Source organism: Manis pentadactyla, chromosome 4, assembly GCF_030020395.1.
Source record: "Manis pentadactyla isolate mManPen7 chromosome 4, mManPen7.hap1, whole genome shotgun sequence".
Classification (NCBI taxonomy): Eukaryota; Metazoa; Chordata; class Mammalia; order Pholidota; family Manidae; genus Manis; species Manis pentadactyla.
The window spans coordinates 86325155-86452312 of record NC_080022.1 but is presented as its reverse complement, the minus strand read 5'-3'; the positions used below and the strand labels follow the sequence as shown (position 1 = coordinate 86452312).

At 35.9% G+C, this 127158-nt stretch overlaps 1 protein-coding gene and 1 pseudogene across 6 annotated transcripts; both read right to left on the bottom strand.

Moving 5' to 3' along the window:
- Window positions 1-17305: 17305 nt before the first annotated feature.
- AGL (amylo-alpha-1, 6-glucosidase, 4-alpha-glucanotransferase) lies at window positions 17306-103750 on the bottom strand. Of its 6 annotated transcripts, XR_005024506.2 has the most exons (35): window positions 103456-103715; window positions 102743-102892; window positions 93592-93802; window positions 92768-92934; window positions 91786-91989; window positions 85795-85976; window positions 85525-85636; window positions 58023-58149; window positions 57577-57679; window positions 57392-57489; window positions 56605-56744; window positions 55068-55255; window positions 53362-53485; window positions 52642-52805; window positions 52271-52372; window positions 52002-52157; window positions 51757-51907; window positions 50131-50255; window positions 49929-50041; window positions 49678-49812; window positions 45094-45224; window positions 42204-42340; window positions 41840-41973; window positions 40803-40978; window positions 38239-38341; window positions 35109-35334; window positions 33815-33926; window positions 27693-27828; window positions 26540-26652; window positions 25526-25737; window positions 24286-24383; window positions 23386-23473; window positions 23142-23275; window positions 19559-19811; window positions 17306-18555 (listed from the first exon to the last, which is right to left on the bottom strand). XR_005024506.2 is itself a non-coding variant. In XM_036883838.2 (34 exons), exons 2-34 carry the CDS (start codon window positions 102822-102824, stop codon window positions 19694-19696), a joined length of 4602 nt encoding a protein of 1533 aa, XP_036739733.1. In that variant the 5' UTR covers window positions 102825-102892; window positions 103456-103715; the 3' UTR covers window positions 17306-19693. The 6 variants fall into 6 exon arrangements, 5 of the variants coding, with proteins under 5 accessions (XP_036739733.1, XP_036739735.1, XP_036739734.1 ...); XM_036883838.2 differs by having other exon boundaries at window positions 17306-19811; XM_036883840.2 differs by lacking the exon at window positions 103456-103715 and adding an exon at window positions 103258-103449 and having other exon boundaries at window positions 17306-19811.
- Window positions 75946-77900, bottom strand: LOC118911631 (heterogeneous nuclear ribonucleoprotein A3-like; annotated as a pseudogene).
- Window positions 103751-127158: the final 23408 nt, after the last annotated feature.

The window sequence follows — 127158 nt, the reverse complement described above, 5'->3', positions numbered from 1 at the left end:
AACAATGGGTACAGCAATTGGCAAATGAAGCTAACTGGAATCAAACTGATAAGAAGCCAGTAATAGTGATGAGATAATTGTACTGCCAAAGAAACCAAGAGCCTGGACAAGACTTTAAATATCTTTTTGGCTTCCAGACTTCCATAGACAAGAAATGAGTTCAGAACACTGCTCGGCTTCCAAAGACTGCATATTCTCGAATGCCCTCTTCAGATAAAGCTAAGGAAGATAACTAAAAAGGAAGGACCCTTTCCTAGAAGCTCAAGTCAAGGGACATAGAGAACAATGAATTGGTCAACCACTCTTAGCAGAATTAGAATCTAATTCAAGAAATACTCCCCACACCCACAGTGGCAGGACTTCATAATATCTTCCCATGGACTAGTGTCAGCTCTGTATCTCCATTGGTCCCCTTTCCCCATGTTTTATCTCTTCAATAACTCCCCATCCTAGAGACTTCAAAAAGTGGTATCATACAGTACTTGTCCTTTTTCCTTTTTTATTTGGCTTAGTACACTTAGCATGTTTTCAAGGTTCACCCATGTTTAGCATGTATACGAACTTCATTACTTTTTAATTTATTTATCCATTCATCCATCAAAAGACATTCAGGTTGTTTCTACTTTTTGGTTATCATGACTAACACTGCCATGAACATTGATGTACAAGTATCTGTTTGAGTCCTTATTTTAAATTCTTTTGGGTATGTATCTAGAAGTGGAATTGCTGGATCATACAGTAATACTGCATTTAACTTTCTGAGAAACTGCAGAATGGTTTGCCAAAATGGCTGCATTATTTTCTATTCCTGCCAGCAATGTAATAGAGTTCCAATTTCTGCACACCTTCACCACCACTTACTATTTTCTGTTACTTTCTATAGCCATTCTACTAGGTGTAAAATGGGTGTCTCATTTCAGTTTGCATTTCCCTAACGGCTAATGATCTCAAGCATCCTTTAGCATGCTCATCAGACACTGGTATATCTTCTCTAGAGAAATGTCTATTCACATCCTTTGCCTACTCTTGAATTGGACTTTTTTGTTGTTGTTGAGTTGTGGGGTTTTAATATATTCTGGATATTAAACCCTTATTGCCAAATCTCAGGTCATGAAGATTATGCTTGCTTTTTGAGTTAAACTAGTGTTTATGGTGTTTAGCATATGGGGAAGAGGTTTAGCAAAGTGCTTAATGTCAATAGCTGGGCATCAGTTGCTATGAATCAAAGAAATTCAGCTACTAATCAGTTACCCAGACTGGACTGAAGGCCAGTAGCAAAATGCCCAAATACTTGTGGCATAAACTAACATTTTAAACAGAAACTAGGAATATAGATAGGGTTTTTAAATTTTCTTAATTTTTCTCTCTTTTTTCTTAATGTCAGCAAATGGGGAGTTGGTTTTATTTAAAGTTTGTGGTAACATTTCAAGTAAAGTAAGACTAAAATGCAGATAAACCTGTTATCTAGTACACCTGATTTTAACCAACTAGAAGTATTTAAGAAAATTAATTCAATGACAAGTTCATAAAAAGAAAGAAATGGAAGAACCAATGGTAATTAAGATAAAGGTGAGAAAATGTATATATCAACATCCAAATCAAGGTAGCAATATTTTATACTATTAAAAAACTACTATGTGCTCTTCACAGCAGCTTAAGACAATAATTTCCTGCTAGTCACAGTTGTGAGAAGCAATTTTTGCTCTCCTGCCGCTCCCCTGCCATTGTATACCAGTATAATGCAGAGGATGTCTCTTCCTGTGACTTGAGGCATTGTCATAATTTTTGAAAAGGTTAAGGAGTTTATGACTTGTAAAAATGAAAGTTCCCATAACCACAAAAGATATTTACTTTCAAGCTAAGTGAATTCTGATTCGGCAAATATGTTTAAAGGAATATACCCTATATAACATAAAACTTATGGAGATATCTCAATAAGTCACACCAACATATCAAATTTTCTTTAACTATTGCAGAAGGCATAGGTTCCAGCTCTGGTTAATTAGCTTAAGCATACTCTACCCTATCTTTCCCAGTAACTACAACAAAAACTCCGGACAAAATATGTAAAGGACTCAGAGAAGTAAATAATAGTGGACAAATTGGGGAGGAAATCAATATTCAAAGAAATACTATCAAAATGTAAGTTCCATGTATTTTTTCTCCAATATTATCTTCTGATTTAGTTCTGGAACATTGCAATAGATATCACCAGGAGAAAATCTCTCTTTCTAATAAAAAGGATGGTAAGGGGGCCCCTGAAGAATGAAAAGAATGGGGGAATATCCTGTTTTTGTTTTCCTCTCTTGGCTCTACAGGGCTCCAGTTCCAAAGCTGTACTTTCTGTGGGCAGTGGCTGCATGAACAGCCGAGCGTGCTGACTTGTTTTTAAGGTAGATGCATTTGTGGGATGTGTCTGACAGCACAAGACTGAAAGCCAGGCATTCAGAGGACCAGAAAAAAGAACCCTGGGGGCCAGAGAATGTTGTAGAGATTTTGAAGAGGATGAAGCTCAAGAAAGGAATTCCACAGATCTGTGTTTGGAATTTGAGATTACCATGAGGTGCACACATATGAAACTAACCTGAAATAAAAGACTAAAGATTTTGCACACTAGTTTATGGTGTAAACCACCAACCAGGCCCCTCCAGCCTCTGGGAAAACACACATAGAACAGAATCAAATAGTACTGCCAAGGTTCGAAAACTGAAATTACATTGGAACCATGGTCCACAGAAGGCAGGCCAAGACTTTTGGTCTCATCTAACTGGGACAACCAGGTGCTGAAACAAAACAAAGAAAAACCCAACATTCTCCAGAGGGTTTCAACAGGACTCAGAGTCTCATTACATAGCACTTAAAACATCCAGAATACAGTGCAAAACTACCCAACATTAAAAATAAATAAATAAAAGCTAAAACAGGAAAATTGCTGCAACTCCTCACAAGGGAAAAAACAGCAAACCCCAGCCTGAAATGTCTCAGATGTTAGTATTATCAGACCAAGACTCAACAACTCAATAGTGGAATGAGAAAGAGGAAATAATCTGTGAACTTGAAGATCAATGGAAATTATCCAATGTGAACCACAGAGAGAGATTTTCAGGATAAAACTGGACAGAGCCTCAAGGAACTGTCGGACAATATCAGATAGTCTAACATTCATACATTTAAGTGACAAAGAAAGAAGAAAGAAATTAATGGATAAAAAAATGTTTGAAGAACAAAGTTAGAAGATGCACACTACCCAATTTTAATTATTATAAAGCTATAGTAATCAAGACAGTGTGATTATAGTGAAAGCATGTACACATAATCAATGGAACACAATACAGTCCAGGAATAGACATAAATACAGTCAATTGATTTTTGACAAAGGTGCAAAGTCAGTGTCAATTTAAGGAAGAAAGGATGGTCTTTTCTTTTTTTTTTTTTTATTGAAGGGTAGTTGACACACAGTATTACATTACATTAGTTTCAGGTGTACAACATAGTGATTCAACATTTATATACATGAGAAAGGATGCTCTTTTCAACAAATGGTGGTAAAAAATTAGACATCCAAATGGAAAAAATGAACCTCTACCTTAACCTAAAAAAAAAAAAAAACTAACTATAAAACATTTAGAAGAAAATGTAGGAGGGAATCTTTGTGACCCTAAGTTAGGCAAATTGTTTTTAGTTATGATACCAAAAATACAACCCATGAAAAAACGCTGTAGCTTGGACTTCATGAAAACTTCAAAAAAATTCCCTCCTTTCTCCCTCCCTCCCTCCCTCCCTCCCTTCCTCCCTTCCTCTCCTCTTTCCTTCCTTCCTTTCCTCTTCCTCCCCTCCCCCCATCAACAGCCCCAGTGTTCATAACCTTTTCTCATTAGCATCCATTGCCATGTCCTCTTGTACTTCTGTTCCATTCACCCAGAATTACCCAAACTTGGGTCAGTCCAATGACCTCTTTTCCACTCATACACTCAGCTGACCAATCTGCCAAAGATTTCTGGAAAAAACTACACAACTATACAGTTTTGTGGATTACAACCATTGCAAATTTGTGCTCTGTGATAGTAAACAGTATATCTACCTCACTGTGATCTTCAGTAACTTCAGTCAGCTCTTTTTCTCACAATAGTCATTTCAAGCTCCACAAATCTCCTTTAGCCAACCCTCTTCTTACATCCGCTCTTACCCTCACACACATACCTCAAAGAGAAAACTCAAGTTATTAAGCAACTTTCTTAACTTTCTCAGCCTCTCACACTCCCTGTGGTAAGCAGAATTCTAGGATGGCCCCATGGTCCCCTCCCCTGAAGCCACAGCCATGACGAGGTTATGTTATATAGGGACAATGCTGAGCTTTACCTGAGCCTGGAAAACAGTGACTCTTAAGAATTCCCAACATTCTACTTCCAAAATTCCTCCACAAAAGTTCTTTTTGTGTTCTGAGAAATGACTTACCACAAAGAGCTACTTTTCTCAATCCAACTTAAGATTTGTTGTCCACCTTTCTCATGATTTCCAAAAGACACATATTACTCTTTTCTGTTTGTCTATTTTAAACTAAAATCAATTAAGAATTTGTACTCAATGGGAACAGAACCCCTCTTTTATACAAGCCAGTGAGTTTTGTATTTTGGCTTGGCTGAAAAACAAAATTGCCTGAAATTTTTAAATTGAAGCTATAAATTCTCTATTTGGGTCTGTATGTATGTGCCTGTGTCTGTGAGTAATATTTTCTTTCCTTTATGAGATTACCAAATTAGATTATAAAATCTCTTAAAAGAGAGCTATTTGGATTGATTTAGAGATAGGTAAGCCTTATATAATACCTAAGATTCCCAGATATAAGGAAATTGATTTTTTAATAATATATAAATAATATATATATATGTGTGTGTGTGTGTACACATACATATATATTTACTCAAGTGTTTTAGTATTAGAATTAAGTATAATACAAGCATACATTTTAATTCTAATTTGGCATGTTTTTCCTACTCTTGTGCAGGTTTACTGATCAAATATACTAGCATTACATTGACCAGATGTGTAAGATTATGAAAAATGTAAATTTGTGTTTACCCAAATTAAATCATTATTCTTGCAAATTTTATTGCAACAGTGCTCATGTTTCATAGTATGTCAGCTCAGAAGTAATTTTCAAGATCCTTAGGTAAAACTGAAACTCTTGGACTCATGCTAAATTGAGTTAATTAATGGATATTTATTAGACATCTAGATCATTTCTAAGTAGGATAGCACACTAAAACATTAATTGCAATGCATAATTTTTAGACAGAGACAGTAAATCTGTGAGGAATTGATTGGACAAAGAAAAGTTATTTTGGGGAGCTTTAGTTAGTAAGGAATTCTAAACAGAATATGGGCTGGCCTAGTAAATTAGTAAAATGTAACAAGGTTTTTTCCATACAATCTTCTTGGTTCTAAATTCTTTGTCTCTGGTGATAAGGGTGTCTCTTTACCTCTAATATGATATGTTTTACCCCTAATTTAATATGGTACAGGGAGGGTATCTTTTATATGGGAGATTTATTTCCTGCTTTCTGGGACAAGTATTCCTCCTGCAATGGCTGTTTCTTAAGTAACTTCTAATTCAAAATAGTCAATTTGTTAGAATGGCACTATTGGGATGGACTGCCCTTGGTCCCTACACTCTTAGGCTATCTAAAACTTACAATAATTAAGTAAACTCTGCTTTTGTAAACAGAAATGAAACATTTATCTTTTTTTGCCTGACTGACCCCTAGTTGCACAATTTCAATAAAAGTCCATCCTCCTTGTTAGCTACCAGGACTTAACTGAAAACATTGATTATGCAAACAAGGCCTTGCCTGGAATATCATATCTAAGTACAATGTTCACTTAATCAGGCATGACCAGACACTTTTAAGGAACTACCTTTTATTTTATGGCATTAATGCTTGCACAACAGGCTAAGGAAAACTGGACTGGTATCTGTATACACAGTGGGTAACAAAGGCCACTTCCTCAATCTCCCTGGGCAAGGAAAACACGATAAAAAATGAACAAGTGGGACTACATCAGACTAAGACACTTCTATACAGCAAAGGACACCATCAACAAAACAAAAAGGAAACCTACAGTATGGGAGAATATATATTTGTAAATGATTTATCTGATAAGGGGTTAACACCCAAAATATGCAAAGAACTCATATGCCTCAGCACCAAAAAAACAAATAACCTAATTAAAAAATGGGCAGAAGACTTAAAGAGGCATTTTGCCAAAGAAGAAATACAGATGGCTAACAGGCACATGAAAAGATGCTCCACATCACTAATTAGGTAAATGCAAATCAAAACCACAATGAGACTGCACCCAGTCAGAATGGCCACTATCCAAAACTCAAGAAATAACAAGTGATGGTGAGGATGTTGAGAAAAGGGAACCTTCGTACACTGCTGGTGGGAATATAAATTGATTCAGCTACTATGGAAAGCAGTATGGAGGTTCCTCAAAAAACTAAAAATAGAAATATCACATGACCCAGTAATTACACTTCTAGGATTTTACCTGAAGGAAACAAAATCTCTGATTTGAAAAGATACATGCACTACTATGTTTATTGCCGCATTATTTACAATAGCCAAGATATGGAAGCAACCTAAGTGTCCATCAGTAGATGAATGGATAAGGAAGATGTGGTATATATACACAATGGGATTTTATTCAGCCATAAAAAAGAAAGAAATCCTGCTATTTGAAACAACATAGATGGACCTAGAGGGTATTATGCTAAGTGAATAAGTCAGGCACAGAAAGACAAATATCATACGATTTCACTTATTTATGGAATCCAGAAACAAAACAAAATAAGCCGAACAGCAGTAGACTCCTAGACACTGAGAAGTGACTGGTGGTTGCCATGGGGGAGGGGTTGTGGTGGGTGGGTGGGGAGTGTGAGGGGGATAAAGGGGCACAAAAATCTCAATCATAGTGTAAGTTGGTAAGAGGATGGAAGTGCAGTGTGGAGAATATAGCCACTGGTTCTGTAATATCTTTCTGTGTTGACAGATAGTAACTACACTAGTTGGGGTGAGGCCTTAATAATATGTATAACTGTTGAACTGCTGTGTTGTATACTTGAAACCAATATAATATTGTGTATCAACTATAATAAAATTTTTTTTTAAAAGTCACTTCCTGGCAGACCTTAGGAACCACAGGATATTTTAGGGAATTTGGGAAGAGAGGAGTTCACCTAAGTTTGTAGGTATGACAGATGAAATCTGATGGTGAGTTCTAGGTGTGGCTTCTTAGCCTAGGAGGCTTTTTAAAAATCAAATCTGACATTTCTTGTTAAACTTTCAGGAAAGTAAACTTAAGAAATACCAAATGACAAATTACTATTTTTGCTGCACCTATGTAAATAATTAGGCCAAATCTAATGAGACCAGCTTTATTTTATGATCCAGAATAATCTTCGAGTAATTATCTTTGATTAAAAGGGGAGTGGCTGTAGAGAGAAACTTTGTGTTTCAATGGAAAACTATAGCACACCCTCCCTGTCTAGTTACAAGTTAGCAATAGTTGGAGTTATCAGACTCTAGCCCTGTTCCTTGTCTTTGTGCTATTGCAACCTTTGTAAGTTGCAGGTAACTGGTAAGCATGCAAACCCTATCTTCTCTAGTGGAGAGTTAAGTGACTTTTTCCCCCATTGTGGAAAAACCAATTTGGGTACCTACCTGTAATTTGGACTAGATCCTCTTACCTTACACAAATCATTAACACTTACCAAATCTTCAATTCTTCCAAATTCCTTGAGTATCTAGCCACAACCACCTAAACTAAATTTTCCAAATTTTGTCCCTCCTGCCTGACTCAGTGTATTCAAGAACTAAAAAAAAACCTGACCCCCCCAGATCCCTTTTGTCTGCTGCACTGGTCTTTTCCCCTAGAATCTGAAGGAGTCTATAACTCTGAGAGGAAAATCCCCAGGCAAAATACATTTGAAACCAAAATCAGTGAAAGGGAGAAATAAAGTGGGAGAAATTCATTTATTGCTTATAAGCAGTCATCCACTTCTGCTCTCGCATGTCTCTTGCGACCCCGCTGCAGAAGAAGGGACCCCACCCAACCTATCCAGGCCAGATAAATCCTCACTCACCCTTGTAATTACTATTGATATGGAGATGACCACTTCTCTCTACCCCCTTGAAACACCTATTGATATGGAGATACACAAAAGCCAGGTGAGACATTCTGGAAATACTGCGATTTTACCCACAGCCCACCCCTCCAGAAATCTCACTCACAATCTACATGTTCCCCATATTCTGCAATGGCCCCTGTGAGAGAAAACTGGAGCATTGTAACCAGACTAATAGATACAATAGCAACAGCAATAAAAGCATGATATTCCTCAAGATAATCCTCAAGCCAGAGGACTCAACTAGGTTCAAAGTCCTATGCTGATTAAATCCATAGCTTGCCCATTCCACAGGCAGTCAGTAGCTGAATGGATAGAGAGTTAAGAGCAATCATTTTGTGGCAGTTGTAGCCAGGGGGTGGGTCCAGGCTGCAGGGACTGTAGAAGAAAATAATGTTAAGGGTGATAAGATACATGTTTTAATGACACCAGCATAGGCAAATCTTGTCCATCAGGTAGGATGCATGCAAGAGAGTGGTCCTGTGATAAGACAGTTGCAGGAATGGTATCTCACCCTGGTCTAGTATACCAGACTTTCACCCCCTCTTCCTGTGGGAGTTATAGATGGGTCAATATACAGGGCTATAGGAGGTACATACACCAGCTATAAAAGTAAAACAAAACTTCCCCATAAGAAGCTCTTACTTCCTGGACATTTTGGGTACACTACTGTGATCTTTAGGGGCCACTCTGCTGTTACTCCAGGAATACACGGGAGACCTGCTTCCAGGTCTTTTCCCCAAAGTGCCAGAAGGGCCAGCCATTGTTGGTCCATGTATTGAAATGTCCAGGGCCACATCCACTCAAAAGAGTCTGCAGGGTTTAATGCAGTTGAGACTGGCAGCAGGATGTTACTCTGCTGGCCACATCCTGGCTTCAACAACTCCTCTTTGGTTTCCACATACAGTTCTATTGGAGAGGCAGCAATGTGTGTTAGCATATCCACAAGGCTCAAGGTTCCATTTTGGGACTTCACATTTAAATGCTAATGCACCTAGGCCAATGTGTCTGCTATATCATTCCCTGGGGATGCCAAAGGCACATGGCCAGTCACATGATGTACGGTAACTGTCTTAGTCTGAACAGAGGCCCATAGGTCTTGCCACAACTCTTGACCCAAAGGGGATGGTGACCAACCACCAAGTCGGCATGGTACCATGTCAGTAGCCACAGGGTTGAGCCCTGGTAGACAGCTTAGCTGTCAGTGCAGACAGCTATAGGGGAGGGCTTCTGGGTGATCATGAGCCATACTGCCTCCAACTCAACCCATTGGCTGCTCTTCTCCTCTCTATCTTCCATCCATATTGTCTCAGTCTTAGGATGGAAAGCCATAGCCCTCCACTTCAGGGGCTGCCTACGACTGGAGCCATCTGTATACCAAGCATCTTCAGGTATAGGGGCTTTTCCCTCCTGATAAGAACTCTCAACTACCAACGGTTCAAAAGCAAGTTCTTCCTACTTTCCACTGGTATACATCACTGGCTCCAATAAGCACTGGAGCTCTCCACTTCCAAACATCATATGCTCTTCCAGTGTTGCCACCACCTTTCAGCAGCTGGAGTCCAGGATCTCCAGCCCCTCCACTTCTTATTCCTATTAGGCAGTTACCATGAAAAATACTGTTCAAGGGTGCAGTTCAAGATAGCAGACAGAACATTGACTTCCCTTCATTTCGTAGACTGGTATTATCCAGAATGCTCTGTGGGCCAGAGAAACTGTGTGTTCCAGGTCTGTAAATAGAGAAACATAGAAATTGAGAGCAAGCTCTTAAAAAGTTTTATAGCAGTCTGACATTGCCTGATTAGATTGATTTTTATTCATTTTTCTAGTAGTTCCTTTTTACTATATTTTACCTGGTGAGCTGGGTAGCTGATTACTATCTTTCCTTCATTGAACTTTCAGGTGTCAATTTGTTGCTGTCAAGTTTCCTACTTTCTAAATTATTTTTAATCATAAACATTCCCCTAAGTCTCCTCTTTCTTTTGCAGATCGTTCTATAGTAATGCTAACATTGCCACTGGAGAGCATGAGTGGTATGTTACAGGGAGTTAAACTGAATAGCCAACATTTTCTTGTGGCATCCTTGCTGAAGATTAGAGCTCCACAAAGGTTTGAATATCACCTGTAAATTTCATATTACTTCAGAAAAATATTACTGCATAGTTGATCTGATGGATCATCCTTTGAAACAAGACTCAGAGAGTTGAGTGAGGACAGAAATAGTCATCATATTTGGGTATTAGACCAAGGAAGTGAGTGCTAAAAGTGTTGCTTCCTCCAACCAGAAACTGTTCCCAGCATTTGCAGTCCAACTGTTTAGGAATGTGGGGAGCAGGTGTCAGGAAGTGGGCTGAATTCAGGCTGCCCTCCGTGGCACCTGCCTTGGCCAGCTCAGCCTCCAGAGCAGCACTCAGCACTCGGCACTCAGCAGCAGGAGTTGCATTCCTGGATCCTCGGCGAGCCTGCAGAATGGCTCTCAGAAGGACTTCTTTTAAAATTAATCATGAGTTGAACCTGACTCCCAGAAAGATGAATAGTATTTGAGTTTTCAAAAATGGCTTTTTGTGACATTCTAGAAATGAAGATTAGATGCCTTTTAATTGAAGAATTTTCCTTAGACAAAAAGAATTACCATGCTTCATAGAAGTCAAATACTTTAAATAAATGTTGATCTCATTTTGATGTGAATTCCAACTTTCTTGTGTTTCCTGACCTCTCCACCATAGAGCTGATTTTATACCCTTGTCCAAATGACTGGAGAGTCCAGTGCTGTCACAGGAAGGGAAAGACAGCACTTACATCAGGGAAGCCCCCAGAGGCACCCAGAAATGTCCTTGTAAGGTTGAAGGCACTGATGACATGCCAAAATCCCCGGCTGCTGCCCCCTCCCAACCTGAAAAATGTACCTTAGGCTAGCCAATCCCTGCGCCGCTGTAAATCTAAGCTCTGCCTCCCCCTACCTTCTTTAAAAACTCGATGCCTGTCTACTTTCGTGTGACTTCTCCGGCCTGTGACAGCCAGGCCGTGGAACCTCGCCCGGGGGCATTCAAATAAATTACCTGGCCCTTTGCTGTCTCTCTTTGCCTGCTTATTTCGGCTAGAATTTATCTTACAGTCCTTATATCATGGAGATACAGGAAAAAGATCGCTGAGCTAGGAGTTAGGACACCTGCTTATAAAAATCTGTGTAACATTGGATAAGGCACTTAGGTCCTAATTTTTTTTAGAAGTCTGGAAAAAGATGTGTGTGTGTGTGTGTGTGTGTGTGTGTGTGAGAGAGAGAGAGAGAGAGAGAGAGAGAGAGAGAGAAGGAAGGAAGGAGGGAGAGCATGTTACAGATGAAGATGTCAGGAGATGCTAGAAGCCTACACAGTGATCGACCTAATTATGCAAATATAATTAGGATAAACACAGGTATACTGATCAAACAGAGTAATAATTTTGAAATGATAAATTAAGCATGAAAAAAAGGAAACACTACTTCACAGATAGTGAACTCTAAAACCTGAAGTGGTAAGATGCAAAATATAAGTTCAGTTACTATTGAAATAATATAAGGGTTCTGTAAGGGTTTTTATGACAGGGGTGGGGGTCTTTTTATTGAACTCTAACCTACAGAGAGAAAAGTGCACAAATCATAAGTGTGCAGCTCAGGTATTTTTCACAGACTGATCTTATACATATAAATAACATCTGATCAAGAAACAGAACATTGCCAGTGTCCGAAAGCCCCTCTCAGGGCCTCTTCTAAGCACTGTACACCCCTACCACTATTCTAACTTCCACTAGCATAGGTGAGTTCTGCTCAATTGATTAATAATTATTATATTATGCAACAAAATAATAATAATGTATTAATTAATAATCTAATTTAGTATGCCTCTACTGCAGCTGACTCAACACTGTTTGTGAGATTTATCCTCATAAGTGCTGTAGCTATAGTTCGTTCTTCTCATTGCGGTATAATCCACAGTTCACATGTACCAGAACTAATCTATTCTACTGATGAGCATTTGGGAAGTGTCAAGATTGGGCTATTATGAACCATGTTCTTTTGAACATTCTTGTTTATGTCTTTTGTTGAACATATAAATACATTTCTCTTGGGCATATGCCAAGAATGAAACTACTGATAAGTTTAAGCTCATTAGAAAATGCCAAATCGTTTTCCAAAGCAGCTGTGCCAATTTACTCTCCCATAAGCAGTGTAGGAAAGTTCCAGTTACTCCATATCCATGCTTGGTAGTTTCTCTCTTTTGTTTTAGTCAAAAAGAGGAAAGGTGGGTGTAACTGATTTGTATTTATTTTAGGTTGCTTTTCAAGGCCCGTGTCCTGTATCCTTCTTGTTGTAACATATCCTGACATGAAAGGTGTTGCCTGTTCCACAGACATACTACACTCAGTCTCACCTTCATCCCTCTACTTGTTAAGTAAGCCTGGTTAGGCCTATCCAAACCCCACTGTTTTCCAAATCCCAATTCCAGTGCGCCTCATCCATGAAGAGCTCCTGAAAGTGAGCTAAAAAGCTTGCCAGCTTTGTATGTATATCAGACTGTGAATTGTAGGTCCTGGGAGATAGGATACAATATTTGTTTAGCTGTGAAGTCAAATTTCAATTCTATTATGGATGTTTCACCGTCACTGCGTTCCTCAGCTATCAGTCCTGAGAAAAAAAATTTGGTCATTAATTTATTGATCAGATGCTGTATGCAAGCTATAATATGCACAGGTAAATAAGAAATACACTCATGGAACATCCTTCTGATAGGGGAAACCTCAAAATTCCCGTTGTAATTCTCAAAAGATTTTATGAATTATGGTCCATACATCAGAAACAAAACAAAAATTAAAATGTCCATACATTAAAACCAAAAAACAATGGTTTGTGGGAAGGTTGGAGCTCCATGGGCAAGCAGAAGGCATCTTAGAGTATCAATAGCAGATCACCCTAAGAACACAGAACTGGGCATAAGTAGGTGCCCATAACAGAGGATAGTTTAATTTAAGAGTAACTGACCAAGACATCAGAAATGATAAATCCTATATACTTTTTACCTCAGAACCCTAAAGCACACCCATTTTAACTTCCAAGATGTACATGTGCATAGAATTCAATTTGCCTCAAGGTCACCCAATTTGTGCATTATAGAAGGAAGATCATGACACAATTTTCATATGCGTATTAGTCATATTATTTTAAAAAGTTGCTGCTATCTTTGTTTTTCTTGGTCTTTCATGAGGTTTCCCTATAAATAAAGAGCTAACTAAACAAAAGCTGTATTTGGATATTAATACCCACACTATGGCTCAGGAATTTAGCACTGACAGTAGAGAACAGAAGTTATTTTTCACTCAGAAATTGATTTAATAAGTTTGCTTTGGCTGTCAACTTAATTTTTTTTAACTGAGAAAAAGGTTTATTGACTGCTATTGCTTTGCCTTATCTCTCGTCAACAATTTCTGTAGCAACACGATCAAAACTAAACACAAATTCCTGTTGTGTGAAGACCAATCAGTCACAAATTGTACATTTGCCTATCAACTTAATTTTGCTTGTGCAATATGCCTTGTGAGAGAAATGTTCCATAACATTCCATTTTATTCCCGCACATTTCTATTTTAGCAATTAGAATTTCTTATAAGTCATCAATTACATAAACCTCAGGTCATTAATGAAAAGAAATATTTTGTGCAAAAACAAAAACAAAAACAATGAAACATACACAAACACCATTTATTTCAGCAAATGTGAAAATGTGCTTAATTTGCAGAGCCAGAAGAAAGATATATTTTAAACAACTAAAGACATCAACTGAAAAATTCATGAACAGCACATTTATTTCATCTGCCTTGGAAGCACCAAACTTTAAAGACTATCTTAATGGGATTCTACGTAGTAGATGGCTCCACCTATGGGTGAAGCATGAAATGCCTTGTTACATTAATAACCTGTGCAGAAAGGAGAAAGGAAAGGAATTAGTTCCAATTGCTGTGAGTAACAAACACCACACCATGCTGGGAAAGGAGAAATTTGTGGTATTGAAATGGCAGTGCAAGATCTTAAAGAAATTATCAACTGGTTAGTGCACTATAGTTATTCCTTCTTACAAAGTTTCAGCATGATCATGTATTTTTTTCAAATTAACAATTTTCCAATTTTATAATGGAAGTCAAGGGGAAGACAAAATGTTCTCTTTGGAAATGTATTTTATTTGAGCATAATGTCCATTTTGGAAAACAATGTATATAAGTAGGAATGATCACTAGCAGATAGACTAATACTCTATTCATAATTGGTTAAAAAAATTATTTCAAGTTGATGCTAATTGGAAGACTTTATAGAACACACCTACATTAGAATTTAATAATGCTTTAATTTAGGTCGTTTTTTCTTTTTCCTATGGATGTGTTAAGAGTTTCTATTTATCTTTCATTTTCAGAAGTTTGGTTACAGTGTATCTACCTGTGGCTTTCTTTTCATCTTACTTGGCAGTCGCTCAGCTGCTTTAATAGGGGGCCGGTTTTTTACACCAGTTTTGGAAAATTCTTACTCATTATCTTTCAAATAGTCTTTCTGCCACATTATTGCTCCTCTTTCCTTTGGCTCCAATTACATGTGCGCTAGACTTTTTTGACCCTGTCCCACACATCTCACAGGCTGTGTTCTGTACTTCCCAGATTTTTCTCTCTGTACTTCAGTTTGCGGATTTTTCACTGATTGATCTTTGCATTCACTGTGCTTTTACTGTGTTCAGTCTGCTGTTAAAACAAGCTAATAAATTCTTAATGTCAGATATCACATTTTTTTCAGTTCTAAAGGTCCTTTTGGTTCTTTGAAATTCTCCCACAAATACCTCCAGAAAAAACCTGTTGAGCATACATTACATATTGCAGCAAGGAAAACCATCTTAACAGAATCCTAGTAGTTTCTCAAAAGGAGTAAATTAGGGAAAGGTGTATACAGAATATTGAGAGCTGGCTGGTGATATTTAAGGCAGGTCCTATTATGTGGAGCTGTTTGGGGTTAGTCAGTTTATAAAATAATAGCTTTCTTTTTGGGGAATAAAATGAGGCAAGTGTTTTGAAGCAAATCTTGTAGAGCAAGATGATAATCAGAAAAATAATGATGATCAACCTGTTTCAGTTGGTTTAGTTGTTAACTCCCTAGAGGAAGAATTCCAGGAATATGCAGATATCTTTGCTTGGTCTCAGTGTTGTTTAAAACAGGACAGGGAATTTTAGTTTCCAACTCTGTTTAGGTTCATGGCTGTATATTTAATTATTCCTTTTTAAAGGTATGTATATGTTATATACTTTTATATTGGCAATATATTTCAAAACAATTTTTCTCTAGGAAAGCAATTACCTTTAAACATTCATTCCTTAAGAAGTTTCTAGACTGAACAGAGAAGTCACCCTTTTAACAAGTACAGCACAAACATTTTCCCCTTTAATTATAAATGGTTTTTTCTTTCGTAGGTTGGGCACAAGGTGAAGCAGTTATCGGCTGTGTTGAAAGCAGTTTCCTAACCAACGTGGGATCCTATGATGAAAGGTTGTAAGAGTGATGAGATGGTTTTCCTTAGCTCTTCAGGCAATCCATCTCTGATTAGCTCTCACCAGCTAGAAGTATCCTCCTCATGTTTACCACAGAATACTGCTTAAATATCTTCTGTAGGTTCCACACATGTAAAAGTTTGGGAAGTACTGGCTTAGGGGACCATGTTTTATGGAAAATGGCATCTTTTTAAGCACTGGAATCATATTTGGCCCAATAGAATAATCACATTATGAGAAACACAGAAATGAAGACCCCCTGATGGGAGCAATGTATGCTTATTTCTGAGTGAACAGAGCTTAATTCCAGTAAGTTAAATGAACCTCCAGTAAAAAGTTACTCTAGGGATTAGAGTTAGTGCTTTGAAGTTGCTTGGGGAAAAAAAAGCTTATCTTTTCTAAAGACTCAGAAATAAGGGAAGTCTATTAAGCAACCACACTCTAGATGTTTATTCCAAACTACTGTATTTGTCTACTGAAATACATTTTTTTCCGTTTGTTCAATGAGAAAGATGAAAGGAGAATTAAAATCAATTAAACCCCAGACAATAAGAATCTGTACAAAATTCCATTTTGCTTTGTTAGTAAAGACTTTAATAATAGCCACTTGGCATCTTTAAAATTTAATGTAAGCATTAAATTACACACTTTTAGAATATAAGTATAAAATTATGAATTATAAAATTTATTTTAACCAACCTATGAAATTTGTAATTAATTCAGATAGAGATGCAGAGCTGTGCGATCCAAGGCTGACACAGTGCTTCCTGGACAGCAGGAACCAAGGCTTGCATCTAATGACAAAGAATATTATGCCATTTTCCAGATACAGTTTTCTCTGTATCTGGTAAATGGCAAAAACTTAGAGATTACGTGTAATCTCTAAATTTTTGTTTCCCCAGGATTAAGCTTTGGGAAGTCAAGAGAAAAAGTAACTTGGAGAAACCACTGATTAAAATTAAGTGAATAGCTTATCATACGCCCTACTCACAACATCTAGGAGAAAATGAGCTCATGTGAAAAAACTGTATCTGGGAAATGGCATAATATTCTTTGTCAATAGATGCAAGCCTTGGTTCCTGCTGTCCAGGAAGCACTGTGTCAGCCTTGGACCGCACAGCTCTGCACCTCTATCGCACTGAGATCACCGGTATTGGGGTTCTGTCACATGAACTGAAACTTAATACTACAGTATGGATTGCCTTCATGAATCCTTACTGCTTTGCTGGGTAGGTATTGCCATCATCCTTGTGTTTACAGTTGAAGAAACAAAGGCTCAGAGACAAGTATTTAGCTTTGGAAAGAGCAGAGAGTCATTGTACCAAGACTGGGAAGAGATTGGGGCCAAGTCAGAGGATCCCAAATGTCCTCTGAGCAGTGATAATTATATTCACTGTTCAAGAAAGGTTTTCCTACAACAGCCTAAAATTTTTCCTCCTCTTTCTGTCCCCCATATACCCTGGAAAAAGATAAACATCCCTTAGAAAGGCAAGTCTTGAATAAATGGTAGTGGTCATCACCAACAAATTCATTGGTAAATAATGAAATGAAAGCAAAATATGGGCCTTTAGAAAAGATTTTTATTTCTTGGCTACAGACATAAAAATGACATTTGCTTACTAGAGAGAACAGTTGAAGAAATACTAGAAATGGATTAGAGTTCACATAGTTTATAATGTTCAAAGATGGGATGACAGCTCTTGTTTCCTCAATTATCTTTGAAACTTATCAAATTATCATAGCATACTGGTAAAACTGGCAAACTTACTTCTCATGTTAGCCTAAGATTGTCAAAATGTAATATAATGGTATCTCACCCAAAATAACTCAGGAATGAAGTATTCTATTTAAATGTTCTTCAGTCAAATGACATTTATTCCTCTAAAGGTTAAAACTGTTATAACTACCATTCATGAAATAATGTGTAACATGCCTTCTTAAACATTAAAATAGACCATGCAGATTATAACGATGTTCTTTCATTAATATTCCTTATTGGGAATATGAAATGCTTAATTTTGTGTGCAACACAATATCTTAAAAAGTTACTGAGGTGGGTATTTGCCCTACTACATGTTACCCAATATGGCTGACCATGTTTTAGACATTCATGTTATTAATTTATTTATTATTAATTTATTTATCACATTTAACTTTCAGTTACTACTTGCTTTCATTGAATATGGCTTTCATTTACTGGTTTTTGGTTACCTTTGTTACCACCTTCAATAAAGCAGCGCAATATAACTACATAAACCTTTCATGACTAATGGTTCCCTCTCTTAAGGAAGGTCATTCCTTTTAAACACACAGGTTAGAGAAGGTTATGTACACATGGAGCAATGAAGAAGGAAGGGAAACTTGGAAACTAAAGCATGTATAGATAGTGGTCAGATTACTATCACAACTGTTCTTAAATTTGTAGGATTTAATCTGCTTTAGGTTGAGAAACCAGAAAAATAAGCTAGTTAAAACTATTCTGAAGTAAGGTGAGCTTGGAGGAAGGGTGTGCAGGTAAGCTTACAGTAAATTGCATGAGCTTTTGAGCATGGGTATTTGAATCTGAAACATTTATATATTTTTCCTATTCAGAAGTTGTGGTTTACTTGTTTTTCTCCTTTATTTTTATTTCTTAGTAATAGTTAAGGTGGTTGGGTTGAACTTTAACTGAGAAAAGTATTACTTATCCATTATTTTGTTAATAAATACACCACTGAGTAATATTAAAAAGTAATGAAAGGGTTTTTGCAACTATTTTCTTTCAGCTGAAAGCATAATGATCTAATTTACATGTTTTCTTCAGACAAAAACTAAAACAGTAAAAAAAAAAAAAAATCCCAATCAGAAAATAAGTACTGTTCAAATTGTTAACTCATATAAATGTAAAAACTTTTCTCCTTTTGATTTGTCTCAGATTTAAGGTATCTTAAAATAATAGGAAGACCTTTTCAAATGATTTTATTGAATTGAAGATAGCTACTGAATTCATATCTATATATTTATTATATTCAGATTGTTCTTAATGCTAAACTTGTCAATATAGGTTTTAGTTAACAGGAAACTAGTTATCTACTATGGTCTATCAATAGATTTGTACACACAAACTAAAAATAATTGCTAAGGTTTAGAAAATTAATATAGCGTTTTTCTTTTTTTAAAGCTCTCACAAATATGCCCAACAGTTTTCATTTTGAAAATGTAAACCATCTCATAGTAGGAAACTGGATCTCCAGTCTAATTTTGCAAAACTATTTTTAGAAAATAAATTCCTAATGCTTGCATTTTTTCACCCACAAAGCCTATGCATCATTTGCACAAGCAAATTATGTTCAGTATACTGTTGGCATTCATATTGACATATCAGTGAAAATATAAAAGCACATTATGAACATCTCTGCTCCAATTATGAACATAATTGTTGCAGGTGGACACTTCCATGACTCAACATTCAGCTAATATTTATTGAATGCATTATGGAAGGTGCCAGGAATAATACAGGGAAAGATGAAAGCATTAACTGACCACAGCCTATTCAGTATGTATTGTTGGTGAAGAAAATATAGATCACAATTTAAAGATACTTTTCTATTTCCTTCATTATTACATTCTCATATGTCATTTTTACTTTTGTACAAATAGAATATTACATATTTTTCTTTTTCAAACTCTGGGTTTCAAACTCATTGAAGAATACTTCCTGAATTCAACAGGAAAATATTCCATTGGTAATGATAATTTTTCCTTCTGATTCAAATCAAAAGTTATCTCTGTACATTAAAGAAAAAAAAGAAAAATCAATGAGTTTAAAGTCACCTAATTGGGCATAAGTGTTATATGAATGAGATTTTTTAAGTGACTGGAATCTGTGCATACAAAGCATTTACATCATATTATGAATTTGAATTCCATAATACAAGTGACTGCATATTTGATAAATCCATGAATCAACTATAAGTCATAAAGAGTTTCAAGAATAGCAGCAATTGACCAGGCTTGTGTTTCACAGCTGAAAGGACAATATTGGCCATTTTCATTGGTCAGTTCCGGAAGTCCTTTCCAAGGGGACCTTAATAAAGAAAGAAAAGACATTTTATGAGATATACTCTAACACATATCTTGTTTGTATTAACAAAATTTGCAATACACCAAGTGCTTTTGCTTTCTAGAGTAGAAAACAATTATATATAGTCATTTGCTATAAAATAAAACAGGATATCCTAAAATGTATGTATAAATAATTCAGACTGAAATTACTATTTGATACTCAAATTTTGGAATTTAAGACTTCCAAATACAAAAGGAACCCTTTATGTATTAAAAACACAGAAGAAACTAGCATTCTGAGCAATATATAATCATGGAGACAAATATTCTCTCAGGCCCATTTTTTTCCTTTTGGAGTAAGTTTGTGAGATTTAAATTGTAGTTCATTGATGTATTATGTTTGATCTTGACAAAATTGTAAAAATAATATGAAACAAATGAAGAAACACTGAGAGCTACAATCAGGAAAAAATGCCAGTTAAAAACAATCTGAATTTCTTTACTCATTTCTCATTCTATGAATAACAATACAGTATTTATTGTGTATTTATTATGTTCTAAGTACTTTATATACATTATCACATTTAATGTTCACAGCAACCCTGTAAGGTAGGTAACCATAATCATTCCTATTTACTGAGCAGGTAAAAGAGCTTTATAGAGGTTAATAACTTGTTCCAGGTCTATCAGAACACAGCATTATTATCATATCTAATTTAGTCTTAATTTCAATATAATTTCTTCAATATGAAACATGAATGTAAAAAAATATTCTATAATGTTTCATTTTTTAAGTTGGGCTGTAGGAACATGTCTGATTCACGGGTATGCTTTGTAACTCGTGACTATGTGACATATTTGATATTCAAGTTAAATATTTGTTGGTATTCTGTAGGTATTAAATATTTCATAATATAAATGGAGAAAATAATTCCATTAGGTAAATATGGTCATATTTTGGATAATACTAACATCAGCTAGGTATCATATTTAAAAAGCTGTCATAGACATATGTAAAATACAGAAAACTTATTTGTTTCCTAGTGTTCAAGGTACTTACTTCTAAGTAAAATGCCAAATTACTAAAGTTGGGTACCTGGGTATTTCCAATGCATTGAATTGTGTATCTCTTCACACGTTGGAAGTCCTAACCCTCTGTACCTCAGAATATGAACTTATTTGGATATAGGGTTGCTACAGATATAATTAGTTAAGATGAGGTCGTACTGGAATAGAGTGGGTGCCTAATCCAGTATGACTGATGTCCTTATAAAATGCAGAGATTTGGACTCAGACATGCACACAGGGAGAATGCCAGGTAACGCCTGGAGGTATGCCGCCACCAGCCAAAGGGTTATCCGAAGCTAGGAGAGATAGTTGGGGGGAGACCCATCAGAGAGAGCACAGCCTTGCCAACACCTTGGTTTCAGGTTTCTGCCTCAGAACTGTTAGATAATAAAGTTCTGTTGTTTAAGCCACTCAGTTTGTGGTACTTTGTTATGGCAGTCCTACCAAACTAATACAGTACTGAAATTAAAAAATAAAACAAGCTTATAGAGCCACTAATTTGCTGCTCATAATTAGTTGTGGAACTGGAAGATGGAACACAGCCATACTGGTATATCCCTTCTTTTCTGAAAAATTCACTCTTCGAGTCACTAGGTGGGACAAAGAAGGCTGGTGACCACAATTGGGAAGAGGGATGGATAGTGGGAGTAGCGCAGGTAACTAATTACAGTACCTATATGATTTAGTATCTGGTCCACGTTACATGTACTACTGTAGTAATCCTCAAAACAATCCCAGCACATCCATTATACAGATGAGGAAACTAAATTTAGAGAAGTTAAGTAAGCTGGTAAGTGGAGGAGTGAATAGTAACAATAGAATAATCATAATAGTGGTAGCTACTTTATATAGTTTTTTTGGATTAAATGAATAATGTCACATAAATGCATTTAGAATAATGCCTGGAACATAGTAAGTAATCAATAAATGTTAACTGCTATTGTTATAATTGTTACTGTCATGAGGTAAAGAAGGGAGACCTAATTCTATGGAGATCACAAGGTTTTCAGGAAAAGAGGAAAGCAGCAATGTCAAACACTACAACCAGGTCAAAGAAGAGAATTGCAAGGAAATCTTGGGATCTGGGAACCAGAAAGGATGTTGTTGAGTGGCTTTAGCTAGAATGGTTAAGGTGAACCAAGAGCCAGATCACAGGTGGTAATCGGTCACTAAGTGGGTGATCAGAAGCAAAAGGAAAGAGGTTACTCCTATAGGAAGGGTGCTGAAAAGAGAATAGAATGACAGGATAAGGCTGGAGGCAGGAACAACATGAAGGGACTCTATTTTAGGATGGGATGTCCAAATTTTTGTAGCTTAAGAAGGAAAGATCAAATGGAATACCAAGAGAGGAAAATTATTGAAGAGAGGTCATGAAAGAGGTGGGAGGGATGGGTCACAGGTGAATGTACTAGAATGATGCCTGCAGAGCAGGATATTCTTACTTCCCATAGACAAAAGAGAAGCCAGAGAAAATAAATGCAAATAATGAGAAGTACTGTGGGGCACGAAAGGATGGGATGTAAGAATGTTCACACCACAGACTCAGCTCAATCTCTAGATGAGGTAGAAGCATGGCAGAATTGGGGTTTTCTGTGACTATTTAAGCTAATGAAAATCAACTTTGAAAAAATGAAAACAAACTTTGACAGAACATTCATAGTGATAGGTGAAATATCCTCATGGTCATAATAAAGGACACAAAATTTATGCTGTTTATGAATAATTATTCTGAGCAATAATATGTACATATATTTATGTATAATCTAGAATTTGAGAAATTAAGTTTTTGACTGAATTTGTATCTTCTTATACAGACACATAATTCTGACACTATTTATCTGCTAATAATTAGGACAAGGGAGGTGACAAATGGGTTTGAAAAAATAGTTAAAAGGCCAATTCTAATATTTTAATTATAATGAAAGCATTTCTGACAATTATTTATTGATACATGTTTAAATCAGCTAACTCAAAAGACCCAGCCTAAGTGCTTTAAGTTTTTATATTTATTCTATGCTAATAACATATCCAAAGGTATCAGTTAACTTTTAAAAATCAAAAACTATTCCACATATAAATCATGTAATATCACATCCTTAAATGAAAATAAATAAGAACATAAAATAATTCAAGGAAGGTGAAAATTATATCACAGAACTTGTCATGTTAAAGGGTAAAGCTTTCAAATTTCACTGGGGTATCTAGAGTATACATAAATGAATTCTAAGGAAATATCTAATAAATTGACTAAAGTTATACAAATTACATGCCCCTGATGACTTACCTCTCAAGATGAACATAATGTCGGGAAAGAACATTTTTAACCAAATATATAGTCTTTGCAGTGGTCTCTGGACCCATCAACTTGGAAAAATATAATTTTGCTCGAAGAAAATACCCAATGAGCCACAGCCACTCCTGTAAAAAGATAATTTAAAAGTAAAGAAAAAATAAAGAGCAGTGAACATCTAGAATTATTTGAAAAATAACTTCAACTGAAAACTGAGAAAAGAGAAATGATTTCTTACAGGTCCTTGGTGATAATTGAAACCTTTAGCAAGATTGTAGTTGTCATTGTCTAAGGCATTGTCATAAATTCCACAGTAAACCATATCACTGCAAAATGATGGGAATTTAGGACAAAAAAAGATCAGACATTACATAGGAAGCATTTGAAAAATTTTTAAATTACAAAAGTAAGAGAAATAATCAAGTTATTTTGTCTTCCAGTTTATAGCATAGACTTAGCATCCATTTAACCTTAAATTAGTATATACTGAATTCAGGTGACTTTAATAATGTGTTAGGGAATGATTATCAAATACTTAACTGGCTACTACAAACAAATATAAAATATTTGGTATCTTACCTTCAAGGAGTTAGTCTAACACTTAATACTGGTTAAAGTCCTATGTTTAATATTTTAAAAAGCCAAGAGAGAGCTGCATGCACATATTATTTAGCAATATGGATGGAACTACTAGGAGTAGCAACTGAGAATATAAAGATTGTCTCTAAGGAGACAACATGTCTTTACTTCCAATGCCCATAATAATTATGTACTTCCAATGCCCATAATAATTATGTATTACTTTTACAATAAGGAAAAATAAGCATTAGAAAATATTCATAACATATTAGTTTTATAAATATAAATCTCCTATTGATTAGTGGATATAGGACAAGCAAAAGGTATTTTGAATATTGTTTAATGAAAATACAGAAGGTATTTTGAAAAACACAGTTTGAATGCAGTTTTACTGGAGATTTTATTTACAAGCAAAGAAAAAAGCCATATAATACCAACAACATTCTTAATACCCTTCAACCTATTCTGGAAACAAAGTTTTCATTTCAAGATTAAATATAATTAAATATAATTATATACTAAATATAGTAAGAACAACATTCTTAATACTTTAACTTACTCTGGATCCAAAGTTTTCATGCCAAGGGGACCAAGCAGTTTTTTTTCTGCAGTCTCCAAAGCTTTCCATGATTTTTCTGCAGTAAAGAGCTCAGGGGCCTAATGAATGTTAAATACAAACATATACATTTTTTAAGATCACAGAAGAATTAGCTTCTACCCATAGTGGAACATCACCTATTCAAAAACTTGAAAAAGAATGAAAATGATTTAAAAATACAGTGTGGTCAGAATTTGAGTACAGACACTTAACCAGATCAAATTCTATGCAGCTGACTCAGAGGCTCCTAGAGGTCATTATTTCCTTGAGTCATTTCAAGAAAGTTTACCAGCCAGAAGGAAGTTACCACAGTGAAAATGATGGCAGACTGCACTTAAACTCATCTAATTCATTTTTCAGAAGATTTACAATAGCTTCCTTTAAGCACAGCTGGTAACCATTTTTTATTTCTGGGGTCATAATAAAGTACAGAAGGACTTGCACTCCACAAGTAAGAGTAAATTTACTTGTGATATGGGGAAGGAGAAAAAGCCCTGGTGATGAAGAACGAACATTAATTTTGATGGTTAAATGAAATTAAATGCACTAAGCTACCTTTATGTACCTTTACATTTTTCTACTAAAATTAATAGTACTATGTTCAGTGCTCTTTTTGACAAAGTGGAAACAGCTAGGTAGGCATGGAAGAACACATATCCTCTCTATTTTATTGCCCTGTAGTTTATTTTTAAACTAAGTAGAGATAAAATAAGGAGGGTCTAAGATGTTTGGCTAGATAGAACTAAGTTCAGCAATACAACACAGAAAACAGATTGTGAGTTGAAACCTACCCAGATCTTTCCAACTAGTGTGCTGAGCCATTACTCATGGCACAGGTTTGCAGAAACACAGATGCTCTCAGCTTTCAAGGCTGCTGTGTGGGGTGATCTGGCACAAGCAACTTAATCCATTTAGCCTAGTGTGTGCTGTGCAAATACCATTTCTATGTATGCTACGAAGTGAAAACCATTGGAAAACATTTCTTTAGTCACTATCCATTATTTTCTATTTTTTAATACTGAATGTTATAGGTTGAGGGGGATAGCATAAGGCTTTATTAATTAGAAAAGACTATATAAAGCTAGCTAGAAAACAGTGTACTTTTTAGCAATTAAATGAATTTGAAAACAAATGGGAATAAACAAATAAATAAACTCCTTCACAATGTTTTTGAAATTTGAAAATAATAAACATCACTTACTACAACCATTGCTATGGTAAAATTAGGCCTGAGCTGGTAGTCACACCAAGGGCTCGAAGCCCCGTAACTATCTTTGTATATGCCCCGTTTGTGAACCAGATTAGGATGCTTTTCATTCACATCTGAAGGGTCTTCTGACACATAAAACAGCTTTTCAAAGTGGTCTTGAATTTTTCTGTTCCATTCATCATATGAGACTGTCACAACCTTTCCTGAAACATCATAAAAGATATGGCAGTTTTAAGCATAAAGAAACCCATACATTTAGTTACAGGTAATATATTATCTACTTTATGAGAGTGTTGGGGTCTTCTGAAGGGCACTAGTCTGAAGTTAAAAATAATCTTTCGTTATATTAGCAAAAAAGGATTAGACTCTAGCAAATGATCTGATTTGTCTTTCTTTGTATCACTTTTATGTTTGATAAAGTTACCTTTATTGAGCCCTTTGAAATGAGGCAAGTCTGAATTGAGATATTCTAGAAGTGCAAATTATACACTGGATTTCAAAGACTTAGTATACCCCAAAGGAATATATAACATAGCTCATAAATAATTTCATACTGATTACATGTTGATAAAATATTTAGCATATATTAAAATATCACAATTTCATCTGCTTCTTTTTTCTTAAAGAATACACATAGTAGATAATCTAAAATGATGTATATGACTTAAATTATATTTCTATTGGACAGCATAGTTTTAGAAAAAGATGTAAAGCTTTCATAACTTTCACAAAAATGCAACTTGGTCACAGTCACATGGAGGGCAAAGAAAAGTACAGAAAGGTAATAATCATGATGGTTTTCATATCTCAGTTCAATAGTGCTATAAAAATATGATTAGTATCCATGTTTGACATAATTGTCACACTAGTGAATTAATGGTTTCTCTTTCCTCCTAATCTTAAGGGTTTTCTAATATTAGTTCATTGAGTCAAAAGATGATTATGTAGATTAAGAACAGAGACAGTACATTCAAAGTTTCTTTGTAAATAAAATGAACAGCTTACCATGTCTTTTTACTGTGACTTCATGATAAGGAAAAATATTTTTTTTTGATAATTCCAGCAACCAACGGATGGCAGATTTACTCAGGCCCACAATTTCTACAGCAGATCCATCTCTAAAATCATAAATTAATTTTATTCTGTGAGTTAGTCAATTTGGTACTACTTAAAGGACATTGAATAAAGAATTTTGATGAATTACATAATTCATGTATTATAAAAACAAATGTTCATTTAAAAGCCTTCACTTTATAGGAACGTATATTGCATATGTAAGAAATCTTTCCTCTTACAATTTTGCCACTGCTTACCTTCTTAACATATTTAAATTCTGTGACATATAATGGGGATTATGGAAAAAAAGGAGATGGTAACCAGAAAAAGGTAAGAATAAGGAATCTGAGATATTGAAATGGAGTACCAGAGAAAAGACAGAAAACATGAGATATAGGACTGGAGAAAGCCAAGGAAGGTAAACATAATAATTTAAAAGTTCATTTTTAAGGAAAATGAAAGGGAAGTACAAGATCAAATAGTGTACCAAAATAAACAGGTTCAAAAAGAATCTGCAAAGCATGTAATAACTGCTACTGTTATTAAATGATTTTTTTGGACAATTATGACTAATGATAAAATTTAAAATAAGAAAATAGTTTCTCAGACTTGATACTGTATTAAGTATTTGAAATCATAAAAAGAAATGATGGGATAAAAAACTAAAAAATTAGGGAGGAAAAAGGTTCAGAAAATGAAAAGATTTCATATGGGTTGGCATAATTGCTTGTTTTCTACATTTTTAAAAGAGGCATTACTAAAGGGCATAATGAAATGTTTACAATGAAAGCACTTCAGGTCAAGGAAATAGCTCAACCACAAGGATAACAAATCATAAAACTTTCCTTTGAAATGCTTGTAGAGAATCAACCCATGAGAACTTCTGGAGAGAACAGCTTTACTTGATAACTTATGACATGAAGATTATATACAATATCAAGATATTGGGGGGTACTGAGGGGTGAGTGGAAGAGGAAGTGTGAGGGAGAAATGGAGATTTTTGATTGACTTAATATGAAGACTTCATGGTTAGCAGAATAAAAGATTTCACAAGTAGGTGGTTTTTAAGAAGGTATAATTATGTAAGCATCATAAACACTACCTTGGAGTAGCTGGGATTCCTCTGTTTCTAGCTCTGTCACTTTCTCCCATTTTATCCATCCATGTGCCACAATTTAAGCGATTTCCTCCATAAACAAATCCTGTTTCTTCATCAACCCCTGCAGTTATATTAAAACCTAAAAAAGTAAAATAAAACACTCATAATACTTAAAAGGAATATAATAAACTGGGACAACTACTTGGGGGAGTAATTTGGTAATACCTTAAAAGTTGAAGACATTCACAGTCTATACCACATTTTAATTTCATTTCTAGATATATACTCTAGAGAAACCCTTACCTATGGGCACAAGGAGAAACATAAAAGGATATTCACTGCAACAGTGCATGTCTTAGCAAGAAAATAACTGCTGGTAACAGTTAACTAAATAAAAGAATTGGTTTATTCATGCCATGGAAAACCCTATACCATTTTAAATTAATGAACTGTATTTACATGAAGCAAAATGGATAAATTCCCCCCAAAATGAGTAAATAAGTTACAAAAGGATATGTATAAGATACCTTTTCTGTAAAGGTTTAAAACGTTGATAATACCAATATATACAACCATGTTTATCATAACTATGTCTAATATGATATTTGTATAAAATTTGAAAACAGAATTACATATAGTATATATATATATATATACATTAGAGTATATAATAATATACTGAATATATACTACATAATATATATATGTAATTTACACATACTCCAACACATAAACACATAAAGTACAAAAACATACATGGAAATAGTAAGTCCTGATTATAGGATAGTCATTAATTCTAAAGAGGAAGGGCAGAGAAAGACATAGAGATGAAACTTTAGGTATGTCTGTAGTGGTTTATTTCTTTTCCAAACAAAAGAAAAAGGGCTTAAGAAAATAAGGCGAAGTATTAGTATGTGTCTAATTTTAGTTCTAGGCTCAAAGGTATAATTTACATTACTTTCTATATATTGAAATGTTCATAATTAATATAAAAAACTAAAATAATTTAGAGATATCACAAAAAAGGTTCTTATATTATAAGATCTATTTCTATTTAGTTCTCTTAGTGAAGATAAGAAAAGCATCAGTGTTTATTAACAGCTCAGTTGGGTATAAAATGTGTATGCTATCACTACAAACAATAAATTGACTAAAGGAATTTAGGTTCTTGAGTCTACATCAAAATTTGCTGATAAGTTAGTATGTTATCTGAAAAATCTGGAATAGATCATTTAAAAAGCTTACCATTTTATGTTAACAACAATAGAGTTAAAAAAAAGCAAAAAAAAAAAAAAAAAAGAAAAGAAAAGTCCATGATTCCATTACCCTAACAAAACTATTATATTATATAATTGCTTTCTAGTGTTTTCATGTAATAGTAAAAATCTTCACAAATATTTTGATATCTAACTATTTTTGTGTATTAGATTTGACACTCATATATTTTATAGTCTTTAATAGTTATAATTTATAGCACCATACTAAGTGCTTTAACATACATATTTCATTGAATCCTCATATCAGTCTTTGGGGGTAGGTGCTGTTATTATCTCCTTTTTACAAATGTAGAAGAAAGTGAGGCAAAGACAAGTTAAAGCTTTTCTAAGGGAATGCAACTAACTAGAAAATGATCAGAGATGGGATTTCAAGATAACAAGTATGGTTCCAGCACCAGTGTTTTCATTCACTACTATGTTGTGTCCTGTGATAATTTAGTAGAGGAAAAAAATGGTGATCCACCTTATCATGAATTTGTTTGGTGAGACTGAATGCTCCTCTCATGTTTATCAATGGATTCTTATACAGCAAAACATGTACTCACAACAATGCAAAAATCTTTGGGATGCTGCAAAAGCAGATCTAAGAGGGAAATTTACAGTGTTATATACTACCTCAAGAAACAAGAACCATCCCAAATATACAGTCTAATCCTGCATCTAAAGGGACTATAAAAAGAACAAACAAAGCCCAAAGTTAGTAGAAGGAAGAGAAAAATATAATGCAGAGCAGAAATAAATGAAATAGACACACACACACACACAAAGAGTACAAAGGATCAATGAAACTAAGAGCTGGTTCTTTCAAAAGATAAATAACATTGATAAACCTTTAACTAGAGTCATCAAGAAAAAGAGATGACTCAAGTAAAATCAGAAATGAAAGAGAAGTTACAACTGATACCACAGAAATACAATTGTAAGAGATTACTATGAAAAAGTATATGCTAATAAATTGGACAACCTAGAAGAAATGCATACACTCCTAGAAACATGCAGTCTCCCAAGATCAAACCAGGAAGAAATAGAAAATCTGAATAGGCCAATTACTAGTAATGAAATTGAGTGGTAATCAAAAAATTCCCAACAAACCAAAGTCCAGGAGTAGACGACTTCACAGGGGAATTCTTCCAAACACTTAAAGGAGAGTTAATACCTATCTTTCTCAAATTATACTAAAAAATTGTAGAGGGAGGAAAGCTTTCAAATTCATTCTATGAGGCCAGCATCACCTTAATACCAAACCCAAACAAAGTCACTATAAAAATAAAATAAAATTACAGACCAATATCCCTGATAAACACAGATGCAAAAATCCTCAAGAAAATATTAGCAAACCAAATTCAAAAATGTGTTAAAAGGATCATTCACCATGACCAAGTGGAATTTATTCCAGGGTACAAGGATGGTTCAACATCCACAAATTAATCAATGATACACCACATTAACAAAAGGAAGGATAACAACCATAACATCACCTCAATAGATGCTGAAAAAGCATTTGACAAAATAGAATATCCATTAATGATAAAAATTCTCAACAAAGTGGATATTAGAGCGAACATATCTCAACATAATAAATGCCATATATGACAAACCCACAGCTAACATCATACTCAATGGCAAAAAGGTGAAACCTTTTTTTTTAAGATCAGGAACAAGACAAGGATTCCTATTCTCACCACTTTTATTCAACATAGTCCTGGAAGTACTAGCCATAGCAATGAGGTAAGAAAAAGAAATAAAAGACATTCATATTGGCAATGGAAGAAGTAAAACTGTCCTTTTGCAGATGACATGATACTATAGACAAAAAAACCCTAAAGACTCCATGAGAAAACTACTATAATTAATAAATTAATTCTGTAAAGTATACAGAAACCTGTTGCATTTCTATATACAAATAATGAACAGGAAGAAAAATTAAGAAATAAATTCCATTTACAATTATACTGAAAAGAATAAAATATCTAGGAATAAATTTAACCAAGTTGGTGAAAGACCTATACTCTGAAAACTATAAGAAACTGATGAAAGAAACTGAAAAAGATACAAATAAATGGAAAGCTATTCCATGTTCCTGGATAGAAGAATTTATATTGTTAAAATGGCTATACTGCCTAAAGCAATCTACAGATTCAATGCAATCCTTATCAAAATACCAATGGCATTTTTCACTGAACTAGAGCAAATAATCTTAAAATTTGTATGAACTACAAAAAAGCCCAAATATCCCAAGCAATCTTGTGAAAGAACAAGGCTGGGATATCAATGCTCCCTGATTTCTAACTATACTACAAAGCTACAGTTATCAAAACAGTATAGTACTGGCACAAGAAGAGATACATAGACTACTGGAACAGAATACACTAAATGTAAGACCTGAAGCTATAGAACTCCTAGAAGAAAGCATAGGCAGTAAACTCTTGGACCATCAACATTAGAAATTTTATTCTGGATATATCTCCGCAGGCAAGAGAAACAAAAGCTAAAATAAACAAGTGGGACTATAACAAACTAAAAATCTGTACAGCAAAAGAAACCATCAACAACACAAAAAGGTAGTCTATTGTATGGGAGAATATATTTGCAAATGATGTATCTGATAAGGCGCTAATGTCCAAAATATACAGATAATTCATACAGTTCAACACCAAAAAGACAAACAATCTGATCAAAAAATGGACAGAGAACCTGAAGAGACATTTTTCCAAAGAAGACATATAGATGGCCAATAGACACATGAAAAGATGTTCAACATCACTAATCATCAGGGAAATGCAAATCAAAATTATAATTAGATAGCACCTCATACCAGTCAGAGTGCTACAATATAAGAGCCAAGAATAAAAAGTGTTGGTAAGGATGTGGTGAAAAGGGAACTCTCATACACTGTTGGTAGGATTGCAATTTGGTGCAGCTACTATGGAGATTTCTCAAAAAACAAAATAGAAATACCACATGATTCAACAATTCCACTTCTGGGAATTTACCCTAAGAAAACAAAGTCACTCATCTGAAAAGATATAATATGCACTCCTATGTTTATTACAGTATTATTTACAATAGCCAAAATATGGAACAACTTAAATGTCCACTGATAGATGAATGGACATAGAAGAAGTGGTATATATATATACAATGGAAATATTCTGCCACCAAAATGAATGAAATCTTGCCATTTGCAACAACATGGATGGACCTATAGGGTGTTCTACTAAATGAAATTAAGTCAGACAGAGAAAGACAAATACCATATGATTTCACTTACATGTGGAATCTAAAAAACATTTTGAAAACAAACAAAACAGAAATAGACTCCGAAACAGAACAGACAGGTGGTTACCACAGGAGAGGGTGGTGGGAGGATGGGTAAAACAGGTGAAGGGGAAAAAAATTAGTGAGAAAGTTTGATATCTTCATCTGGGTGATGGTTACATGAGTGGAAAAAAAAAGAAAAAACAAAAACCAAAAAACATGTACTTATCATATGACCTGATCACATTCTTAGGCATTTATCCCATAGAAATGAAAACATGTTCACACAAAAACCTACATATGAATGTTCAGAGTAGCTTTACTTGTATTAGCCAGAGAACTAAATGTCCTTCAGCAAATGAATGGTACATCCATGAAAGAGAATACTACTTAGCAATAAAGAGGAGTAAACTACTGATACAGGCAACAATGTGGATGGATCTCAAGGGGAATTATGCTTAGTGAAAGAACCAATCCCAAAAGGTTACATACCATATGATTCCATTTATATACATTCTTAAAATGACATACTTCAGGGATGCAAAAGAGATTAGCAGTTTGCGAGAGACCAAGGATGGTTGGTGTGAATATAAAGGGATAAAACAAGGAAGATCTTTGTGGTGATAGAACAGTCCTGTATCTTGATTGTGGTAACAGTTAAATGAAGCTATAACCTGGGGTAAAACTGCACAGAACTACACATACACAAAATGAGTAAATTTCAAAATAGAGAAAACTAAATATGGTCTATAATCTAGTTAATAGCATTACATTAATGTCATTTTCCTAATTTTGTTATTATGCTACAGTTATATAAGTTGTCGTCACTGGGGGAAGTGAGGTGAAGGGTTCAGGGCACTCTTATGTATCATTTTCCCAATTCTGTGAGCCTCTACTTCTTTCAAAATTAAAAAGTTAAACAAATATACATGTACATAAAGCAATATATGTTTTACAAGACAACAAGTAAATATACAATAAACTCACTGGGAAGTCTCTAAGGGGATTAGGTAATAAGATGAAATAAATTATAACTAGCCTTACTATGGCTGGTAAAATGGTGTGCTGTAAGAATAGGAATATGATAAACTTCAAAGAGGTTAAGGAAGTGTCATCTATTTTAACTCTGTATACAAATTAACATTTTTACAGAAAGTATTTTATAAGAGCCTAGGTTATAGACACAGACAGGCTACAGATGAAATTCCAGCTGCCACTTAGTAGCTGTGTGATTATGGGCAAACTACTCTGTCAATCTTATCAATAAAAATGAGAACAATATAACTCAGCCATGTTCTTGGGGATATTAAATGGGAATAACATAGGTAAACAACACCTAGCACAGAGTGAGCAATTATTAGCAATTATTATTATGACTATAAAATGACCTTTCAAATTGGCTGAAAAGATATAAAATACTGTTTTTTCCTCAAAAAACTAAAACTACCCTGGTGAGATCAGGAATCATGTTTATCTTTTTCATTGTTATTCTGAAGTTCTACACACACACACAAATTGTCAATTACATGAACAATAACAAGGTTTAATTCCACCTCATTAGTAAATTTTTACAATGTAAAGTTAATGTACCTTCATCCTTCATGTTTCGATCTATCTGTGGACCAGCATTTCTTTCTCGGAACTGTATGCCCTGCATATGTCTTTGCATAACTTCCTGTATCACTTCAAACAGTGGTTGATCCTGGTTGAGACATAATGGATGTCATCTCTGTTAGAAATTACATTTTTTCTTATCTTCTCTTAAATCCCACAACTGAAGCTTTGTGACAACATATATTTTCCTTTGGAGAGTGAAATGGGAATCAGGAATGGGACTGAGGAAAGAAGCAGCTCCTGTATATACAATCAAATAATGCAGCAGACCTTTGGCATATGAATGTATCACACATTTGATATTTGACTCTTCATGTCCATGACATGAAATAATTTGTAACTTTGCTTTCACTTGAAAATGAATCTTGTGAGCTTGGGTAGTTTGTATTAGTCTGAATTGCTCAGCTAATCAATTAATCTAGCTTATTATACAGAAATTTGAATTTTAAATTGGCATTGCTGTTCTTACTCATCCACATGGTAGCAGGGATAAATGAATGATATGCTAAAGCAGTAATTTAGGTCAAAACTTTTTTTGACAAATGTTCTTTGAATAATTTATGATATAAACTTCTAGGGGGCACAATCTATGCTCATCCTGAGATAGTTTAGAAGTCCCCCACATAAATATAACAAGCCAACTGTAACATAAAGGCAGATCAGAAGGGGTCAAAGTATAGTCTGACTACATTATTGACAGGGGAAAAAACTGCTCAACAATGTTTATTCTGCACTGTTCATAAAATAAACTCTGAACTCCCTGGACTGGTAATCAAGGCTTTCTACAACCTAATTCACCCTTCCCACAATCTCTTACGACCCTGTAGGTTCCCTACATAAAAGCCAAACTAGACTGAGCAATATGTCTAACTGTGTTTCAGTCCACCTTTGTGCTTTACTATTCCTTTTACCTTTGATGACTTCTCACAACTTCCCTCACCTCTGCTGAAATCCTACTTACTTTTAAAAGTTCAGTTTAGGTGAAATTTTAGCTGCTTTCTGCAGTCCTCACTGAGACCAGCTTACTAGACCATCTCTCTCCCTTTTCTGAGACTACATAGTATTTCCCGTATCTCTTTTTGCAAAGATCATATTATGTACATATCATCTCTTCTACCACATTGCAAATTCCTTAAGCAGTAAGTCTTATTTCTGCAATCTTTCAGAGTACTAGCGGGTGCTAATAAATACCACTATTTGAAGAATTCTCAAGATTCAGATTAAACGCAATTTTTCAGGGAAAGAAATTATTTTAAGAAATCATTTTTACCAGTGTGCCAGCAGACAAAGGAACAGAATCATCTGTAGGATACATTCTGGAAACTGGGCACTTGAGAATGTCTAGGCCATTTGGAACCATTTTACAGTAATCTTGAATACACTGTAGCCACCACCACACAGCATCCCGGCAATTGTATCTGGCATGAGTTCCTTCACCCAGGAGATTAGGAATAAGACCATGTCTCAGGGTACCAGCAAATGCTAAAATAATATTCCTAAAACAACAGAATTAGGCAGATCATTTGACATGAAAGCAATCACTTAAAAAACTGAAGTCACTTTTGGTGACTATTATTTTGGATGCATTTTCTTTCCTGCCCTTATTTCTTTGTATTTTCATATATAAAGTGGTCATACTATGTTAGAACAAGCATTGAGTGAAGTTAGGAACCTTGATCCTAGACCTGGCTTTGTTTCTGTCTTTGCTGCCATCTGTTTCTAATAATCTGTGTGACTTACCCTCTCTGGGATAGTTTTCTCAACTGTGGAGTTAGGGATTAAACAGCATGATTTTTAAGGTCCCTCATAGCTCTAGTCTCTAGTTTTGATATCCTTGGTATTTCAAAATTCAAGTAACCAAGAACATGAACTTTATTATTTTAAATAGCAGATATCAAGAGCAAAGCAAACATAAGAAAGTAATTGAATAAAAGCTGACTTTGAAAAACATAATTTATTTTCAAAAACTGATAGAGGATATTTATCTTTTAAAATGTTATTACACTATCATGTATCAAATGACAACTTTTTAAGATGGCGTGGCATCCTAAAAAGAGATTAAACTAAGAAATAAGACTGAGGTTTAAATTCTATCTAATGTTGCCATCTGAATGACAATGGAAAAGTCATTTAAAATGTCTAGGCCTCAGGGCTTTTTGGCTAAACAATTTAGAAGTTTAATTAATTTTACAGCTCAATTTAATACCCATCTCTTAAATAATGGTGTAGTGGGAAACTCTTTAGTTTCTGCAGTACAAAAGTGTTAGTTTGGATGGTGACACTTCCAATTAATAAAAGGTCAGAATGCTAGCAATCTTTTAACCATCCTGAACAATGTCATACACTTGAAAGTTGAATAAAAAGTTGAAAAAATTCCTCTGCCATTAGCACCTCTGCAGAGAGAGGAAGTAGAATGCTCTGTGGTAAAGGAGCCATGTGTCCCCCAATGACTTTCTTTCATGTCCCAACCTACCTTAAAGCTGACTGTGGCCAGATGACAGCATTCTAAGGCAAAAGAATGTGAATGGAACTGGTGTGTTTTAAGTACAAGGAACTTGTGTACTGTTCCCAGGCTCTCTTTCCCTCTCTGCAAGCTGACTGGAGAGGACTCAGAGACCCTGGAAGATGGTCAGTACTCCAGATGATCCTCAAGATGAACAAGCCTGCCTCCCTCAATCACTATGTGGAAAGCTGCCTCCTGAACACTCAATATTAGACCAGAAGCAAGACATAAGTTTCATTTGTGAAAAGCCACTGAAATTTAAGAGTTGATAATTTATAACAGTTAGCACTACCCTAACAAATACATTATCCTCTGGGAATCATCTAGATTTGGGGTGGGCAAACTTTCTCTGTTAAGGGCCAGATAGTAAATATTTCAGACTTTGTTGGCCATATATTTTGCAGCCATATATTCTTCTTCATTTTTAATGACTCTTCAAAAAGGTGAAACACATTCTTTGCTCACAAGTCATACAACACAAGGCAACAGACTGTATTTTGCTGACCTCCTGATCTAGATAGCTGTATGTAAAATTAAGCAGCAGAAATTGTTGGTAGTACATAGAATGGGATCCCAGATAACAATGAAAACCATAATAATGATTTAAAAAACCCTAACATTTATGTAATGCTTAGCATGTGGCAGATACTCTTCTAGATACTTTAATGCATTAGTTCATTTGATACTTATGAAGACCCTGTAAGGTAAATACCATAATGATTTTACAGAGCACACAAAGAGAATAAATAACTTGTCACTGGTAGTTTGGAACCAGGATTAGAACTTGGCAATCTGGTCTAAGTCCAAATTCTTAACCACTATACTCTGCTGGATCCTCATGTTCCATTTCCTACTTTTCAATCACAGTCATGAAGTGGCATTTGGGAAGGAAGCAAACAACCTCCAAAATTTATACAGTCCCATAATGGTGTCTTACATCAGTGAGGTCTTATATTAGGTTAGCAAGAAAGAATACATTTCAAAGAATACAATATTTAGAAACTCTCACTTTTAAAAGGATCAAAAATAAAACTTTGGTCATTTGAAGTGGAAGACTTTAGCTATTTTTTGGATGACATCAAAGTAAGGAATCATACAAAGGCTTTTTTGCTAAAAGTTTTCACTTGCAGAGCAATGATGTCAAACTCTAGTCTTAGGGTGCTGAAAATCAACAAGAGCTTTTGTGAAAACATGTATTTTCACCAGCCAACTCTGCCCTCTCCACTCCACATCTGGATTCTGGAAGTAGCATAGGGACCAAGATCTTGCATTTCTAACAAGCTCTCAGATGATGGTGACACCACTGATTTGTGGAACACACTTTTCAGTATAACTGCTGTATAGCTTTTCTTTCCTACCTTAGATGAATTCATTCATATTACTGTGATATAATAAAACACATTTTAAGTCTAGAAAATATAAAACTGGAGGTGACAAGGACTGACAACAGAGAGAGGAAAACCTAAGATTATAATTCTACAGGACTCAAATAGTAGGCAATGTCTTCATTATAGAAGGACAAAAATGGTAGACTTTCAAATTTTACCTGTAAGTTCATCTGAATTCTTATGCTTAATTCAGAAAAACAAATTTTACTCTTTATTGAGGGATGTTAGTAACTTGGTTATACATTTTTTAGTTTTACTGAAATAAATTAACAAATGCTGAAGATAATCTGACTTGGAACCTGAGGGACTAGAACTTAGTAACTTTAAAGATTTTCATTCCTTTGAAATTCTGTGATCCTATTAAAGGAATATAGAAAATACAATCAATACAATACAAGGAAAACAAACCCCCCAAATGTTAAGAATAGATGGATAAGAAGAAAAGTTTGAGGAGCATGAGAAAAACAATCAGATATAAACTTGCATTGCAACTTTGAAAGATCTCCTACCTGGCCTCTAAATAGCGTCCAGTGATCAGCAGTAGACCTCTAAGTGCAATAAAAGTATCTCTTCCCCAGCAGCGGAAAATACCAGAAGAAAAATGAGGTAAGCCTAACAGAAAACACAACAAAGTAATATGTTAATCCTAATAATACAAATAGTCTATGAACTCCATAATTATAGACTAGTTGCTCTAAACCTGGGGGACAAGGATGAACTATAGGTAGTTGGAAAACCCTCTATAATTATCTGCAAAATGTGTGTCTATGCTTATGTTAACTTTTGTGTGATGTGATATAGTTCCATATTCTTATCAGATTCTTAAAGGAATTTGTGACCCAAAAGAGGTTAAGAACTGGGCTAGAGTGGGAAGCTTATCTGAACTGATTTGAATGCGTATCTTTAAATACAGATAAACTTTCTTTTAATAAATTAAAGACAAAAATCAGAGATAAAATATTTAACACATAATCAAACACATTATAATATTATGATAAATTTGAAAAGATTCTACCTGCAATTTAATGGCAACACATTAATCTAAATATGAAATTATTACTTTAATGATACATAATTATTAATATATCACTCTACAGTCAAACTTTATTCCTAAATTTCCCACTAACTTAAACAATTTAAAAGTGTTATACTTTGTTAGCCAGAAAAGGGTTTTACAGATGAAAACAAGGATTTCTGGTGCCAATTAACTTGCATGAGATAAAATAAGATGATTAATGAATAAAATCTAAAATTTTACTTTTAGATTGATTTTGGTTTCCTATAAAACATGTAAAGGAATACAATTATTATCCATATTTGTACTAAAAACAATAATTAGCAGGACAATACAGCTAAGGAAATTGGCATTTCAGTCAAAAAAAGAATTATTCTAAAGCATATATGTAATAAATATCTTAGTAAGGGAAAACTGAGAACACAAAATTACACAGCATTCATTCTTAACTACCTTCTAAACACTTAACATTATGTGACATTATCTTGTTTATTTGTTTTCTGGTTTGCTGAATGAATGACTGTCTCTTCCCATGAAAAATAAGATCCATGATAACAGAAACCCCATCTGCTTTGTTTACCAAAATATAGCTATCATTGAAAACTGTGAATGGACAACAGCATTATAAAAATTGATTGAAATAAAAGACTAATTGTAAAAGATAAATTGAGAGATGAAAGAATTTGACTAAGATAAAAGAAAATTTTGGCAGTTCCTAAGTTTACTTCATAATTTAAGTTTCTGCTTATTGGGTCTTCAACTTCTTGGAGATTAGATATTATTTTCTTTTGTTGAGAAAGATCAGAACTAAAGGTAACACCAGGCATTTTTTTTCTAAATTGTTTCCAAAATAATGGTACAAAATTTCCCTAAATGCTTTGTGTATTATATATACATGGTTGATATACATGGTTTATATATGGTTGATGATGATAATTTTGATAATGATGATGACAGCAGCTAAAATACACATATATAGCACTCTCTGCCACACAGACTTCCTGGTACTTTAACACATTTAAACACTTTGTATGAGATATGAGTATAAATTTAAGGGTGTTTGAGTTGATATTTCCTGAAATACAGTTTGTCATTGTTAAAAAGTCAAAACTATAAAATCTATAAAACTAGCACTGACATGTAGAAATGTTTGTATTGACTTTTTGACCTCTAAGACTATATAATTTATAGATCATATATCTTCTGAGTGACTTCTACCTCATCAATTATTTAAAAAGTTTACGATTATGATTATTTTTTTTGCACTACTGTCACAAAAGGGAGGCATTCTAGGTCTTAGTATTCATTTTAAAAGGAACCCCAAAAAACACAAATCTGAGTACAGTCCCTATATTTTGTTAGTATGAATTATACCAAACACTCTTTCAGGATTCTTTCAGGATTCTAGAAACAAATATCAGAACTTCTATTTATTCTGAGCTTGTAAAGTTCTAGACTTCAGTGGCCTCAAACATTAAGTACTTTCTAGGAACTTGGAATATACTAAAAAGAAACAAAAGACAGTCCTTTTGCCTATTTTGCTTACTTATGCTTGTTACTTGATTCAGGGTTTGATTTTGTTTGCAGGAAAGGATGCCAATATAGTTGAAAGCATTTGACTGCAATTAGACACATAATAAAATGTTATTTAGTAACTGCTTTGTGTTTTGTGATTTGTTGAGAATTTTTATGTGATCTCTTGGTAATTATAAAGCCAGGTTAATTTTTAAAAGATGTATGATATAATGGAAACTGGGTAGTAAAACAGATTTGATTAAAAAATGGAAAATGTCAAGAGTTGAAAAAAACAGAAACATGCAGAAGGAAAGGATTAACCTGTCACAATAAAAAATACACATAAATCAATGGCTATTGCATAATAATTAAATAGTAAGCATTTATTATTTTTACAAGTGAAGTAGCTATTAAATTTTACCAAGCAGTAACCTAAAATCTTAGATAACATCGTGAGGTTTTTCATATATTGTCATTTCTCCATAATTTTTCCTTTTCGAATAATGTGACTTACACATTTTAAACTTGTACGTCATTTCTTACCTGCAGCTAGAGACACACAACATTGCTCCTTTTCTTTTGTGATCTCATTTAGCCTATATGGTATATCCGTAAGTGAAGGTGAAAGATGTGGCAGAGAAGAGAACTTTCCTACTCCACACATTTGGACTGAACCCAGTGAAAGATGTTTCACAAAGGTAGACCCATTCTGAACAAAGCTGTAACAAAGTGATGGAGTTTAAAATATTATTTGTAGAAATACAGAATTTTTATTCTTTATTTGTTCTTAAAAATTTGTGGTAAGAACACTTGAGATCTATCCTCTTAACAGATTTTTAAGTATTCAATACAAATTGTTATTTATAGGCACAGTGCTGTACAGCAGATCTCTAAGACTTATTTGTCTTGTATGATTGAAATTTTATACACATTGATTCAAATATTTTTAGCAGTATCATTTTACTTGGTTTCTTTTCTTCCAATAATATCTCTACACAGATGTGTCACAATGGTAATATCAGTTGAAAAAAATTTTCAACTTGATCAGATTTCAGAGTTGCTGGCTTTAAGTCCAAGGCCTATTGTGAAACAAATGGTAGGGCTGAAGTTTTATTTTTTCTGAAATTATGGTTAAATACGTTTGGTAGGTCTTCACTTTCATCTGCACTGGTACATTGCAATCTGTGGTTTCATTTTAGGGAAATTCATTGTTACAGGCAAACTTCATTCATGCATAATATTTTCTCTTAATTAATGGAAATTTAAAAAAAGTACTATGTATGTATATTCTAAGAATTGTATCCATTAACTTAACAAGTCAATGAATAAATAGAAACAAATATTATGAAACAATTACATTTTTCTGACATGTTTTTTCAGCTTTATATAACAGATTTAACATTGTTTTTGTACAGTCCAGATTAAAGGATGCTAACAAATTTTCTATCCATTTATAAACTATTTAGCAATATAAGCCTATCATAATTTCTCATATCTTGGTCTTTTAAGAGCATGTATAAACTGACTCTATATAGTTTCTGCAGAAACATGCCTATTTACTCAAGGTTTATTCGATATACCTTGACATCTGCTTCCATGCTATATCCAGGAGAGTGGTGTATGCACCAATTAATATAGCATCAAAATAACAAGGGATAAGATAACGCGGGATCTGCTTCAGGTAGAAGAACATAGCCTGCAACCATTTACCAACCTGTTATAAAAATAATTCCAAAAATTAATTTGGTGTGTTTACAGGCTAGGTGCATTTTAAAGATGTAAATCTAAACATGCAACCAGATTTCCATTTATTAGAACCAAAAGATGATAAGGAAGGGAGGAAAATGTTTCAGGATAGAAAACAATATAAATTTTGTCTATAACATGGTAATATAGTTTTAATTGTGCCCTTGTTTTTTTGGATTAGAATACAGCTTCACTTACTTCAGCAATATTTCCTGATCGTGAAATAAGCCGGTTACTGACATAGTCAATCATCCAATCTCCAGATCTCAAATTATCACAAAAGGGATGTCCCAAGTCATTCCTTGGTCTTATTTCTGCCAGTATGGACATTAATCCTGAAAATTCACAGAAATATCATGCTGTATTATTGGCAAAGGCAAACTGCTCCCATGGCCTGGGCTGCTGCTAGTCTCTAATGATTTGGGGTGAATACATAACATGGAGGCAGACACAGGGCTGCACAGTCCACAGTGGCACTTCCCGTGGTGGTTAGAGATAAGTGGGGCAACACTGGCTGGAACCGACATCCGAAGGCACACTGAAGGGGACTACTTCACAGGGGCTATGCAGAGTTTTCCAAGTTTCCTATCTTCTGGCACTGGTCTTGTCCTTTTGGATTTTAATGTTATAATATTCAAAGGCAACTCACATGGTTTCTCTTCACTAAGGCTTTGAGGATAGAAAAATCATTAAGTCTAAGTCTTTTCATGACGAAAAGACCGGTAGATTCATTAATATTCAGGCAGGATTTAAGGAAATTAAAGAACCGGTCTCAGAGCAAGAGGATCCATGATGATGACTATAATAAACCCTGCTTTGGAAGGAATCTTTGAAACATAACAAGAGGTACTTGGAATTAAACAGAGTATTAAAGTGAGGCATACGGGCATATCCTTAAGTAATACTCAAATAGAGACATTAGAATTCTTAAGTATACATGGCCGAGTCTGTTATTTCAATGACAGAACAATAGTACTTCTTTCATTATTAATAAAGTCATCATTTCCACCACTAACTTCATGGACTTGATTTCAACTAAATTTACTATTGATTTAGAATATAATTTTACTGTGTATGTAGCATGTCTTAGGAAATTAAAAAATATATAACTTAAGATATAGTTCTTTCTCTCAAAGGGCTTACAATCTTCTTTGGAAAGTGAAGCTTAAAACACAAAAAAACTAGAAAAGAAGACAGTATAAAATAATGTTTTACACATGCCCTAGCATGTAACAGAAAGCGAATATTGCTCAGTAAATGTCAGTTACACTTTGGTGAATAATGGAATGATGTACCAGAACAGTGTTTGGAAAAGATAGCTGATGATGATCCATGGGATTGAATGATTTGTGGAAGAGGTAGCAAGAAGTTAGAAAATTGATTAGTTGGTTTTGTAGACAGAACTTAGTCTTAGAATAGGGTAATAACTGTACTAGGAAGTAAAAAAGATACAGTATACTAGAGAAATTACAGAAAAAATCCACAGGTCATAATTACTGATTGAATATTGAAGATAAAAGGGGCAGATCCACAAATGGATTCTTGGATTCCAACAGGATTGTATACATATTATTACAAGAGGTAGGGAAGTAGAGAAGGTGAATTTTGTTTAGATAAGAGAAAGTCAATGAAGCTATTAAGTTTAATCTGCAGATGCTATTAACAGGCTGCAGGAAACATCTGGTGGACTGCTGGAAATATTAAACTGTCAGAGGGAAAGGGGACTGGTATAAGGTAAAAAATAAATGAGGTAAAGGCAATTGTATTTAGAAACAATGAGAAAAATTTCATGAGGAAGTAAGGAGAATTAATAAAGAACTAGACTTTAAAAAAGACAAAGGCTAGGAAAGTTTATAAACGTGTGATCTTTTCAGTCAAGTGGAAGGAGTTCAACAGCTGAGAGTGAAAATGGAGTAGATATCTATTTAAGACCTAACATTACTTTCAGCATAAAACATTTTGTGTTGAAAATGAGAATGTTTTAGAAAAAAATAAAATGTTCTAAGTCCAAAAAGTCCCCCAAATTTGCTGACAGCTTCTTATGTGCTGGGTTTGGTAGAAAATATACATTCTAAAAGACAAGAACTCCAAAAAAGGCAAATATTCTTCTTTCTCAAGGAACAATCAAAGCATCTGCCAAGTACTCACTATGAACAAAGTGCTGTGTAACTGCTTTCCATGTACTAACTGATGTAACCCTAACAGTAACTCCTCGTGGCAGGTCCTGTTACTATTTCCATTTTATCAATGAGAAAACTGAGCCATGAAGTGTTTACACCAAGGTCAAACAGCTAGTCAGTATAACACAGGGAGTCTGGCTCTAAAGTCCATTTCTTAACCACAATGAAAAAGATTAACAGAAAACACTGAATTGATTATTAAAATAAGGCAATATATTCCAAGGGTCAAGTAAGAGGTATAGTAAATAAATACAATGGGTGTCCAGGGGACAAAGAAATTACTGTGAAAAGTAATAGTTAAGGAATGTTTCCTGGAAGACATATGAATTGAATTGGCCCTTAAAGATGGGTTAGGTGGACAAAGAAAGAAGGAGGAATTGCAAGGAGGCGTGATACACGGAAACTGTACCAACCAAGAATGTATGTGTGATTAGCCAAATTTCCCAGACAAAGTCTAAGAAAATATTACCAACCAGATAGATTAAATTGGTAAATATTTAGTTCCTACATCCTGTCTTCACAACTACTCTAACTACATAATATTTTACTATAAGATCTCTTTGTAGGATAAAGCAAATATGCAGCAAAAAAATATATTTCCAGTAGGATGAAACAGGAAGATGAATGTATTATATTTACAGCCTAGTTCCATTTTGGGCTCAAATAAATGATCGCACTAAGTCTTCAAAAAAGCCTATGAATTAGACAATATTTTTCACTTTCTATATAGGTAGAAATTGTGGCATGGAGAAGTTACTTGACAGAGGTCAATCAATGAGTAGGTGGCAGAGCCATAATTTGAAAACAGGCAGCCAAATTCTGAGCTCATACTCTTATTTCTTAAAGAAGATACTAAACGACTGTAAAAAAAATGCTCAAAAAGCTTAGTTACCTTTACATTTGCTTACCTTGAAGACCCGCATATTTCAGAGATGACCAGTTTGGTATGTCATAACACCCTCCACCATCTTCTCGTTCTTCTGATTCACTTCGGTAAAGTACCTGATTCAGCTCAGCCAAAGTTAATTTAGAGGCAATACTAAGAAGTAGAAAATAAAGAGAAATGGTTAAATACCATAAAATTTCACTTGCTGTCAATAAAAATAAAGAAGAAAATCTAAATCATAAACATAAAATATCTTAATAATGCACGCTTTAGGAACTCAGCATTATAATATACATTATAAATAATATATATTGAAAATAACAATCAAAAGATAAGACATGCTAAAAATTCAATTAGAAGTAACATTTCTTCCAAATCAAGGGAATAAATAAGTACCAAATTATTAATTAGAAGTATCTTTGAATCTTTCAGTTGCTATATCCTTTATCTCATAAATTTGCTTTTTTAATCTTTCTAGTTTGGGCTTAGCTTTTTCCCTTCTTTATATTCTCTTACGTGTGACATTGATAACTTTTTATGCTAATTATCTTAAACTCAAAATACTTATCAAAGAACCAGTAAAGAGATAATCAAAAGTAAAAGTTCACCACTTTAGAAATCAGTTACTGCTCTTTGTATTTCTTTTTCTCTTCTCTCCTCTCCTAAGATTGCATTGTCCTTCAGCTTGGTTTTTCAAGAAACTAGGATTTTGTTTCTTGATAATGATCAGAGGGAAGTATCTAACTATCATGGCCTTGATTTCCCTTTGTTCAGTTAGCAGTGAGGTGGTATAACTGACCGCACCTGAAAACACTGAAATCCTACTTGTACTTCTAGCTGTTTGGGTAATTCCATTTGACAAAGCCTCTTGAATTTTATGTGAACACACATCCCCTTGAATGTACTTCCTTCTTTTCTTTCTAGCTCTGCCTCAACTTAGAAAATTGCTGGCTGTGCTTTGTTGTTCCCTCTGACTCTTCCCTCTCCATGCTCAGAGGTGGGACTGACACATCCTTCCTCAGCAGTTTGTGAGTGACGTCTGAGGCTAATCTGCGAGCACTCTTGGCACCAACTCCGGTGGCAGTATTTTTCAACATGTAGCAGGTGAACACCTTGCATTAAAATTACCTGACAGCTTATTAAAATGCAGATTTCTTGGCCTTGCTCCTAGATAATCTGAGTAGGTCTGAGCAGGAATATGCATTTTATAAGCAAAATAGATAAAACCCTAGCCAGACTTATTAAGAGAAAAAGGGAATCTACACACATCAACAGAATCAGAAATGAGAAAGGAAAGAGCAAAACAGACCCCACAGAAATACAAAGAATTATTAGAGAATACTATGAAAATGTATATGCTAACCAGCTGGAAAACCTAGAAGAAATGCACAACTTCCTAGAAAAATACAACCTTCCAAGACTGCCCAAGGAAGAAACAGAAAATCTAAACAGACCAATTACCAGCAAAGAAATTGAAGCGGTAATCAAAAAACTACCCAATAGCAAAATCCCTGGGCCAGATGGATTTACCATGGAATTTTATCAGACATACAGAGAAGACATAATACCCATTCTCCTTAAAGTTTTCCAAAAAATAGAAGAGGATGGAATACTTCCAGACTCATTCTATGAAGCCGGCATCACCCTAATACCAAAACCAGGCAAAGACCCCACCAAAAAAGAAAACTACAGACCAATATCCCTGATGAACATAGATGTAAAAATACTCAACAAAATATTAGCAAACCGAATTCAAAAATACATCAAGAGGATCATACACCATGACCAAGTGGGATTCATCTCCGGGATGCAAGGATGGTACAACATTCAAAAGTCCATCAACATCATCCACCACATCAACAAAAAGAAGGACAAAAACCACATGATCCTCTCCATAGATGCTGAAAAAGCATGAGACAAAATTCAACATCCATTCATGATAAAAACTCTCAACAAAATGGGTATAGAGGGCAAGTACCTCAACATAATAAAGGCCATATATGATAAATCCACAGCCAACATCATACTGAATAGCAAGAAGCTGAAAGCTTTTCCTTTAAGATCGGGAACAAGACAGGGATGCCCACTCTCCCCACTGTTATTCAATATAGTACTGGAGGTCCTAGCCACGGCAATCAGACAAAACAAAGAAATACAAGGCATCCAGCTTGTTAAAGAAGAAGTCAAGGGACACTACTTGCAGATGACATGATATTGTACATAAAAAAACCCTAAAGACTCCACTCCAAAACTACTAGAACTAATATGTGAATTGAGCAAAGTTGCAGGATACAAAATTAATACACAGAAATCTGTTGCTTTCCTATACACTAACGATGAGCTAACAGAAAGAGAAACTGGGAAGACAATTCCATTCACAATTGCATCAAAAAGAATAAAATACCTAGGAATAAACCTAAACAAGGAAGTGAAAGACCTATACCCTGAAAACTACAAGACACTCTTGAGAGAAATTAAAGAGGACACTAACAAATGGAAATTCATCCCATGGTGTTGGCTAGGAAGAATTAATATAGTCAAAATGGCCATCCTGCCTAAAGCAATCTACAGATTCAATGCAATCTCTATCAAAATACCAACAGCATTCTTCAAGGAACTGGAACAAATAGTTCTAAAATTCATATGGAACCACAAAAGACCCCGAATAGCCAAAGCAATCCTGAGAAGGAAGAATAGTCAGGGGGATCTCGCTTCCCAACTTCAAGCTCTACAACAAAGCCACAGTAATCAAGACAATTTGGTACTGGCACAAGAACAGACCCAAAGACCAGTGGAACAGAATAGAGAGCCCAGATATTAACCCAAACATATACGGTCAATTAATATACAATAAGGGAGCCATGGATATACAATGGGGAAATGACAGCCTCTTCAACAGCTGATGTTGGCAAAACTGGACAGCTACATGTAAAAGAATGAAATTGGATCATTGTCTAACCCCATACACAAAAGTAAATTCGAAATGGATCAAAGACCTGAATGTAAGTCATGAAACCATAAAACTCTTAGAAAAAAATATTGGCAAAAATCTCTTGGACATAAACATGAGCAACTTCTTCATGAACATATCACCCCAGGCAAGGGAAACAATACCTAAAATGAACAAGTGGGACTATATCAAGCTGAAAAGCTTCTGTACAGTAAAGGACACCACCAATAGAACAAAAAGGCAACCTACAGTATGGGAGAATATATTCATAAATGACAGATCCGATAAAGGGTTGACATATAAAATATATAAAGAGCTCATGCATGTCAATAAACAAAAAGCAAATAATCTAATTGAAAAATGGGCAGAGGAGCTAAACAGATACTTCTCCAAAGAAGAAATTCAGATGGTCAACAGGCACATGAAAAGATGCTCCACATCACTTGTCATCAGAGAAATGCAAATTAAAACTACAATGAGAAATCACCTCACACCAGTAAGGAGCGCCACCATCCAAAAGACAAACAACAGCAAATGTTGGCGAGGTTGTGGAAAAAGGGGAACCCTTCTAGAATGCTGGTGGGAATTTCCAACCATTGTGGAAAGCAGTATGGAGGTTCCTCAAAAAGCTCAAAATAGAAATACCATTTGACCTATGATTTCCACTTCTAGGAATTTACCCTAAGAATGCAGCAGCCCAGTTTGAAAAAGACAGATGCACCCCTATGTTTATTACAGCACTATTTACAATAGCCAAGAAATGGAAGCAACCTAAGTGTCCACCAGTAGATGAATGGATAAAGAAGATGTGGTACATATACACAGCAGAATATTATTCAGCCATAAGAAGAAACAAATCCTACCATTTGCAACAACATGGATGGAGCTAGAGGGTATTATGCTCAGTGAAATAAGCCAGTCGGAGAAAAACAAGTACTAAATGATTTCACTCATATGTGGAGTATAAGAACAAAGAAAAATTGAAGGAACAAAACAGCAGCAGAATCACAGAACCCAAGAATGGACTTACAGTTACCAAAGGGAAAGGGACTAGGGAGGATGGCTGGGAAGGGAGAGATAAGGGGTGGGGAAAAAAAGGGGGTATTATGATTAGCATGTATAATGTGGGCGGGGGGCACGGGGAGGGCTGTAGGACACAGAGAAGACAAGAAGTGATTCTATAGCATCTTACTACGCTGATGGACAGTGACTGTAATGGGGTTTGTGGGGGGGACTTGGTAATGGGGGGAGTCTAGTAAACATAATGTTCCTTATGTAATTGTAGATTAATGATACTAAAATAAAAAAAAATAAAGAAAAAGAAATGGTGTGGTATGAAGTATAATGTATACACTTTAGTTTCCAACAGTTCAGAAACACTGTGTGCGCGTATGTATGTGTACATAGAGATGTATATATGTGTTTGTATATGTATGCATCTATCTATATCTATAGAGAGTGCATGAATGTGAGAGGATGCACATGCAAGCATGCACACAAATGATAAAGCAAGAGAACAAATGTTAACAGGTGATGCGAACAGTACTGGCCCTTGGACCACCAAGGATATAGAGGACCCTTAAAACAGTTTAAATCAGACTTGGGGTAATTTATCAGTTACTGAAGTGGCAAAACTGTAAAATAAGGTTGACTTACAAAGCAAAAGGAATTTTCAATATAGGATCTGAGTTGTCAACAGCAAGGCTCCCAGATTTAAAGTGAGGACTGAACTGTGTCAGATGATTTCGAAGAATTCCAACAGCGACTTGGGCATGTGGGTCAAGACTAACTCTGAAAATGTTAATTAAAAAATGGTTAGTTGTAGGAGTGATCTATTCAAAATTAACAGGCTATGTAAACTTTTAAATTATAAGCAAAGTCAATAATTTGAACTCTAATTAACATACCTGAATATAATAACACTTCCTGGAGATAAGTTTTCAAATTCTATTTCTTGAATATATTCATTGGGTCCTTTTGTGGCAACCCCAGCTTGTTTAACAATTTTACTCTCATTAAGCTTGAAAAAAATTATATAAGACCATTCAATAAATAATTCTAATATTCTTAAAATGTTAAACACAGTAGTAAGATGGGAGTCCCAAATACCTGGATGTGTTCTCTAATATCTACTGTGATATTTGGCATTCCATTTATTGAATTCTCATCCTTCTTATAAGGATCTGTGTTTCTCTCAATAGTTCTGGCTTCAAGAACTACTTCATCAATTTTGCCTAGGAATATATAAATAGTTTAACAAAATTTCATGTTAAACTATCTGAAATTAGGAATTGCTAAAGGTGTTTTAAATCATTTAAGCTGAATATGAAATATCAGTTAAAAAATACAGAACAGTCTGAAAGTTGATGATTCTATACAAGATACATTTTTCACACAATGCTTTTTGTTTTTAAAATCATAAATTAAGAAAGGTTTATTTTAAAAGAGATCTTATCAAATAACAGCTTAGCTTTGAGGAACAAAATGACCTTCCTAATTTTGAGCAAAGAGAAAAACATAACTAGAAAGGCTTACATTTTTAAAAAATGGAGTATTTCAGAAATATAAAAGGTAGGGAAAATTTTGAAAAACCCAGATCCTACTATCTAGTTTAAGAAAACGTTACAAAATAGCCAAAGCCCCTGTGTACCCACCCATTTTTCCCCTTCAGAGGTAGCCACTACGTGCAGTTTGGTGTTCACTGATCCAGTACAATTATCTAAAATGTATGTTTCCCTAGTCAACATATATTATTTTCCTTATTTCCAAGTTTTAATAAAGTGGATTCAAATTATATGTACATTTTTTCAACTTACTTTCTACTGGACAACACTGTATTTTTTAGATTTGTTCACAATGCTACATTAACCCTAACTCATTTATTTCAAATGCCAAATAATATTCCACTGCATGAATATATGAAAATTTATTCTATTAACAGTCACTAATTTTTTCTTATTTTATAAATAGTGTTTCAATGAATATTCTTGTGCTCACTTCTAATGAAATGTATGAGAGTTTCTAGGAGTAGAACCATTGGGTCAAAAGATAAATAAAATTTTAACTTTATTGTTTAAATAATTTAAGCTTTAAGCCATTAATCTAACAATAACTAACAATACCTTTAGATCCAGACATTCTATTTCTTGAAATAAATACAAAGAATATTGTGCGAAAGAAAAAATTATTCCAGTGTATATTTAAAACAAGAATAATGCTAAACAGACTAAAGAATATTAAAAACGAAATACTAACATAATATGAAATATTTAACATAATGAAAATCATATTTTATGGACTGACAAAATGGGAATGCTTTAAGAATGATCAGTGACTAAAACAAAACCTGAGATGACATTGCACATACTGACTCCAGCCATGTAAAACTATATATTCACATTACTAACAATCAGACAAAATTACTAATATAAATTTAGAACAGCTAAAAAAAACAAATGAACATTTAACCATAAAATTATTCAAGTTGATCATTTGTAAAAATTGGAGGTATGCAATAACTTGTATTAACATTTGAGAATATTTCTGTCCAGGCTCTGTTCCATGTAGTAAAAATATATGTTACCAAATTTTCTAATTCTTTTTCTCACCTACATCTACACTTGCACGGTGTTATAATATATATAATATATTATAAAAACAGCAATGCAATATAACATAGTATGGTTTAATATAACAATACGATATAATCACAATAATGTTTTTAGATTACATTACCAGGGATGCACATTTGAGGCACTTCCTTGCTGTAAAATGAAGTCTTGGGATTCCTGAAAGCAGTTCTAGACACAGACACAATAGACTGATGGATACTAGGTGAGTGTCTTGTTACTGCTACTATGTCCTCATCAACCTGATCCACATAAACCTGAGAAAGACAGAAAACATGTTATGCTCAAAATGGAAAGACTTACTCTGAAATTGAATCTTGAGAAAGAAACTTAGAAAACTTAGTTTCTTGCCTGAATAAAACCCTTGGCCCCCAGCTCTTGATGAAGTTTATTGATAGCACACCTGGCTGCAATAATTCCACTTTGGAAATTAACTTCACCTGTATCTGATGGCAATGCTGCAGGATTCCACTTAGTGTAAAACCGTTCTTCAGAAACCACTGAAATCTGAACAAAGTTAAAACTTAGCAATGTATATACTTTAATTACAAAGGGAATTTTTGGTAAAAATGCTCAACGTTGTTGGCCATGTAGACTTTAAAAACAACACATGAACAAACCTGATGTGGCACTAATTCATCATAGCCTTTAGTACTTCCACTGGCACAGCAGGCCATAGAGACAACTGTGGAACTTGGAAGAGCATCATATTCTGACCTGTGCTAGAAAACAATAAAAGACACAAGTTTTTTTCTTTTCAAATGCAAAGTGCCATCCTATAGCATAATGAAATAAGAGGATAGTTACATAAATACATTCTATAAGATACATTAATTTGCTTTAAAGCAAATAACATTCAAAAACTATGTACCACAATCACTTATAAATCTAAGACATTATTTTGAAGTATTGTTGCCACTAAATATCAGAGAAGTAAATATTAAAACATTTAGCAAAGTAAGTAAATACAAGAAAGAGAGGAGATGCTTACCACAATAGGACACTCATTATCATGGGTAATATCCATAAACAGGGCATGCGCAATAGCTGGCATCAAAGGTCTCAAACAGGGCTGAACAAAGGATCCAACAGGTTCACCTCCATATCGATAAACTAATCTGCCCTCTTCATGACTATTATTTGCACTCATTGCCTCTGCAAACCATTACAGAATATTTTAACAATTTTCATTATTAGTCTCTGAGAAGAGATTAGATTTCTTATATCATGACTGTCTTTCAAAAAATGGCCACATAAATACTGTAAAAAATAGAACTGCTTTAAACATTTAAACAAATGTCCACTAGTTTAACTGACAAAAAAAGTCTCTATTACTTAACCAGAGAAATGCCTTATGTAGGTAAGAGAAAACACATGTTGTTTATTAGAATGTTGGTTAAATAAAATCTTTGGGAAAAAATCTAAGAATTACATTATATATCCTAGTAGGAAATGAAAAACATATTTGTGTATTTTCAACAACAAAAAATGGTTTAATTTGTGAGTCATCAATTCGTCCCTCTGGTCTTTGATTTTAAAATGAGGTATTTTACCCTGAAGCAGAAATTTTTACTGATAAAAACAGATGGAGTTATATTAGAAAATTAAATTTGTGCACAATATTTAAAAGAACATCACCTATGTTGAAAATGACTAAACATTAAATATAAAGCTACAAATGCCTTTTAATTAAACAAAAACTAAAGCCTACCTCTTATTAAGGAACTAATGCCCAGTCTAGTAACAAAGATATTGTCCAGGTCTTCACTTCCTGTGAACAGTTCAGCTACTACATATAAATTGGGTTGCAATTTCCTAGCAGCATCCAACATGTACTGCAAAAAACGTAGTCACAAATGTGACAGAAAGAGAAAAGCAAGATGAGAGGGAGAAGCAGAGGCAAGACTAGGCATAGGTTTGACATAGGAAAATACCACATAGCAAGGCAAAATGAAAATCCAAGAAGAATTTTCAAATGAATTTAATTTTGCATTTGTAAGAAAACATAAAGCAGACCAATACACACAAGAAACAAGAAGTTATAAAGAAAATAAAAGTTAAAAAGAAAGATTACATTTTGCAAAGATACAGGGACAAAAGGGAGAAAAAGAGGAAGAAGAAAAATGTCACTATCACATTAAAAAATTTAAACCATAATGTTGCAATTCTGATAGTCTTTCCCCATTTTATGTGTGTTTATTTTTAATAGTTGTAATCAGACTATTAATTTCCAGACAATTGACTATGACATTGATAAATTCCCTTTCTGTGAATTATTTGCTACTGCAAAGATTAGGTCTGACTGACTAGCTTTTCCTACAGATGATAATAAACTCTTAATAAGAAATCAGACCACTTACAATTTTAACATCATATTTGAGCAAAGGTTAATAGAGTACTTGAAATTCTATCAGCTAACAAGTAGGATCCTAGTGGATTTTTAACTTAAAATTAAGCAAATTAAGTTTTAATTTTCTGTTTTGCCATAATGTTTTAACAACCTTTCAAGCATATATTTTTTTGCTGTTGTATTTTTTGCTAAAGGCACAATAAAAGAAACCTCATATAAATAAAAGAAAAGCCAGTTTTTAGAGCTAAAAAATATCCTACCACCTTAACGAATGTTTTTTAAATTCTTCCAAATCAAATCAACTTTTTATCACAGATTCAAAACATACATAGTACCATTTAAAAATTATAGAAGTAGATGTTTCTCAGATTAACACACATTTCTGAAGAACACTAAGTTGTCAATAGGAAGCTATCAAAGTTCTTATAAAAAGGATGAAAATTATAAGTGTTTACAAAGCTGTATTAGGTAGAAGATAATGCTATAAATGTTGGCATGGTTTAAGTTATTATAAAAGCCAGAAGAGAAATAAAGAACCCTCATGGTTGCATTTACAATTTTATAAATAATAAAAAATTAAATCAATCAGGCTAAAACTAGCTTCTATATGATGTAATGTTAGGGTTTAAATAACCACTAGAAACTACCCAACTTCAGAATGTCTATTAATACATTTAAAACAACTTAATAACAAGAATAAGGCAAATTAATATTTACATATTATTAAAGTACTAATATTAATTCTTTTAAAACAATATTAAATATTAACATTTTCATAACATATGGCAATATGGTTGTGTATATACTATCAAGACAATATGATCTACTTCCCTAAATTTAAATAAAAATAAAACTTATTAAATAATTTATAGCCCAATATTCCATAACAACCAAATCAAAAGATTCTGTTAGAATTGTGCAACTTTATAAGTGTTAAATACTACCACCAAATCAATGCTGGTGTCCAACTAGAAAAAAGAACCTGGTATCTGCATACTCTATTTAAAGAAAGCTAGGAAAGAATACTGATTTTCTTTTGTTTGTGTAGATGAATAGTTCTTCAGTACCTCAGCTACATGAAGAGGTGTTGAGTGGCAGTTATCAAGACGTACTCCTTGGAAATAAGTCGCAGTTATTTCAGTGTATTTTTTCATGTGTGCCCAGAGATAAGGACAGTCCTCTGGTTTATTCCCATAGCGTAATTTAACACTGTCTCCCCAGCAAATAAGTTCTCTCCTTAGATAAACTTCTGAACCTGTTAAGAAAGTAGTTTCCTTTCAATGGTTCAAGAAATAAAATGAAAACAACTGCTTCAAGGAAACACTGCTGTTTTAAAATTACATTGACTATTTCTATCACAAACCATATACTGTTTAAAATTATACCTAAAATTGTATTGGGTAAGGTTTTAAAAATTAATAATTTATATTTCATATTTCATATCTATTTTGTTAAAATTCTAGTTTTTAGTCTAAGAATGTGTGCCTAATGTCAGAATTCAAGTTGCATCTTAAAGGAAAACAGTAATAGTAATATCATAGGCTCCTTAGAGCTATTGTTTTACCAAAAACATTTAAAGCTCCATCCCCACTTCCCTAACCATTTTTGACAACAGGTTATAATTAAATTCATGGCATACAGCAAAATGGCTTTTTTCATTTAGAATGGCTAGAAAGGAGAGGGCAGAGGTAGTTAAACACAGTTATACTCTTTTTTAAGAAATGGGATTTTTAAATTAAATTTAATGTTATTAAAACATAATTTTAGCTCTGAAATGTTGAAAAATATATTGATGGGCCCCCTGCAAAATTCTTACTGGTAATGAAAAAAGCTATAGAGAAAGTAAGATGCTAGGAGCAAGTAAGAGGAAACCTAAAAACAATTACAGTTGACTCTTGAGCAACATGGGTTTGAACTACACAGATCTACTTATATGTAAATTTTTCTCAATAAATAAATTGGAAAATTTTTTGGAGATCTGCAACAATTTGAAAAAGTCTTTTATTTAGCCTACTTTATTGTAAAAATACAGTATAATACTTGTAACATACAAAATATGTGTTAATCAACTTTGTACTATTAGTAAGGCTTCCTTCTGGTCAACAGGTAGCTATTAGTAGTTAAATTTTTGGGAAGTCAAAGTTATACACAAATTTTTGGTGTTCCTAACCCTGCATTGTTCAAGGGTCAATTGTAGTTTCTAGTTTAACTGCCATTCAAATACCTTAATACTTCTCTGGCTAATGAGTGAAAAAATCTCTTCTGGCAATATACTTGCCATAACAATGGTTTCCAATGTCTTTAAAATATATATTAGAATAAATTTTTGCCCAAATAAAATCTTACACAGAACCATAATATAAGATAGATATGTAAAAGCCATTCTGTTTGAAGAGAAAGTAGGGGAAAGGAAATGATGAATCCCATTCTTTCTGTCAATCCCTTTTCTCTCAAAAGGTATGCACTTTTGGCATCCCTGTAATGAAACAGTTAAAAAGCCACTAGTCTTGTGGGGAAAAAAAAATCAATGAAAGAGCTTATATTTTTAGCTTGCCATGAACTTTTCTTTTCCTATCCATAGAGAAGTTAACAAAAGTGACGTACCTGGCTCAGCAAAGTTTCGAAGGGGATCATCTCCCATTACCCATCCATTATATGCCATCAGAAAACAAGCTTTATTTGGAAGATGAATCATAGCTTCTTCTGCAGAGAGGGTCATTTTCTCAAATGGGAAAGTAAAATATCTATGGAGATACAAGTAGGTATTAAATCCATACAGAGAAACCCCTTGGAGAGAATCTGAATTAGCACTATTGAAATTGACTTTCTTCCATAATGAGTAGAATAAATAAGGTTAGTTTGATACCATTTATAGGAAATAAACTTCAATATAGGTCAAAAATCTTCAGAAGACTTTTTAAGTTAATCTAACAGGATTGGAGGAATGGAGTCTTAGCATATTTGGATAGCATTTTAAATAATAACTTTAAAAATCTCATATAATTACTAAGAAAATCAATGAAGTATTGATATTACCTTGCAAAATCTTTTACTATATTTTAGCTGTCTAATCTATACTGCCTATTACTTATAAGGAACTAAAGGCTCACTCAATGTGATTAACACTGAATTTACTAATAAGTATGTAGTCCTCCAGAAACATTTATGTCAATGATTACAAATTGGCTCATACTGATGATAGTTTCTTTAACTAAAGATTTGCCAAATAAAATTAATTAATATTAAGCCTAGTTACCAAATCAAAACTTCTATTTCAATTTCAGAAATGTACTGAAGTGACACATTACAGGAAACATTTAGGTTAATTTGAAAACTTAAATACAATTTTCAATTTTAAACTTTTAATGAGAGGTATACAAAAATATAATACCTGGTAACTAAAGGATGTTTTCTAGTGACAGGTCCTAGTTTAGGACCATGGCCAGCCAGTCGTTCATAAAACACATTTCCCAAAATGCAATTGACTGCCTAGAAAACATTAAGTTACATCAATAACAGCAATAAAAAAAACAGTATTAAGTCAAAGAAAAACTGCAGTTCAAAAGTAGGTAAAACCTGTTCATGATGACAGTTTATGAGTTGTTGCTTCTCTGAATTTAATTCCTCAATTCTCTTACAGAACCAATTACAGCATTCATCAATTGCAGCTGGTCCATTACTAGAGGAGATAGAGTAACACAAACTTATCAAAGATTTAAAAATTCTATATTAAAAATTTTTCTAACAAGGGTCATAGAAACTTTAAACATATTCATTAGGATCTTAACTATGATTGGAGATGTTTCACAATTGTAAAAATTTTTATTAATATGTATAGGAACATGGACCAGGACACAGAAAAAGGAGTAAATATCAGGTGTTTGAAGTAGCAAAATTAGGTGAATTACTTTATTTCATTTTCTACTCAGGCTTTTAATGAATAGTATGAAATAATACTAGTATGAAAATAATAATATTTATAAGTAATATTATTTACTTCACAGGAAAAATACATAACATACTCATGTGGTATGAAAGTTGCTAGTGCAATGTTCATATCTACAGTACAGCCAAGCCGTCTATATTCAGGATCCTGAATAATCTTAAGGTGTTCCTTTGGATCAGGTTTAGTTGCTATTTTCCTATTTTCTGAAAGAAAAAAAGATGATATATTAAATGCAAATATCTACAAGGAGATTATAACTATTATTGATTCCAAATTTTTAGTTCACCATTTTTTTCATAGAAAATAAAACAAATGTTTATTTCATAAACATCCTTCCAATCCCACCCTCCATCCTCCTGCACACCACCTGTTATAAACACATACACATACACTGAAGGACTGAGTAGAGGAGGAAGGCAGGGAAGGGAAGAAAGAAAAGAGAAAGACAGAGAGAGATACTGAAATTGAGAGAAAATAACATTGTAGAAGAAAAACAGAGGGGTTCCAATCAGTTCAACCCCAGGCCCACTTTTCTGCCTTAGTCAGCATTCATTTATTCTGTACATCTTTTAGGGCATTAAGGACATTGGTGGCACAAATTTTCTTTCCAGGTGCCTCCAAATACACTAACATGAGGAGTCCTTATTCTTCCGAGACTGCTTTCTGTTCTAAAGTAAGTCTTATTAGCAACCTCACTTCCTTTGCATCCTCTGAAAGCAGCATACAGGTATGCTTTTATACTCTTTTCTTTTTCACCAATAAGCGTATTCATTACATAATAATAAAAAATGAAAAAAGTAAGTAAATGCTTTGTGGGGAGAATTTTCATTCTTTTTATGGAACTTGTTCCTAATAAATCAGGATTTATTGCTGTTGGTGCAGCATTGCCTTCACTGGGACTTGATTTTACATTATATTTTATATTGATGTTATTTTCTCTTGATTTTGTATTAATTAATACCTGGCTTATTCTAAAGAGATGTTGAGGTGGCTTACATAAGTACAAAAAAATAAGGTAAAAGATAAATGTAGTCTTAAAATCTAAATTTCTGAGTTTCACCTGGAAGAGTAAATATATGAAAACTGCCAAAATATCTCTGAAAAATAAGAAAACTGCACAATTAATGTAAATTATAAAACAATCTTCAGTATTGGTAGAATAAAAGATGTATCACTGGAGTAACACAGATAACAAATCCATATATATTTAGTATATGACTGTATACTATGAAGTATTGTGGTGGTCTCCAAATCAGTGTAAAAGGATAAATTATCAATACAACCTCATTTTTAAAATAAAAATAAAATACCACATTTATATAACACAGACAAATAAATTCCAGGTGTATTAAATATTTAAATGTAAAACATAAATAAGATTTTTAGAAGAAAACATAAAATGCTGATGGAAGACATTTCTTAAGTATGATGCAAAATCAGAAGCCATAAAAGAAAAGATTCACAAATTTGACTATATTGGAAAAAAACCATGAAAGCTAAAAGATCAAAAACATACTAGGAGGATATATTTGAGGCCAGTATAATAAGGAATCACCAATAATAATAAATCAATATAAAAAAGACAACATCCCAATAGACAAATAAGGGAAGATTAATAGGCATTAATGGAAGAACCATAAATGTCTAATCAATGTGAAAAGATATTTCACTAATAAGCAAAGAAACATAAATTAAGGAACATTTTGCCTGATTGACAAAGATTATAAAGATTAATGTTATCTAATGTTGATGAGGGTTTAGTTAGTGATAATGTAAACTGGTACAACTTGTGTTGAAAAGCAATTTGACAACAACTATCATAAAGTTATTGTTAAATATGTATACACTTTGACCCAGTAATGCTATGTCTAACAATTTTTCCTATAGATTTACTCACATAAGCAAGTAAAGATAACATGGAGGATTAAATATGGTGGCATGAGAGGTGAGACAGAGGCTTCCTCCTAAAACCACATATAATACAAAAATATAATTAATAAAACTAATCCTGAAAGAGCAACAGGAAAGAGGACTGCACCAGACTGCATACACCTGGAGAAAAGTGCAGACCTCACGGAACAGGGTAATGTACCAAAGCCATGGCCTGGCGGGACCCAGCTCACCAGCAGGAGGAAAAGAAACAGAGTGGGGAGGGAGCGGAAGTCTGGGACTGCTGAATACCAAACTCCAGAGATCTGCTCTGGGAGCACAAACCTACATTTCATGGTGCTTGCATGGTACTCTCATGATTAGGGGGTTGGAAAGCTAAGAGAGGCAGAATTCCTGGAGAGACTGAGATTCCAGTTGCTTGTGGAAAGCAGGGATCCATTCCAGCTGCTCTGGGACAAAAGAAAGGTGGGCAGTCTGAGAGAATTCCTAACAGCAAGAGGGCTGCTAAAGGGGGAAGGACTTCACAGAGCTTACTGCTCAGGAGAAAGGACAGGTAGACAAAAGTGTCCGGGTGCACTCTTCCCAGCAGTTGGGAATTTTCACAATCTTCAGGTGTTCCAGCTCTCTGGCGGGATACACAGCTCCAAGGACCCCCTCCATGATACATAGCCTACTGCACCTTTCTCCCAGTCAGCCCCACCTGGCTTGCAAACTGGCAAACCCTACCCTTGCATTAGGCCAGCCAGAGGGAAGACCTGTCTACAACAACTACAAATGCGAAGCATAGAGGCTAATACCTGTGTGCTCAGCCCACTGGTTAAGGCAGTGGAGACAAGTATAGCAGCTGGGAAGCAGGAAACAGCTCTTTCCTCCCCCTAGTCACGAATACCACTCCCCTGTGACCCCCGACATTGCTTCAGGGGCTGAGAAGTTCCAGAGTTAAGAGCTTCTGGGCACATATACAAATATGAAACATCAAAGGAACCTGCCTCAAAGTAAACTTATTAATACAACTCCTGAGAAAGATTTAAATGACATCGACCTCATGAATCTTCCTGAAAGGGAGTTCAAAATAAAAATCATTAACATGCTCATGGAGGTATGGAAAGATACTCAAGAAATCAGGAATGAATTCCGGTAGGAGATCCAACTGTTGAAGAGCACAATGGAGGGAATTAAAAGCAGATTAGATACTGTGGAGGAGATGATAAGTGAAATAGAAACTAGAGAAGAGGAATACAAAGAAGCTGAGGCATAGAGACAAAAAAGGATCTCTAAGAATGAAAGACTATTGAGAGAACTGTGTGACCTATCCAAACGGAACAATATTTGCATTATAGGGTTACCAGAAGAAGAAGAGAGAGAAAAAGGAATAGAAAGTGTCTTTGAGGAGGTAATTGCTGAAAACTTCCCAAATCTGGGGAAGGAGATAGTCTCTCAGGCCATGGAGATCCACAGATCTCCCAACACAAGGGACCCAAGGAAGAGAACACCAAGACATATAGTAATTAAAATGGCAAAGATCAAGGATAAGGACAGACTATTAAAAGCAGCCGCAGAGAGAAATAAGATCACATACAAAGCAAAACCCATCAGGCTATCATCAGACTTCTCAGCAGAAACCTTACAGGCCAGAAGAGAGTTGCATGATGTATTTAATGCAATGAAGCAGAAGGGCCTTGAACCAAGATTACTTTATCCAGCAAGATTATCATTTAAATTTGAAGGACAGATTGAACAATTTCCAGATAAGCAAAAGTTGAGGGAGTTTACCTCCCACAAACAACCTCTACAGGGTATTTTGGAGGGACCGCTATAGATGGAAGTGTTTCTAAGGTTTAATAGCTATCACCAGGGGCAATAAAACCACAGTAAAGAAAGTAGAACAGCTAATTACTAAGCAAATACAAAATTAAATTAACTATCACGAAAGTCAATCAAGGGATAGACAAAGAGTACAGAATATGATATCTAATACATAAAGAATGGAGGAGGAAGAAAAAGGAGAAAAAAAAAAGAACTTTTAGATTGTGTTTCTTATAGCATATTAAGTGAGTTAAGTTAGTCTCTTAGATAGTAAGGAAGCTAACCTTGAACCTTTGGTAACCACAAATCTAAAGCCTGCAATGGCAATAAGTACATACCTATCGATAATCACCCTAAATGTAAATGGACTTAATGCGCCACACGAAAGACATGGAGTCACTGGATGGATAAAAAAAAAAAGAACCCATCTATATTCTGCCTACAAGGGACTCACTTTATACCCAAACACATACACAGACTAAAAGTGAAGGATGGAAAAAGATATTTCATGCAACTAATAGGGAGAAAAAAGCAGGAGTTGCAGTACTTGTATCAGACAAAATGGACTTCAAAACAAAGGAAGTCACAAGAGACAAAGAAGGACATTACATTATGATAAAAGGATCAATCCAACAAGAAGATATAACCATTATAAATATCTGTGTGCCCAACACAGGATCACCTACATATGTGAAACAAATACTAACAGATTAAAAGGAGAAATAGATGCAGTGCATCCATTCTAGGAGACTTTAACACTCCACTCACTCTGAAGGACAGATCCACCAGATAGAAAATAAGTAAGGACACAGAGGCACTGAACAACACACTAGAACAGATGGACCTAACAGAAATCTACAGAACTCTACATCTAAAAGCAGCAGAATACACATTCTTCTCAAGTGCACATGGAACATCTTCGAGAATAGATCATATACTATGGCACAAAAAGAGCCTCAGTAAATTCAAAAAGATTGTACCAACCAGTTTCTCAGACCATAAAGGTATGAAACTAGAAATAAATTATGCAAAGAAAATGAAAAATCCCACAAACACATGGAGGCTTCACAGCATGCTCCTAAATAACCAATGGATCAATGACCAAATAAAAACAGAGATCAAGCAATATATGGAGATAAATGACAACAATAATTCAACACTTCAAAAGCTGTGGAATGCAGCACAGGCCGTACTAAGAGGAAAGTACATTGCAATACAGGCCTACCTCAGGAAAGAAGAACAATCCCATATGAGCAGTCTAAACTCACAATTAATGAAACTAGAAAAAGAAGAACAAATGAGGCCCAAAGTCAGTAGAAGGAGGGACATAATAAGGATTAGAGTAGAAATAAATAAAATCGAGAAGAATAAAACAATAGAAAGAATCAATGAAAGCAAGAGCTGGTTCTTTGAGAAAATAAACAAAATAGATAAACCCCTAGCCAGATTTATCAAGAAAAAAGGAGAGTCTACTCACATAAACATAATCAGAAACGAGAAAGGAAAAACCACTATGGACACCACAGAAATATACAGAGAATTATTAGAGAATACTATGAAAAATTATATGCTAACAAACTGGATAACCTAGAAGAAATGGACAACTTTCTAGAAAACTACAACCTTACAAGGCTGACGCAGAAAGAAACAGAAAATCTGAATAGAGCCATTACCAGCAAAAAAATTGAACTGGTAATCAAAAACATACTAAGAACAAAATTCCTGGACCAGATGGCTTCACCACTGAATTTTATCAAACATTTAGTGAAGACCTAATACCCATCCTCCTTAAAGTTTTCCAAAGAGTAGAAGAGGGAATACTCCCAAACTCATTCTAAGAGGCCAGCCAGCATCACTCTAATATCAACACCAGGCAAAGACCCCACCAAAAAAGAAAATTACAGACCAATATCCCTGATGAACATAGATGCAAAAATACTCAATAAAATATTAGCAAACCAAATTCAAAAATACATCAAAAAGATCATCCATCAGGATCAAGTAGGATTTATTCCGAGATGCAAGGATGGCACAACATTCAAAAATCCATCAACATTATCCACTATATCAACAAAAAGAAGGACAAAAACCACATGATCATCTCCATAGATGCTGAAAAAGCATTTGACAAAATTCAACATCAATTCATAATAAAAACTCTCAACAAAATGGGTATAGAGGCCAAGTACTTCAACATAATAAAGGCCATACATGACAAACCCACAGCCAACTTTATACTTAACAGCGAGAAGCTGAAAGCTTTTCTTTTAAGATCAGGCACAATACAAGGATGCCCACTCCCCTGAGTTCTATTCAATAGAGTACGGGACATCCTGGCCATGGCAATCAGACAACACAAAGAAATAAAAGGCATTCAGATTGGCAAGGAAGAAGTTAAAGAGTCACTGTTTGCAGATGATATGATATTGTACATAAAAAGCCCTAAAGAATCCACTAAAAAACTACTAGATCTAATATTTGAAATCAGCAAAGTTGCAGGATACAAAATCAATATGGAGAAATCTGTGGCATTCCTATACACTAACAATGAACTAGCAGAGAGAGAAATCAGGAAAAAATTCCGTTCACAGTTGCATCAAAAAGAATAAAATACCTTGGAATAAACCTACCAAGGAAGTGAAAGACCTATACTCTGAAAACTACAAGACACTCATGAGAGAAATTAAAGAAGATAGTAAATGGAAACACATTCTGTGCTCATGGAAGGGAAGAATTAATATTGTCAAAATGGCCATCCTGCCTAAATCAATCTACAGATTCAATGCAATTTCTATCAAAATACCAACAGCATTCTTCAGCCAACCAGAGAAAATCATTCTAAAATTCATATGGAACCACAAAAGACCCAGAATACACAAAGCACTCCTGAGAAGGAAAAATAAAGCTGGGGGGGAGATTATGCTCTCCAACTTCAAGCTCTACTACAAAGCCACAGTAATCAAGACAATTTGATACTGGTACAAGAACAGAGCCATAGACCAAAGGAACAGTGAGCCCTGATATAAACCCAACCATATATGGTCAATTAATATACAATAAAGGAGCCATGGAAAAACAATGGGGAAATGACAGCCGGCAAAACTGGACAGCTACATGCAACAGAATGAAACTGGATTATTGTTTAACCCCATACACAAAAGTAAACTACAAATGGATCACAGACCTGAATGTAAGTCATGAAACCTTAAAACTCTTAGAAGACAATACAGCAAAAATCTCCTGAATATAAGCATGAGCAACTTCTGAACGCATCTCCTTGAGTAAGGGAAACAAAAGTAAAAATGAACTCAGGGGGCTACATCAAACTAAAAAGTTTCTGTATGGCAAAGGACATCATCTACAGAGCAAAAAGGCACCCTACAGTATGGGAGAATATATTTGTAAATGACATATCCAACAAAGGGTTACCATCCAAAATATATAAAGAACTTACACGCCTCAACACCCAAAAAGCAAATAACACAATTAACAAATGGGCAGAGAATATGAAGAGACAGTTCTCCAAAGAAGAAATTCAGATGGCGAACAGACACATGAAAAGATGCTCCACATCACTAATCATCAGGGAAATGTAAATTAAAACCACAATGAGATATCACCTCACACCAGTAAGGATGGGCAGCATTGAAAAGACTAGGAGCAACAAATGCTGGCGAGGATGTGGAGAAAGGGGAACCCTCCTACACTGCTGGTGGGAATGTAAATTAGTTCAACCATTGTGGAAAACAATATTGAGGTTCCTGAAAAACTAAAAATAGAAATACCATTTGATCCAGGAATTCCACTCCTCGGAATTTACCCAAAGAATACAACAACTCAGATTCAAAAAGACATATGCACCCCTATGTTTATCACAGCACTTTTTACAATAGCCAAGATATGGAAGCAACCTAACTGTCCATCAGTAGATGAATGGATAAAGAAGATGTGGTACATATACACAGTGGAATACTATTCAGCCATAAGAAAGATACAGATCCTACCATTTGCAACAACATGGATGGAGCAGGAGGATAATATGCTCAGTGAAATAAGCCAGGCAGAGAAAGATACCAAATGATTTCCCTCATTTGTAGAGTATAACAATGAAGCAAAACTGAAGGAACAAAACAGTACCAGACTCAGAGAATCCAAGAAGGGACTAGTGGTTACCAAAGGGGAGGGGTTTGGGAAGGTGGGTGGGGAGGAGGGAGAAGGGGATTGAAGGGTATTATGTTTAGTATACATGGTGTGGGGCATCACAGGGAAAATAGTGTAGCACAGAGAAGGCAAATAGTGAATCTGTGACATCTTACTATACTGATGGACAGTGACTGCATTGGGGTAAGGTGGGGACTTGATAATATGAGTAAATGTAGTAACCACATTGTTTTTCATGTGAAATCTTCATGACAGTGTATATCAATAATACCTTAATAAAAAACTTAAAAAAAAAGATAACATGGACAATGATATATTTTCTGTAGTACACCTTAGAAGTATATAAGTTCCATTAGGGTTTTCTGTATTCACCATTTCAAGCTCTACTACAAGCTTTGGGGTAGAGCTTGAAGTTGTCCCATGCCTGGAACAGTGCATAGCACATAAGAGATATGTATTCAATAGATATGTTTGTTGTTGTTTTTTTACAAAAAAATTACTCTTTGTGAAAAAATTCAAACTCAAGCCTTATCTAATGCTTACTGCCCTTCCTTGCAGATCTAAATGCTAGACCTGTGATTGTGGCACCTATCTCATTGATGTTCCAAAGGCTGAGAGATCTTTCCTGCTAGACTGTCTTTGATTTTTCAGTTGTAATAGTATATTTAACTAGCTTTTGGAAAGCTGTTCACCATCACCATAGTACATTATGCCATCACTTCCCTGTAGCTGAAGTTCTTTCTGCTGCCTTGTCATTTTCTATTTATGCTGACTTGCCCCCACTCAAAAGGTTGTTGAAGTCTTGTCCTAGTGAGTCTCCTTTGATGCACACTGCACTTAAAAAGCAAATCTTAGGTCCTTTAAAGCTGGTTAAATCGCTCTCCTCATGACATAAACTTCTACATTGCTCATAAGAACTAATACAACTTACAAACAGGTCATATACACAGATTTCACCCACTTGAAGTTTGCAAACATCAACTTCCTGAAAATATTTCCACTATTAAACTACTTCAAGAACATAGAAAGCTTGTTAACAGTACAATGAACCTCATATGCAATTGGACACTGCCAAGGTTGTGTCAATTTTACAAACATAAAAACAGGAAATGTTAACCTTCCCCATTCCTTCAACCTTTATTATATGAATAAAAGAACTTGAGACTATTTAACTCAATTTTTATTTTATTTTGGTATCATTAATGTACAATTACATGAGGAACATTGTTTACTAGACTCCCCCCATCAGCAAGTTCCCCCCACATACCCCAGCAGTCACTGTCCATCAGTGTAATAAGATGTGATAGAATCACTACTTCTCTTCTCTGTGTTGTACAGCCCTCCCTGTGGCCACCCCCCCGCACATTATACATGCTAATCGTAATGCCACCTTCCTTTTTCCTCCCTCCTTATCCCTCCCTTCCCACCCATCCTCCCCAGTACCTTTCCCTTTGGTAACTGTTAATTCATTCTTGGGTTCTGAGAGTTGGCTGCTATTTTGCTCCTTCAGTTTTTTCTTTGTTCTTATACTCCACAGATGAGTGAAATCATTTGATACTTGTCTTTCTCCACCTGGATTATTTCACTGAGCATAATGCCCTGTAGCTCCAACCATGTTGTTGCAAATGGTAGGATTTGTATTATTACTGGCTGAATAGTATTCCATTGTGTATACGTACCACATCTTCTTTATAAATTCATCTACTGATGGACACTTAGGTTGCTTCCATTTATTGGCTATTGTAAATAGTGCTGCGATAAACATAGGGGTGCGTATGTCTTTTTGAATCTGAGAAGTTGTATTCTTAGGGTAAATTCCTAGGAGTGGAATTCCTGGGTCAAATGGTATTTCAATTTTGAGTTTTTTGAGCAACCTCCATACGGCTTTCCACAATGGTTGAACTAATTTACATTCCCACCAGCAGTGTAGGAGGGTTCCCCTTTCTCCACAACCTTGCCAACATTTGTTGTTGTTTGTCTTTTGGATGGTGACGATCCTTACTTGTGTGAGATGGTACCTCGTTGTTTTAATTTGCATTTCTCCGATGACTAGCGATGTGGAGCATCTTTTCATGTGTCTGTTAGCCATCTGAATTCTTCTTTGGAGAAATGTCTGTTCAGATCCCGTGCTCATTTTTTAATTGGATTATTTGCTTTTTATTTGTTGAAGTGCATGAGCTCTTTATATATTTTGGATGTCAACCCTTTATCAGATCTGTCATTTATGAATATGTTCTCCCATACTGTAGGATGCCTTATTGTTCTATCGATGGTGTCCTTTGCTGTACAGAAGCTTTTCAGCTTGATATAGTCCCACTTGATCATTTTTGCTTTTGTTTCCCTTGCCTGGTGAGATATATTCATGAAGAAGTTGCTCATGTTTATGTCCAAGAGATATTTGCCTATGTTTTTTTCTAAGAGTTTTATGGTTTCATGACTTACATTGTCTTTAATCCATTTCGAATTTACTTTTGTGTATGAGGTTAGACAATAATCCAGTGTCATTCTCTTACATGTAGCTGTACAGTTTTGCCAACACCAGCTGTTGAGAGGTTGTCATTTCCCCATTCTATGTCCATGGCTCCTTTATCATATATTAATTGACCATATATGTTTGGGTTAATATCCGGACTCTCTATTCTGTTCCAATGGTCTGTGGGTCTGTTCTTGTGCCAGTACCAAATTGTCTTGATTACTGTGGCTTTGTAGTAGAGCTTGAAGTTGGGAAGTGAGATCCCCCCTGCATTATTCTTCCTTCTCAGGATTGCATTGGCTATTTGGGGTCTTTTATGGTTCCAAATGAATTTTAACACTATTTGTTCCAGTTCGTTGAAGAATGCTGTTGGTATTTTGATAGAGATTGCATTGAATCTGTAGATTGTTTTAGGCAGGATGGCCATTTTGACAATATTAATTCTTCCTAGCCAAGAGCATGGGATGAATTTCCATTTGTTAGTGTCCTCTTTAATTTCTCTCAAGAGTGTCTTGTAGTTTTCAGGGTACAGGTCTTTCACTTCCTTGTTTAGGTTTATTCCTGGGTATTTTATTCTTTTTGATGAATTGTGAATGGAATTGTTTTCCTAATTTCTCTTTCTGCTGGTTCATTGTTATTGTAAAAAAGTGCAACAGGTTTCTGTGTATTAATTTTGTTTTTCCTACAATTTTGCTGAATTCAGATACTAGTTCTAGTAGTTTTTGAGTGGATTCTTTAGGGTTTTTATGTTTTATTAAAAAATTTTGTTATCATTAATCTACAATTACATGAAGAACATTATGTTTACTAGGCTCTCCCCTACCCCAAGTCACCCCCACAAACCCCATTACAGTCACTGTCCATCAGCATAGTAAGATGTTGTAGAATCACTACTTGTCTTCTCTGTGTTGCAAAGCCCTCCCCTTTCCCCCACCCCCCACATTATACATGCTAATCATAATACCCCCTTTCTTCTACCCCCCCCTTATCCCTCCCTACCCTCCTGTTCTCCCCAGTCTCTTTCCCTTTGGTAACTGTTAGTCCATTCTTGGGTTCTGTGATTCTGCTGCTGTTTTGTTCCTTCAGTTTTTCTTTTGTTCTTATACTCCACTGATGAGTGAAATCATTTGGTATTTGTCTTTCTCTGCTTGGCTTATTTCACTGAGCATAATACCCTCTAGCTCCGTCCATGTTGTTGCAAATTGTAGGATTTGTTTTCTTCTTATGGCTGAATAATATTCCATTGGGTATATGTACCACATTTTCTTTATCCATTCATCTACTGATGGACACTTAGGTTGCTTCCATTTCTTGGCTATTGTAAATAGTGCTGCGATAAACATAGGGGCGCATCTGTCTTTTTCAAACTGGAGTGTTGCATCCTTAGGGTAAATTCCTAGAAGTGGAATTCCTGGGTCAAATGGTAAGTCTATTTTGAGCATTTTGATGAACCTCCATATTGCTTTCCACAATGGTTGAACTAATTTACATTCCCAACAGCAGTGTAGGAGGGTTCCCATTTCTCTACAAACCCACCAACATTTGTTGTTGTTTGTCTTTTGGATGGTAGCCATCCTTACTGGTGTGAGGTGATATCTCATTGTGGTTTTAATTTGCATTTCTCTGATAACTAGCGATGTGGAGCATCTTTTCATGTGTCTGTTGGCCATCTGAATTTCTTCTTTGGAGAACTGTCTGTTCAGCTCCTCTGCCCATTTTTTAATTGGATTATTTGCTTTTTGTTTGTTGAGGTGTGTGAGCTCTTTATATATTTTGGATGTCAACCCTTTGTTGGATCTGTCGTTTATGAATATATTCTCCCATACTGTAGGGTACCTTATTGTTCTATTGATGGTGTCCTTTGCTGTACGGAAGCTTTTCAGCTTGATATAGTCCCACTTGTTCATTTTTGCTTTTGTTTTCCTTGCCCGGGGAGATATATTCATGAAGAAGTCGCTCATGTTTATGTCCAAGAGATTTTTGCTTATGTTTTTTTCCAAGAGTTTTATGGTTTCATGACTTACATTCAGGTTTGATCCATTTTGAATTTGCTTTTTTGTATGGGGTTAGAAAGTGATCCAGTTTCATTCTCTTACATGTAGCTGTCCAGTTTTGCCAGCACCATCTGTTGAAGAGACTGTCATTTCCCCATTGTATGTCCATGGCTCCTTTATCGAATATTAATTGACCATATATGTTTGGGTTAATGTCTGGAGACTCTAATCTGTTCCACTGGCCTGTGGCTCTGTTCTTGTGCCAGTACCAAATTGTCTTGATTAATATGGCTTTGTAGTAGAGCTTGAAGTTGGGGAGTGACATCCCCGCCACTTTATTCTTCTTTCCCAGGATTGCTTTGGCTATTCGGTGTCTTTGGTGTTTCCATATGAATTTTTGAACTATTTGTTCCAGTTCATTGAACAATGTTGTTGGTAATTTGATAGGGATTGCATCAAATCTGTATATTGCTTTAGGCAGGATGGCCATTTTGACAATATTAATTCTTCCTAGCCAGGAGCATGGGATGAGTTTCCATTTGTTAGTGTTCTCTTTAATTTCTCTTAAGAGTGTCTTATAGTTTTCAGGGATTAGGTCTTTCACTTCTTTGGTTAGGTTTATTCCTAGGTATTTTATTCTTTTTGATGCAATTGTGAATGGAATTGTTTTCCTGATTTCTCTTTCTATTGGCTCATTGTTAGTGTATAGGAAAGCCACAGATTTCTGTGTGTTAATTTTGTATCCTGCAACTTTAATGTATTCCGATATCAGTTCTTGTAGTTTTGGAGTAGAGACTTTAGGGTTTTGTATGTACAATATCATATCATCTGCAAATAATGTCACCTTGACTTCTTCTTTAACCAACTGGATGCCTTGTATTTCTTTTTTTTGTCTGATTGCTGTGGCAATGTACTATGTTGAATAACAGTGGGGTGAGTGGGCATCCCTGTCTTGTTCCCAATCTTGGAGAATAGCTTTCAGCTTATTGCTGTTAAGTATAATGTTCGCTGTGGGTTTGTCATATATGGCATTTATTATGTCATATATGGTCCTCTATACCCATTTTGTTGAGTTTTTATCATGAATGGATGTTGAATTTTGTTGAATGCTTTTTCAGCATCTATGGAGATGATCATGTGGTTTTTGTTCTTCTTTTTGTTGATGTGGTGGATGATGTTGATGGATTTTCGAATGTTGTACCATCTTTGCATCCCTTGAATAAATCCAACTTGTTCATGGTGTATGATCCTCTTGATATATTTTTGAATTTGGTTTGCTAATATTTTGTTGAATATTTTTGCATTTATTTCATCAGGGATATTGGTCTGTAATTTTCTTTTTTGGTGTGGTCTTTGCCTGGTTTTGGTGTCTTTGCCTGGTTTTGGTATTAGAGTGATGCTGGCTTCATAGAATGAGTTTGAAAGTATTCCCTCCTCTTCTATTTTTTGGAAAACATTAAGGAGAATGGGTATTATGTCTTCTCTGTATGTCTGATAAAATTCAGCCGTGAATCCATCTGGTCCAGGCGTTTTGTTCTTGGATGGTTTTTTGATTACCCCTTCAATTTCGTTGCTGGTAATTGGTCTTTTTAGATTTTCTGTTTCTTCTGTGGTCATTGTTGGAAGGTTGTATTTTTCTAGGAAGTTGTCCATTTCTTCTGGGTTTTCCAGCTGGTTAGCATATACATTTTCATAGTATTCTCTAATAATTCTTTGTATTTCTGTGGGGTCTGTTGTACTTTTTCCTTTCTCATTTCTGATTCTGTTGATGTGTGTAGATTCTCTTTCTCTCTTAATAAGTCTGGCTAGGGGTTTATCTATTTTGTTTATTTTCTCAAAGAACCAGCTCTTGGTTTCATTGATTTTTTTCTATTGTTTCATTCATCTCAGTTTTATTTATTTCTTCTTTGATCTTTATTATATCCCTCCTTCTGCTGACTTTGGGCCGCATTTTTCTTCTTTTTCCAATTTCAATAATTGTGACTATAGACTATTCATTTGGGAGTATTCTTCCTTCTTCAAACAGGTCTGGACTGCTATACACATTCCTCTTGGAACTGCGTTTGCTGTGTCCCACAAAAGTTGGGACTTTGTGCTGTTGTTCTCATTTGTCTCCATATATTGCTTGATTGCTGTTTTAATTTGGTCATTGATCCATTAATTATTTAGGAGCATGTTGTTAACCCTCCATGTGTTTGTCAACCTTTTTGTTTTCTTTGTACAATTTATTTCTAGTTTATACCTTTGTGGTCTGAGAAGTTGTTTGGTAGAATTTCAATCTTTTCAAATTTACTGAGGCTCTTCTTGTGACCTAGTATGTGGTCTATTCTGGAAAATGTTCCATATGTGCTTGAGAACAGTGTGTATCCTGCTGCTTTTGGGTATAGAGTTCTGTAGATGTTTGTTAAGTCCATCTGTTCTAGTGTGTTGTTCAGTGCCTCTGTGTCCTTACTAATTCTCTGCCTGGTGGATCTGTCCTTCAGAGTGAGTAGTGTGTTGAAGTCTCCTAGAACGAATGCATTGCATTCTATTTCCTCCTTTAATTCTGTTAGTGTTTGTTTCACATATGTTGGTGCTCCTGTATTGGGTGTATATATATTTATAATAGTTATATCCTCTTGTTGGACTGAGCCCTTTATCATTATGTAATGTCCTTGTTTATCTCTTGTTACTTTGTTTTGAAGTCTATTTTGTCTGATACAAGTACTGCAACACCTGCTTTTTCCCCCTATTGTTTGCATGAAATATCTTTTTCCACCCTTGGACTTTTGGTCTGTGTATGTCTTTGGGTTTGAGGTGAGTCTCCTGTAAGCAGCATATAGATGGGTCTTGCTTTTTTATCCATTCTATTACTCTGTGTCTTTTGATTGGTGCATTCAGTCCATTTATATTTAGGGTGATTATTGAAAGACATGTACTTATTGCCATTGCAGGCTTTAGATTCTTGGTTACCAAAGGTTCAAGGGTAGCCTCTTTAATATCTAACCATCTAACTTAACTCTTATTGATCTATTATAAACACAATCTGATGATTCTTTATTTCTCTCCCTTCTTATTCCTCCTCCTCCATTCTTTATATGTTAGATGTTTTATTCTGTACTCTTTTGTGTTTCCTTTGACTGTTAGTAGTTGATTTTATTTTTTGCCTTTACTTAGTATTTTGTTGGTCTGCTTCCTTTGTTGTGATTTTATTTTCTCTGGTGACATCTAATTTGCCTTAGGAGTGCTTCCATGTAGAGCAATCCCTTTCAAATATCCTGTAGAGGTGGTTTGTGGGAGGCAAATTCCCTGAACTTTTGCTTGTCTGGGAATTGTTTAATCCCTCCTTCATATTTAAATGATAATTTTCCTGGATACAGTATTCTTGGTTCAAGGCCATTCTGTTTCATTGCATTAAATATATCATGCCATTCTCTTCTTGCCTGTAAGGTTTCTTTTGAGAAGTCTGATGATAGCCTGATGGGTTGTTCTTTGCAGGTGACCTTTTCTCTACCTCTGGCTGCCTTTAAAACTCTGTCCTTGTCTTTGATCTTTGCCATTTTAATTATTATATGTCTTGGTGTTTTTCTCCTTGGGTCTCTTATGTTGGGAGTTCTGTGGGCTTCCATGGTCTGAGTGACTATTTCCTCCCCCAGTTTTGGGAAGTTTTCAGCAATTATTTCTTCAAAAACACTTTATATTCCTTTTTCTGTCTCTTCTTCTTCTGGTACCCCTAAAATGTGAATATTGTTCCGTTTGGATTGGTCACAGAGTTCTCTTAATATTCTTTCATTCCTAGAGATCCTTTTATCTCTCTCTGCCTCAGCTTCTCTGCATTCCTAGTCTCTGATTTCTATTCCACTAACAGTCTCTTGCACCTCATCCAATTTGCTCTTAAGTCCTTCCAGAGATTGTTTTATTTCTGTATTCTCCCTCCTGACTTCATCCCTTAACTCTTGCATACTTCCCTGCAGGTCCATCAGCATGGTTATGACCTTTATTTTGAATTCTTTTTCAGGAAGACTGGTTAAATCTATCCCATTAGGCCCTCTCTCTGAGGTTGTCTGGGTGATCTATGACTGGACCAGATTGTTCTGCCTTCTCATGGCAATAGAAGATGTCGCAGGCCAGTGGCACGTGTGTCATCTGGGAGAACAAAGTTCCTTCCTGCTTGTTGTTCACTGTGCCCTTCTCCGCTGTCTGCGCCGGTTACCAGCACACCTGGAAGCAGTCTCTGGGATCCCCTGAGCTGCCCTGGGCAGGGCCACCTTCAGGCTAATCTAGAGCCCTGTGGGGGTTCGTAGCCATTCCGGGAGTGTTCTCCCACAAGAACAGTACCCCTTCATGCCTCCCGGGCCTTGCTCCGGCTTCCGCTGCCTGCGCCAGTTAGCTGTGCACCAGGAGGCAGTGTCTGGGATCCCCTGAGCTGCCCTGGGCAGGGCCGCCTTCAGGCTAGCTTAGCGCACTGTGTGGAGTCACAGCCACGCCTGGGGTGTTCTCCCATGAGAACGGTGCCCCTTCTTGCCTCCCAGGCCTTGCACTATCTTTCACTGCCCGTCCTGGCTAGCTGCATGCTGGGAGGAGACTCTGTATGGTTGCTGTGGGTGTGCTGTTCCCGTCTGCAGCACTGGTCGGGGGGACCAAATGGCAGGTTGCTTATTGCCGTGAGGGGCTTCAGGGTTGCTTTACCCATAAAGGGGTTAGGGGGAATGAAGAGCCTCAAAAATTCCGAGCCTTCTGGGCTGAGTGTGCTGGGATGATTTTGTTCAGCTATTGAGCCCTTGTCCCTTCAAGACTTTTAAAAATCCCCCACTTTTTTTTGTCCCAGGAGAGCTGGTTGTGGGGACCCACTTGCAGTCTCTCTGTCTCAGGTTTTACTTTTCCATTTCTCTGATATCCAGCACACCATGCAAGGTGTGTCTACACTCCCGGTGCAGATTACTAGGGCTGGTTATTTAGCAGTCCTGTGCTTCCACTCCCCCCCGCTCTGAATCCTCTCCTCCCGCCAGTGAACTGGGGTTGGGGTGTGCTCGGGTCCTGCCAGGCCGTGGCTTTGTATCTTACCTCCTTGGTGAGATGCTGAGTTCTCGCAGATGTAGATGTCGCCTGGATGTTGTACTGTATCTTCTCGTCTTTCTTTTAGGAATAGTTGTATTTGTTGTATTTTCACAAATATATATGGTTTTGGGAGGAGATTTCTGCCACCCTGCTCATGCTGCCATCTTGAGCCCTCCCTCCAATTTAACTCAATTTTAACAAAAAATTTCCCAAGTATTGTTTTGTCCAGGTACCCAGGTTTAAATTGTGAACATTGAGAGTGTCCATTTATATAATCACATTTGAACTTGTTAAAGACTTAACCACTTTCTAATATTAGTCTCATTTCTACACTGCTTATTCACATATATCTACTAACAAATAGAGTGTTGTCTGTTAAATTTGTTTGTGAGTGTTTTCTGGAAAACTCCAGTATCTGTGAAGACCGATTTCCATGCTGACATTGCATTAATCCAAATATTCTTAATGCACAGAGGCACAGAATTGGAGCAACAAGAGGGCATATTCAAACATTAGTACACTCCATTCCCATTTTTATTGCTTGTTTGGCTTACTACCTCTTAAAACAAAAATAAGATATCTCAAAATCAAAATCAATGTTCAACTGCCAAAGGAAGGATAACAATAGGGCACATACTTAGGGCTCGAATGAAACTGTAAGCACTATTCTCTCCACATGTCAGAGCCCATTCATTTTATGATTTGGAAATGGGAGGAACAGATTTCCCTTCAATTGCAAGTCAGCAGGTGTTTGTCTACAGCTAAGTTTAGCAAAATTCATATAAAATGATAATTAACAATGATCTTCTTTACTTGCTAACTCTCAAGGAAACACCTTCAAAACTGCATTTTCTTAAAATTTGTGTACTAAAATGCAGAAAAACTACACAAATACTGAAAAGTTAAAAATTCCTTAATTTTTTATTCCTGGTACCACTACCACAATTTACAAGGCAATATACCTGATGTATTGAAAAGAAAAAGAAAAAGAAAAAGCTACAACAGATAAAAGACCTCAGGAATGTACACCTAATTGACACTACATTTTTATCAATCAATAGCTTCACTTTTTACAAACTGTGACTACGCAAGTCCTGAACAAGAAGGGTTTCCTGTTTAAGCTGCAGTAGCTTTTCTAACTATGGATCACTGCTCCTTCTGTGGCATATTTTTATATTTCCTCTATGCATTTGGGGTAACTGTCTCAAAGTTACCTGCAACTTTCCTGACAACTCTTCACTCTCTCTCCTGCTAAGAACTGTAGCCCTTTTCTTCTGAGTTTCTAGAACCTTCTACTACCACATCCACAGCTTCCACCACTAGATCCACAACCACCACCATAGAGACTGCCCAAGCTTCTTTCACCCAAACCGACCCCCTGCAGGGGTCAAATTATATTCATGATTGCTGTTCAGTACAATTTCAAAAATCACTGTAGTTTCCACCACCACCATAGTTATCAGCTCCAAAATTTCCTCCTTCATTGTAATACTCCTCCTCCTCCACGACCACCATAGCCACCACCTTGGTTTCCATATTCTGGTCCCTTGCCATCATAGCCTCCTCTGCTATTATAACCAGGGCAACTACCATAGGTGTCCCCATCACTTCTCCCAGAACTACCTCTGCTGCCACCACCCCTGCCTGCCCCAGCCCCACAGTCTCCTCTTTCACCAAAGTCCCCATGATCAGAGTTTCCTCCATGACGTGTACAGTTGCCACGTCCACCCCCATGACCTCTTTGGGATCCAGAAGGCTGCATTTCTTGCTTAGAAAGGCCTTTTCACACTTCACAATCATGCCCATTAATAGTGTGGTATTTCTGAACAATTTTATCAACTGTATCATGATCATGAAAAGTTACAAAAGCAGATCCTCTCTTTTTTCCACTCTGCCTGTCTTCCATAACTTCTGTGGTTTCAAACTTGCCATACTTTTCAAAGTAGTCTCTCAAATTATATTCTTCTGTATCTTCTTTAATGCCATCAAAGACAATTTTCTTCACTATTAGATGGACACCAGGATTTACAGAATCCTCTCTGGAAACAGTTCCCTTTGGTTTCACCACATGCTCATCAACCTTGGGTGGCCAAGCACACAAGCTGATCCACCTCTTAACACAAGAGAAAGTCACAAAACCAAAGCCCCTGGACCATTTTGTTTAGGGGTCTCTCATCACTACACAGTCTTTAAGTGTGCCCCATTTCTCAAAATATTCTCTTCAACTATCATCTGTAGCTTCAAAGCTTGGACCACAATAAACACCTTTCTCAACTGCTCTGGTTCCTTTGGATCATAGCCCTCCTCCCCCAACATCAGGGGCTGAAATCCTCAATAGATATGTATTGAATGAATGATGAGAAAACTGGAAATACTCTATCAAAAAGGCTAAAGATTGCAAGTACTTTAAAACTGCATTACAAGAAATACTTAGCTGTATTGTCAACTAAAGTTTTAGTTCTGTTATGAACTGTATGCTGTATACTGCAGTCCCACCAGCATGTGTGTAAAATGGATATAAATATAAAACTTATGTATATATACATACTTATATAACAATACATATAAAATTTGAATTTTCTTCAAAAAGAGTCTGAAAAGAAACATAAGAAACTATTACTTGGTATACAGTTCCCTCTAGGAAGTGGGTTTGGGGAAAAGGAAACCACATATTCTATTTATTATATTTTGGCACTGTTTGGCTTTTTTTCTTTACTGTGAGCATATATTATAGCATATAAGTAATACATCTTATAAATATCAGAGGGAAGGGAAGATAGAGGCCCTTTAGTAAAATGAAACATGGAGAGTTAATATAAAATAATTCATGTATTAATACATTACACAATTGCAAAAGCTTAGGTGTGACTGACTCAAGCAACCTGGACATCAAGTCATACTGACTTCTACTTGAAAGGCAGTATTTCTGTGTTCTACTCTGGCTTTAGTTTCTGGAAGAGAAAGATACTTCCTTATTTTAAGAGACAGCAAAGATCCTTGCTGTTAGGTTGTTCTACACTAATTGTAGATATTCTTTTTTAATCTTTCTAACTTGCCTCATAAAAACATTAATTTCTCTTTTAAGCATGGTTTTTCTTACCTTATTTTTGGGGGGACACAATGAATAACTTCTTGAGGTTAGTTATGGCCTTAGTTGAAGATTCCTTTCTTTACCTTTAGTCACTGGCTCATACTTGGTTCAGGCTCACTAGTGGTAAGATGGCCTTAATGGTTAGCACCATTAGCTGAAGTCCCTCTACCTATGTTAAGGTTCCTACTGTAGCCAACAGAAGACTATCACATTCTCAAATTCAAAGCCTGTATCAAGCCTTGGCATATGAAATAATCTGCTTATCTCCCATTCATTCATTTAACAAATATATCAATCTCTACTGTATTCTGAGCATGTGCTAAGCAACCAATAGTAAGAAACAGTCTCCAGTGGAAATAATTGCTATGTATTTTTTTAAGTATCATTGATATACAATCTTATCTTTGTTTCAAGTATACAACCCAGAGATTCAACAGTTACCCATACTATTAAACCCTCACCCCAACTAGTGCAGTTACTATCTTTCAACATAGGATGATATTACAGAATCACTGGCTATATTCTCCTTGCTGTACTATCATCCCTGTGACCAATTTGTATAATGATTGAAAAATTTTGTGCCCTTTTATCCCACTCATGCTCCCCAACCACCCAAACCCTAACCCCTCCCTCATGGCAACCACCAGTCACTTCTCAGTGTGTCTACTGCTGTTTTGTTCACTTTGTTTTGTTTTTGTTTTCCACAAATATGTGAAATCATATGGTATTTGTCTTCCTCTGCTTAACATATCTCACTTAGCCTAATACCAAGTCAATCCATATTGCTGCAAAATGGCAGAATTTCTTTTTTTATGGCTGAAAAATATTCCATTGTGTGTATGTGTCACTTTTTCCTTATGCATTCATCTATTGATAGATACTTTGGTAGCTTCCGTATCTTGGCTATTGTAAATAATGTGGCAGTAAACATAGGGGTGCACATATCTTTTTGAATCAGGGATTTTTTGTTCTTCAGGTAAATTCCTAGAAGTGAGATTTAGTGGGTCAAACAGTATTTGTATTTTTAGTTTTTTGAGAAACTTCCATATGCTTTCCACAAAGGCTGCATCAATTGACATTCCCACAAATGGTGTAGGAAGGTTCCCTTTTTTTCACATCCTCACCAACACTTGTTACTTCTTGTCTTTTGGATAGTGGCCATTCGACTTGGTGTGAGGTGATATCTCATTGTGGTTTTGATTTACATTTCTCTGTTGATTAGTGATGTGAAGCATCTTTTCATGAGCCTATTGGCCATCTGTATTTCTTCCTTGGAGAAATGTCTGTTCAGGTCCTCCACCTGAACAGGCTTATTTTTAAAATAGGGTTATTTGTCTTTTTTTTTTATATTGAGACATATGAATTATTTATATATTTTGGGCATTGACCCATTATTGGATAAATCATTTACAAATATATTCTCCTATACTACAGGTTGCCTTTTTGTTCTGCTGATGGTGTCTCTTGCTGTACAGAAGCTTTTTAATTTGATGTAGTCCCACTTGTTTATTTTTTATTTTTTTTCCCTTGCCCAAGGAGATGTGTCCAGAAAAAAATTGCTCATGCTTATGTTCAAGAGATTTTTGCCTATGTTTTCTTCTAAGAGTTGTATGGTTTCATTTAGGTCTTTAATCCATTTTGAGTTTGCTTTTGTGTATGGAGTTAGACAGTAATCCAGTTCCTCTTGCAGGTAGCTGTCCTGTTTTCCCAACACAAGTTATTGAAGAGACTGTATTTTCTTCATTGTATATTCAAGGCTCCTTTATTGAATACTAATTGACCATACATGCATGGGTTTATATCTGGGCTTTCTATTCTGTTCCATTGAATTAGGGTCTGTTCTTGTGCCAGTACCATACTGTTTTGATTATTGTAGCTTTGTAACATAGCTTGAAGTTAGGATGCGTAATACCCTCAGCTTTCTTCTTCTTTCTCAGGATTGCTTTGGCTGTTCAGGATCTTCTGTGGTTCTGTATGAATTTTAGGATTATTCTAGATCATTGAAAAATGATATCAGTATTTTGATAGGGATTATAATGAATCTGTAACTTGCTTTGGGCAGGCTGGCCATTCTGACAATATCAATTCTTCCTATCCATAAGCATCATGGGATAGATTTCCATTTATTTGTGACTTTAATTTCTCTTATAAGTGCCTTATCGTTTTCAGAGTACAGGTCTTTTACCTACTTGGTTGGGTTTATTCCTAGGTATTTTATTGTTTCTGCTAGTATGTTGTTAGAATATAGGAATACAGCAGATTTCTGCATATTAATTTTGTATCCTGCACTGCTGAATCCTGTTATTAGTTCTAATAGTTTTTGGTGGAGTCTTTGGGTTTTTCTGTATACAATATCATGTCATCTGCCAAAAGTGACAGTTTTACTCCTTCCTTACCAATGTGGGTGCCTTTTCTCTCTTTATCTTATCTAATTGCCATGGCTAGGACCTGCAGTACTATGTTAAATAAAAGTGGCCATCCTTGTCTTGTTCCTGATCTTAGAGGAAAAGCTTTCATCTTTTTGTCATTGAATATGATGTTATCTGGGGGTTTATCTTTATATGACCCTTATTATTTTAGGTATGTACCCTCTATACCCATTTTATCGAGAGTTTTTACCATGACTTGATGTTGAATTTTGTCAAGTGCTATTTCACCATCTATTAGATGATCATGTGGTTTTTATACTTCTGTTGTTTATGTGGTGTATCACACTGATTGACTTACAAATATTGTACCATCCTGGCATCCCTGGAATAAATCCCACTTGGTCATGATGGATGATCCCTTTGATGTATTTTTTAAATTCAGTCTGCTATTATTTTGTTGAGGATTTCTGCATCTATGTTCATCAGGGATATTGGTCTATAATTTTCTTTTCTGGTATTGTCTTTGTCTGGTATTGGTATTAGAGTGATGCTGACCTCATAGAATGAGTTTGGAAGTATTCCTTCCTCTTCTACTTTTTGGAATGCTTTAAGAAGGATAGGTATTAGCTCTTTAAATATTTGGCAGAATTTTCCTGTGAAGCTATTTGGTTCTGGACTTTGGAGTTTTTTGATTACCAATACAGTTTCATTATTGGTTACTGGTCTGTTCAGATTTTCTGTTTCTTCTAGGGTCAATCTTGGAAGGCTGTATTTTTCTTGGAATTTGTCCATTTCTTCTAGGTTATCCAATTGATTGGCATATAATTTTTCATAGAATTCATAAACAATTATTTGTATTTCTGTGGTATCCATTGTGACTATTCCTTTTTTGTCTCTTATTTTCTTTATTTGTGTCCTTTCTCTTTTTTGCTTGATAAGTCTGGCTAGGGGTTTGTCTATTTCATTTTTCTTCTCAAAGACCAGCTCTTGGTTTCATTGACTTTTCTTGTTTTATTCTTCTCTACTTTATTTATTTCTGCTCTGACCTTTATTATGTCCCTCCTCCTACTAACTTTGGGCTTCGTTTGTTCTTCTTTTTCTAGTTTAACTGTGAGTTTAGACTGTTTGAGATTGTTGTTTCTTGAGGTAGGCCTGTATTGCTATGTACTTCCCTCCTCAAACTGCTTTTGCAGCATTCCACAAATTTTGGACTGTTGCATTTTTGTTTTCATTTGTCTCCATATATTGTTTGATTTGTTCATTGATCCATTGATTATTTAGAAGCATGGTGTTAGGCTCCATGTGTTTGTGGGCTTTTTTGTTTTCTTTATGTAATTAATTTCTAGTTTCATGCCATTGTGGCTTGAGAAGCTGCTAGATACAATTTCAATCTTTTTATATTTATTGAGGCTCTTTTTGTGGCCTAGTATGTGATCTATTCTGGAGAACATGCCATGCACATTTGAGAAAACTGTGTATCCTGGTGCTTTGGGGTATAATGTTCTGTATATACCTGTTATGTCCACCTGATGTAATGTGTCATTCAATGCCTCTGTTTTCTTATTTATTTTCTGTCTGGTTGATCTGTCCATTCATGTGAGTGGTGTATTAAATCTCTTAATATAAATTAGTTTTCAGTCTATTGCCCCCTTTAATTGTGTTAGAATTTGTTTTACATATTTAGTTGCTCCTATGTTGGGTGAATAGGTATCTATAATCATTATATCCTCCTGTTGGACTGATCTCTTTATTATTATGTGCTTCTTTGTTTCTTGTTACTTTATTTTGAAATCTATTTTGTCTGATATAAGTACTGCTACTCCTGCTTTTTTCTCCCTATTATTTGTATGAAATAGCTTTTTCTATCCCTTCACTTTTAGTCTGTGTATGTCTTTGGGTCTGAAATGAGTCTCTTGTAAGGCAGCATATAATTGGGTCTTGTTTATTTATTAATTTTGCCACCCTATGTCTTTTCATTGGTGCATTCAGTACATTTATATTTAAGGTAATTATTGATAGGTATGTACTTATTGCCATTTTATTAATTGTTGTCTAGTTGTTTTTGTAGTTCTTCTCCGTTCCTTTCTTCCTCTTATACTTTCTTGTTATTTGATGGTTTTCTTTAGTGTTTTGGTTGATTTCTCTTAAATTATTTGTGTATCTATTATAGGCTTTAGGTTTATGGTTATCATAAGATTCATGGTTACTTTCTTAAGTATATATTGTTGATGATTTCTCTATTTCAAACAGAACCTAAAAGTACTTCATTCTTCTTCCTCCTCCACACTTTATGTATTAGATGTCATAATCTGATTTTTTTGTGTATCCCTTAGCTGGTTTTATGTATAGTTGGTTTTACTACTTTTGTTTTAATTTCATACTTTCTTGGTAATTAATTGGTCTACTACCTTTACTGTGGGTTATTTTCACTGGTGAAAACTAGGTTTAAGAACATTTCCATCTACAGAACTCCCTTTAACATATCCTGTAATCCTGGTTTAGTGGTTGTAAATTCCTTCAGCCTTTGTTTATCTGGGAAATGTTTAATCTCTCCTTAAAATTTGAATGATAATCTTGCTGGGTAGAGGATTCTTGGTTGAAGGTCCTGCTGTTTCAACACATTAAATATTTCATGCCATTCCCTTCTCATCTGTAAAGTTACAGGTGAGAAGTCTGCTGATGGCCAGATGTGGTTTATGTTATAGGTAATCTTTTTGTCTCTCTCTGGCTGCTTTCAATACCCTCTTTCTTCTTAATCTTTGTCATTTTAATTATTATATGTCTTGGTGTTATCTTCCTGAGGTTCCTTTTGTTAGGGGCTCTCTGATTCCAGGTCCTGGTATTTCCTTCCACAGATTGGAAAAGTTTTCAGTAATTGTTTCTTCAGAGACTTTTTACCCCTTTGTCTCTTTCTTCTCCTAATGGTACTCCTATTATGCGAATATTGTTTCATTTGGAGTTATCACACAACTCTTAACATCCTCTTGTTTTTAGCAGTTCCTTTTTCCTCTAATCCTCAGCTTCATTGTTGTCCTGTTCTTCAATTTACATCTCATTGACTTGTCTCCTCTACTTGCAGCAATCTATTATTCATTCCCTCCATGTATATTTCATTCTGGTTACTGTATTCTTCAGCTCTGTTTAGCTCTTTTTTAACTCTTCCATCTCTTTGTTGAAGTCCTCCCTGAGATTGACTTTTCTGCAAATCAGTGAGCATGTTTATGACTGTTACTTTGAAATTTTTACCAAGAAGAATGATGATTTCCATTTCATTTAGCCCTCTTTCAGGTATCGTATCCTACAGTTTTGTTTGTAACATATTCCTCTGTCTCATTTTGTCAGGATTTCTGAGTTTCTTTGCATTGAACAGATCCACTATACTTTTTGGTCTTGAGAGTAATGGCTTTATGAAGAAGGTGTCCTGTGGCACCCAGAAGCTCAAGACTCTGGTTATCTTTTATGGTGCAGCCCCAGTTGCTGTTGGTGGGCTATGGGCATGGCTGCCTTTCTATCTGCCAGCAGTGGTCTAGTCCAGTCTGCTGTAGGTGGCAGTTTGCCTCAGCCATCCCTCTGTGATCAGAAAAGAGGTGTTTCTGCTGGGATTATTGTGGTTGGGGCCACCCTATGCCTGCCCTGCAGGATGATGGTGCTTCTGGGCTAACGGGATTGGTGGAGCAGTTGCACAGGACTGGGGCAGGGGCACAGCAGCTGTGGGCACACAGTGGCACTGGGATAAGTGGGTGTGTGCATACATGGCAGAAAGCTGCCCATGAGAAGGAGCACTTGAAGCTGGCTCCTACAGATGCTTCCCAACTTGGGCTGAGATAGGGCCAAGAAAGCTAGGACAGCCTCTCTCTGCCTGCTCAGCTGCAAATTCTGATGTTGCTGGATCAAGTGGGCTGGGAAGCACTGTGGGCTGAGACACCAGCAAGGGGGATGGAGCACTTGGACCAACCACTAGTGCCTGTCCTGTTGGGCTGAGGGAAGGCTGGGGAAATGTCCACTTGCCCTTTCTCCTGGGGAGAGACTGCTGTTCAACCCTCACACCTCTGGCACCCTTTTCACTTCTGGTAAATCTTTCAAGCTGCTGCCTTCTTTGGGTCTCAGTGGGACTGATGGAGCATGCCTGTCCTCCACAAGTCACTGGGGTCTCAGCCTCCCAGAGTGCTCCAACTCTCCCTGGTATCCAGCCCTGCTAATCACCAAAGCCTGACGCAATGTGGACTCATGTTCCTAGAGCAGATCTCCAAGGTCAAGTATGCAGAGTTCCTGAGTATTTATCCCCTCCCTGCTCTGCTCTTCTTCCTCCCACTTGTGGCTTGGGATGAGGGACGGGCTGGGGTTCGACTGATTGTGGCTCTGAAACTTTACTCTTCTCTTCTTCACCATGTATAGGTGGTATGTTCTGCTGTCTCAGGTCATTTGTGGGGTTAGTTGCATATGTTACAGTTGCTTCCTTGGTATATGTGTGTGGGAGGCAGCTTCCACCTTGCCTTCCTACTTTGCCATCATTTTTCTGCTCCCAACAAACTTACTTTGCTACGTATTCTATTACATCATGCCATTTAGATGTCCCTGCTCTCAGCTTCCAGAATCATAGTTTTACAGCATCAAAAACAATATAAATATCACATAATAATTTAATAATGTGTTAATCAAGAAAAAAGGTTTTTTTTTTTTTTTTTAAGAGTTTATACTTTAAGAGTGATACTAAATTTCTTTAAAATTGATAGTAACATTTTAGTGTATATCCTTACCTTGTGTAAGAAGTGCTCTAAATTGCTCTACTGCTTTGTGAACATTTACTTGGAAAAATTCCCAGAGTCGAACCTTTGGAAAAATATCTTCCCAAATAATTTTTCGAATGCACTGAAAAATTCAATAGTTAAAAATATTTATATATTTAAAATCTTTTTACTAAATATTTAGTATATTAAAAGATTCTAAATAATTTTCAACAATACATTGAATTTGTACTTCATAAATTTTGTTATTCTCTTTTAGTGTGGTACTCTATACATACTGACATTCATTTGATGATCATTTTCAACTGAAGCCGGTACTCCTTTTTCATTGTATTTCCCTTGTGCAACATCACAGGACAAATGCCAAAGTGCTCTGTCTAAGACCCATGCAGGTTTTAAGTGTGGAGAATTCACAAGGTTATATGCACATTCTGGATGTTCCTGGATCCATTTACCATTAGCAGCTTAAAGAAAAAGAAAACATAGAGAAATATCTTGTAATTAAACTGAAGTTAGTATCTGTGCTAAGTTAAAAGGTGATATAAAACATCAATATCTACCACTTTGTTATATGTTAAACATCAACATTTTAATGATCTGTAATATGAAAAAAATAATTTTGTTTGTGATAGCCTATCCTCCACTTCACTATACATTTTTCTTTAGTTTTAGGAATTTTTGATTGTAGGTAGAATGCAACATTCATTTATTAACACCATTGTAATAACCCACTTACTATTGTGGTGGAAGTTTTGAAGGGTCTTCCCCTCAGTCTGTTTTGATGGTCTTGAGTGAACTCGATTTTGGAATATTCCTTCTAAGCCTGAAGGACAACTTTTCCTGTAAGGCAGACTGGACTTCCACCTTGACCTCAAGTTCTTTAGCCTTATTAAAGCAGAAAGTTACCTGTACCTTCATCTCTGATTTAGGCTGTTCAGTGTCTGGCTGTTAGGTTCTAGGGTAGGAGAATACCACCCATTTCCATTTACTTTCCCCAGGTGCATCTCTTCTTTTATGGTCCTGCATAAGAGGGCCATTCTGCAGCCATACCTAAGCTCTGTCTCTTAGGTATCTTTATAACTAAAAATGTCATTTATACCCTTTTCTGCTATATAATAATGTATATATTTTTTTTTTTAGTGGGTGGGGGAGGTCAGATTCCTTTCTATGAATCTTTAAATATGATTGTATCTACCCAAAGGTGAGAATACAAACACACATCCTGCCTAAATAGCTATTTCTCTAATTTTTGCATAGTCTATTAGCATTAAACCAAATGTCCTGAAAATCCAACCTGTATCTGCTACTTTCACTATCTCCCCACACTTTCATTCCTTTTCCCACTGCAATCTGCTTCTGTATCCAGCCCTCTATTGACACTATTCCAAGCCTCCTATCATGAAATTTAGTGTTACTTTTTCGTCTTCACCCATTTCAACCTCTACAACATTTGCCATTATTGTTTAGTTTTTCCTTGATTTACAAAATATCTCTTCCTTGATTTGCAAAAGGTATTATACTGGTTGTTTTAATTTTTCCTTTTCCCTATCTCCCCTAAACCTTTGGAGGAGTTTTGATACATCTTAGTTCTCTTTTTTTGAACATGTCCTTCCTCATCATACCCACATTTCTCAGGCTGGCCCAGGCTCCAGGCTCCAGCCGAGACCCAGGAGCACCTACCCAATCACCTGATGGGTAGCAATGCCTGGGGACAGCATGTAAGCTCAAAATCATTCATATGTCTGTATATATCTATACTGAAAACGACACATATACCAGGTACTGCTCTGGAAGCCAGACATTCTATAGCAAATAAGTACATTTCCTGTCCTTATGAAACTTTCATTCAAGAGAGGTGTTTTTGTTTTTTAAATTTTGCTTAGACAATTCTGATGAAAGAAAACGTAGTTCTTTCATGTCATAGGTAAACTCCCTGTATAGATAATCCTGCAAAGATAATAAGATCTATTATTCTAAAAAGACTTGTAAAAGCAAGGCAGAGAATTGCTAAGAGAAATATACTCAAGAACAAAGGTTGCTCATATCTTATTATCCATTTGTATCAATAAGTTCAGAATCAGAATCAATATGTTCTAAGTATTTACAACATTAAATTAATGCTTTCATTTTTTAATAAACAAATGAAAGGTATACATATTTTGTTTCATCTTAAAATATATTAATGCCCCCTGAATTCATACTAAGAAGCATAAATGGTTAATGTATATGAAATAAAAATAACAATTATGGAATACCTACCATATGCCAGGAACTGTTCTAAGAAGTTAATGCACTAATTTATTAATCCTCATGCCCCACCATGACATAGGACATAATCTCATGTTCCTTTAACAGATGAGGAACTGAGATACAGAAAGATAAGTAATTCAGCCAAAGCCATAAAGCAGGAATGAACTTGGGAAAGTTTTTTCAGAATCTGTGATCTAACATTTTGTTCTGCTACTGAAATGTCTTCTTGCTTCATTTACTAAGCTATCATTACAGTTCTTACCCAGATTTAAAAGAACTATTATTTTAGTTTCATTCATTGCATCATTTATTTATTTATACCCATAATAATAAAAAGCCAGGCTTAACAATAAAATCACACTCACTTCTGCCTGTCTGGAAGACCATGTATATGCCCTGGGCTGTACCATTTCAGGAGCAATCGAAAAGAGAACCTCTAAGCTACCAGTCCCTGCTATATCTTTTTCCATGCTTTTACTTTCCACCTATTTATATCTTTGAATCTAAAGTGTCTTGCCTATAGTTAGCATATAGTTGGATCTTGTTTTTTGACTGCCAATCTCTACCTTTCAAGATATACAGTATCACTTTCAAGGTTCCCTAAGTTGTTTGGCTTTCAAAATATTTACTATGTTGTGCGTGAGTGGCTCTCTTGGTGTTTATGCTACTCAGAGTTCACTGAGCTTTAGGATGTATAGATTTTTTAAAAATAAAATTCTGAAGGTTGGGAAGTATTCAGCTATTATTTTTTCTAGTAATTCTTCAGTTCTTTTTTCTTCTTCTTCTGGTATTTCCATGATGCTACACTGCTGTGCTTAAAGATGTCCCACGTTTCACTGAAGTGCTATTCGTTTTATCTTTTTTCTTTCTATTCATTGTATCATTTACTGTATAATCTCTATTCAGTGATCCTTTCTTCTGTCATCTCAAATATACAGTGAATTAATTTTGGTTATTTACTTTTTAATTCTAGAATTCCTATTTGATTCTTTCAAAAAAATTCTATTTTCTGGTATTCTCAATTTGATGAGATATCACACCTTCTTTTACAGTTTTAAGCTAGTTTCTTTTAGTTATTTGAATACATTTTTAATGGTTGTTTTGGCTAAGAATGACATCTAAGACTTCTCAAAGGTGATCTCTGTTGCCTGCTTTTTTCCTTGCGTATGTCACACTTTGCTGTTTCTTTGTGATTTTTTTGTTGAAAATCGGGCCATTTAGATAATGTATTGTAGTAACTTGGATACTGATCTCATCCCCTCCAGGTTTTACTGGTTATTTGTTTGTCTGAACTATTTCAGTGGAGTCTGTTTCTCCCACAATGTGCAGCCTCTGAAGTTGCTATTCAGAGAGTGCAGCCTTGACTATGGGCTGTCAGCCTGGCATGACTGGTTTTTAGCACAATCCTTTACCTCTTTCCCTGAACTCTGTTGTTAAGATCCCTGCCTCTGTTGGTATCACACTGAGCTGTTATTTTCCATTAATACAGGCTCAGTGAGCTACTTTTCTTGATAGTGCGCTGGAACACAACTGTTTCACAATCTGATCCAATTAAATTTGGGTCCCTTGGTGGGGGTTGTCTTTGAGACTTATCTAATGCCAGGAGGACTCATCCTAGGTGTATTTTTCCTTGGTTCTCTCTAGCCTATGGTTTAGCATGTTGTTCTCATGCAGATACCAGCCTCTTAATTTCAACAGTGTCCACAGGCTGGAACTTTCCCACGCTATGTACCAAATAAAATCAATTGCATTCTTACTCTGTTTTTCCTGTACATCTCTTCTCCTGGGCAGAACAGTTGTATCTCTGCTCCACAACTGATGACAGGGATGGTTTTCTTAGCTTACCTCTCCAACTGTGGAACCTCCATCCCACAAGCAAGCTGGGGCAAGGGCAACTTGGTCCCAGTATTCTTGACCTGTCATGTATTGGGTAGAGCTTTCTCTCTATGAATGGGAACTGGGTAGAGGAAGAGAGCCCTATACCTTTCCGTTGTTTGTGCCTAGAATAGAGTTTCTGCAACACAACATTGGGGTGAGTGGGGGAATTAGGTGAGAAATGTTAGAAGCCTGCTCCTTTCAACTATAGCCTTACACTGGGAGCAGGGGAGAGAAGAAGGCTTTTGTTCCTGGTTGTACCTGCCAGGAATACACCTACCCTCACTTCAAGATGGGGCAGGGTGAAGAGGGAGGATCAGGCTGTTGTTCAAATGTCAGATTATCACTGTTCTTACGGAGATTTAGTAGATTTTCTTGAATAAATGCTTCTCCATATGCTAACTTGCCCTTAGGACAATTTCCAGAGACTTTAAATCATTAAAAAAATAATTTTCACCAGTTGTAATTGTTTTGCTAGGTGAAGGATCTGTGAAGTCCTCACTCTGCAAATCTGGAAGTTGACTTCCCCTGGATAGTACTTTTTAATGAAAACCTGTTTCACTGAAAGGACATTATGATTTGCAACACTTTCCAAGTAAGGCTAAAGCAAATTTCACTTTTTAAATACTGCACAGAATCTCAAATGCTTCAGAAATATAATCTCTGCCAGAGACTGCTGTTATACTCCCCATTTTATTCTCCCTTTGTTTTTTTAGTGACAGACCTCCCAAAGTTCAGCTGTATACATAGCTAACAAATAAAAGACTACACTGCAAGCCATCTCTATAGCTAGGTGTGACAAGAGACAAAATCCTATCTGATGCACTGTAAGCAGAAGTGATACATATGCACACACCAGATTATGCCCTTGGAAAGCATGACTTCCCTTTCCTCATTTCTACTGGGTAAAAGGTGATACTGGGAACAGAGTGGCCATATTTGATTAAGAATTACAAGCCAAGTGTTAGAGACAACAAAACAGCATGAGACAAGGAACCTAGTTCCCTATCACCAGTGAGCTACATACCAGTCATGGAATGCCTACCTAACCTTTATTAAGAAATAAAATTTCAGTCTTTTGTCTTTATTTTTCTGTCTCTGTTATAGCTGCCTAAGCAATATCCTACCTCATAAAATGCCATTGTATGGTTTGATAAGTTTGATGTGAAAATACTATAGATGTTCAAAAATTATCAAGAATGCCCAATTTTCAAGTGAAGAATACTGAGTTATGGATATTAGGAAGTTTTCACCATAGACTTTGATGCTTAGTTTCCAGGTGCACATAGAAACACCAATTTCTTTACTTAACTTTGATGGTTTGCTATTACTATATTACCTATATTGGTGAACCAAATGTTTGACCTTTTAAATATCTTCATAGTTCATATGGTTATTTGGAAAATGACTTTATGACACAACAGATATGTTTTTAAATTGCTAAATGTTTTGTACCACCCAGAATTTCTGTTGTTTATATATGTAAATCAGTGGTTTCCAGACTCTTCTGCATTGTGGCACACGTAGAAGATAATATTTGCAAGTTACACTGGGTTACCCTGCAAGCTGATCATGGCCAGAGATTTCTCTAGGCCCAGCTGCTCTAAAAGGGGGACATCTCCCTGAGGATCTTTCTTCAGTTGGGAAGCTCTGATATATTTTACAGAATTTTTTATTGCTAAGGAATCTTGGGACCCAAAACAGGTTAATTTCAATAAGCTCTTTTAACATGTAAAGTATATAATTTTCAGATTTAACTTCTAAGAGTTTACTAATGATTGTCTCTTTAAATGATAGTCCTTCAGTTTTTTAAAATATAAGCTATGGTACCACAGCTGCTGCTATATAGTACTCATTAGTTGGTCTGGAAAGTATTAATATTGTAAGTTAAAATGTGATTATTATGTTCCTTCTAGGGTCACTCTCCTGTTTTTATAATTAATACATGAAAAATACTAACACTGATTATATCCTCAATACTGATTTCTTTGAAAGGAAAAAAGTGGTACTATGTAAAGTGACTTTTTAATTGATAGGCACCTAAGCATCATTTGGGTTTTCAGAATTTATATAAGACAACAAGAAATAAAACAATAAGAATATACTATTCTCATCAAAATTCACAGAGGTAGTTAATGCAGCTCATACCGGTATGATTGTAGACAACATCAGTAATACAAAGAATATTCCATTCCTTTTTCAATTTTTCCACAAGCTGTCCAACATCATTCCAGGTATAGTTTTTATTAGGTTTTGAAAAGTCAGGATTTAATTCTAACTGGTCAGCAAGGGAATAGCATGACCTAGATAGTCCAAGAGTCTGCAAGGGCGTGAAATGAATCATGTTGTAACCTGTAATATAAGAAAAGAAACAAAGACAAATGTAGGGAAAAAAAACACATAAAACTAAGCCAAATAAATTTAAACTTCTTTAAGTAATTCTAAATAGCAAGGCAATCATGCTTCTAGAGAAGAGTGAAGACTACAGTTCAAATTCTAACTATGCCACAAATGACTTCAAGTAGGTCTACTTAAACCTTTGTCAGCATCCTCATATACAAGACTGGGGTGATGAGATAATGTATTTGAATTAAGCCATACACAGTGCCTGGTTACTGTTAGTTCAACTTATATTTGTTGAATAGATGTATTTATATGTAGAAAATATATCCTATGCAAGTATACCAGTATATCTTTCTCCTACTTTTAATGTTCCACAATACTTGTATTCTATTTTAGCTATGCCAGTGAACTTATTTCTTTCTTCACACTATATTCAAACTTGAAAGTAGGAAATTAACATTACCCTTAAGAGGAAAATATAACTTGTTTCGTTGTATTCTTGGTATTATGGCAGCACAAGCCTTCCACTTGGAAGACAGTTAATTGATGTTTATTGAATTAAACTTTTGTATAATGATAATACATTTTCAATGCATTTTAATTGTATTACTCATTTTTATGTCAAAGTAAAGTCTTAGAAAAAATAACCTCATTTTATCACAGAGTTCCTTCGTGTGTTAAGTTGAACCATTTGCCATTTTTCTTGGGAGAACCAAAGCCTTTGAAATCTGTATCACAGAAGATAATTACATTTATTTTTTAAAAAAAGAAAGAGAGCTGACATTACCTGATTCTTTTGCAACTCTAAGTCTGCTCTCCCATTCATCAAAGGGTCCCAAACACTTAGCTAAAAATGTCTGAAGAGTAACACAGTCCAGGGGTAACACATGGTTGTCAGCACCAACATGTAAAATAGGATCCACAACTATGTAACCCCCACCACTTTTCTCATTTCTAAGGAAAAAACAAAACAAAAACTTCTCAATTAATGACAGGGAAAAAATATCCTCATCTGATAGTCTGACTCTAACGAGAATGCAAAATGTTCTATTTAAAAATGTATTTCTAAGCACATAAATTCATTTAAAAAGTTGCAATGAAACTCAATGGAAAAGCCACGCTTTACCCTTTTCTGACCTCTCCATAATAACATAATGTAACATATCTAAAATCTAATAGTACTGCTTTAAAGAAAAATAAGTGTATTAAAATCTCTCAGTAATAATAAAAGGACTCAAGGAAAGAGCATCCTATGCCATTTTTTCTTGGGAGAATAAAAGCCTTTGAAATCTGTATCACAGAAGATAATTACATTTATTAAAAAAAAAAAAGAAAGAGAGCTGACATTACCTGATTCTCATGCAATCAGGTTGCATGAAAAAAACTAGATTGTTTAAACTGTTACTTAAAAAAAAGATAGTAATACTTTCAATCTGAGATGAACCCTATAATTACTTCCTAGAAATTGAAGATCCATATTCTATTTTCATCTCAAGAAAGTCCTGCAAAAATTGCACTGCCATAGTTCATATAGAAACTTTTTACAAATTAGTTAACTTCAAGTTACAGAATAAATTAACTTCTTTTTCACACACAGAACACCTGACTTACCCTTGAAGGAAGTAATATTGAAATGATCCAGCTTGTTGAAGATTAAGTTTACAGTATTTATCAGAATCATCTTCTTTTTCTACTGGATTTTCCCATTCCAGGGAATGGAATTTTTCTCGATTAAATGTTTCTCCAGGAAGTGGGTAATTCGTATACACAGTAACTGCTTTTCCCTGTAAAGTTGGGCCTAGTCGGAACTGTAGCTCAAACCCTAAACAAAAAAGCACATTTAAGTAGGACTTAAGTTAAGACATTAATAAATAAGTATTTTATGTAAAATATTACAAAAACTATGATTTCTCAACTGTATTTAAAATAACTCCAAATATACAGGCTGTTTTTAGCACTACTGTGCATTCCAACTTAGCTGAATTTTATATTGTAACATATACTATACATCATAGAACTGCTTGCTACTCTGTCCCTCTCCTTTTCTAGAAACTAATCCCTATGCACATGCCTACTTTGGAATATGCAGATTCTTGCACAACCCCATTTCCCAGGACCTCTTCCAAACGCCCATCCTTCCCCTTGAACTGACTGTCAAGAGGTGGGCATCTAACCAGAGACCTTCCCTGGCTTTTCAAACTGCAACACAGAAAGTGAGTTTTTCTGTGGTGTCAGAGGATGTGATAGTATGTAAAACCTGAGAGATATGGGACAACTCCTACCACAGAGAGAAAGCCAGTCTTCCCCTAAAGAAGTCAACCTCTAGAGGCAGAATTCAGGTTTCTAATGGACTCTAGAGGCACCGGAACCCCTGTACCAGTTGTTCCTGATGTCTGCTCAAACCCAGAGGTGTGGTAATAGCGTTAGCAAGTGGCTGTGTAGGGCTGGGGGGAGGAGAAGAACGCAGTGAGGAGCCTTGATCTGCAGTGTTTGCTGACTTTTGGTGGAAACAATCACACTATGGTCAATCTCAAGCTACCAACACAAGATTACTGAACGTGGGATTGGGAAAAGATATGCATGATCAGCTCTTATGAACCAACACAAGTGATTCCAGCTTACTACTGTCTATATTCCTCTGCTTCATTGTTTGGTTATTCAAGCCTTTCTTGGAATTCTAAGATCCAAAACATTTCCACTTTTGCCTAAATTAGGCTATTTCTACTAAAATACAGCTGAGACTTCTATACTGTGTTACAAGTATTTTTCCACAAGAGGAAAAAACTTAACATTGTTATAACTTCACTATGAAAGAAAAATTTTGGTTGGTTCAAGGCAGACCTTGATCATTAATTATCAGAATGTAAAAATTCTGACTATAGTAAGGTCTACTAGAAATATAAGACATACAAATTTGAAATATGGATGCAGAATTTAAATTAATCATGGGCAATAATTGATGAAGGCAGAAAAATTTAGCTCTGCTGGTTATAATCTTTAAGCTTAAGCATTTTTTTGAGAAGAAAGCAGTATACTAATAGTCATATGTTTAATGCTCAATTTGTTAACCACCCAACAAAGCAATAAAATATTAGGTACTGCGGGTATACCATGTAAGAGGGGACAGACAATGATCTCTGCCTTTGTGGAGCCTGAGTTCTAAAGGGGGCCATCAAACAATGAACATGGAAAATAAAAAGTAGTATGTCTGGAAGGATAAATGCTAAGGAAAAAAAAAGAAAAATTAGAGCAGTAGAAGGAAAACAGGGAAGTGGGGGAGACAGTGAAGAGGTGGCAGTAATTTTAAATAGGATGGTTCCTCAGAAGTCGAAAGGCTTGAGAGAAGTGAGGGAGTAGCCAGATGGCTATTCATGGCTGTCCAGGGAAAGTGCTGACCAAGCAAAAGAAACACACCAACAAAGGACCTAAGGTAAAGTATGCTCAGTGGGTCCAGAAGCAACATTAAGCCCAGTATTGCTGGACTGGAAAAAGCTGGGGGAGGAGAAGAATAGGAGGAAGGAAGGGTAGCAGGGGAGCCAGAGCATGTAGAGTCTTACAAGCTACTCTAAGAATTTTGGCTGCTTCTCTGACGAAATGAGGAGACAGTGAAGTTTTGAGCGGGAGTGACATGACCTAATTTGTGTATTAAGAGTATCATTCTGAAGATGTCTGCTTCTGGTCAGAATGGAGCAACTGGCATTGGCCTTGACTTCTGCTGAAAAACTAGAAGAAGTATATGAGACAACTGTTTTCAGAAATAGGTAGTGAAGGACTGTGATGCGTGAGAGAAGGGTGATTTCTGTGATCTCTCTAGCTTTCAGACCGGGGGAACCTTCTGGGCTGTGACACAGGAAGCAGGAACAGTAGTCTCACTGAGCTGAGGAAACAGCAATTAAGAGTTTGAGGAGGGTGAAGAGACTGCAATTTGCAGGGCAGTGTACGGCAGAAAAGGGAACTATGCAAGGAAAGAGCTCTAGGAAATTTTACCTAGGGTTGTCTTGAGTTGGCCTAAATGCTAAACTGTATATGAGAGGGACTGACTGCAGAAGGCTAGCAGTCTTTATAATTTTTAAGCAGTCAGAGTGAAGAGACCTGGCTGAACATCTGTTGTATTCCAAAGAGTCATGCCTTAAGTAGTAGGGCCAAAGTAGCCCTAGAGTAAAAACTATTACAAACTTGTCCTGTCAAAACTTAAAAATAGGCTTCAAAAGGATTATGCTGATACCAAATAATGCAAATGGCTGCTAAAATAAAACTCATCACTCCTTTAAAGGAAGACAACAAACCCCAGAGAGAACAGAACATTCACAATGCCCAGGATCTAATAAAAAACTGTTAACAGATAGAGGTGGTAAGGGAGTTGACAACACAGATATCTGGCGTAGGACATTCCACACAGAGGAAACAGAAGATAGAACCTGAGGCTTCTGCTTCTGGCAATGATGGAATAATAAGGATTGGCTGTACCCTCTTCCTTGAAACTAAAAAAGAAAGAAACCAACAAAAAATAGACAAAATATATGACATAGTGGTTTTTGAGACCCTGGATCTTGGGCAACAAAGGACAGTGGTCCCCAAGAGATGGAAAATAAACAAGTTGGACCCAGTAATTTTGCCTGCCTACTGCTTTGAAAATGTTTCCAGGTTGAGACACAGGGAGGAAGAAACCAGGTAGAGCTCAACCAACTTCCTGCACTGAGGAGATGCCGCAAAGAATCTGTGGAAACCAAAGCAGCTAGAGTTTGTATATAATAGTAGTGAGTAAGGAGGAGGAAGCTACAGAAAGAACTCCAGAGATTTGCAGGAGGTCCCCCTTGAACATTCAGTGGAGTACTACTGATCAGTGCATGTCTGTGAGGAAAATAACTGAGACCAGAAATAGTGATTGTTTTCCCCAGCCAGTCTGGAAAAACTCATAATTCATGAGGCACTGTGTAGAAAGTTGAGAAGCATCTTGCTTCTGTAGTGGGAAATAATGAACCCTAGACAGGACATAGTACTAGACTGGTTAAAGATGAACAAAGACCTAGAATTCTTACTAGAATCAAAATAATACCTAGCACCCAACAAGGCAAAAATCACAATATCTGGCATGCAAAGATTACAAGACACATAAAAAAGCAGGAAAATATAACCCATACATAACAAGGAAAATAATCAATCAATGAAAACTGACCCAGGAATGACACAGACTTTGCGCTACCACATGAGGAAGGACATCAGTTACTATGACTGTATTTCTGTATGTTCAAAAAGTTAAGTCCAGGCATGGAAAATATTAAAAAACAAAATGATTCAAAACACGATCCCCATCAACCTTTTAGGTGAAAACTATGATATCTAAGATTAAAAAAAATACACAGGATGGAATTAGTGGATAGTGAGACATGACAGAAAAAAAAGATGAGTAAATTTCAAGACATAGGAATAGAAACTATGCAAAATGAAACAAAGAGAGAAAGAAGAACCTAAAAAGTTGAAAGAACATGAATACTTATATTCTGTTTTGTTGTATTTTGTGCATCTGTGTAAATCTTTTAAAATCTTTAAAAATTCTAGGCATTCCTGGAAAAAAAAACATAATCTGGTGACAACTACTGTTAATCATATTTCTGGTTTCAAATGGTTTAGAGAGTATAAATCCAATTTTATTTTGGAACAAATATCATAGAAAAAAGACTTTTATACATTTCTATAATTTTATAACTAAGGTAACGTCATTTTAAGTTAGAACTACACTTACGAAGAGACAGAATGAGAAATAAAATTTTAAATTACATAAAAAACATGAATGTTTAATCCTTAGTAACTGTGAGAATCATAAATATCTACTTCTTTACAAGAATGTTATATTTATTACAAAAGAAGTGGTATCATTTTGAACAAGTACAAATATCAGATATTAGCTGTCTGAACATATTTACCTGTCCCCTGCTCAGTTTATATAAACATTGTCTTTATAATTACACAAAGATTCACAGAACTTGTAGTACAAAGGTTAAAAATCACCCAAAATTTCTAAAACAGTATTTGAATAAGTGGTCTACCTTCAGGAAATAAAATAACAAGCATTCTCCAAATATGAGTATTTATTTATATAATACACATGTATGACGATTTAATAACATGTATAAGACATAAAAAAGGGTAAGATGTAAATGAAATATTTTAAATAACTAATTTTATTTATTAATGGATGGTAAATACTTTTTAGCTCTCGCTAAAAATTAATATTGATAACATCTGTCAGTGAAAGCAATGTGATTTAAATAATTTTCATTAATTTTGAAAGTCTTGTTTTAGTATTTTGTGATAGTATAACTTAAAGAGTCCAAGTTCTAGTTATATTATACTTGGTTTAATGGCCCTAGATTTGAAAAAATACCACACAAAGAACCCAAGTCTAAATGGAAGAAGTTTTTGGTGGCTCTGTTTACAAATTCATGACATAATTTTACTAATGTCATCTATAATCAATCCATCCATAACTTTTCAATCCCATTCACAAATTATATAAAGATATTTGCTGAAATGTACTAGAAAATATGTATTTTCCTGACATACACCAATTAGTTTTACAAGCTAATCAGAAGATATTCCATATTTATATATTAGATAATTTGCAAACCAACTGGAATCCTTTATTTGGAAGATTTTAAACAGAGTAGAAAATTTTGTTAACCAACTTTTTAAAGTGGGCAGATACTCATTTATATGGATAAAATCATATGATGGAAATATTACTAAAAAATACATACTCAAAATGCTCTTGCTATAGCAAGGGCCTGCAAACTATATCCAGACTGTTTCTGTAAATAAAGTTTTATTGGAACACAGTCACACCCACTCATTTATGTACTATGTACTGTCTCTGGCTGCTTTCACATTACGCTGGCAGAGCTGAGTAGCTGCAAGAGAAAGTATATGGGCTGCAAATCTGAACCTTTACAGGAAATACTGTGCTGAACTCTGCTCTATAGCATCACTTTCCACCAAAAGGTACTTAACATTTTTACTCATGTTTACCTCAGAGTTAAACTGTGTTTATTTTTTTCTGAAAATATTTTCTAAGTATCATACTATTGAAAGCTATGTGTCATTCCTTCAAAGAACATATCTCAAACAGCAAATTTCAAATACTTTCTAACTTTAATTCTGACAATCTCTCTAGGTACAAAGCATTTATGGTTACTCTATGTTTTGTTAGAAAGTATTGTGAAGACTTTACTATTTGAGATAATGTAACTTGTATATCTACTTAACTAGCTTAGGTAAAAGTGTATCCATGGCAACATACTGCAAGGAAACCACTGAGGGTGTGACTGTCATTCCCTTCTAGGCCTAAAACTTCCACTCCTTCCTCAGAATGTCTTTTTTGTTTACAACTCATCTGACAGACAAACTGAGAGCATCAATGTCAATACACATACCAGCAAAATTTAATTACTTTTAATAAACAAAAACAGGTAGAAAGAAAGTGAAAGAAAAGAAAGATAAGTCCTGAATTTTATTTCTATGTTCCAATAGGTAGATCATATTATATATACCCACAAGGGTACACAGCCACTCTGTAGACCTGTAATCTAAATTTCTGAAACTAAAATTTTTATATACAGTAAATGAAACATTAGAATACCCAGAGTATGCCAGATTCCATAATTAATAACTCAGTTTTCTAAAATTAGTTTAGGTCATAGCAGTACATGGTGTGTTATCTTACCCTCAAACTAATGCTAGGAATACTTTACTCAGATTAGTCATATCCCCCTTGTAGGGAACTAGCAAGATAGGTGATTAAACTATTTCTACAAACTACATTTTTCTATCTTGTTCCCTCCACTCAATTTATATAGACTCGAGCTCCTAATCAAGAAATCTTCATAAGTATTTTCTTTAAAAAAGAATAAAAACTGACATTTGACTAAACTATATAAAAGATGAAAAGATTCCAGGTTTGGGGAACACTGATTTTGTTCATCATTCTGCCACTAAATGAAATAAGAAATACAGGGAAAGACTGATTTGGTTAGAAAAGATAATTATTTGGTCTTGTACTTGTTGAATTAGAAGAATCTATAGAGAAAATGAGAACTCCTTTCTTAAGGAAAAGGAGAAATGAATAAGGGCTTGGTGACCAATTAAATATGGGAGAACTAAAATTGCCAGTTTTCTTCACACCTAATTGTTCATCAAGTCCCATGAATTTTAAAATGTCTCACTCATATTCTTTCACCTCTTTTCCAGCTCTGATGTAGTTTAACCCTTATCTTTAACCAGACATATTTTAAAATTGCCTTCTCAATGATTTCTTGTCTCCAGTGTCCCTTCTCTTCCATCTTTCATATTACAATTATCTTCTAAAATATGATCACATCATTTCTGCACACACACAAAAAATTTGTCATGTTCCCATCTATATAATTTGGATGAACTTTTTGGTTTTAATTAGAGCTACAGTCAACCAGATCACTCTTATTTTATAAATCTTTCATGGTTCCCTCTTCAAATAGCTTGACAAAATTTACAGTTTTTGCTAGCTTTAACTCGTATTTTTGTAATCAGCAGGGGTTTATTACCTGTTGTACATTGCACTAGGTTTCTAATACTGTTCCTATCCTCACAGATCTTAAACTCTGGTTGGACACTAAAGGGCTAACAAGCTTTTAGATACTGCTACAATGCTCAGCACTTAATTGTTCAGTGTCTATTGTATAATCAGAAATCAAAGATAGAAAATAACAAAAAATTCAAGAAAGACTTCACAGGGTAGGTGGAATTTTAGCTGAAAGTTGGTAACACACAGAATGATAGTAAAGGGATTTAATATATAGAGAGAGGAATCTGACAGAAGTGGAGGCTTTAAGAACAGGCATGGGAAAAGGCACTGGGGAGGGAATTAACAGGGGAGCTGTAAAGATGTAGGACACTAATAATGCAGAACATGAGATACAGTCTTGGTTAGGGAAGGTGGATTTCATTATAGAATGTCTTGGAAGCCAGCCAGAGGTGTTTAAATTCGACTTTATAGACACCAATTAATAAAAAGGGAAGAGATGGTGCGAGGTTATTCTAGCATCTACATTCAGGCATATAGAAGAGACAGACAGGCAAGCAGAGACATTTGGAAAAAAATTATAGGGCTTAAAGAGAGATTCCAGTTAAAGAGAAGAAATCATCAATGAAGACTACAAATTTTCTTGCCTTGGAAACTATGAAATAGAGACAGCACTGAAATAAACAGGGAAGCTGGGAAATAAAGAGGTTTGAGAAAGTGGAGGAGATGTTTTGGAGATGTTAGACTTAAGCACATCCAAGGAGAGCTACCCTAAGGTTATTCTATAGAATAACACCAGGATGAAGCCAAGACTCCCGAGTGAGAACAGGTAAGTAGAGTAACCTCATATCTATTTGTCAATAGATCTAATTATCTCAATGCCTTATATCTCTTTGGGGCTTTAAAGCCATTACTATTCATTTTGAGCTTGAAGGTAGAAGGTAGAAGAGCAGAAATTAAAACCTTCATTTCATAAAAGAAATTAGTGTTCAGAAATAATGTGACTCACCCAAGTTTAACAATGTGTTAGCAGCAGAGCCAGGAAAATTCTAATCCCCTACTTTTGCCATTATACTCGCTGGCTTCCAAGAAGCAAGCAAAGCTCAAGGCCCTTCTTCCCAAAGGAGTCATCAGCATGGAGGTAAGAGCTGAGGCCATGAGAATGTATAATTTTTTGAGGGCAAGAGAAGAGAAAAAGAAAGAATTGCTTACAGATACACACAATTAATTAAAATGTGGAAGAAAAAGTGCTCAGTAAGAGATACCACCAAGTTGACAGGAGTACTCAGGAGGGTAGGAAAAAACTCAAAACAAGAAAAGTGTAGAGTCAGGAAAGCCAAAAATGGAATAATACTCAGTGATTTTACATGCTAAAGTCAGAAGAAGATGAAGATTTGATGTGGATGTAACACACCTGATGGTTCAATTTTTTAAAAAAGTTTAACTCTTGAGATATTGGGGTAAAAAAAATTCCATCAAAATGTTTACTACTATCAATGTCCATTTGACACGCTAATAAAGGAGACTGTACTTTATTTTTCACAAGTTATATTAACATAAATGAGTGTGAACTGTATTTTGATGTTGAAACTTAATAGGCTAAGAAAATAAAGCATCTATTTAGTTTTATAATAATATAACTTGATCCTTTAACTCACAGCTCAAATATATTTTAAAATAACCTGATCAGTTATTTCACTTTTTATTCAGCCAAAAAAAAAAATTCAGCTTTTACCTTCTCCACATTTGAGAGACTTTTGATAAACATAAGTAATGGTTTTCTTTTTGCTGTGATCTAGTTTACTAATTCAAAGTTCCCATAAAGGAAAGAGCTATAAAAAAGCAAAACTACAAATACATCCAAAGTAAAATTATATATGAAGTAATTTAACAAGCTTTAATAATAAATGCTAATAGAAATAACATGGTCAATATTGGGATCATATATGCAACTTCTGTCTTAAGTGGAAGTTTGCATGCACAGAAAAGAAAAGGATATTTTATCCTTGCTCTAACATGACATATAAAATATTTTCAACTAAAATAAACTTTTATTAGTGATATTTTTAGAACACAGCACCATCCTTGCATAAATCAAGTTTAGAAAGAAGGCCCATGGAAATTATATCTGAAGTTAAAAAAAATTTAATGTAACATCGAATTAAAAATTTAAAAGACACAGAGCTAACCAAGTAACTTGCTACTGACCTTGTTCAAGTTTGAAGAGGGTCTTTTCCAGCTTTTCCATTTCGTTCAGAAGTAAAATTCTAATCTGTTTACTGTGTCCCATTTTGGCTACTGGAGAATTTGAAATCTTTCAGAGGAATTAGAAGGACTCTGAAATCGAATGCGTTATCCCTATGAAACAAAAAGGAATTAAGAGAGAGAAAGTAACTTTTATCTTAAATTCTCTAAGGCTGACAGCTAAGCTCACTTACATGTTCTTAATGTGTTTTAACCCTAGCAGAACAAAGAGAAAGAATGAATCTTATAAATACAAGACCAGAAAAGGGAAATTGATTGTTGTTTCCTCCCTTCTAGCGCTGTTAACACCGAAGCAAAAATATTCTGTTACAGATTCTTACAATTGAAACAAAAAGCAAAAAATTGAAGCATTCTCAGAGAAAAGCAATACGTTTTGGAAAGGCTGGAGTTGGGTGGGGAGAAAATTCCAAGTCCCAAGCCAAAAGGCTTTGAAGACTCCAAATGGCACTTCTGCTTACAAGAGATTAGTCTGCTCAAAGATAACAGGTGGGAGAGCTCCCCATTCCCAAATTCGGGTCGGAAGCCACCAATGGGAAGATGAGAAGAGGGAAGCAGGTGTCCCTGGAATAGCTGCTGTAGACATAGAATGTACAGACAGAGCTATAGATAGAAAGAACGCATTTCCCGGAGAGGCCGGCGGCATTCCTAGCACTTACACCCAGCGAGTTATACGTGCGGCTTCGGGAACACTGCAGGAACCGCGACTCTGGTGTCAGAGTTGGGGGAGGGGGAGGGAAGCAAGCAAAATGGGGAGGCAAGCTGCCCAGCTGCAGAAAGAAGCCCCAAACAAGGAGGCCCGGGCGCGGTGAAGGGCAAAGGGAGGGGCGGAGACAGCCCTGACAGGGCGGAGGCTGCTGTGTGAGTGGCAGCGAGCTTCTCCGTGACCCCGCCCCCTGCTGGTCTCTCAGGAGACCCTTTACTCCGCGGCGCCGCGAGCGCACAGGCCCAGGGTGGGAGCAGCCAGGTCCCCTCGCCCACTTCCGGGAGGCTCCTACCGGTTCTCCCCGATCACTAGTCTCGCGAGAGTATGGGCCCCGGCACCGGCAGGCTGCTCTTCCTCCGGGCGAGCGAGGTGCGACGGCCGGGCTGTTCCCCTCCGTTCTCAGCCTGCATGTTTGTGGTTGAGCAATAAAATGCTGCGGTAGAGGGCTATACGCTAGGTTGAGCTACAGTGCAGGGTCGTTTTGTGGACTGGCTGAATGGTGGGAAGCAAACGACTTGGCTCAGCATCTTGTACCTTTTTTTACCACGATGTGTTTTGTGTCTTGATTTTTTTTTTTTAACGTTGCCTGAGTTTATTTTGTCTAAATTCTCTGAGACCTCCCTCGTGTCTAAAATAAGGAGCTTGGCTGCAGTCGCTGACATTTCATCCTCCACATGTCCCATCTCGTCCTAACAGACAGAACGCTTCTTCCTGAATGCAGAGACGGAAGGACTAGGTAGGTGAAGTGTGGCCAGTTTAGAAACAATCTGGAGCTTACCCCGAAAGTTTACAACGTCTGGTTGTACCTAATGTACACTAACTACAATGTATAACTGAAGATCATCTGAGATTAAGGATCTGTATTGGTCATAACTTCATGTATTTTAGGCCAGAAATTCAGGACGTGGGGCAGATGTCTGAGGAAATGTTATTCCAGAGGGAAAAGAAAACACATCTTCCAGAGCTTTTTGAGGGTACCTAAGGATCATGAGAAAATGAACAAAAGGTTTGAAGTATAGGGAAGAGTCTTGCTTTCTCTATCATGGAATTACTGTAGGTACAATAATAATAATAGGTTAAAAACTAAAGATACCGAAATGTTTGTTTCAGTAGATTTCTGAGAGTGACTAATTGCTAAGTGTCCAAAACTGAGTTTGGTAACCCATAGCTCATGTATTCATTCAACAATATTAATACTGAACACTTACAATTTACTGGGCACATGAGTGCTACTAGGAATGAAGTGAAACAAAGTCAGTCCCCTCATGGAACTCCTGCATTTTATGTGTCAGAGACATACAAACAAATTAAATAAGTAAATTACATAGGATAATACAGGTTGTAAGATACAAAAGAGAAAAGGGGGAAGTGTGGAAGAGTCCCAAGAGGAAAGTTTGCTATTCTAAAATACTATAGTCAGCAAAGGACTTGCTAGTAAATCAGCGTTTGATCTCAAACAGAAAGGAGAAAGGATATCCAGGGTAGAGGGCTACCGACAGAGGTAAAGGAGGTACAAAGGCTATGAGGTTAGAGCATACTTGGTGAATTCAAGGAGTCCACTGTAACTGAGTGAAGAAGAAAATGGCTAAGAAATTAGGGCAGAGAGATGGAGTGGAGTGGATAGCCAGATCTTGTAAGACTTTAGACTTTAAGGCCATTGCAAGGACTTAGACCTTTACTCTATGAAAAAGAGCCGTTGGGAGACTTTGAACAGGGCAGTGACATACTCTGATAGACCTTTTAAAAGGATCACTCAGCAATGTTATAGGGAATAGCTAAATAAACCGTAGGGTGTGGTGAGAGAGGAAGCAAGGAGACCAGTTAAGAAGCTATTTCAGTTACCCAAGGAAGAATGTGGGTGGCAAGAAGTTGTTGAATTATGGATCTATTTTGAAGGTAGTGCCTACACAATTTGCTGATGGAAAGAAAAGAGTCAAAGATGATTACAAGGTTTTTAGCCTGAGCAACCAGAATACTGTCCAATAGATATATAATATACCAGATAGGTATTTAACCTTTTTCAAGTAGCCACATAAAAATAGTAAAAAGAAACAGGTGACATTAATTTTAACAATGTAGTTTATTTAACTCCATATATCAAAAACGCTATTTCAACATGCAATCAGTGTAAAAAGTTACTAATATTTTAGATTCTTTTTTCATACTAAGTCTTCAAAATCTTGTATCCTTTTTTATACTTCCAACATGTCTTAATTCTGATAGGTACATTTCAAATGCTCCATAACATCATGTGGCTAGTGACTGCCATATGGACAGTGCAGAGGAAGCTGCCAATTAATGAGAGAGGAAGAAAAGGAAAGGAGCAGGATTGGAGGGTGAAATTCAGGAGTTTGGTCTGTAGATGAAATGAAGATGACTGTCCACTGGTTTGAAGTATCTGTCAAACATCCAAGTGGAGATATTAAATTATCATTTGTAGCCCCAGTCTGTAATGTTTTTCAAATAGTGAGTTGTAACCCATTGAGGTTTGTAAAGTCAATTTACTAGTTGCAACCAACAGTTTTAAAAATAAAATAGGAAAGATCTGAACGCACTGTATCTGGTAAGAGTATTATTTCGCAAAACTTGTTTCACTTACTTATGTTTTGATATACTGGGTCATGTACATAGGTACTAGGGGTCCTGGTTAAAAACCAAGTTTGAGAGTCCCTGCTCTAGAGTGTGTGTTGTGTAAAATCAGAATAACTTATGATTATGAAATGGTGCTTGGGTTTGAATCTCAGCACAGCTACTAACTAGCTGTGAAGCTTTGGAATATACTCATCCTCTTTTATGCTTTGGTTTTTCCAACTGTGAAGTAGGGATAAAAATATCACCTAATATTAATTAAATGAGGACCTAATCTTGTGCTGATACATACTAAGTACTGTGTAAGTACAAATTTAGAGCAGATTGGGATGCTGACCATGTTGTGAAACCCAGTTCACATTTATCTTTGTGTTCAGGCTCTCCTTCCCATACCCTCTTCTACTTTCAGTCTCTCCCATAACTGTCCCATCACACTACCCTCCTATTGATCACTCTTCTTCAGGGCTCCAGAATTAGCCTTTCCTGCTTTCCTCCATCCAGCAAAACTGTCACTTTAGTGCCCAGTATTGCAGCTAGATATAAGGAGTAAAACAGCTTGATAAAATGAATTCCTTTGGTAGTGAATTATTCTTACACAAATGCTTGAATTTTAAAAGAAGTCTTGTTGACCCACATGACCTTAATTTTGGAGATTTCATATTGTGAAAGGAAGTAAAGAATGTTAAGTAATGAAAAAATTATTATTTAATGTGATGTTTCTCTGAGATAAAATTTATAAACCTTTTGTAAATAGAGAAGTCACACTAGTGTGCTATTTGTGAACTTCTTGCCATGCCAATGAATTTGCGGTCTAGGGCTACAGGAGTGCCATTTGCAGCCTTCATTTTGGTGAAAATTTGTCATGTGCCTATCCTGCTCATGATAGTAATCTGTCTATCTATCTATCTATCTATCTATCTATCTATCTATCTATCTATCTACTGTAATCTCATGCTGGAGTTGTCAGGAGAAAAATTTCCTTGAAGAACATCTGATGGATAATGTCAGCTATTTGTCGGTGACTCATGTTTTCTAAAACATCGATATTAATGCCCTTGTGGAGTGGGAAAAGGACTGTGGTCAAAAGGGGCTTCTTTCAGGTTTGTGTATATATACATATATATGTTTTCTGAAAGGAAAGGAGTTATTTAGGGTATTATTTGTAGTTAGGTCCCAATCCTGTGATCTTCTGAGTCTGAAGTGGATGGGGCTGCCATATTTGGTTTTTCTATTTATCAGCATTTTCTGCATATTTTATTTTGTATTGATAATATGCTGACATTATTAATAATTTGATCTTATAAAATTTGGAATTGTGTTTCTAAAATCACTTCTAAACTGAACAATTTATTCAGTACTTTTGGAAATATTCAGATATAGCCAGTGATGGGAAGAAGGAAGAATAGGAAAGAAAATAGAGGTGAAGTCAGAGAAGTAGGAGGACCTTAGGTAGTGATATAAAGGTATGGAAAACCAGGGAGAAATTTTTCAAAAATGAGGCACTACAGAAATTCAGATGGCCAACAGGCATATGAAAAGATGCTCCACATCGCTAATCATCAAATAAATGCACATTAAAACCACAATGAGATATCACCTCACACCAGTTAGGATGGCCATCATCCAAAAGACAAACAACAACAAATGTTGGCAAGGATGTGGAGAAAGGGGAACCCTCTGACACTGCTGGTGGGAATGTATACTACTTCAACCATTGTGGGAAGGAGTATGAAGGTTCCACAAAAAACTAAAAATAGAAATACCGTTTGACCCAGGAATTCCACTCCTAGGAATTTACCTTAAGGATGCAGCACTCCAGTTTGAAAAAGACAGATGCACCCCTATGTTTATTGCAGCACTATTTACAATAGCCAAGAAATGGAAGCAACCTAAGTGTCCATCAGTAAATGAATGGATAAAGAAGAAGTGGTACATATGCACAATGGAATATTATTCAGCCATAAGAAGAAAACAAATCCTACCATTTGCAACAACATGGATGGAGCTAGAGGGTATTATCCTCAATGAAATAAGCCAGGTGGAGAAAGACAAGTATCAAATGTTTTCACTCATCTGTGGAGTATAAGAACAAAGAAAAAACTGAAGGAACAAAACAGCAGCAGACTCACTGAACCCAAAAATGGACTAACAAGTTACCAAAGGGAAAGGGACTGGGGAGGATGGGTGGGAATGGAGAGATAAGGGGGAAAAAGGAGCATTACGATTAGCACACATAATGTAGTGGGGGGGAGCAGACATGGGAAAAGCAGTGTATACAGAAAAGACAAGTAATGATTCTATAGCATCTTACTATGCTGATGGACAGTTACTGTAATGGTATATGTGGTAGAGACTTGATAATAGGGGGAGTCTAGTAACCATAATGTTCAAGTAATTGTACATTAACGATATTAAAAAACAAAACAAAACAAGGCACTACAACTTAAAAGAAAATGGACTTTGGAGACAAACCAAACTTGAATTAATGTTAATTTCTCAGAATCACAATTGATCCATCCATAAAGCAGAGAGAACGATACCTTATTTGCTGAGTTGGTGTGAAGATTAAATGGAATAATAATAGCATTTAAGGTGTCTATGTAATATTTATCAAAAGTTAGGCTTTTAATAAATGATAGCATTAAATAAGAAAGGGTAATAACTAGTTGTCTTTGCTGGAATATAGGATGGCTGTCAGAACAGATGAAGAGGAGGCTCCTGGGCATGGCAGAGACAAAAGACATAATCAAAAGATCTGTCACTCTGTGAAGAGGGAATGTAAAAGTGAATTCAGAGACCAAATTCAGAGCTTAAGGTTTCAGCCTAAATTATAGAATACTTAGTAAGGACAGAGCTTAAGAATGAAGTTAATGGTTAGTTGGTGTGCAATTAATATTCATTAGAAAATGTATTGAGAGGTAAAGATATTTGTAATTACATTAAAAAACAAAAACAAAAAAAGACAAAACGGGTTCATAGAGCTTGCATAGAAAGTCATTAAAAAATTCCTAAACACTGATAAAACAAATTAACTAAAAACTGTGAAGAATGCTTAAAAACTATGATAGGCAGAAACTTGAGAGGGTTTTTTAGTGGTGATGTTTTCCTATTTCTTAAGGTATATCTTTTAAATGTTCTTTGTCCCCAAATTTAAAGCTAGATCATTTTACCCTTGCGGATAAATGTAACTTCCTATTAAGACCCTGGCTTCAGGGTCATAGAAGGGTTTAGAGTTGTCAGTCTGGCTGGGGAGAAAGGACAGGGAAGAAGGACTTGAAACTGATTTTCTGTATTTGTCTGGGCTGCTTCACACATGACAGGAGAAAAACAAAAACAAGACCTTAAAAAAAAAACAGTGGCTTAAACAAGAGATAAGTTTATTTCTTTCTCACATAAAAGTCTAGAGGTAATTCAGAGCTGATGTGGCAGCTCTATCAGGTCACCAGGGTGCCAAGGTCTCTAATTCACAGACTCTTCCCTTATTATGTGGACCCCATCATAGTCCAATATAGGCTGTCAGGAGCTCCAGCTATCATATCCAAGTCAGGCAACCTGATGGTGGAAGAGGAAAAGTAAGATGCACTTCCTCCCCTTAAGAATTCCTAAAACTGTATCACACAACATTTATGATTGTATCTTATTAGCCAAAGCTCAGTCACAAGGTACACACAAATGTAACCTTTATGTAGGTAGCAATGAGATTAGCCAAAACCTGGGTTTTCTTATTAAGGAAGGAGAGAGTGGATTTTGGCAATTAACTAGTGGTCTTTACCACAGTTTGTGTGGTACTTTATTATTTTTAAAAAATTGTTATCAAAGCAATAGAGTTTGGAGCAGGAGGATGGTGGGGTCAGGAGGAATGTCTCCAAGAAAAAAAAATGTAACTGATTATTGAATGTGCTTGGACACATCAAGAGATGTTTCACAAACCCGTTTTCTGTCAAAAAGCTTAAGGGTGAATCAATGACTGGCAGACAGAAAACTAAGCAAACAAACTTGGCAAAAAAAAAATGACCAGTTGGAGACTGCAGCTTTAGATCTGTCAGCCAAGTTAGCTTTCTAAAACTGAACTCTAGAGCCAGCCAACTTACTCTCCCCATCACAGGTGGACTTGGGGAATCGTGCTCACTGCATGTTTACTCCCAAAAAAGGAGGACAAAGGTGAGCCAAGCTTACCAGTTATTCTCAAACTTACCAATCAGTAAGTTACTCAACCTCTCAAAGAATGAAGTGGATTAAAAAGAGCTAAAAGAAAGTAGGAGTTTGCTTAGGGAAGCTGTTCTTCAAAGAAAACAGAATTAGGGAAAAACATTCTTCTTAAGGCATTATGCAAGTCATTTTACCTCTTTTGTGCTCTAATTCTTCAGCTGCAATTTATCTTCCAAGGATACACAAAAATTAAATGTCGGAAATGTTTTGAAAATTAATACATATCCTACAAATAATTAATAACAGCTAATATTTAGTGAGCATTAAGAAGGTGCCAGGACTATTCTAAGCCCATTATGTGTACTAAACCAGTTCCCAAAACAACACTCTTATTACCCCCAATTTAAAAATAAATAAACTGAGAGAGAGGATTAAAGATGGCGGCATGAGAGACAGAAGCTTCCTCCTAAAACTGGATACAATTAGAAAATTTAAATGGTGCAACTAATCCTGAGAGAGAAACAGGAAAGAGGACGGCGTCATACTGCACACACCGGGATAAAAGCAGACCTCAGCGATCAGGGTAACGTACCAGAGCTGTGGCTCCGCGGGACCCAAGCCCCTCCCCCACCCCAGCTCACTGGCGGGAGGAAGAGAAAAGGAGCAGGGAGGGAGTGGAAGGCTTGGGACTGCTGAATACCTAGCTCCAGAGATCTGTGCTGGGAGCACAAACCTACATTTCATGGTGCTTTCATGAGACTTGCATGACTACCGGATTGGAAAGTTAATACAGGCACAGTTCCTGGGGAGAATGGGACTCTGGCTGCTTGTGGAAAGCAGGGATCCATATCTGGCTGCTCTGGGAACAAAACTTGTACCTGTGTTCCCGGCCCACTGGCTCAGGCAGTGGAGACAGGCACAGGAGCCAGGAGGCGGGGAATAGCTCTTTCCTACCCCCAGTACTGCTCCCCTGTGACGCCTGACATTGCTTCAAGGGCTCAGCAGCTCCAGAATAGAGCTTCTGGACACTAGAGGGCGCCATATGCAAACATGAAATGCCAAACGAACCTTGTCCAGAGTCAAATTGTTAATACAACTCCCGAGAAAGATTTAAATGATATGGACCTCGTGACTCTTCCTGAAAGGGAGTTCAAAATAAAAATAATCAACATCCTAATGGAGGTATGGAAAGACATCCAAGAACTCAGGAATGAGTTCAGGTCAGAGATCCAATCGTTAAAGAACACGATGGAGGGTATTAAATGCAGGTTGGATATGGAGGAGGAGACAATAAATGAAATAGAAACTAGAGAAGAGGAATACAAAGAAGCTGCGGCATGGAGAGAAAAAAGGATCTCTAAAAATGAAAGAATATTGAGAGAACTGTGTGACCAATCCAAGCGGAACAATATTCGCATTATAGGGATACCAGAAGAAGAAGAGAGAGAAAAAGGGATAGAAAGTGTCTTTGAGGAGGTAGATGCTGAAAACTTCCCCAATCTGGGGAAGGAGATAGTCTCTCAGGCCATGGAGCTCCACAGATCTCCCAACACAAGGGACCCAAGGAAGACAACACCAAGACATGTAGTAATTAAAATGGCAAAGATCAAGGATAAGGACAGACTATTAAAAGCAGCCAGAGAGAGAAGTAAGATCACATACAAAGGAAAGCCCATCAGGCTAACATCAGACTTCTCAGCAGAAACCTTACAGGCCAGAAGGGAGTGGCATGATGTATTAAATGCCATGAAGCAGAAGGGCCTGGAACCAAGATTACTTTATCCAGCAAGATTATCATTTAAATTTGAAGGAGGGATTAAACAATTTCCAGATAAGCAAAAGCTAAGAGAATTTACCTCCCACAAACCATCTCTGCAGTCTATTTTGGAGGGACTTCTATAGATGGAAGTGTTCCTAGGGTTGGATACTGTCACCAGAGGTAGTAAAATCACGATATGGAGGGTGGAGCAGCTGATAGCGAGGAAAATGCAAAATTAAATTGACTGTCCCCAAAGTCAATCAAGGGATAGACAAAAAGTACAGAATTTGATACCTAATATATAAAGAATGAAGGAGGAAGAAAAAGGAGGAGAAATAGAAAAGAGCCTTTAGATTGTATTTGTAACAGCATACTAAGTGAGTTAAGTTAGACTCTTAGATAGTAAGGAAAGTAATCTGGAACCTTTGGTAACCATGAATCTAAAGCCTGAAATGGCAATAAGTACATACCTATCGATAATCACCCTAAATGTAAATGGACTGAATGCACCAATCAAAAGACATAGAGTCACTGAATGGATAAAAAAACAAGACCCATCTATATGCTGCTTACAAGAGACACACCTCAAACCCAAAGACATGCACAGACTAAAAGTCAAGGGATGGAAAAAGATATTTCATGCAAACAACAGGGAGAAAAAAGCAGGTGTTGTAGTACTAGTATCAGACAAAATAGACTTCAAAACAAAGAAAGTAACAAGAGATAAAGAAGGACATTACATAATGATAAAGGGGTCCGTCCAACAAGAGGATATAACCATTATAAATATATATGCAACCAACACAGGAGCACTAGCATATGTGAAACAAATACTAACAGAACTAAAGGAGGAAACAGACTGCAATGCATTCATTTTAGGAGACTTCAACACACCATTCACTCCAAAGGACAGATCCACCAGACAGAAAATAAGTAAGGACACAGAGGCACTGAACAACACACTAGAACAGATGGACTTAATAGACATCTATAGAACTCTACACCCAAAAGCAACAGGATACACATTCTTCTCCAGTGCACATGGAACATTCTCCAGAATAGACCACATACTAGGCCACAAAAAGAGCCTCAGTAAATTCAAATAGATTGAAATCCTACCAATCAACTTTTCAGACCACAAAGGTATAAAACTAGAAATAAATAGTACCAAGAAAGCAAAAAGGCTCACAAACACATGGAGGCTTAACAACACGCTTCTAAATAGTCAATGGATCAATGACCAAATTAAAATGGAGATCCAGCAATATATGGAAATAAATGACAAGAACAACACAAAGCCCCAACTTCTGTGAGACGCAGTGAAAGCAGTCTTAAGAGGAAAGTATGTAGCAATCCAGGCATATTTAAAGAAGGAAGAACAAACCCAAATTAATAGTCTAACGTCACAGATATCAAAATTGGAAAAAGAAGAACAAATGAGGCCTAAAGTCAGTAGGAGGGACATAATAAAGATCAGAGAAGAAATAAACAAAATTGAGAAGAATAAAACAATAGAAAAAATCAATGAAACCAAGAGCTGGCTCTTTGAGAAAATAAGCAAAATAGATAAGCCTCTAGCCAGACTTATTAAGAGAAAAAGAGAATTAACACAGATCAACAGAATCAGAAATGAGAAAGGAAACATCACGACAGACCCAACAGAAATACAAAGAATTATTAGAGACTACTATGAAAACCTACATGCTAAGTAGCTGGAAAACCTAGAAGAAATGAACAACTTCCTAGAAAAATACAACCTTCCAAGACTGACCAAGGAAGAAACACAAAATCTAAACAAACCAATTACCAGCAAAGAAATTGAAGTGGTAATCAAAAAACTACCCAAGAAAAAAAACTCTGGGCCAGATGGATTACCTCGGAATTTTATCAGACTACAGAGAAGAGATAATACCCATTCTCCTTAAAGTTTTCCAAAAAATAGAAGAGGAGGGAATACTCTCAAACTCATTCTATGAAGCCAACATCACCCTAATACCAAAACCAAGCAAAGACCCCACCAAAAAAGAAAATTACAGACCAATATCCCTGATGAATGTAGATGCAAAAAATACTCAATAAAATATTAGCAAACCAAATTCAAAAATATATCAAAAGGATCATACACCACGACCAAGTGGGATTCATCCCAGGGATGCAAGGATGGTACAATATTCGAAAATCCATCAACATCATCCACCACATCAACAAAAAGAAAGACAAAAACCACATCATCATCTCCATAGATGCTGAAAAAGCATTCGACAAAATTCAACATCCATTCATGATAAAAACTCTCAGCAAAATGGGTATAGATGGTAAGTTCCTCAACAGAATAAATATGATAAACCCACAGCCAACATCATACTTAACAGTGAGAAGCTGAAAGCTTTTCCTCTGAGATCGGGAACAAGACAGGGATGCCCACTCTCCCCATTGTTATTTAACATAGTACTGGAGGTCCTAGCCACGGCCATTAGACAAAACAAAGAAATACAAGGAATCCAGATTGGTAAAGAACAAGTTAAACTGTCACTATTTGCAGATGACATGATATTGTACATAAAAAACCCTAAATACTCCACTCCGAAACTACTAGAACTGATATCGGAATACAGCAAAGTTGCAGGATACAAAATTAACACACAGAAATCTGTGGCTTTCCTATACACTAACAATGAACCAATAGAAAGAGAAATCAGGAAAACAATTCCATTCACAATTGCATCAAAAAGAATAAAATACCTAGGAATAAACCTAACCAAAGAAGTGAAAGACCTATACCCTGAAAACTGTAAGACACTCTTAAGAGAAGTTAAAGAGGACACTAACAAATGGAAACTCATCCCATGCTCTTGGCCAGGAAGAATTAATATCGTCAAAATGGCCATCCTGACCAAAGCAATATACAGATTTGATAAAATCCCTATCAAATTACCAACAACATTCTACAATGAACTGGAACAAATAGTTCAAAAATTCATATGGAAATACCAAAGACCCCGAATAGCCAAAGCAATCCTGAGAAAGAAGAATAAAGTGGCAGGGATCTCACTCCCCAACTTCAAGCTCTACTACAAAGCCATAGTAATCAAGACAATTTGGTACTGGCACAAGAACAGAGCCACAGACCAGTGGAACAGATTGGGGACTCCAGACATTAACCCAAACATATATGGTCAATTAATATTCAATAAAGGAGCCATGGACATACAATGGGGAAATGACAGTCTCTTCAACAGATGATGCTGGCAGAACTGGACAGCTACATGTAAGAGAATGAAACTGGATCACTGTCTAACCCCATATACAAAAGTAAACTCCGAATGGATTAAAGACCTGAATGTAAGTCATGAAACCATAAAATTCTTAGAAAAAAGCACAGGCAAAAATCTCTTGGACGTAAACATGAATGACTTCTTTATGAACATATCTCCCTGGGCAAGGGAAACTAAGACAAAAATGAACAAGTGGGACTACATCAAGCTGAAAAGCTTCTGTACAGCAAAGGACACCATCAATAGAACAAAAAGGTACCCTACAGTATGGGAGAATATTTTTATAAATGACAAATCCGATAAAGGCTTGATATCCAAAATATATAAGAAGCTCATGCTCCTCAACAAACAAAAAGCAAATAATCCAATTAAAAAATGGGCAGGGGAGCTGATCAGACAGTTCTCCAAAGAAGAAATTCAGATGTCCAACAGACACATGAAAAGATGCTCCACATCGCTAGTTATCAGAGAAATGCAAATTAAAACCACAATGAGATATCACCTAATACTAGTAAGGATGGCCACCATCAAAAGACAAGCAACAACAAATGTAGGTGAGGTTGTGGAGCAAGGGGAATCCTCCTACACTGCTGGTGGGAATGTAAATTAGTTCAACCATTGTGGAAAACAGTATGGAGGTTCCTCAGAATGCTCAAAATAGACTTACCATTTGACCCAGAAATTCCACTTCTAGAAATTTAATTTAAGGATGCAGCACTGCAGTTTGAAAAAGACAGATGCACCCCTATGTTTATTGCAGCACTATTTACAATAGCCAAGAAATGGAAGCAACCTAAGTGTCCATCAGTAGATGAATGGATAAAGAAGAAGTGGTACATATGCACAATGGAATATTATTCAGCCATAAGAAGAAAACAAATCCTACCATTTGCAACAACATGGATGGAGCTAGAGAGTATTATGCTCAGTGAAATAAGCCAAGCGGAAAAAGACAAATACCAAATGATTTCACTCATCTGTCGAGTATAAAAACAAAAGAAAAACTGAAGGAACAAAACAGCAGCAGAATCACAGAACCCAAGAATGGACTAACAGTTACCAAAGGGAAAGAGACTGGGGAGAATAAGGGCAGGGAAGAAAGGGGGTATTATGATTAGCATGTATAATGTGGGGGTGGGGGAAAGGGGAGGACTTTGCAATACAGAGAAGACAAGTAGTGGTTCTACAGCGTCTTGCTATGCTGATGGGCAGTCACTGTAATGGGGTTTGTGGGGGGAACTTGGGGTAGGGGAGAGCCTAGTAAACATAACGTTCTTCAAAAAGAAAAATTCCACAAGCAAGTACTTTATCTTGTAGTTATAATTAAAATAAATAAATGAAGAAATAAACCAATAAATAAATAAATAAACCGAGTGGTCAGTGTTAAGTAACTATATGGTCACAGAGTGAGCAGGTGGAGGAAGTTATTTCCATTGCATTCTCAGTGATTCTGTTTGGTAAACTCTAAATCTGCATGCACTGATGTTATCATCACGGTCTAGTAATCAATAAAGATTCTATCAATTGACGTTGGGTGTAACTGACTTAATATATGACTGTGTCTACAGTGAGTTTGTTTTCTTTCTTCTAGTTTTCTAGCTGTCAGACTCAGTGGTCTCAAGAAAGCTCCTTCAGGAGATCTTTCCTGGCCTTGCCCTTACTCCCATGGGCCTGGGTGGGTATGCCTCCTTCATGCTCCTGTTGTATTTGGTGTACCATGTTGTATGGTACCTGCCTTACTGCTTTCCCCCCCTTTCCACCAGAGTCCTTGAGGCAGGAACTGTGTTTTCTGTGTCTGGATGGCAGAGTTGTAAAACTATCGACACTTTTAGATGTACTAAGAAAACTATACTCTTTTCTTTAAGAATTGAAATAAACGTTTTATTTTAGAATAACTTTAGAGTTAAGATAATGGTTGCAAAGAGAGTACAGAGAGTCCTCAGAATACTTCTTCACACCTAGTTTTCCCTAGTGTTAACCTCTTAAAATAGTATGATGCATTTCCCACAATTAGTTAACCAATGTTGCCGTATTATTAACTACAATCCATATTATTCAGATTTCTTTAGCTTTTACCTATTGTCCTTTATATGTCGTAGGATCCCATTAGGATACATTATATTCAGTTGTTCTGTCTCCTTAGGTGTAACAGTTTCTCAGACTTGTCTGGTTTTTTAAAAAAGTTTATTTTTATTGAGATACAGTTGACATATAGCATTATGTAAGTTTAAGATGTACAATGTGTTGACTTGATGCATTTATATGTTGCAATACAATTACCACTGTAGAGTTAACTAACATCTCTATCACATCAACTGATTATTATTCCTTTTCAGGGGTGAGAACATTTAAGATCTAGTCTTTTAGCAACTTTGAAGTTTATAATACAATAGTATTGTCTATAGTCACTATGCTGTGTATTAAATCTGTAGGACTTATATATCTACTGGTTGCACATTTGTAACAACATCTTAAACAGTATCTCCCCAATTGCCTCTCCCCACCCTCCAGCCCCTAGTAACCACCATTCTACTCTGTTTTTACAAATTTAGCTGTTTTAGATTCTACATATAAGTTATATCATCTAGTATTTGTCTTTCTCTGTCTGACTTTTCTCAGGACAATGTCCTCAAAATCCATGCTGTCACAAATGACAGAATTTCCTTCTTTCTCATGGCTGAATAATATTCCATTGTGTGTGTGTGTGTGTGTGTACAGTATCAAGTACATCTGTCCATTCATCCATTGAGGCACACTTAGGTTGTTTCCAGATATATAGTCACAGGGTTGGGAGCACTGACCCCCCCCCCCCCATGAAATTGAGAATACACATACAACTTTTGACTCCCCAAAAACTTAACTACTGGTAGCCTACTATTGATCAGAGGCCTTAGCAATAAGATAGTTGACATAACATGTTTTGTATATTGTCAGTATTATATACTGCATTCTTACAATAAAGTAAGCTAGAGAAAAGAAAATGTTTTTTCAAATTTTCACAGATCTTCAAAATTTTTTCTAATTTATTTATAGAAAAAAACCTGCATATGAATGTGTTGTTCAACAGTTAACTGTACTTTATTCTTAAAAATTGCTCTGAACTCCTTTACTATTCCCCAACTGCTGTGTAGGCACAGGAAAACAAAAATAATTTTAGTCTACTCTGTTTTAAAACTAATTCTGACCCAATTTTTAAATAATCTCTTTAACCTTGTCTCTTTGAAATAATTATTTTATCATTTTTATCCCCTTTCCTCTCCCTACGTCTCTCTTAATTTGGTGGCTGGCATACAAAGCAGAGTCTCACATGAACTTTTTGCATTGGAGGAGTTGAACTCTGTGACCTTGAACTGGGCGTTGTGCAGAAGCTGGTATCCCCTCAAGTACGTCTGTCTCTTACTGCTCCTGGTTATCCTGCTGACATAAGCTACTGATGCCTGTAGTCGACAACTTCCTGGTTATTCTCTCTTGGCTTGGTCAGAGCCTAGAGGCCTTCCCTGCTGTCTTGGCCTTTCTGGGGGTCCTACTTCCACTGTAGACCTCTCTGAGTTTCTGAAATGGTTCAGTCTGGTCCAAGGCCCAAGGCATCCATTTCATAAGCCTTTGCTGGAGTCTTCTCATCTGTCATGGTGGGTCCATGAAATATGTGCTGGGGATGAAAACTTGGTCCTGTCTGTAATTGATGTCCTTGCTTTACGCTCCTAATTATGCTGGGACTCCCCTTTTTGGCCACCTCTTCTTTTTCCTAGTACATACTCTACACCCAGAATCCAGACAGGGAACAGAACACAAAGCTCTCTATTCATTCAACAAATACTGTACTGTTTTTTGGTGTGGAGGCATATGTGTTTTTATATATTTTAGATGTTAATCCCTTATTGGATAAAAATTGTTTATGAATATATTCTCCCATACTGTAGGTCTCTTTGAATGTATTCTTTAACAAGTCAAGCTCCCCCTGAGGCAGAGGGGTGTCTTAGGCCAAAAGGGGAAAGTGTATTTGCCATAGCAGATGAGAAAGGCATATTGATATATTTAAAAATATTATCCCTATTATATCAGATCCCCATTGCATGGCATAATGCTTGGTACTTAACGGTATTTAATAATGCCTATAAAAATGAATGAAAGATGGAAGGAATGAGAAAGTAAAAGAAAATATTATGGTATCTATACTTTTATTTCTAGTTTAATAATAGTTTTCTCAGGCTAATTTTTTTTGACATCTTAAATCTTTTTTCCTTATTCTTTTTTTCTCTTATGTAAGTAGTTGAATATCTCATTGAAAAAGGCTTACAGAACTAATACATTGAGCTACAGTTCTTTGTTTCTTTTTTTCACCCCAATTTTTTTATTGTGCTAAAATGAACATATATAAAATTTCCTGTCTTAATAATTTTTAGGTGTATAGTTCAGTGGTGTAAATTATTACCATATTATGCAACCATCACCATCATCTCTCCAGAATTATCTTGCAAAGGCCCAAGCTCTATATTCATTAAGCAATAAACTCCCTATTTCCCTGCTTCCAGTCCCTGGCAAACACCTTTCTACTCTGTCTTTATATGATTTTGACTACTCCTTGTACCTCATATAAATGGAATCATACAGTATTTGTCAAATTGTTACTGGCTGGCTTATTTCACTTAGGATAATGTTTTCAAGGTTTATCCATGTTGTAGCACATGTCAGAATTTCCTTCCTTTATAGGGCTGAATACTATACCATTGTGTGTGTATATGTCACATTTTGCTTATCCATTTATCTGTCAATAGACCTTTGAGTTGCTTCTGTGTTTTAGCTACTGTGAATAAGGCTGCTGTGAACATAGATATACACGTATGTCTTTGAGACCATGCTTTCAATTCTTTTGGATGTATACTTAAAAGTAGAATTGCTGGATCGTATGGTAATTCTATTTTTTGAGTAAATGTCATACTGTTTTTCATAGCAGCTGCACCATTTTACATTCCCACCAACAGTGCACAGGGTTCTAATCTCTCCACATCTTTGTCAACACATGTGATTTTCTTTTTAAATTATTTTTATAGTAGCCATTCTAGTGGGTGTGAGGTAGTACCTCATAGTGGTTTTGATTTGCATTTCCTTAATGAGTAGTGGTGTTGAGCATCTTTTCATATGCTATTCCATTTATCTTATTTGGAGAATTGTCTGTTCAAGTCCTTTGTCCATTTTCTGATTGAGTTGTTTGGTTTTTCTGTTGTTGAGTTTTCTATACATTCTGGATATTAATCCTTTACCATATGTAGATATGCAAATATTTTCTCACATCTTGTGGGCTGTCTTTTCAACTGTCAGTTATATTCTTTGATGCACGGTTTTAATTTTCATTAAGTCCAATTTGTTTATTTTTTCTTTTATTGTCTGTGCCTTTTTGTGTCATACCCAGAAAATCATTGCCAAATACAATGTTTTCCCCTGTTTACTTCTAAGAGTTCTATAATTCTATAGTTTGTAGTTAATAAGAACTATGTAATTATAGTTTATGTACATGTGTTTATAGTTACATAGTTTTATATTTAAGTCTTTGATCTATTTGAATTAAATTTTGTATATAGTATTAGGTAAGAGTTTAACTTAATTCTTCTGCTTATGGATGTTTAGTTTTCCCAGCACCATTTGTGGAAAATATTGTCCTTTCCCTACTGAATGGTTTTGGCATCCTTGTCAAAAGTCATTTAACCACATATATGAAAGTTTACTTCTAGATTCTCTATTCCATTCCATTGATCGGTATATTTGTCTTTATTCCATTGCCATCCTCTGTTGAATACTATAGCTTTGTACTAAGTTTTGAAGCCAGGAAATATGAGTCCTACAATGTTGTTCATCTTTTTCAAGATTGTTATGACTATTTGGAGTCTCTTGACATTCCATATGAATTTTAGGATGGATTTTCTATTTATATGAAAAAAGCCATTGGAACTTTGGTAGGGATTGCATTAAATCTGTCTATTATTTTGGATAGTGCTGACATTTAACAACATTAAGTCTTCCATTTCATGAACATGGGATGTCTTTTCATTTATTTATGTTTTTAATTTCTATTAGCAATGTTTTGCTGAAACATAGTTTTCACTAGACAAGTTTTTTTTCTCCTTTGTTAAAAATTCCTAAGTATTTACTCCTTTTGATGGTATTATAAATGGGATTGTTTTTATAATTTCTTTTTCAGATTGTTCATTGTTAATATATAGAAACACAACTTATTTTTGTGCATTGACTTGTATTCTGTTACTTTGCTGAATTTGTTTATTAGTTTTAACAGCTTTTGCGAAATTGTTAGGGTTTTCTAGTATAAGAGTATATAATCTGAGGCGGAGCCAACATGGCGGCGTGAGTAGGACAGTGGGAATCTCCTCCCAAAAACATATATACTTTTGAAAATACAACAAACACAACTAGCCCTAAAAGAGAGACCAGAAGACGCAGGACAGTGGCCAGACTGCAGCTACACCAGCGAGAACCCAGCAACTGGTGAAAGGGGTAAGATACAAGCCCCGGCCCTGAGGGACCCGAGCGCCCCTCCCCCCAGCTCCCGGCGGGAGAAGAATAGGCAGAGCGGGAGGGAGACAGAGCCCAGGACTCCCGAGCACCCAGCCCCAGCCATCCGGGCCAGAGCGCAGACACAGTACATGCCCAGGGGGCCCTGGATACTGGGGGAACAGGGAGTAAGACCTCTGAGCGGGTGCTGAAGCTGATGCCCCTGTGACAAAGAAAAGCGGGGGCTTTTTGAAAGTCTTAAAGGGACAGGGACTTAACAGCTTGACGGAAACAACCCAGGTCACAGTACAGCAGCTGGAAATTACAGGGAAAACCGGGTGCACTAACCCCCTGGGCAACAGCTCTGAGACCCCTCACGGAGGCAAACAGTCAAGCAGCACCCCCATCCATCACCCCACCGGGCGCTGCGAAAGCAGAGAAGCAGCCTGAGACAAATTCCGCCCACAGAAAGGGAAATTTCTCCCTTCCGGCCAGGCAAGACACAAAGAACCACTCTACACGCAATTATCCAACACAAGCCACTAGGGGTCGCAGTTGTCCCAGTAAAGAAAGGCCAGTAGCAAGTGAAAATTTTGGCCCTCCCAGCTGACAGTCAATAGCACCTGTCAACATGAAAAGGCAAAAAAATATGATCCAGACAAGACTAACCCAGACAGCTTCAGCATCTGCTACATCTTCCCCTGAGAAGGAATCTGGGGAGATAGATTTAGCCAGTCTACCTGAAAAAGAATTCAAAACAAAACTCATAACCATGCTGATGGACTTGCAGAGAAATATGCAAGAACTAAGGAAGGAGAATTCAGAAATAAAACAAGCTCTGGAAGGACTTCAAAACAGAATGGACGAGATGCAAGAGACCATTAATGGACTAGAAAACAGAGAACAGGAACGCAGAGAAGCTGATGCAGAGAGAGATAAAAGGATCTCCAGGAATGAAAGAATTTTAAGAGAGCTGAGTGATCAATCTAAAAGGAATAATATAAGAATCATAGGCATTCCAGAAGAAGTAGAGAGAGAAAAGGGGATAGAAAATGTCTTTGAAGAAATAATTGCTGAAAATTTCCCCAAACTAGGGGAAGAAATGGCCTCTCAGACCACAGAGGTACACAGAACTCCCATGACAAGGGATCCAAGGAGGGCAACACCAAGACACATAATAATTAAAATGACAAAGATCAAAGACAAGGACAAAGTATTACAAGCAGCCAGAGAGAAAAAAAAGGTTACCTACAAAGGAAAACCCATCAGGCTATCATCAGACTTCTCAACAGAAACCCTACAGGCCAGAAGAGAATGGCATGACATACTTAATGCAATGAAACAGAAGGGCCTCGAACCAAGACTACTGTATCCAGCACGAATATCATTTAAATATGAAGGAGGGATTAAACAATTCCCAGACAAGCAAAAGTTGAGGGAATTTGCCTCCCACAAACCACCTCTACAGGGCATCCTACAGGGACTGCTCTAGATGGGAGCACTCCTAAAAAGAGCACACAACAAAACACCCAACATATGAAGAAGGGAGGAGGAGGAATAAGAAGGGAGAGAAATAAAGAATCATCAGATTGTGTTTATAATAGCTCAACAAGCGAGTTAAGTTAGACAGTAAGACAGTAAAGAAGCTAACCCTAAACCTTTGGTAACCACAAACTTAAAGCCTGCAATGGCAATAAATTCATACCTTTCAATAATCACCCTAAATGTAAATGGACTGAATGCACCAATCAAAAGACACAGAGTAATAGAATGGATAAAAAAGCAAGATCCATCCATATGGTGCTTACAAGAGACTCACCTCAAACCCAAAGACGCGCACAGACTTAAAGTCAAGGGATGGAAAAAGATATTTCAAGCAAACAACAGAGAGAAGAAAGCAGGTGTTGCAATTCTGGTATCAGACAAAACAGACTTCAAAATAAAGAAAGTAACAAAAGACAAAGAAGGACATTACATAATGATAAAGGGCTCAGTCCATCAAGAGGATATAACCATTATAAATATATATGCACCCAATACAGGAGCACCAACATACCTGAAACAAATATTAACAGAACTAAAGGAGGAAATAGAATGCAATGCATTCATTCTAGGAGACTTCAACACACCACTCACTCCAAAGGACAGATCCACCAGACAGAAAATAAGTAAGGACACAGAGGCACTGAACAACACACTAGAACAGATGGACCTAATAGACATCTACAGAACTCTACATCCAAAAGCAACAGGATACACGTTCTTCTCAAGTGCACATGGAACATTCTCCAGAATAGAACACATACTAGGACACAAAAAGAGCCTCAGTAAATTCCAAAAGATTGAAATCCTACCAACCAACTTTTCAGACCACAAAGGCATTAAACTAGAAATAAACTGTTCAAAAAAAGCAAAAAGGCTCACAAACACATGGAGGCTAAACAACACGCTCCTAAATAATCAATGGATCAATGACCAAATCAAAATGGAGATCCAGCAATATATGGAAACAAATGACAACAACAACACTAAGCCCCAACTTCTGTGGGACACAGCAAAAGCAGTCTTAAGAGGAAAGTATATAGCACTCCAAGCATATTTAAAAAAGGAAGAACAATCCCAAATGAACGGTCTAATGTCACAACTATCAAAATTGGAAAAAGAAGAACAAACGAGGCCTAAGGTCAGCAGAAGGAGGGACATAATAAAGATCAGAGAAGAAATAAATAAAATTGAGAAGAATAAAACAATAGCAAAAATCAATGAAACCAAGAGCTGGTTCTTCGAGAAAATAAACAAAATAGATAAGCCTCTAGCCAGACTTATTAAGAGGAAAAGAGAGTCAACACAAATCAACAGTATCAGAAATGAGAAAGGAAAAATCACAACAGATCCCGCAGAAATACAAAGAATTATTAGAGACTACTATGAAAACCTATATGCTAACAAGCTGGGAAACCTAGGAGAAATGGACAACTTCCTAGAAAAATACAACCTTCCAAGACTGACCCAAAAAGAAACAGAAAATCTAAACAGACCAATTACCAGCAACGAAATTGAAGCGGTAATCAAAAAACTACCAAAGAACAAAACCCCCGGGCCAGATGGATATACCTCGGAATTTTATCAGACATACAGGGAAGACATAATACCCGTTCTCCTTAAAGTTTTCCAAGAAATAGAAGAGGAGGGGATACTCCCAAACTCATTCTATGAAGCTAACATCACCCTAATACCAAAACCAGGCAAAGACACCACCAAAAAAGAAAACTACAGACCAATATCCCTGATGAACATAGACGCAAAAATACTCAACAAAATTTTAGCAAACCGAATTCAAAAATACATCAAAACCATCGTACACCATGACCAAGTGGGATTCATCCCAGGGATGCAAGGATGGCACAACATTCAAAAGTCCATCAATATCATCCACCACATCAACAAAAAGAAAGACAAAAACCACATGATCATCTCCATAGATGCTGAAAAAGCATTTGACAAAGTTCAACATCCATTCATGATAAAAACTCTCAGCAAAATGGGAATAGAGGGCAAGTACCTCAACATAATAAAGGCCATCTATGAAAAACCCACAGCCAACATTATATTGAATAGCGAGAAGCTGAAAGCATTTCCTCTGAGATCGGGAACTAGACAGGGATGCCCACTCTCCCCACTGTTATTTAACATAGTACTGGAGGTCCTAGCCACGGCAATCAGACAAAACAAAAAAATACAAGGAATCCAGACTGGCAAAGAAGAAGTCAAACTGTCACTATTTGCAGATGACATGATACTGTACATAAAAAACCCTAAAGACTCCACCCCAGAACTACTAGAACTGATATCGGAATACAGCAAAGTTGCAGGATACAAAATCAACACACAGAAATCTGTGGCTTTCCTATATACCAACAATGAACCAACAGAAAGAGAAATCAGGAAAACAACTCCATTCACAATTGCATCAAAAAAAATAAAATACCTAGGAATAAACCTAACCAAAGAAGTGAAAGACTTATATTCTGAAAACTACAAGTCACTCTTAAAAGAAATTAAAGGGGACACTAACAGATGGAAACGCATCCCATGCTCATGGCTAGGAAGAATTAATATCGTCAAAATGGCCATCCTGCCCAAAGCAATATACAGATTTGATGCAATCCCTATGAAACTACCAGCAACATTCTTCAATGAACTGGAACAAATAATTCAAAAATTCATATGGAAGCACCAAAGACCCCGAATAGCCAAAGCAATCCTGAGAAAGAAGAATAAAGTAGGGGGGATCTCACTCCCCAACTTCAAGCTCTATTATAAAGCCATAGTAATCAAGACAATTTGGTACTGGCACAAGAGCAGAGCCACAGACCAATGGAACAGACTAGAGAATCCAGACATTAACTCAGACATATATGGTCAATTAATATTTGATAAAGGAGCCATGGACATACAATGGCGAAATGACAGTCTCTTCAACAGATGGTGCTGGCAAAACTGGACAGCTACATGTAGGAGAATGAAACTGGACCATCGTCTAACCCCATATACAAAAGTAAACTCAAAATGGATCAAAGACCTGAATGTAAGTCATGAAACCATTAAACTCTTGGCAGAAAACATAGGCACAAACCTCTTAGACATAAACATGAGTGACCTCTTCTTGAACATATCTCCCCGGGCAAGGAAAACAACAGCAAAAATGAACAAGTGGGACTATATTAAGCTGAAAAGCTTCTGTACAGCAAAAGACACCATCAATAGAACAAAAAGGATCCCTACAGTATGGGAGAATATCTTTGAAAATGACACATCCGATAAAGGCTTGACGTCCAGAATATATAAAGAGCTCACACGCCTCAACAAACAAAAAACAAATAACCCAATTAAAAAATGGGCAAAGGAACTGAACAGACGGTTCTCCAAAAAAGAAATACAGATGGCCAACAGACACATGAAAAGATGCTCCACATCGCTAATTATCAGAGAAATGCAAATTAAAACTACAATGAGGTATCACCTCACACCAGTAAGGATGGCTGCCATCCAAAAGACAAACAACAACAAATGTTGGCGAGGCTGTGGAGAAAGGGGAACCCTCCTACACTGCTGGTGGGAATGTAAACTTGTTCAACCATTGTGGAAAGCAGTATGGAGGTACATCAAAATGCTCAAAACAGACTTACCATTTGACCCAGGAATTGCACTCCTAGGAATTTACCCTAAGAATGCAGCAATCAAGTATGAGAAAGATCAGTGCACCCCTATGTTTATCGCAGCACTATTTACAATAGCCAAGAATTGGAAGCAACCTAAATGTCCATCAATAGATGAATGGATAAAGAAGATGTGGTACATATACACAATGGAATACTAC

Coding starts and splice junctions, on each gene's coding strand:
- AGL (XM_036883838.2), bottom strand. CDS start 102,824: ATGGGACACAGTAAACAGATTAGAATTTTACTTCTGAACGAAATGGAA. Junction 55,256..56,604: donor TCGAAACTTTGCTGAGCCAG/GTACGTCACTTT, acceptor CTTTCTTAACAG/GTTCAGAAGTTTATCTAAGG. Junction 19,812..23,141: donor CATTATGTTCATCTTGAGAG/GTAAGTCATCAG, acceptor TTCTTTATTAAG/GTCCCCTTGGAAAGGACTTC.